The sequence below is a fragment of the Oncorhynchus nerka genome, linkage group LG27 (genome assembly GCF_034236695.1).
Source record: "Oncorhynchus nerka isolate Pitt River linkage group LG27, Oner_Uvic_2.0, whole genome shotgun sequence".
Taxonomy (NCBI): Eukaryota; Metazoa; Chordata; class Actinopteri; order Salmoniformes; family Salmonidae; genus Oncorhynchus; species Oncorhynchus nerka.
Window position 1 is genome coordinate 79,437,917 of NC_088422.1, and position 144,179 is coordinate 79,582,095.

General features: G+C 42.9%; 1 protein-coding gene across 1 annotated transcript; it reads right to left on the reverse strand.

Moving 5' to 3' along the window:
* Positions 1 to 17,715: 17,715 nt before the first annotated feature.
* LOC115112490 (TOX high mobility group box family member 3-like) lies at positions 17,716 to 92,937 on the reverse strand. Its single transcript, XM_065012041.1, has 7 exons — positions 92,161 to 92,937; positions 47,693 to 47,746; positions 30,580 to 30,822; positions 23,145 to 23,405; positions 22,455 to 22,685; positions 21,716 to 21,796; positions 17,716 to 19,949 (listed from the first exon to the last, which is right to left on the reverse strand). The coding sequence occupies exons 1-7, from the start codon at positions 92,260 to 92,262 to the stop codon at positions 19,065 to 19,067; spliced, it is 1,857 nt and encodes a 618-aa protein (XP_064868113.1). The 5' UTR covers positions 92,263 to 92,937; the 3' UTR covers positions 17,716 to 19,064.
* Positions 92,938 to 144,179: the final 51,242 nt, after the last annotated feature.

Sequence of the window (144,179 nt, forward strand, 5' to 3'; positions counted from 1 at the left end):
GTGAAAACCTACACAGCCTATCTTGTGACAACAAACACAGAGACAGGAACAATCACCCACGACATACTCAAAGAATATGGCTGCCTAAATATGGTTCCCAACCAGAGACAACGATAATCACCTGACTCTGATTGAGAACCGCCTCAGGCAGCCATAGACTATGCTAGACACCCCACAAAAACCCCATGACAAAAACGCACCACAAATACCCATGTCACACCCTGACCTGACCAAATAAATGAAGACAAACATACATTACTTCGACCAGGGTGTGACATCTACATTGTAGAATATTAGTGACGACAACAAAACTATGAAATAACACACATGGAATCATGTAGTAACCAAAGTGTTAAAAAAATCTAAATGAAATTTGAAATTCTTCAAAGTAGCCACCCTTTGCCTTGATGACATCTTGGCACACACTTGGTCCAAACTTTTGACTGGTACTGTATGTATATGTACACTATGTGAATGGTGTGTGTATAGACAGTATGGACAGTATGTCAACAGAAGGTGTGTACACGAGTAGTTACAGTTGAAGTCGGAAGTTTACATGCACCATAGCCAAATACATTTAAACTCAGTTTTCACAAAATTCTCTGTCTTAGGTCAATTAGGATCATCACTTTATTTTAAGAATGTGAAATGTCAGAATAATAGTAGAGAGAATGATTTATTTCAGCTTTTATTTCTTTCATCACATTCCCAGTGGGTCAGACGTTTACATACACCAAATTAGTATTTGGTAGCATTGCCTTTAAGTTGTTTATCTTGGGTCAAACGTTTCGGGTAGCCTTCCACAAGCTTCCCACAATAAGTTGGGTGAATTTAGGCCCATTCCTCCTGACAGAGCTGGTGTAACTGAGTCAGGTTTGTAGGCCTCCTTGCTCACACACACTTTTTCAGTTCTGTCCACAAATGTTCTATAGGATTGAGGTCAGGGCTTTGTGATGGTCACTCCAATACCTTGACTTTGTTGTCCTTAAGCCATTTTGGCACAACTGCGGAAGTATGCTTGGGGTCATTGTCCATTTGGAAGACCCATTTGTGACCAAGCATTAACTTCCGGACTGATGTCTTGAGATGTTGCTTCAATATACACAAAACGCACAAATAAAATATAAAACGTTCATTACCTTTGACCATCTTCTTTGTTGGCACTCCTAGATGTCCCGTAAAAATCACTATTGGGTCTTTTTTTCGATTAAATCGGTCCATATATAGCCTAGATATCGATCTATGAAGACTGTGTGATCAAGGAAAAAAATAATGTTTTATAACGTAACGTAATTTTTTTAAATTAAAAAAGTCGACGATAAACTTTCACAAAACACTTCGAAATACTTTTGTAATGCAACTTTAGGTATTAGTAAACGTTAATAATCGATCAAATTGATCACGAGGCGATGTATATTCTATAGCTGTATGTCCGGGTAAATCTCAACCAAAATATCCGGTCGGAGACCGGAAGAAATGCGCTGCCTCGTGTCCGTTTGACCAAGAAACAAATCCTAGGCAAATGACAAGACTGTTGACATCGTGTGGAAGCTGTAGGTATTGCAACCTCTGCCCCATTTAATGTGGTTCACATTCAACAATGGGTTCTAGTGGCGCATGGATATATTTTCCCATTTTCAGTGATCAGATTTTCCTGCGCTTTTCGATGAAACGCACGTTCTGTTATAGTCACAGCCGTGATTTAACCAGTTTTATAAACGTCTGAGTGTTTTCTATCCACACATACTAATCATATGCATATACTATATTCCTGGCATGAGTAGCAGGGCGCTGAAATGTTGCGCGATTTTTAACAGAATGTTCAAAAAAGTAGGGGGTCGACTTAAGAGGTTAACAGTAATTTGTTCTGCCTCTGTCATCCTTACCCGCACGAGGCGTGTGTAACAATTTTTGGGGAAAAGGGGCTGGACGGAACCAAAGCAAAGAAATAAAAAAAATAAAAGCCCCCTCTTCTACCTTACCTACCCACAATTTCCCTAACTAGCACCACCTGGCGCACTAATCAAAATACAGGGGATGGTCCGTCCAGGTCTTACCTAGTGTGCATAGACACACTAGATCAGTAGTAAGTAGTAAGTAGTGCATACTATGGGTATATGAATGCCCGCAGGCCTCTTGCCTAAGCACTCCCAAGGTGCCTTCCCCTTCCCCCCTGGAAACAAAAACAGAATAATTACAACCGTAGTAAAAAATGTCAATAATCATAAACAGTCCTTTTGACATACACGTCTGCAGGACCGGCTACAAAATACAAAACCTGCCTCTGAGCAACAACCAACACAGGACATACCAATAAGCTCTCCCTGAGCAACAAACAATACTGGGGCATACCCAGAAGCTGTTTGGACTTTAGGAAGCCATTTCCTGAAATACACACAAAAACACATACAAACCCACAACACAGAAACTGGGGAACCTAACAAGACCTACACAGTAATTATGGCAACTTCCAGAGGACATCCTTCAACCTATCAGAGCTCTTGCAGCATGAACTAACATGTTGTCCACCCAATCAAAGGATCAGAGAATGAATATAGTACTGAAAGCATAAGCTACAGCTAGCTAGCACTGCAGTGCATACAATGGGGTGAGAGGTTGAGTCAAAGAGAGAAAGATAACAGTTGAACAGTTTTCAAATGAATGTCTTTAAAAATGAAGGAGAAGCAAGAGAGAGAGAGAGATTTCAGTGTGTTTTTTTCACATTCACTTAGCTATATGCAGTTAGCTAGTTTAGCATACTCAAACACCCAGCTCAAACAGAGATGTTTATGCTATATTAGCTAGCTGGCTATGGCTATCCAACACTGGAACTCTTCCAAGTCAAGGTAAGCTTTTGGTTTATTAATTTATTTCCACTGTGGCCCTCCGTTGTAACTGCTAAACTGCTTGCTGACTGTACTGCATGATTGTAGTGTGTTTACTAACGCGATAGTTCTAGTAGCTATGTTGACTATGACGTTAGCTAATATGGTGAAACTATTTAGGCTGTGTGTAGTGGTTAGAGGTTATGATATGAAGGTTTGGCTTGGAAATGTTTTTTGCCTGGTTACAGACAGCTGATGTGTTGTGCACTGAAGTCCACAAGCAAAGGGAAAGGTGAGAGGAGGAGAATGTGTAGATTTGAGAAGGAATTAAACAACGAGCAAAATTATTATGCTGTTTGTATGTGGCTGCTATAGAAGTGTAAATGAGAGGTAAGGGGAGGTAATGAGGTAGGTAATGGAGTCCAGATGTGCTCAATGATGAAGCACAGGTGAGCGTAATGATGAAAGCCAGGTGCGCTTAATGATGGTTCCCAGGACCGGTGGTTAGTAAACCTGCAATGTCGAATGCCAGAGGGGAGGAGCGGGAGTAGACATGACAAAAAGTGAAGTGTGTTTGCGTGTGATCAGGGGTGAATTCATTCCACTGATTCTGTAAAAAAAAAATTCAACAGAAGCAAACTGAATGAAATGGGGGTAAACATACCTAATTTGTCCAAAATAACTCTTGTTTGCAACTGTTGGACTAATGATTTCACACTAGATCAGCTAGATGCAGGCAAGAGTGTGCAAGGCGGTATTGAATGTGTCACTGTCTGTCACATTGATTAAAAACTTCTTAGGGCTGCAATCCCGTTAACGGGATTGATATGACAACAGCCAGTGAAAGTGCAGAGTGCCAAATTCAAACAGAAATCTCATAATTAAAATTCCTCAAACATACATGTATCTTATACCATTTTAAAGGTAATATTGTTGTTAATCCCACCAAAGTGTCTGATTTCAAATAGGCTTCACAGCACCACAAACGAGTATGTTAGGTCACCACCAAGTCACAGAAAAATTCAGCCATTTTTCCAGCCAAAGAGAGGAGTCACAAAAAGCAAAAATAGAGATAAAATTAATCACTAACCTTTGATGACCTTCATCAGATGACACTCATAGGACTTCATGTTACACAATACATATATGTTTTGTTCGATAAAGTGCATATTTATGTAAAAAAGAAACTCAGTATACATTGGCACGTTACGTTCACTAGTTCCAAAAACATACAGTGATATTGTAAAGAGCCACATCATTTTACAGAAATACTCATTATAAATGTCGATGAAAATACAATTGTTAGACATGGAAATATAGATACACTTCTCCTTAATGCAACCGCTGTGTCAGATTTTTTTAAACTTTACGGAAAAAGCAAATCATGCAATAATCTGAGTACAGCTTTAAGACAACAACGCAGCCATATTGGGTAGTCAACAGAAAATATAATATAATATTCCCTTACCTTTGATGATCTTCATCAGAATGCACTCCCAGGAATCCCAGTTCCACATGAAATGTTTGATTCAGTTCGATAACGTCCATCATTTATATCCAAAGAGCAATTTTGGTTGGCACGTTTGGTAAACAAATCCAAAGTCATGAAGCGCATTACCTAGTTGCAGACGAAATGTCAAAAAGTTCAGTTTCTGTCCTTAGAAACATGTCAAACGATGTATGGAATAAATCTCTAGGATGTTTTTAACATAAAACATCAATAATGTTCCAACCGGAGAATTCCATTGTCTTCAGAAGTGCGATGGAACAGAGCTCCCTCTCATGTGAACGCGCAGTCAGAGCATGGTCAACTCATGACAGACCTGACTCATTCCCTTCTCATTCGGTCCCACTTCACAGTAGAATCCTCAAACAAGTTTCTAAAGATGGTTGACATCTAGTGGAAGCCTTAGGAAGTGCAACATAACCAATAGCCCACTGTGTATTCAATAGGGGCTGGGTTGAAAATCGACCAACCTCAGATTTTCCACTTCCTGTTTGGATTTCGTCTCAGGTTTTTGCCTGCCATATGAGTTCTGTTATACTCACAGACATCATTCAAAAAGTTTTAGAAACTTCAGAGTGTTTTCTATCCAATACTAATATGCATATATTAGCAACTGGTACTGAGGAGCAGGCTGTTTACTCTGGGCACCTCTGGGCACCTTTCATCCAAGCTACTCAATACTGCCCCTGCAGCCATAAGAAGTTAATCACATTTTTCTCTCAACCTTTGCACCTACGTTTTAACCGTTCATTCCATAGGCAAGGTTGTAGCAACCTCATGCTGGGTATAGGGAAAATTTGAGTACCATGTAGAGCCTAAACCTATCGATGTTACATTGAGCTGGGTGAATGGAATACGAATGACAGTAATTGTTTTTGTTTTTTTCACCTTTATTTTACCAGGTAGGCCAGTTGAGAACAAGTTCTCATTTACAACTGCGACCTGGCCAAGATAAAGCATAGCAGTGCGACACAAACAACAACACAGAGTTACACATGGACTAAACAAACGTATAGTCAATAACACAATAGAAAAGTCTATATACAGTGTGTGCAAATGAAGTAAGATTAGGGAGGTAAGGGTATAAATAGGCCATAGTAGCAAAATAATTATAATTTAGCAATTAAACACTGGAGTTATAGATGTGCAGAAGATGAATGTGCAAGTAGAGATACTGGGGTGCAAAGGAGCAACAACAAAAAATATTGGGATGAGGTTGTTGGGTGGGCTATTTACAGATGGGCTATATACAGGTGCAATGATCTGTAAGCTGCTCTGACAGCTGATGCTTAAAGTTAGTGAGGGAGATATGAGTCTCCACCTTCAGTGATTTTTGCAATTTGTTCCAGTCATTGGCAGCAGAGAACTGGAAGGAAAGGTGGGCAAAGGAGGAATTTGGGGGTAATCAGTGAAATATACCTGCTGGAGCGCGTGCTACGGATGCTTACTGCTATGGTGACCATTGAGCTGAGATAAGGCAGGGCTTTACCTAGCAAAGACTTATAGATGACCTGGAGCCAGTGGGTTTGGCAACGAATATGAAGCGAGGGCCAAATAACGAGAGCATGCAGGTCGCAGTGGTGGGTAATATATTGGGCTTTGGTGACAAAACGGATGGCACTGTGATAGACTGCATCCAATTTGCTGAGTAGAGTGTTGGAGGCTATTTTGTAAATGACATCGCTGAAGTCAAGGTTCGGTAGGATAGTCAGTTTTACGAGGCTATGTTTGGCAGCATGAGTGAAGGATGCTTAGTTGCGAAATAGGAAGCCGATTCTAGATTACATTTTGGATAGGAGATGCTTAATGTGAGTCTGAAAGGAGAGTTTAGATAATACAATATGTTGTAATAGAAAGAAGGCCATGCTCTTAATTTTTTTTGTCTTCCCTCATCTTAAATATCTCTGACCGTCACTGCATTGTTGAATGACTGTACATAGGGCAGAAGTCTCTACAGTGAAATGCAGGTTACTGGGCGGAGCCTGGCTATTGATGACTGTTTAACAGTCAGATGGCCTGGAGATAGAAGCTGTTTATTCTCTCGGTCCCAGCTTTGATGCACCTGTACTGTCTCTACCTTCTAGATGGTAGTCGGGTGAACAGGCCATGGCTCGGTTGGCTAAGATCCTTGATGATCTTCTTGGCATTCCTGTGACACTGGGTGCTGTAGCTGACCGCACAACCCTCTGGAGAGCCCTGCGGTTGTGGGCGGTGCATTTGCCGTACCAGGCGGTGATATAGCCCGACAAAATGCTCTCGATGTTGCATCTTTAGAAGTTCTTGAGAGGCCAAGACAAATTACTTCAGCCTCCTAAGGTTGAAGAGGCGCTGTTACGCCTTCACCACGGTGTCGGTGTGAATGGAGTGTTTCAGGTCCTCAGTGATGTGCATACCAAGGAACTTGAAGCTTTTGACCCTCTCCACTGTGGCCCTGTCAATGTGGATGGGGCGTGCTCTCTCTGCTGTCTCCTGTTGTCCACAATCAGCTCCCTCGTTTTGACGACATTGAGGGAGAAGTTATTTTCCTGACAACACTCTACCAGGGTTTTCACCTCCTCCTTGAAGGCTGTCTCGTTGTAGTTGATAATCAGGCCTACTAGGAGTTCAGGCTGACATTCACAGAGCATGGACTTAGAGTAAACTGGGTAGGCCTACTGTAGTCTTGGATCTGTGTGTGTAGAGTGGGAAGAAGAGTGCAAACCTCTGGCACTGCACTGAAGACCCTGGCTTCTTTCCCTTGTTCCCTCCCCCTGCACTGGCCCCTTCCCTCCCTCTCTCTCTCTTTTGTACAGTGCAAACAAAGAGAGGACACAAACAATGGATCACTCTGAGAACTGAATTGCTTTGCGGGTCAAGCACTAAACCCCCGTTTTGACAGAAACACAACCCACACTTGTTCTGCTGAAGAGAGGCTGACCCTCCCGGCAAATAAATAATGAACGCTGCCTGTGCTTTAAACTGATAAAACTGCAGGCACTGGAATCAGTACAGCAGCCAAATCACCTCTAATAGGTTAATGGTAACAGACTGTCCCCTCTCTCCTCCTTCTCCCCTCTCACTCCAGGCATACAGACATAGTGTCATTTAACTTAGCTACAGTAGATATAGAAATTAATACGGAGAAAGTTGATCTAATTATGTAAGATTCTTAATTTAAATTGAATTTCTTCCCACATACTCCTTTTCCTGAAACAGAATTTCCAAGATCAATCTATTGAACAACATACATCTATTGGACTATTGGAAGAGACAGTATAAATAACAAACTGACAATCAGATGCAAAAACAGCACCTGCATGCATTTGTTAGTCAAATTGCATTTGTTAGTCAAATTGCATTATCAACAATGTCTGTTTGTAAATGTAAGTTCCACCAATAGACACCTCTCTTACAGCCTCAGATGGAAAAGGAAATAGTACCCTTCATTCAGATGGCAGGTAGCCTAGTAGTTAGAGCGTTGGACTAGTAACTGAAACGTTGCAAGATTGAATCCCTGAGCTGACAAGGTAAATATCTGTCATTCTGCCCCTGAACAAGGCAGTTAACCCACTGTTCCTAGTCTGTCATTGAAAATAATAATTTGTTCTTAACTGACTTGCCTAGTAAAATAAAATAAAACATATTTTTTGTTTGTTGTTGCTGTCAACATGAATCAAACTTTCAGTATCCCAACACACACCATTTTGGCAGCTAGCCTAGCAGTTAAGAGCGTTGGGCCAGTAACCAAAAGGTCACTGGTTTGAATCCCTGACCCAGCCGTTCTGCAAGGCAGTTAATCCCCAACAACAACTGCTCCCCGGGCACTGATGTCGATTAAGGTAGCCCCCAGCACCTCTCTGATTCAGAAGGGTTGGGTAAATGCAGAAGACACATTGTGGTTGAATGCATTCAGTTGTGCAACTGACTAGGTATCCTTTTCCCCTTTCTGTGTACTGGTAGTAGTATATTGTTAGTGCCCACTGCACTGCATTGCATTTATTTGTGTGGATCTAATAGTGTTTTTACAGCTCACAGGGTTGGGCACAATTCAGTATTGAATTGAAAATGCCTCAAATTCCAATTAATTAAAAATGCCTCTTCTATTTGACCAGGCAAGTCAGTTTAGAACAAATTCTTATTTTCAATGACAGCCTAGGAACAGTGGGTTAACTGCCTGTTCAGGGGCAGAACGAAAGATTTGTACCTTGTCAGTTCGGGGGTATGAACTTGCAACCTTCCGGTTACTAGTCCAACGCTCTAACCACTAGGCTACCCTGCCACCCCATTCTATTTTAGGTGTAGCCTATACAAATATGCATTGGGTACATAAAACATCAAACATGTCATTATATACTTGCATATAAAATATTGTTTGAACTAAGAAAAAACTCTTAAAATGTATGATCAAGGAAAACAAAACCTGTATATGAAGTTATTTTTAATTTCATAAATCACTTCTTCCATTTTGTTCAATATGGGAGAAAATACAACATTTTCCAGAATGCATTAGTTTAACCCTCAAGTTGACCCTGAGGCCTTCAAAAAGAAGCCAAACAAATTAAATGGTTGGTGGAAATATAATTGGCTATTCTAAGCACTAAAGTTAAAAGAGTACATGAACATTGTTTCTAGACAAAAGTTATGTATTCATTGGTATCTGGATGTGTGACCTGTCAGATTCAATAAAACTCTCATGTTCTGTGTGTGGGTGGAATTTATTTTAATTGCACCGAATTAAACTCTACTTCCTGTCACTCACATTTTTATTCTACATCCTGTGGGGTGTGGCCAATTCAATTTTCAACTCACAAGTTGAATAGGAGTCAATTTAAAAATTCTGAATTGAGCCAACCCGACAGGTTGTGTCCGAAATGGAACACTATTCCCTATATACTGCACTACTTTTGACAAGAGCCACAATGGGGCTCTGGTCAAAAGCAGTGCACAAGTCAATAGGGTGCCATTTCTGACGCAGTCACAGTCTGCATGGACAGCTGAAGTCTGAAGGCACGCAAGCTGTTCAGTCTTTCACATCTCCTTGCTGCTCCTCCCCCAGGTCAACCAGCCATACATTAGAGCAGGAAAAGTCTCATAGGGTCCAGGAACTGGTGCCAATCACTCTACAATACAGAGCAATGAGCATCACACTGATGGGGACAAATAGAGCCCCTTAATAAGGAAGGAAGCAATGTGATACACTGATTTAGGTTGTGACCCAGCCCTCTCTGATTGTATTTATATTAGTTTACCTAATCTGTTTGTTTAGCTTAAGTATAAAGATATGTTGATATGGTCTGGTGACAAGGTATGTTACCTTTTATACATTTCTATATTCACTGAAAATAACAGTTTTCCTTCAGTGGATCATTCGATTTTCCTTCTATTTGTTGATTTTGGATGTGAATTAATCTGTTGATATGGTCTTATAATTAGTTCTCAGGTTTGTCAACTATTACACATTTCTAGTATATTCACTAGAATAATTCTCTATCATGTGATTCCCCCTCTGGCCCTCTGCTTGTTATATTCAGTCTCATTTAACACCTGTGTTTTACATGCTCTCCTACTAGCCCCTCCGTGCTACAGCAGGCACCAGGACAGTGATAATATACCATGATATTTCCCCCCTGACGGTGACTGTGTGAACTGTGAAACCATCCTCATCCACAGTCTCCGTCTTTATTATCACCTGACCCACTGATGCTTTAAGGCTCTTCTAGACTAAGGGATTAAATATCTCATGTTTAACCCTTTACACTCACTGTTCCTGAATAGACCCTTCTTACTCTGATGATTTGAGGGAGCCAACAAAAATGTTCCATCTATCCCCTCTCTCACTCTCTACCTCTTTCCACTGAGTAATCTTCAGCGCGGTCGAACTTGTGTCTAACCTTTTCCTGCCCCCTTTGTTTGGCTTTTGTTTGGCAACAGCTGGTATCACGTTTTTTTTTGGTCAGCTGTGATTGCTCCAGGCAAAACAGCAGCAGATGGTGTTTTTCTGTGCATGAATGGACGTTAGAGGAGTTTGGACTGAATAGGCCAAGTTTTGAATGGTGTCTACAGAGCACCTGCCTCTTGTAGCATCAGAGACATCCTAGTGGCTTGATCTATCTTAGTCTCCCTGTTTCCCTGTTAGTCCAAAGTGGATAAGAAAAAGATACAACGGGGACCTTGTTGGGCACCTCCATATTTATTGATTTTCCTCCAGAGCAGAGGAACACATAATGGTGGTGTATAGTCAGTCTGACTTAATTGGATATGACACAGCACGCACATGTAAGCTATCAGTTTGGTCTGGTTTTGTTGCCATAGAAACATGTTAGCTCTGTAATAGCTTATAAACAGGCTAAGTAGGTTTCAATAAAAGGCAATGTCAGACTATGGGCAACTCTGCAGAACACCTCTGGGATATGATGTTCTGTCACAGTATACTGTAGCCAGAGTTCTCAAATCACTGACATAAATGACTAGTCACTCATAGCCATAAAAAAATGAATACTGCAAAATACATTAGAACTACATTAGAACTTCAGAAGGCTTGCCTGACAACTCATCCTGAATTTATCGTTTGCTCCATACATCAGTCTCAACCTACCATCATAGAAATTGTTTGTGCTGACGTAAAAATTACGTGATTCATGATTTGTGTAGACCGGCTCTGGTCCAACCCATCGGTTTCTGGGACCAATTAGATCAGTATGAGCAGTCATCGGGTAGGAAACAAATCCAGAGGGTGTGGCGTTTGGCCGGGGCAATGTGGATGGGTAGCCAGTCAAGCCCAGGAGAAAAAAAACTGGTTGAATCAGCATTGTTTCCAAGTAATTTCAACAACAAAAAATAAATGTGATGACGTTGACTCAATGTGGAAAACTGATTGGATTTGCAATAACTCAATAATGTAAGGGAATTTCGTTTTTTTTTCCATCCAACTTTTCACCTAAATCCAATGAAAATTGTGATATTTTTGGTTGATTTCAGGTTGAATTCACGTTAGTTGGCAACTCAACCAAATTTCTATCAGAACTAGACTGACGTCTGTGCCCAGTGGGTGGTCTCAATGTATATCCAGTTCACAGCATGGTTGGACTATAGGCAGGCTTAATGGCATTTTTGTCCGACAGATATTTGACTTTTGATGTTTGTTCGATGATCTTTGCAGAAGTTGACAGTAACGATTGTGGAATGTTCCCTTGCCTTGTACTTGAGGAATGTGTTCTTGATCTTGTTTTGACACACTCAAACTGGTGTGCCTGGCACCTACTACCATACCGCGTTCAAAGGCACTTAAATATTTTGTCTTGTTCATTCACCCTCTGAATGGCACACATACACAATCCATGTCTCAATTGTCTCAAGGCTTAAAAATCCTTCATTAACTTGTATCCTCCTCCTCATCATCTACACTGATTTGAAGTGGATTTAACAAGTCACATCAATAAAGGATCATAGCTTTCAACTGGATTCACCTGGTCAGTCTAAGTCATGGAAAGAGCAGGTACAGTTGAAGTCGGAAGTTTATAAATACCAAATATATTAAACTCAGTTTTTCACAATTCCTGACATTTAATCCTTGTAAAAACTCCCTGTTTTAGGTCAATTAGGATCACCACTTTATTTTAAGAACGTCAGAATGTCAGAATAATAGTAGAGAATGATTTATTTGAGCTTTTATTTCTTTCATCACATTCCCAGTGGGTCAGAAGTTTACATACACTCAATTAGTATTTGGTAGCATTGCCTATAAGTTGTTTAACTTGGGTCAAACGTTTCGGGTAGCCTTCCACAAGCTTCCAACAATAAGTTAGGTGAATTTTGGCCCATTCCTCCTGACAGAGCTGGTGCAACTGAAGCAGGTTTGTAGGCTTCCTTGCTCGCACACGCTTTTTCAGTTCTGCCCACAAATGTTCTATATAGGATTGAGGTCAGGGCTTTGTGATGGTCACTCCAATACCCTGACTTTGTTGTCCTTAAGCCATTTTGCCACAACTTCGGAAGTATGCTTGGGGTCATTGTCCATTTGGAAGACCCATTTGCGACCAAGCTTTAACTTCCTGACTGATGTCTTGAGATGCTACTTCAATATAGCCACATAATTTTCATTCCTCATGATGCCATCTATTTTGTGAAGTGCACCAGTCTCTCCAGCAGCAAAGCACCCCCACAACATGATGCTGCCACCCCCTATTTTTGTTTCATCAGACCAGAGAACATTTTTCCAAAAAGTACGATCTTTGTCCCCATGTGCAGTTGCAAACCGTAGTTTGTCTTTTTTATGGCGGTTTTCGAGCAGAGGCTTCTTCTTTGCTGAGCGGCCTTTCAAGTTATGTCAATATAAGACTCTCCTTCCTGAGTGGTATGATGGCTGCGTGGTCCAATAGTGTTTATACTTGCATACTATTGTTTGTACAGATGAACGTGGTACCTTCAGGCGTTTGGAAATTGCTCCCAAGGACGAACCAGACTTGTGGAGGTCTAAAAAAAAATTCTGAGGTCATGGCTGATTTCTTTTGATTTTCCCCTGATGTCAAGCAAAGAGGAACTGAATTTGAAGGTAGGCCTTGAAATACATCCACAGGTACACCTCCAATTGACTCAAATGATGTCAATTAGCCTATCAGAAGCTTCTAAAGTCATGACATAATTTTCTGGAATTTTCCAGGCTGTTTAAAGGCACAGTCAACTTAGTGTATGTAAACTTCTGACCCACTGGAATTGTGATACAGTGAATTATAAGTGAAATAATCTGTCTGTAAACAATTATTGGAAAAATGACTTATGTCATGCACAAAGTAGATGTCCTAACCAACTTGCCAAAACTATAGTTTGTTAATTAACAGGAAATGTGTGGAGTGGTTGAAAAACAAGTTTTAAGGACTCCTACCTAAGTTTATGTAAACGTCCGACTTCAACTGTATTCCTAATGTTTTTTATACTCAATGTATACTGTCAGAGTGGATTTCCAGTTTGTATTTGGTTCTATTTCAGGAGGTAGCCTCTATGCTGTGTTAGTAAGGATGTTTGTAAGCCTACATTATTTTCTGATTACAAACATTTAAAACACATCTGGAGCTGGATACCCCTCTAAATATGGTATTTTATATTTGTGTGGTAAACTAACGCCAATAGCAGGCCTGTGATATAGTGTGACTTAGCATGAATCTCAGACCAACTAAGGTCAGTAGAGTGGCCAGTTCAGCCTTACATTCACTGAATTCAACAAAAGAGGGGATAAGCCTAAAGACTGAATCACTGTCAACAATGATAGAGATGTGTGTGTGCAAGTGTGTGTTTGTGTGCTAGGTTTCAATGTGCTGGTTATTCTACCAGTACGGCAAACTAATGCTGTGGTTTCTTTTGCTTTACAAAAAAACAGAGCAAAGGACCCTAACCCAAGGCATTATACTCTTTTTAGTAGGTCTAAATTCATTATAGCGATAATAAAATGCAAATGCCACACACTAACATCATGGATATATATCAGTGAAAATTTTACAGGGGTTGTATGGTGTTATCACAAGCTTCCCACAGACACTACATTAGTCTTATCATCCGGAGAGGTTGCTTATCATCTCAACTATGTCCATCCATGGTCTGCTGGGTCAAAAGTTCCCGAAACAAAGGTTACCATTGGTCAGGGGAGTCAAGAATTCATCTTCCCAAAACCTGAAGAGCCAGCGAGCCCCCCTAAACAAAGTTCATCATTGAACCATGGGGTCAATAGTTCTCTAAACAAAGATCACCAGTGAACTTTAAACATGTGAGCTTAACGGTTCCCATAAACAAAGCTTTGCCATTGGACTTGAAGGGTCAACTGTCATCTCTCCAGGACCAGGTGTTAGGAGCTAAAGGCAGAATCTGAAATGGCATCCTATACCCCAAGTCGATATTCCCCTCGACCTCGCCCACAAATTGGGGAAAACAAACATTCTTTCCCATTGACCCCCATCGTAAAAGAGCCAACTTCGGCGTAGATTTTTTGTTATACAGAAATAACAAAACTTTCCAATAAGCTGCTGTGCTGATCAATGTAACCAGGTAAAAAAATCCCACGTAGGGAAATAGACCCTGCGAGAAGAGCGCTGTGTATTCAGGTTTTCAATGTGGAAGAATGGGAAATTGTGGGGACCCGGTGTCCAAGCAGGGAAAACATTTAAACACAGATAAGACATTTATCTCGTTTAGTATAGTCCGTTTGTAACTCCACTCACTACTTGTAGCTTTATAGTCTGTTTGTTTGTGTTGTTGTGTGGCTTCGGTTAGCGCCATTAAAAAATGGCGCATGAGGGAGGCCCTGCAATACTACATGTTTCTAAGTAGTGAGAACGCTTGGGAGCAGGCAATGTTGAAAAGTAATCTTGAGACATGTATTTTTCTTAAATGTAGTTTTGTAATTGACTAAAACAAGCAGACAAAAAGAAAATTGTGTTTGAAAAAGGTCACGTTTGTGCTGTAAGCCAATTATGTAACCATGGGTTGTTTTCTCCACATGCGGGCTGGGCCGCAACGTTCTATTTAATACCGACTAGGACTATATAGTGCACTATTTTTGACCAGGGTTCGCATAGGGCTCTGGTCAAAAGTAGTGCACTACAGATGTAGGATCTTCATTTGAGAGTTTGCTACAGCAGGAAAATAATCCTGCAGCATTGTGAATTATTATGTGTATTATAATTAACTGACATTTTATCGGAGGTTAATACATTTTTTGTAAAGGAAAATCAACTCTGAAATCGAGGTGAATTTACAAACTTCAGAAGCCTTTTTAAACCTCAAATACACTACAAGTTTTACATTTCCTCTATTGCAGGAAAGTTCTCCTGCAAAAGGGTGATCATATTAAGATCCTGCATCTGTATGAAAGGAATAGGGTGCAATTTCAGACACACCCAAAGGCTGCATGCTTTTTATATTAGACATAGTTTTGATGGGCAAAGTGTCAGGGCAGTAACTCTGCATACCAGAGTTAGAGTCCAAGTCCAGACACAGATTGGCTGTAGCTTGGGTGTGGGGTATGGTCCAAGCCTACGTGGGTCTGGGTGTTTGGGGCACTAGGAGTTAGTAGCAGCAGGGCTATTGTTATGGCTACATTGTATCTGTGCATTGAACAGGAAAACACAGGACCCAAATAAATCATTAAAATATAGGGATCATACAGGTTCCACGTCTGGCTTCTTAGGCTTCCTCTAACACAAAGCCAAGCATATGAGGCATAAGACCCGAATACGGATGAAGGCAACTGGCTCAGGTTATGCATGAAGCATATAGCCCAGGGTTGGGCAACTATGATGGTGGTAGGGGCCAAAAAAATCTAAACGCATCATGAGGGGCAGCAGTTGCGAGCAAAACATTTTAGCAGCCCCTCCTCTTGAGAAAACAGACATTTTTTAAAGTTAATTTCTGCACACTTTGACATAGGGCAGAGTGAATTGGCAATGGGTCGGAGAGGAAAATGTGATGTTTTACAGCTAATTTACAAAAATTCTACACATTTTACCATAGGGTGGAAAGAAATGTTTGCAGTTTTTGATATGATATCTGAGTAAGACTGACTAACAAAATTAATGGGGGCCCCCCAGCCGGTAATTTAACCATGATTTATTACGTTTAGATGGCCGCTAGACTAACTTACCAATCGAAAACAAATTAGCTGTCATGGGCTAATTGAGTGACCATCAGTGACTGACATAAGAGAAAAACTGCTTGATGCACAGCCACATTTCGAAATTGCACCTTGTGTATTCTACGATTCTAACTTGTAAACAGTAAGTTGAGACCCCGACTGAGTTTTTTTGTGGAAATATATCAGAGGGCCTTCAAATGTTGACCATCCCTGATATAGCCTATCATATGACTTATTATGTAAGGTTTGTTATCAAAACTGGCAAATTGTGAGGAGGAATCATTTATTATAAATTTTGCACTAGCCTATTTCTGCAAATGTAGATAAATACACTGGTTATGATGTAGTGTAAATGTCTGCAGAAAACCTCAATGGAAGTCCACAGAAAGCAAGTGAAATATATTCAGCTAGGTCTTCAATCTAATCCAGTCAGTCTCCCAAAGAAGACTTACTCAACAGTAATCATTTCAAATGTATGTTGAGGATGTAGGCTACTAACAATGTTTTGAAAATAAATCTGTAACCTTTTTATTGAACAGTCCTAAAACTCCCATCCCTGGCTGTGAGATATTTGTCCACACAGTGACAGTGCTGTGGGGTTATGGAATAACAAGGAGCTCCATGCATTATTAATGAAAGCTCCGCAGCGAATCTGTTCAGAATAATTTTAGCCATTTCCCTCCACCTCATTACTGTGTTTTTAAGCATGTGTTTGGTCGCCATGGACACCCCACTCAACATTTTCTCTCATTCCTTCCCCCCCACCTCCCTCCCATTGAGATTCAGGTCATGGACGGCACTTGCTGTTTTTCATTTTCATTTCATCATAAGCGCTTTTAGACTGTTGCCAGAGCTTATTTGCAGTTTTCCTGCGGACCTCTTCACTACTGCCTTCTGACAGGACAGATGCTGCAATTAATCACGCCGGGCAGAGAAATGGGCTCCGTTGCTCCACACAGGGATGAAGAGCCAATCACTACACACTAAGCAACAGCAGCCAGCCCTCAAAATCCAAATTACAAATGCCTTTTCAAACTAACTAATTGAATACAAAGCCACAATTTTAAAATGATATAAATCGGTGGTATAAAATATGCATGAGTTTTATTTCACAATATTTTTACAGATTTGGTTAAAAATAAATGTCCCTCCCCCTACATAGTCTAATGGCTTTGCTGCTCATTGTGGATATATGATAATTATTGTTTGCCAGTCTTCCCTCCCCCACTCACTCTCCATGTTGATGTAAGCTCAGAGCCCCCTGATGATAGGCTATCTTAGAAATGAAGTAGTTACTATGTGGTGGTACGAAACGGTTAGTTCCTGGTGAAGAAAGAGTCAGAATCCAAAACATTTGTCAGTGAGAATGAGGACTGTTATTGAGACAAGCACCAGTTACATGCTGACTCTTTCCAGTCTCAACACTGTGTGTTTGACACAGTTACAATGGTTGGTACTCCATGTTGAAATCATGTTGAAATCACACGTTTCAATATCTAACAATAAGGAGACGTCATACAAAATTATGGCTAGTATCGTATAATTGATGGAATGTCTCTTGTTGTGTTTTCATTTAAGCTCAAATGTTAAATTAAATGTCCTATTAACAGCTGAAAAACAAGTAGGATATTCATACTGAAATGTATTTATTCTATGCACAGTTTTCAAAAATCAGTTGGATTTTTATCTGTAAGCAAAATACAAACAAATGAATTGCTGCTATTATAACTCATAAAAAAGTATAAAAGAGCAGAAATGCACTACGTGATATAGCAATCCACAGGTCATTTTACCAATGTTTTAATTACAGCCTCACATATTAAAACTTTACAACAGGTGATATGAAAAATGTACAACTTTTCTCTTTTCATCATGGATATATCACTTCATCTGGCAAGAAAATACCCTCATTGCCTTTTCAATTGGCTCTGACAGTGCAACAAAGTGTCTGCTACTTCTTCTGTTTACTTTTGATAAGTTTTGTAGTATCAAGGAGTACGTAGTGTAAAAATACATCAATCAATCATGAAACCATCAACCTTGATCGTGGAATTTTTCATTTACCATAAAATATCCCCTTTATCACACCAAATAAAAACATAATTTAATTCTTAAACATCTGAGGTAAAAACAAATACATAAAAGGAGGATTTTTTTGGAGTGCCAGTTTTACACACACTTTTTGAGCAAATGGGTATTTTAGTGGAAAGAGGAGGTCCCCAACTCTACAAAACACTTACAGCAGGTTACATTTACAGTTTGATGACATAGGATGACATAAATGATCTTATGGCAGTTTATGTCTCTGTCTGTCCATTCCTCCATTCCTCCATCCAGCAACCCCCACAATCCCCCATCCCCAATACATTTTTCAGTTCCCTTTTTCCTTAAGATATTGTCTCTTGCCTTCATGCCATAGGATGAATGCGCTCAAATATCACATTGGCCTGAAATGCATGATGGTTTAATGGAGAATTTCCCTTAGGCAATATGTTAAACAGTTACATCTGCAGGAATGTAGGGCAAGAGAAAAATGGGAAAAATGTAGAAAGTCTCATAATATAATGGCCAGTGTGGAAACAAGTTTAATGTGTGGATTACTGGTCTCCAGTATGGTACCTGTAAGTCATTCAGTTCAGGTGTTCTTCTCTGGGAGAGGTTAGAGCTGCAAAAAATGCCTGTTGAAATCCATTCAATGTGTCCAGTAGTTGAGCTGAACGGACAACTTTGACCTCATAAATAAAGCTCTATCGTTAAATAAAAACAGGGCATTCCTTCCACTGTGTGAGTCAGGTATACCAGTCTTTTCACAAATGTGCCCAAAGTCAGTTTTGAATTGACTATTGAGCGGAGAAGGACAAGAAAACAAACAATAAACAATCAATGGGCATTTGCCTACCGACTTTTCCTCATAGCGCAGCCTATTTTATAGACAAAATCCAGCTAAGGTATCTGCCCCTTTACACGTCTACGTAGGTATTCATATCCGTCTATAACAATGGACAAGTTCTTTGTAAAACATTCTAATTCTTACACACTTCTTAAGTGTAACTTAGAAAAGCAATGTGGAAATTATGCTTTTATTTCTATTCCTCTTCTTTGAGATAAGATAGATATCTTCCATTCATTTGGCTCAGTAGATGGAGACCTGGGACAGAACCTGGGCGTGGGCCTGGATCTGGGAGGGGTGTGGCTGCTGGGGGGCGGGTTGGGGACTGCCCATGGAGGCGGAGCCCCCCACTGATTGAGGCGTGCTGGGTGAGTGCTGTGGTGGGGAACACTGGGACTGGTGCTGTTGCTGCTGTTGTTGGAGATGCTGCTGCATCTGCTGCTGGTGGAGCTGCTGCATCTGCATCTGGTGGAGTTGCAGCTGCTGTTGTTGCATGTCATGCCTCTGCTGCTGATGCTGCTGCTGCTGCTGCTGTTGTTGTTGTTGTTGTTGTTGTTGTTGTTGCTGCTGCTGCTGCTGTTGCTGGATGTTGTGTTGCTGCAACTGCTGCTGGAGGTGGTGCTGGAAATGCTGATGCTGCATCTGCTGCTGGATCTGCTGGTGGTGCATCTGCTGCTGCTGCATCTGGTGGTGCTGCAGGTGTTGCTGCATCTGCTGCTGCTGTGTCTGCTGCTGCTGCAGCTGCTGCATGTGCCCCCCCACGCCACCCTGCATGGGAGGGCTCATCTGGGACACGGCCGTGGGCTGGGCCCCGGCCACCATGGCCCCTCCTCCACCACCTCCACCCATCTGGTTCAGCAGCTGGGATGGCACACCGTTGGTCATGTTCTGGTGCTGCACCGTCACCGAGGTCACGATCTGGTTGCCCCCCATCCTCATCTGCAGTGGCTTGGGGGCGATGGCCCGTGGCATGCCGTTCTGGAGAGCCTGGGCCATGGAGGACATAGAGGACATGGACGGGTGCTGGGAGAGTGGCGAAGGCAGCATCAGACCTGGGGACAGGCTGGTGGAGGCCAGGGTCTGCTGGACTGAACGGATGGTCTGAGCCTCTGCTGATTCCTGGGCAGCCTGGAAGCGAAACAACAGCATGTTAGATACAGACTAGGAATGGACACTAGACTTACTCACTAAACAAATATGTTTATTTCGACAATAGCCTGAGGTAACAACGTAAAGCTATAAAGCCTCTTACTTTTCTAAGATTGTAATCTTGAAAAGATTCAGGATGTTGATGCAGTTCGTGCAGGAAGATTTGAATATCTACAGTTGAAGTCGGACGTTTACATACACCTTAGCCAAATATATTTAAACTCAGTTTTTCACAATTCAATCCTAGTAAAAATCCCCTGTCTTAGGTCAATTAGGATCACCACTTTATTTTAAGAATGTCCGATGTCAGAATAATAGTAGAGAGAATTATTTATTTCAGCTTTTATTTATTTCACCACATTCCCAGTCGGTAAGAAATGTACATACACTCAATTAGTATTTGGTAGCATTGCCTTTAAGTTGTTTAACTTGGGTCAAACATTTCGGGTAGCCTTCCACAAGCTTCCCACAATAAGTTAGGTGAATTTTGACCCATTCCTCTTGACAGAGCTGGTTTAACTGAGTCAGGTTTGTAGTCCTCCTTGCTCGTACATGCTTTTTCAGTTATGCCCACACATTTTCTATAGAATTGAGGTCAGGGCTTTTTTGCCACTACTTTGGAAGTATGCTTGGGGTCATTGTCCATTTGGAAGACCCATTTGCGACCAAGCTTTAACCTCCTGACTGATGTCTGGAGAAAATTTTCATTTCTCATGATGCCATCTATTTTGTGAAGTGCACTAGTCCCTCCTGCAGCAAAGAACCCCCACAACATGATGCTGCCACCCCATGCTTCACGGTTGGGATGGTGTTCTTCGCCTTGCAAGCATCCCCCTTTTTCCTCCAAACATGACGATGGTCATTGTGGTCAAACAGTTCTATTTTTTGTTTCATCAGACCAGAGGACATTTCTCCAAAAAATACGATCTTTGTCCCCATGTGCAGTTGCAAACCGTAGTCTGTCTTTTTAATGGTGTTTTTTTGAGCAGTGGCTTCTTCTTTTCTGAGTGGCCTTTCTGGTTATGTCGATATAGGACTCGGTTTACTGTGGACATAGATACATTTGTACCTGTTTCCTCCAGCATCTTCACAAGGTCCTTTGATGTTGTTCTGGGATTGATTTGCACTTTTCGCACCAAAGTACGTTTATCTCTAGGAGACAGAACGCGTCTCCTTCCTGAGCGTTATGATGGCTGCGTGGTCCCATGGTGTTCATACGTGCGTACTATTGTTTGTACAGATGAATGTGGTACCTTCAGGCATTTGGAAATTGCTGAGTTCTGACCCACTGGAATTGTAATACAGTGAATTATAAGTTAAATAATCTGTCTGTAAACAATTGTTGGAAAAATGACCTGTGTCATGCACAAAGTAGATGTCCTAACCGACTTGCCAAAACTATAGTTTGTTAACAAGAAATATGTGGAGTTGGGGAAAAATGAGTTTTAATGACTCCAACCTAAGTGTATGTAAACCTCTGACTTCAACTGTAAGTTTACTACTTATCACAATGAAATTCAAATCAAATCAATGTTTATTTGTCACATGCACAGGATACTGCATGTATAAATGGTACAGTGAAATGCCTTGAGAAGTGCTCCTCAACAATGCAGTACAAATATCAATAATAATCAAGTCAAATCAAAAATATAACTGTCAGAAAGTCAGAAATAAAAGTAGGGGTATTGGGCTTCTTTCCAGCAGTTCACACTTCTGTTGGCTGAAAAGTGAAAGCAGTGTCTCACCTTTGAAACCAGGCTGGCGCGGTAGGCAGCGAGGGCTTTTAAATATTCCTTTTTAGCAGCCTCTGTTTTGCTTTTATAGCCCTGTTATGACAAGACGGACAGGTGTGAATGACAGGTGACAAACAAAGGATCACTCTGTAAAGAGATACAACATCTAAATGCAGGCATAGGCAGCACAATATATCTGACTAAACAACCTTCTACTTTTGATGTCTATATTCATCGATTTATTTCTGTAGCTCTCCACATATTGATTGGGAAAATAGCGGGCAGGAGAAATTATACAATCTGACTTCATGCATCCCCTTAGAACAATTACTGCTAATTACTGATCATCATGCATTTGCTTCTCAATCAAGATATAAAAGTCAAGGGCCCGTATTCACAAAGAATCTCAGAGTAGAAGTGCTCATTCAGGATCTGGTAAGTCTCCCCTGTCCTGTTCATATATAATCGTATTCAGTATGATCTAAAAGGCTAAACTGATTCTATATCAACACTCCTAGTCTGAGATGCTATGGCTGCGTTTACACAGGTATCCCAATTCAGATTCGTTTTTTATTCCACTAATTGGTCTTTTGACCAATCACATCAGATCGTTTTCAGATTGGTCAAAAGACCAATTAGTGAGAAACAAATCTGAATTGGGCTGCCTGCGTAAACACAGACTTTGTGAATGCAGACCCAGTGTTGTAAACGTCATAGTGTAGGACTGTTCTGACCGATTATGATGGATTACCTGCTTCTGTTCCTCTCCCAAGCCATCCCACATGGAGGCCACTATCTTGGAAACCTCTCCGAAGGTGGCGTTGGGGTTTTGACCCTTAATGGCAGCCTGTGTGTCTCTGAAGAACAGGGCATAGGCTGAAACTGGCTTCTGGGGCTCGTTGGGGTCCTTCTTCTTCTTCTTCTTGGGGGTCTTGGGCTTCTTCCCAGCATCTGGTGCTGGGCGCTTCTCTCCCGCCATTACCTGTTTCAAGAAGAGTGATCTGGTTTAGACAGATTAATGCAATTCAATGGTGACATGTTGTAGTGCCAAAGGAATTTTATTTTGTTAAACTAGGCAAGTCAGTTAAGAACAAATTCTTATTTACAATGACGGCCTACCCCTGCCAAACCTGGACGACGCTGGGCCAATTGTGCGCCGCCCTATGGGACTCCCAATCACGGCCGGATGTGATGCAGCCTGGATTTAAGCCAGGGACTGCAGTGACGCTGCTTGCACTGAGATGCTGCGCCACTCAGGAGCCCAAATGTGCATGTAACACTTTACTAACACAACCACCCTCAACAAATGTATATGAATATCAAGCAGTCACTGTGCTATTCAATCAAGTCTATTTCACACTAAAGTGAGCACAGTTTTAGTGCAGCCTTCTTCAAAATGTGTTTTTATTTAAGGCCCTTTCATAGAGTTTTCCTCACTCACCCTATTGTCCTGGTCTTGGTCGTCCTCGTTGATAGAGCTGGAGGGTGAGGGCGTGGCTGACTTGCTGGTTGGTGGTGAGGGCGAAGTATGGGGGATTTTGGGTCCAGTCATGTTCAGGCCCAGCTGGGCGCTGAGCTGGGACTGGTTGATGGTGGTCAGCTGGTTCCGGGACATCATACCATTGGGGTTGTTCATGCTGATGATGGATCTCATGACCATGGCGGGGTTAGGGGGGTACTGGCGGAGGTGGCCCTGCATGTTCTGAATCAGAGGAGAAAGAGGGAAACGTCAGTAAATATGACAGCATCTTTTAAGAGACTGTACTGTATCTGTAGCCTGGTATCAGATCTGTTTGTGCTATATAGCCATTTGTTTGGCATCACAACCAAGTAGGACTTGGCTATACAGCACAAACAGATATTGGACCAGAGCATAGCAGTAAAATAATCTGGTCATCACATTCTTCCAGACTGTCACATGGCCACAATGCATCACATAACATAACACATGGCCCTGGGTCTTTAACTTCCCCCATTATCAACTTTGATGAATTATCTTGAAACCTGAGTCGCCAGTTTGATCTGCCATTAATAGATGGATTCACAGCTCAATTGATACGGTTCACAACACTCTATTGTATGGAAATCTGTGGCACAGCTTTGACTGCTCAGACCCTGGTGTATAATGGACTGAGTTAGTACCCTTGAGATGGTTAGGCTACATAACCTCAAATGCCAGGACAAAAACATTTGTATGCACAATGACTACCTCAAAGACATTTTGGATTTAATGCCCATGCAACAAATAAAAATGCTATACATTTCTGTGAAGTCTGACATTTTGAAGGTTATACATTTCCCCTGGCTGGCAGTTGCGGGCACAAAACGATACCTCCTCCAGTATGTTTCGAAATTAAATGCTATCTGCTGGCAGGTTTCATAGATCATACTTTAACTGCCAAAGAGTGAAAAAATATTTCTATATAATCAACTCTATAAATCAACTGGCTGAAAGATACGATTGGCATGTCATGGGCATTTTTCTTCCTCTTTTTACCGTTGTGGGTATATCATACCATCTTCACATTTTCTAATATATTTTCCAGATTAAACATTATGGCTTTCAAAAGCTCTTTGTGTAAAGAGAGAGGAAGAGGTAGGTGTTTGCATTGATTGCACAGAGGATGGAATTACATGGCCTGCCAGAGAATGATCAGTGGTTCAGGGAATAGTGAAACATAACCGAACACAACAAACATGTGATTTGTTTGGGAGGTGTGTGTGTGTTCGTGTGTGTGTGTGTGTGTGTGTGTGTGTGTTCTCCCTGAGTAACATCCATCTGGTATTCAGCAGCAGCACAAACTCCATCTCTCCCAACATCAACACATCATATACCCACACACCTTGCTTTATTGAGAGAACCTTACGAACCCTGTCTTCAAAATAATATTCAAACACCTTCTCAGAACAGAAACATATTGAATTTACAATCCATTTGTCTCCCATCTTTCTCATATGCCATGTCTACTACTTATCATAAAACAGTACAGTACAATATTTACATAGAAATACTCCACCAGTGACGGAATAGAATACAATTTATAGACATATTTTTCTGATGATGCAAACATGCAAACCATTCAATTCTCTCTTTGAATAAATAGTGAAATAAATCATGCCAACCAATCAATTCGCTCTTTGAATAAATGGTGAAATAAACTTGAGCAATGGGATAGCGATGTAATGTTGACTTACATATCTTCAGTCTGAAACCGTTCCACTTGATGTGTAAGTCTCATTGTCACCTCCAGTCGTGAGCTACAGTAAGTGAGTGCTCTCAGAGTGACTCTCTGCTCATTGAGAGCATCACAGATGAAACACACTGAGCTCTTTAGCCATGACTATCTTTGTAACAACATTTCAACACTTCAACACAATATCACAATGATGCAATATCACTTAGAGCAATGACACATCCTGCCATTTGTGTCAAATGTTGAGTTTTCTTCATAACAGCTACGGTCATAGCATTCAAAAATCGTTTGCCTTTCAAAATGTATCTTGTGTTTGCTGGCTTTAGTGATAGCTGGCCTTTTTGTAAATGGGTTTGTGGTGAAATAGCTTACACTAGTGTTACAATAATATCACATAACCCAGCTTGCTAAAAAGACTATAGTTGTATAATATTATAAACTGGACTGGTGGCTATAAATACATCTACGGCTCTTTACAGCTCACAACTATTTACCTAAAAGAGTGAGTGATTCATGTAATCTATAAAAAACGATATATTTGCTATGTAACTTCAGTGTTAAAAAATGACCATGTATGTCAAATGTGTGTAACATATATGCTGTATGTAACAGAAAAGCTGTACAAACAAAGTTTGAAGAGGAGTGAGTGATTATAGAGTAGGCGAACATACCCTAGCTTAGGCCTAATGTTAACACATCTATGTTAACCATACTATCAAAACACCCCTGGATAATACTAGTCCCTGAGAAAGGATATCATAATTTCCAGCTACAGTGGCTGTGATTGTAATGTGTGAATCTGCAACAAGTCTGTTCATTTATGTCGTTCTGTCCTCTCATTTGCATTTTAATTGGAATATTGTCTGCATCCCAAATGGCACCCTATTCTTTATATAGTGTATACTTTTAACCAGGGCACAAAGTGCACTATGTAGGGAATAGGGTGCCTTTGGGACGCAGATATTGTCTGCAGTCACAGCAGACATCTAAGAAGATAGCTTGATAGTCATCATAAATCTGTAAATAAGTCCTTATCTCGAATGCACAGTGGCCAGATGTGACAAGCCAACCCCTTCTCTTCTCTCCCCTATCAGGCTCCATCCAACTAGTGTGTGTGTGTGTGTGTGTGTGTGTGTGTGTGTGTGTGTGTGTGTGTGTGGTGTGTGTTTGTGTGTGTGTGTGTACATGGACATGTGTATCAAACACAAGTAAACCCAGAGTCTATGCAATCTACTCTCCAATCAATCAATCAATCAGTCTCTCAACATCTATGCCTTTTAAAAAACCTCAAGCTCAAGGAGCCAGCAGCAAAATGATACACAGCAAGTTATGTGTACCTGTCAAGCTGTCACAAGCATATTGGCTTGTTTGATAGAAGGTTGTTGGCTTTGACTACACATCCTATCCTCTCCCCTGCACCAAAGCATCCCAACAACTATGAATAAGATGCAATAAAATAAAATAAACAATAGCCGAGACCCTTCCACAACACACTGGCTAATAAACACAGCAGCTGGACTGAAAATGCAACATTACTCATTCAGAAGTACCAGAGATAAAATCTCAATAGCAGCGATGTCAATGAAAAGAGCCTTGGGTCTGTTCTTGAAGATATTGGAATCAGAATTTGGGGAGGTGGGAAATGTATTACCAGTGGCACTGTGTGAGCCATAACAGGCTGAAAAGAATGTTAACAAGTTCAATTTCCATTCAATCAACGACAGAGGCTCTTGGAAATGTTCCATTGCAGAAGAGGGGTAAAATCATCTATATGGTAATTATAAGGATGAGTCCCCCAGTAACTTTCGCCAGCATGAAAGGTCAGTCCTATTAAAGATAGTTTATCAGTCCTCTGCACATAGTCCTTTACTGCATGTGGTTTTAAACGGGTACATCTTATTTTCTTACTCCTCCCTTTTCGGCTCCCTGGCCGCAGAACCTTGGTGCTTAAGCCAAATGAGAAAAATGGAATTTAGAATGCTGGTAAAGGCTATAATAGCATGAAGATAAATTGTTTTTCGACTCCTCTCTCCTGTCTCTGGCTTTAACAAACCTCACGTTATACTGCTGTGCATATACACAGTCACAGTCCATCCACTGACTAACCCCTCTCCATCCAACCTCCAAGCCCAAAAACAAATTCTTCCCTTCCACAACCCCATTTTATCTGACCATGAAGGGTTACAAATCCCCTTCTCCCACAATTAATGTCCCCCGTCCCAAAACCCTTCCTTCCCCCATTTCTCCCGGTGCACTGTGGGTATTTAAAAGTTGTTCAACATGATATCATTTCATTTCAAGCGCTGGCTGCCTGAGAAAACTAAATTACAGAATCAATCACACAGAAGGTCAGGTTGAGACTTCATTACAAGTATTGCATGCCTGCATGAATATCTTTCATTTCTGACTGACCCAATATGTCACAACATCTGTCTGGCTGAAAGTAAAAAGAGAAAAGAAACAGGACGAAGAAAATAATGACAAAAAAATCCACTCTCTGAAATGGATGTACAACTGATGTCAGTGCTACTCAGCTTGGGAGGAAGATAAGAGAGTGTTAAAAAAACATTGTTTCTGCAACACTGGTCATATTTTCCATTTTATTCAAGACACCGTGGTTTGTGACGGGTCAGAATCTAGGGGATTACATTCATAGACTATCAGGGTGTAATTAACTGTACTGTACATACAGTCAGCTACAAATCCCCAGGTCAGACCCAATTGCATGGCATTGCTGGGTGTTGGCTATAGAGGAAAACAACTGTGGATGAATGTACTAGTCTAGCTGGCTAAATTTGTGTGTGTAATAAGTCATTAGGGTGAACGTAGCGCAAATGATGCAGATTAGATTCCTACTGACTAGATTTTGGCAAATAGTCAGTATGTATTCATGTAAATACAATAAACATGCATCTCTGCATCAATTTTGGGCAACAAACCTAGAAAGATACATTTTACCCAGAGGCACCCAGAGGTCTTTGCAGAGAGAGAGAGAGAGAGCAGAGAGAGAGAGAGAGAGAGAGAGAGAGAGAGAGAGAGAGAGAGAGAGAGAGAGAGAGAGAGAGAGAGAGAGAGAGAGAGAGAGAGAGAGAGAGAGAGAGAGAGAGAGAGAGAGAGAGAGAGAGAGAGAGAGAGAGAGAGAGAGAGAGAGAGAGAGAGAGAGAGAGAGAGAGAGAGAGAGAGAGAGAGAGAGAGAGAGAGAGAGAGAGAACTCTAAATAAATAGATACCAGTTCCACCTCCAATAGTATTTGGCACTATTGACAGAGACCAAATCACAAATCAGGAGGACACATGCTGCGAGACACACATGACAGTCAGAAGCTTGTTAGGAGAGCAGATTAAATAAATAATGATTTGCTTTCTGCCAGCCGTTTCTGACTGTCTGCAGCCCACAGAAATGTACTTCTCTTTGTAGAACCATTGCATTTGTGGCCAATTTGCTAGACATACATGGAGCATTGGGGGAATGGAATTAATGGAACACTTGGCAGAGCAACTACATGGAGGGGGATTTGAAAATGGTACAGGTACATTGTACACACATTGGTTTGTTTTTTTCTGTCATGGTGGTGTAGCGAGAGGCTATCACAGTTACGAATTACCCGCTGCCACAGAGCTAAGAGAACAGAGAAAACTATTTGGGGAATATGAAAACTGTGGCTGGTTGGGAAACATACTTACTATGTTTTATTTGCATGGTTTATTTATATGTCCTTGCAGACGTTTCAAATAAGAGCTACATAACAGTGTAGTGTACATAATGTTGTCCCCAATGTCATTCCACTGACAAAATGAACCTAAAATGTAATAACACTTTTATAAACACTGTATAGTTCATTAAAATAGTTACTTCCCTCAACCCTTTTCAAATCTCAAACCAAAGACAATGGCATAGATCAATGTAATTTCCCTGCGTTGTCTCTGTGTTCAGGACTTTTGGGGATCAACCCATATCCAGAACATAATGGAGTTCACGGTCGGTAAGCCTTTCTGTCTGTGGTACAATGTTTGCTGAGTGATAAAGGAGCAGAGCAGTGTGCAACAGTCTCCCAGTGACAATGCCACGAGGCAAAGGAGCAGAAACCGCACATTCTTTCCCTGTAGTTTTAATAGAGTCTCCTTACAATCAGAGACATGAGCCATGCAAATGGTGTTAAAGAGGAATAATGTTGGAGAATCAAATCTAATCCTCCACCAAGTCGTGAGAACAGTCAGGACTGTAATTGTGTCAAGGTTCCGTTTCTTCTCCAGATGTAAAAAAGCTTAACTGACCATGAAATGAAAATTCTTTAGGCAAAAGCCTTCCGGGGCTCGCTTATGCAGCACAGATATTTTAAAAGCTGCAATTATTTTACATGCCAGCAGCATGGAAGGGAGGAAAAAAGGCAATAAAATATTCTAGTGCCTGCCCATATCGGAATGTAAATACATATTCTGTAATATCATACACTGTATGTGATTCACCATATGTGTCTGGTTTAAAAGTGGGTGGTCTGAAATACATTTTTACATGCATAAAATGGCTAAAACTATCATGATATTTTTGTTCAATGTGATGATTTTTTTGCAGTTCAGCCCCAAAAAACACAGCATCAATATCATCATCTCTCAGCAAGTGACATTTCCACGTTTCCTCCTCAATGCATTTCCTCCTCAATGGCATTTCCTCCTCAATGCATTTCATCCTCAATGGCATTTAAGAATGCTTTTTCTATCAGTTAAAAAAAAAATCTATAACATAGAACTCTATCAACATAAAGAAAGTGATTACTGGGTTCCGGAACCATTCCAGATTCTCTCATCCACACCAATGGACAGGAAGGCTAAGCTGGAGATCCATTAATTGACTCCCTTTCTAAGTACTCACACCGAAAGGTTAATTCTAGTAGCATCGTGTTATTTAACCAAATACAAAACCTGGGATTCTGAACTCAAACAAAGCTCTGTCTGTCAGTTGACTGAGTGCATTCAGGCTCTGAACATAACAACATGTAGATAAAGGCATGGAAACACATCATGTGACAGTGGAGGGGACAGGACAGAACAGAATGATGCATCAGCATCTGCAGAACAGGGTTTCTGGAACCAACATACGGACCCATGAAACAGTGGCACTTTTTGGGGACTCACTTTCACCACTCCCTGTGGGGGAAAAAATACATTGTGCCATCATGCCCATGATCCATTCATTTATTTTCCTATTACAAAGAGGGTTCTTTTGGTAGGCTTTGTTTTTCCTTTATAAACCCAAACAGAATTCAGTATTTACATACTGCAACCATTGTCTAGCTAGCATTGTGATACTATTCCATCCTCCAGCTTTATAAACGGGCCAGATGCTGTGCCAGATGCAGTAACAACTGGAGGTGTGCACTGAGTGCAGTGAAGGTTACTCTATGGCCTAATAAAGGGTAAGGGTATTCTCCAGGTACTCAGATCATACTGTAATGGTCACATGGGCTCTCCTGACCTTTTTCTATTTATATGTTTATATCACAGCACCTTGATCCTGTACCCAAGTGTTGATGCTTGGTACTCTATTTTCTCTGTGCATGAACAAATCCATCAGATTGACACCTTATACCTGCCCTAGCCCTATAATTATTGAAGAGCCTATGCATGTGACTGTAGTATCTATTAAACCCCTCAACCCTAAGTGTTGGTCCAGTCTAGTACTCACCAATGGCAGGCCGTTGATGCTGGAGAGCCCCTCCTGGTCCATGAGGTTGCGTGAGATGGTGATGGAGGGCAGCTCCAGGCTCTGAGGGGGGAACTGGGGGGTGAAGGGTCCCCTGTGCTGGAGCGGGTGCCCCGGGAAGGGGGAGTCCACATCCGATAGGCCCAGGCCAGACTCTGTCTCTGGAGGAGGGGTGATGGGAGGGATCTCAAACTCCTCGTCTCCCAGGCTGGGGGTGTGGAATGTCTAGAGAGCAGATAGGGAAAGGGAAGAACATGGTCATATCATTGGATTCATGTTTACGAATAAATACAGATCATGTGTACTGTATAGGAAACTAGTAGTGAAAGTTGGCTGAGCGGGAAAAGGAAGGAACAGCACACTGTCACTTCAATGGATGAATTTATGATCAGTGTATGTGTACTGTCGCTACAAGCCTAGATACTTTATAATGACATTTAGCTAAAACTATCTGCAGATGTAGGATCTTCATTTGAGCCAGTTTGTTACAGCAGGAAAATAATCCTGCAGCAACAGGAAATGTGAATTATTATGTGGATTATAATTCATGGAAATAATAGAAAAATATGCACATCCAATTCATCAGGTGCAGGCCAGAAGAACGTATCAAAGAAAGAATACATGTCCACAACTCTGGAATGATCCCAATGATCATGTTACATAGAACTTTCCTGCAATGCAGGAAATATTAAATGTGTAGTGTATTTGAGGTGTAAAAATTATTCTGAAGTTTGTAATTTCCACTTCAAAATTTCAGAGTAGATTTTTCCTCATGAAAAATGTGTCAACCCCTACAAAAATGTCCATGAATTATAATCAAAGGAATATCTGCAACTCTCCTATGCTCCCATGGGGATTTAATCAGACACACAAAACAGACAACGTTTCGATCCGAGTTGGAATCATTCTTATCTCTCATACCTGCATGAAGCCTTCCTTTCAGTGATGTATTGTTTAAATGGGGAGAAGTTCGGTGGAGTGGTACTAACACTTGTCTGTAACCATACAGAGATGTAACATTTCTTAAAACCCATTAAAGTTCACTCTGAGCAAAGTAAGGAGGGAAGAGAGAAAAAAAAGCAACTACAAAAAAGTGAAGAAATCATGAGAGAGGAGAGGATACATGATAAAAGCCCTTTAATCTCAGGGATGGAAGATCTTGGGTCTGAAGTGCAAAGAAAATACACGTCACAGAAACATGGGTTTAAAGAAAATGTTCTGAGAAATATTACGCTTGGCCAGAAGGGTTTCTCATTGTTCCCCTTGGTTGAACCCTTAAATCTGCTCATCAAACAGTCTAATCCCTCTGCCTGCAGAATTCAAGCTTTTGGTCACACTTAATTAGCTTATTTGGATTCTTGGAGATGGTACCGACTGCTCTGCTCACCTACTACTGGTCTTGTCTTCATTGGTACATTCCTTAAGCCACTCTGTAAAAGGCCAACATATTCACATAGCGACCCACAATGACCACATGCATATAGGACGCGCCACAATTGGATACAGCCACTACTAGCATGGCAGTCAAGATACTCTTTCCTCAATATCAAAGGTCTTAAATCGAGTTGAAAAACATATTTCTGTTAGCTTTAGGTCAGTGTGTTGATATCAGTGTTAATACACTTTTTACCAGGGCAAGCTTAGAGGGGAGGCAGAACAGAAGTCCATCAGCCTCTCTCTCTCTCTTTCTCTCTCTCTTTTTCTAGAACAGGCAATGAAAAAACCCAAGGCAGTGGCAGCAGAGGGAATATGCCAGCCTAGTCCTTGATTAGAGAGTAGTAATATTTCTGTTGCTTGCTTTAGCACACAGACACTTGAAACTAATTCATTGCCTACTCAGGGCAGCTGTCTCTGATGAATTCCAGAGGCAGGAACAGCTACTAGAGTTGTATTTTCCTGTTCCCTTAGTTTCAGACCACTTTTAAACTTTCTGATGCTTGTTTCACAGCAGTTCAGTCAGTTATCCTTTCTGAAGGAGCCACTGCATGTTCATCACAGCCCTGGACTCTGACTTAAGGCTTCCTCATGCTTCGGTTTGGAGGGCGCCTAGCAGGACTCGGCTAGGCGCACCAAACTAGTGTGCTCGCATACCTTCGACCTTCGCTTGAAAAGACCTTCACTTGAAAAATTTGAAAAAAATACCAATATTACTAGTTGAGACGCCGTAGCCAGTATATAATTCCTCAAAATGAAAGACTAATCTAAGATAACAACAACAACAAAATTGGTCATTCATTTTGATGTTTTTGCCAAGGAGATCTTTGTCGCACAATTTTACGTCTAACTAGGATGTTGGGTTTAGTATTTCTCAAGTTAAAAAATTTGCATGAAAACATGTCCTTGAACAATCCCTACTGTTGACCAATTACAGACGAAGGGGCACAGATTCAGCTTGCCTTGAGAAAACATATTGTGTGCATGAACAGACGAAAAAACTCTTGCCGAAGGCCAAAACAAACAAAAATGTCACAAAATGTCATCATAATATATGCATGAACTGTTTCAGTTGGGAAGCAAACGGACACTTTTATACTGTCTTAGAAAAAAGGGTTCCAAAAGGGTTCTTTGGCTGTCCCCATTGGATAACGCTTTTTGGTTCCACATAGAACCCTTTTGGGTTCCATGTAGAACCCTCTGTGGAAAAGGTCCTACATAGAACCCAAAAGAGTCTGTATTCAAAATGGGTTCTCCTATGGAGACAGCCAAGGAACCATTTTGGAACCCTTTTTTCAAAAGGGGTTCTTCAAAGAGTTCTCCTATAGGAACAGCCAAAGAACCATTTAAGGTTTGAGATGTATATTTTTTCTAAGAGTGTAGAGGAGAGCAGGATAAATTAAATTACAGAAAGCTTTAAACAAACCATTTACTGTGCTCTACACTACTACTGCCATCTTATTTCATGTTAACGTCACTGAAAAAACACTGGAACCTGTTTTGTCTCCATGCCTAACAATGAAAACACAAAGTGTTTAAAACATAAACAGTGTAAAAAGGGAACTGTCATGACTCAACAGTGTAGAGCTACAGCCAGGGCCATATGGCAGTGATCAGGAGAGAACATCATCATCACAGGCTTCATTACCAATCTGAACCAGTCATTAGAGAAGAATGATGTGCAGTAAAAAGGGCCTCTCTGTTTGTTTGGCTGGTTTCACAGGCCTCACAAGGATACTTTAGGGGAGGAAAAAAGGACATCACCATTACATTCATTTGTATTACTCTCTGACCTTTTCATATGGGTACAACTTGCCAAGATCTGTGTGGAAGAAGCTAAACCAGGACAGTGAACAGAGCTGGATAGGGATGTTGGACCGTAGGCTGATGCATTGTGGCCTGAATTATAGTGGCAAGCAGGATGAGGTTTGAGACAGCCTTCCCTTAGATGAAGGTGAGCAAAGATGAGTTCCATTTTTATAGTAAAACAGAGCAAATGTGACTGTGACCTTTAAGATAAACAGACCTGCCCCTGGCAGGAATAGAGGAATGCTTTTTTCCTAGATTCTGCTAAATAGTGTAACGGAGGGAGGGAGCGAGGGAAGGAGGAAGGGAGGGAGAGAGGAAGTGAGATCGCTATCAAAGACTGTGGTTGTGTTCCTCGTCTCCCGTCCTTAATGATGATCCAAATTAACATCTGCACGAGTTGGGAGCTGAAAATTGAGACATGACGTTAGCTAAGGCTCATCTGGGGTACGGAGGGACTGTGTCAGCTGTCAGTGCAGCGCAGGCCCCTATTCTTATAGCCTTTAGCCATACCCTTATCCTACTTCTCCTTTGTTCCTCTGGTGATGTAGAGGTTAATCCAGGACCTGCAGTGCCTAGCCCCACTCCTACTCCCCAGGTGCTCTCATTTGCTGACTTATGTAACCGTAAAAGCCTTGGTTTCATGCATGTTAACATTAGAAGCCTACTCCCTAAGTTTGCTTTATTCACTGCTTTAGCACTCTGCTAACCCAGATGGCTTAGCCGTGTCTGAATCATGGCTTAGGAAAACCACCAAAAACCATGAAATTTCCATCCCTAACTATAACATTTTCTGACAAGATAGAACTGCCAAAGGGGGTGGTGTTACAATCTACTGCAGAGATAGCCTGCAGAGTTCTGTCTTACTATCCAGGTCTGTACCCAAACAATTCGAGCTTCTACTTTTAAAAATCCATCTTTCCAGAAACTAGTCTCAAACTGTTGCCGCTTGCTATAGACCACCCTCTGCCCGAGCTGTGCCCTGGACACAATATGTGAATTGATTGCCCCCCATCTGTCCTCAGAGCTCGTGCTGCTAGGTGACCTAAACTGTGACATGTTTAACATCCCGGCCATCCTACAATCTAAGCTTGATGCCCTCAATCTCACACAAATAATCAATGAACCCACCAGGTACAACCCCAAATCCGTAAACACGGGCACCCTCATAGATATCATCCTAACCAACTTGCCCTCCAAATACACCTCTGCTGTTTTCAACCAAGATCTCAGCGATCACTTCCTCATTGCCTGCATCCGTAAGGGGTCTGCGGTCAAACGACCACCCCTCATCACTGTCAAACGCTCCCTAAAACACTTCAGCGAGCAGGTCTTTCTAATCGACCTGGCCCGGGTATCCTGGAAGGATATTGTCCTCATTCCGTCAGTAGAGGATGCCTGGTTATTCTTTAAAAGTGTGTTCCTCACCATCTTAAATAAGCATGCCCTGTTCAAAAAATGTAGAACCAAGGACAGGTATAGCCCTCAAGACCTGACTCTCAAGACCTGACTGCCCTTGACCAGCACAAAAACATCCTGTGACGTTCTGCATTAGCATCGAACAGCCCCCGTGATATGCAACTTTTAAGGGAAGTTAGGAACAAATATACACAGGCAGTTAAGAAAGCTAAGGCTATCTTTTTCAAACAGAAATTTTCATCCTGTAGCTCAACATTTGCATCCTGTAGCTCAAAAAAGTTCTGGGACACTGTAAAGTTCATGGAGAATAAGAGCACCTCCTCCCAGCTGCCCACTGCACTGAGGCTAGGAAACACTGTTACCACAGATAAATCCACTATAATTTCAATAAGCATTTTTCTATGGCTGGCCATGCTTTCCACCTGGCTCCTCCTACCCCGGTCAACAGCCCTACGCTCCCCACAGCACCTCGCCCAAACCTCCCCCACTTCTCCTTCACCGAAATCCAGATAGCTGATGTTCTGAAAGAGCTGCAAAATCTGGACCCCTATAAATCAGCTGGGCTCGACAATCTGGACCATCTCTTTCTAAAATTATCTGCCAAAATTGTTGCACCCCTATTACTAGCCTGTTCAACCTCTCTTTCATATCGTCTGAGATTCCCATAGATTGGAAAGCTGCAAAGGGGGAGACACTCTAGACCCAATGCTACAGACCTAAATCTATTCTACCCTGCCTTTCTAAGGTCTTCAAAAGCCAAGTTAACAAACAGATTACCAACCATTTCGAATCCCACCGTACCTTCTCCGCTATGCAATCTGGTTTCAGAGCTGGTCATGGGTGCACCTCAGTCTCGCTCAAGGTCCTAAACAATATCATAACCTCCATCGATAAGAGACATTACTGTGCAGCCGTATTCATCGACCTGGCTAAGGCTTTTGACTCTGTCAATCACAACATTCTTATTGGCAGACTAAACCGCCGACTCTCTTCTCTGTATACATCAATGATGTCGCTCTTGCTGCTGATGATTCTTTGATCCACCGCAGATGACACCATTCTGTATACCTCTGGCCCTTCTTTGGACACTGTGTTAACTAACCTCCAGATGAGCTTCAATGCCATACAACTCTCCTTCCGTGGCCTCCAACTGCTCTTAAATGCAAGTAAAACTAAATGTATGCTCTTCAACCGATCGCTGCCCACACCTGCCCGCCCGTCCAGCATCACTACTCTGGTCTAGAGGTCGACCGATTAATCAGAATGGCCGATTCATTTGGGCCGATTTCAAGTTTTCATAACAATCGGACATCGGTATTTTTTAATATATTTTTTTATACCTTTATTTAACTAGGCAAGTCAGTCAAGAACACATTCTTATTTACAATGATGGCCTAGGAACGGTGGGTTAACTGCCTCGTTCAGGGGCAGAACGACAGATTTTCAACTTGTCAGCTTGTGGGAGCCAATCTTGCAACATTACAGTTAACTACTCCAAAGCAATAACAATCTGCCTCTCTCTCGTTGCACTCCACAAGGAGACTGCCTGTTACGCGAATGCAGTAAGCCAAGGTAAGTTGCTAGCTAGCATTAAGCTTATCTTAGAAAAAACAATCAATCATAATCACTAGTTAACTACACATGGTTGATGATATTACTAGATATTATCTAGTGTGTCCTGCGTTGCATGTAATCTGACTGAACATACAAGCATCTAAGTATCTGACTGAGAGGTGGTAGGCAGAAGCAGGCGCGTAAACATTCATTCAAACAGCACTTTCGTGCGTTTTTGCCAGCAGCTCGTCGTTGTGCGTCAAGCATTGCGCTGTTTATGACTTAAAGCCTATCAACTCCCGAGATGAGGCTGGTGTAACCGAACTGAAATGGCTAGCTAGTTAGCTCGCGCTAATAGCGTTTCAAACGTCACTCGCTCTGAGCCTTCTAGTAGTTGTTCCCATTGCTCTGCATGGGTAACACTGCTTCGATGGTGGCTGTTGTCGTTGTGTTGCTGGTTCGAGCCCAGGGAGGAGCGAGGAGAGGGACGGAAGCTATACTGTTACACTGGCAATACTAAAGTGCCTAATAACATCCAATAGTCAAATGTTAATGAAATACAAATGGTATAGAGGGAAATATTCCTATAATAACTACAACCTAAAACTTCTTACCTGGGAATATTGAAGACCCATGTTAAAAGGAACCACCGAGCTTTCATATGTTCTCATGTTCTGAGCAAGGAACTGAAACGTTAGCTTTCTTACATGGCACATATTACACTTTTACTTTCTTCTCCAACACTTTGTTTTTGCATTATTTAAACCAAATTGAACGTTTCATTATTTACTTGAGGCAAAATTGATTTTATTGATGTATTATATTAAGTTAAAATAAGTGTTCAGTGTTGTTGTAATAAGTGTTCAGTATTGTTGTAATTGCCATTATTACAAATAAATAAATAAAAATCGGCCGATTAATTGGTATCGGCTTTTTTGGTCCTCCAATAATCGGTATCGGCGTTGAAAAATCATAATCGGTCGACCTCTACTCTGGACGGTTCAGACTTAGAATATGTGGACAACTACAAATACCTAGGTGTCTGCTAAGACTGTAAACTCTCCTTCCAGGCTCACATTAAACATCTCCAATCCAAAATGAAATCTAGAATCGGCTTCCTATTCCGCAACAAAGCATCCTTCACTCATGCTGCCAAACATACCCTCGTAAAACTGACTATGCACACACACTTCGGCGATGTCATTTACAAAATAGCCTCCAACACTCTACTCAACAAATTGGATGCAGTCTATCACAGTGCCATCCGTTTTGTCACCAAAGCCCCATATACTACCCACCACTGCGACCTGTACTCTCTCGTTTGCTGGCCCTCGCTTCATACTCATTCGCCAAACCCACTGGCTCCAGGTCAACTACAAGTCTCTGCTAGGTAAAGCCCCGCCTTATCTCAGCTCACTGGTCACCATAGCAGCACCCACCCACAGCACGCACTCCAGCAGGTATATCTCACTGGTCACCCCCAAAGCCAATTCTTCCTTCGCCTGCCTCTCCTTCCAGTTCTCTGCTGCCAATGGCTGGAACGAACTGCAAAAATCTCTAAAGCTGGAGACTCTTACCTCCCTCACTAGCTTTAAGCACCAGCTGTCAGAGCAGCTCACAGATCACTGCACCTGTACATAGCTCATCTGTAAATAACCCATCCAATCTACCTCATCGCCATACTGTATTTATTTACTTATCTTGCTCCTTTGCACCCCAGTATCTCTACTTGCACATTCATCTTCTGCACATTCTACCATTCCAGTGTTTAATTGCTAATTGTAATTACTTCACCACCACGGCCTATTTATTGCCTTACCTCTCTTATCCTACCTCATTTGCACATGCTGTATATAGATTTTTCTACTGTATTATTGATTGTATGTTTGTTTATTCCATGTGTAACTCTGTGTTGTTGTATGTGTCGAACTGCTTTGCTTTCTCTTGGCCAGGTCGCAGTTGCAAATGAGAACTTGTTCTCAACTAGCCTACCTGGTTAAATAAAGGTGAAATAAAAAAATTCCTCTGAGGGGGAGAGGTGCCAGACTTGAAGTGCCTGTCTGCCTGGCTGGATGGATGGCTGGTGGAGCCCAGAGAGTAACACACTGTTACAGCATTGCAGCATTACTGCCTGGTGTCACTTCACATAAAGCCTGGCTAATTCTGCACCAGGAGCAGTTTAGAGGGGCTCTGATCTCAGATTAAGAGACGCACAATCCACTTCCTTGACATCAGCAGCCTGGTTATCCATTTAAATTGTTATGAAAGCTCAGCACAGCCAAGTGCCAAGCGAACCAGATGCTGGCTTCATGTTTGTGTGTGTGTGTGTGTGTCCATGTCAGTCACTGTGTGTGTGTGCATGTTGTTTGTGTTATGTGTGCGTGCATGTGTGACGGGTCGTTCCATGGGCAGGCGTAGGGTCCGATGGCATAGGGGGCAGAGCAGGGCTTATAAGAGGGAGCTGAGGCCAGACCAGATCAATCCAGCATGTGTGGGCAGATGTATAGGGAATCTCCCAGGCAGCCACAGAGCCCCAGTGTTGTATGATGTAATGTGTTAATACACAGGCAGCATTACGTGCATGGTGAAAAGGCCATCAGGTTTATGACAAACACATTGGCTCACTGCTAAAGTGTTGACTATTGGAGCTAACAGGCAAGGATTATGGAAATATTCAGGAAAAGCATGAGACATGGTTGCATGGTTGAGTTTCAGATGCTAATGATCTGATGTGTTTCTGTGAACCATCGAGGACTCCACTCTCTCTCATATTCCTTCTATCTTGTCATGTATTGTCATGTTATGTCTTGTTCCTGTTCTTTCTCTTCACTTCGTTTCCCCCTGCTGGTCGTATTAGGTTACCTTCTCTCCCTTTCCTTCCCCCAGCTGTTCCTCATCTCCTCTAACTACCTCGTTTACTCTCTCCCTCCTGTTCCCTTTTTTCCCTCTGATTAGGTCTCTATTTCTCTCTCTGTTTCTGCTTCTGTCTTTGTCAGATTCTCGTTTGCTTCACCCTTGTCCCGTCCTGTCGTAATCTGCCTCTTCATCAGATGCTACGTGTGATCAGGTACCTCTGTCCTCTACAACCCACGCCTACCCGGAGAGATCAGCAGTCTGTTGCCGCTAACCCTGCTATTCTCCTCTGCTGCTAGAAGGGGACTCTCCTGTAAAGATCAGAGGACTTTATGATTTATTTGTCGCCCTCTCTGCGGGTTGTCTATTTTGTCATCCGATACATCTGAAGAGGATTTATGTCTTCCCTGTGTTTGGACATTAAAAGACTCTGTTTCTGTTAAACCGCTTTTGGGTCCTCACTCACCTGCATAACAGTAGAATCTGACCAAGAATGGACCCAGCGACTTCGGATCCTCTCCACTCAGCCGTCGAGATCCAGGGAGCGATGCTAGGCAGACACGAGCAGGAATTGTCTGCTGCTCGACATGCCGTTGAGACCCTGGCCGCCTAAGTCTCCGACCTCTCGAAACATATTCACCATCTTCGCCTCGATCCACCGGCTACTTCCAGGGCTTCCGAGTCTCCGGAGCCCAGAATTAATAACCCGCCGTGTTACTCTGGGGAGCCCACTGAATGCCGCTCGTTCCTCACCCAGTGTGATATTGTGTTTTCTCTCCAGCCCAACACGTACTCCAGGGGCACAGCTCGTATCGCCTACGTCATATCTCTCCTTAATCTGGGAGGCGAGGGCTGAGTGTACTAACCAGTATCAGAACTTTAAGGAGGAGATGATACGGGTTTTTGATCGTTCTGTTTTTGGGGAAGAAGCTTCCAGGGCCCTGTCTTCCCTATGTCAAGGTAATCGATCCATAACTGATTACTCTATAGAGTTTCGCACTCTTGCTGCCTCCAGTGACTGGAACGAGCCGGCTTTGCTCGCTCGTTTTCTGGAGGGTCTCCGCGCGGAGGTAAAGGATGAGATTCTCTCCCGGGAGGTTCCTTCCAGCGTGGATTCCTTGATTGAACTCGCTATTCGCATAGAACGACGGGTTGATCTTCGTCACCGAGCTCGTGGAAGGGAGCTCGCGTTATCCGTTGCCCCCCTCTCCGCATCACTACCATCTTCCTCCACTGGCTCAGGTGCTGAGCCTATGCAGCTGGGGGGTATTCGCATCTCGACTAAGGAGAGGGAACGGAGAATCACCAACCGCCTCTGTCTCTATTGCGGTTCCGCTGGTCATTTTGTCATTTCATGTCCAGTAAAAGCCAGAGCTCATCAGTAAGCGGAGGGCTACTGGTGAGCGCTACTACTCAGGTCTCTCCTTCAAGATCCTGTACTACCTTGTCGGTCCATCTACGCTGGACCGGTTCGGCAGCTTCCTGCAGTGCCTTGATAGACTCTGGGGCGGAGGGCTGTTTTATGGACGAAGCCTGGGCTCGGGAACATGACATTCCTCTCAGACAGTTAGGGAGCCCACGGCCTTGTTCGCCTTGGATGGTAGTCCTCTCCCCAGGATTCAGCGTGAAACGCTACCTTTAACCCTCACTGTCTCTGGTAATCATAGCGAAACCATTTCTTTTTTAATTTTTCGTTCACCTTTTACACCTGTTGTTTTGGGCCATCCCTGGCTAGTGTGTCATAATCCTTCTATTAATTGGTCTAGTAATTCTATCCTCTCCTGGAACGTCTCTTGTCATGTGAAGTGTTTAATGTCTGCTATCCCTCCTGTTTCCTCTGTCTCTTCTTCACAGGAGGAGCCTGGTGATTTGACAGGGGTGCCGGAGGAATATCATGATCTGCGCACGGTGTTCAGTCGGTCCAGGGCCACCTCCTTCCTCCGCACCGGTCGTATGATTGTAGTATTGATCTCCTTCCGGGAACCACTCCCCCAGGGTAGACTATACTCTCTGTCGGCTCCCGAACGTAAGGCTCTCGAAGATTATTTGTCTGTAGCTCTCGACGCCGGTACCGTAGTCCCTTCCTCCTCTCCCGCCGGAGCGGGGTTTTTTTGTTAAGAAAAGGACGGGACCCTGCGCCCCTGCGTGGATTATCGAGGGCTGAATGACATAACGGTTAAGAATCGTTATCCGCTTCCCCTTATGTCTTCAGCCTTCGAGATCCTGCAGGGAGCCAGGTTTTCACTAAGTTGGACCTTCGTAACGCTTACCATCTCGTGCGCATCAGGGAGGGGGACGAGTGGAAAACGGCGTTTAACACTCCGTTAGGGCACTTTGAATACCGGGTTCTGCCGTTCGGCCTCGCTAACGCTCCAGCTGTCTTTCAGGCATTAGTGAATGATGTACTGAGAGACATGCTGAACATCTTTGTTTTCGTTTACCTTGACGATATCCTGATTTTTTCACCGTCACTCCAGATTCATGTTCAGCACGTTCGACGTGTCCTCCAGCGCCTTTTAGAGAATTGTCTTTATGTGAAGGCTGAGAAGTGCTCTTTTCATGCCTCCTCCGTCACATTTCTCGGTTCTGTTATTTCCGCTGAAGGCATTAAGATGGATCCCGCTAAGGTCCAAGCTGTCAGCGATTGGCCCGTCCCTAAGTCACGTGTCGAGCTGCAGCGCTTTCTCGGCTTCGCGAATTTCTATCGTCGTTTCATCCGTAATTTCGGTCAGGTGGCAGCTCCTCTCACAGCCCTTACTTCTATCAAGACGTGCTTTAAGTGGTCCGTTTCTGCCCAGGGAGCTTTTGATCTCCTCAAGAAGCGTTTTACATCCGCACCTATCCTTGTTACACCTGACGTCTCTAGACAGTTCATTGTCGAGGTTGACGCGTCAGAGGTGGGCGTGGGAGCCATTCTTTCCCAGCGCTCCCATTCTGACGACAAGGTCCACCCTTGCGCGTATTTTTCTCATCGCCTGTCGCCGTCGGAACGTAACTATGATGTGGGAACTGCGAACTGCTCGCCATCCGCTTAGCCCTAGGCGAATGGCGACAGTGGTTGGAGGGGGCGACCGTTCCTTTTGTCGTTTGGACTGACCATAGGAACCTTGAGTACATCCGTTCTGCCAAACGACTTAATGCGCGTCAGGCTCGTTGGGCGCTGTTTTTCGCTCGTTTCGAGTTCGTTATTTCTTATCGTCCGGGCTCTAAGAACACCAAGCCTGATGCTTTATCCCGTCTCTTCAGTTCTTCAGTAGCCTCCACCGACCCCGAGGGGATTCTCCCTGAGGGGCGTGTTGTCGGGTTGACTGTCTGGGGAATTGAGAGGCAGGTAAAGCAAGCACTCACTCACACTCCGTCGCCGCGCGCTGTCCTAGGAACCTTCTTTTCGTTCCCGTTCCTACTCGTCTGGCCGTTCTTCAGTGGGCTCACTCTGCCTAGTTAGCCGGCCACCCCGGCGTTCGGGGTACGCTTGCTTCTATTCGCCAGCGTTTTTGGTGGCCCACTCAGGAGCGTGACACGCGTCGTTTCGTGGCTGCTTGTTCGGACTGCGCGCAGACTAAGTCCGGTAACTCCCCTCCTGCCGGCCGTCTCAGACCGCTTTCCATTCCCTCTCGACCGTGGTCTCACATCACCTTAGACTTTATTACCGGACTGCCTTCGTCAGCGGGGAAGACTGTTATTCTAACGGTTGTCGATAGGTTCTCTAAGGCGGCTCATTTTATTCCCCTCGCTAAGCTTCCTTCTGCTAAAGAGACGGCACAAATCATCATTGAGAATGTTTTCAGAATTCATGGCCTTCCGTCAGACGCCGTTTCGGACAGGGGTCCACAATTCACGTCTCAATTTTGGAGGGAGTTTTGCCGTTTGATTGGGGCTTCCGTCAGTCTCTCTTCCGGTTTTCACCCCCAGTCTAATGGTCAAGCAGAACGGGCCAATCAGACTATTGGTCGCATCTTACGCAGTCTTTCTTTTCGTAACCCTGCGTCTTGGGCAGAACAGCTCCCCTGGGCAGAATACGCTCACAACTCGCTTCCTTCGTCTGCGACCGGGCTATCTCCTTTTCAGAGTAGCCTCGGGTACCAGCCTCCTCTGTTCTCGTCCCAGCTCGCCGAGTCCAGCGTCCCCTCCGCTCAGGCTTTTGTCCAACGTTGTGAGCGCACCTGGAAGAGGGTCAGGTCTGCACTTTGCCGTTATAGGGCGCAGACTGTGAGAGCCGCTAATAAGCGTAGGACTAAGAGTCCTAGATATTGTCGCGGTCAGAGAGTATGGCTCTCCACTCAAAGCCTTCCCCTTAAGACAGCTTCTCGCAAGTTGACCCCGCGGTTCATTGGTCCGTTCCGTATTTCTCAGGTCATTAATCCTGTCGCAGTGCGACTTCTTCTTCCGCGACATCTTCGTCGCGTCCACCCGGTCTTCCATGTCTCCTGTGTTAAGCCCTTTCTTCGCGCCCCCGTTCGTCTCCCCCCATCCTTGTCGAGGGCGCACCTATCTACAGGGTCCGTAAGATTTTGGACATGCGTCCTCGGGGCCGTGGTCATCAGTACCTAGTGGATTGGGAGGGGTACGGTCCTGAGGAAAGGAGTTGGGTTCCATCTCGGGACGTGCTGGACCGTTCGCTGATCGATGATTTCCTCCGTTGCCGCCAGGTTTCCTCCTCGAGTGCGCCAGGAGGCGCTCGGTGAGTGGGGGGGTACTGTCATGTATTGTCATGTTATGTCTTGTTCCTGTTCTTTCTCTTCACTTCGTTTCCCCCTGCTGGTCGTATTAGGTTACCTTCTCTCCCTTTCCTTTCCCCAGCTGTTCCTCATCTCCTCTAACTACCTCGTTTACTCTCTCCCTCCTGTTCCCTTTTTTCCCTCTGATTAGGTCTCTATTTCTCTCTCTGTTTCTGCTTCTGTCTTTGTCAGATTCTCATTTGCTTCACCCTTGTCCCGTCCTGTCGTAATCTGCCTCTTCATCAGATGCTACGTGTGATCAGGTACCTCTGTCCTCTACAACCCACGCCTACCCGGAGAGACCAGCAGTCTGTTGCCGCTAACCCTGCTATTCTCCTCTGCTGCTAGAAGGGGACTCTCCTGTAAAGATCAGAGGACTTTATGATTTATTTGTCGCCCTCTCTGCGGGTTGTCTATTTTGTCAACCGATACATCTGAAGAGGATTTATGTCTTCCCTGTGTTTGGACATTAAAAGACTCTGTTTCTGTTAAACCGCTTTTGGGTCCTCACTCACCTGCATAACATATCTAGAACATGTATGGTGTTCTCACTCCCAATATCGAAGACAGCAGCAAGAAAAAGCTTTTGAGGCAATATCTCCAGCCTTTCAATAAACTTCTGTAATCCAATTCACTGATGCAATAACCAAGACTTGTTAAAGGCAGAGCCATGCAATTACTGAATATAATAGGCCCCGGGATCAATAGAGCCAGGATTGAGACTCCAGTTTCCAACATCTAGAGAGGCAGAGGAGCATAAAGATACTCAAATGATAACATCACAGTGGGCCCGTAATCAACATTTCAAATGTGTAACCATCTCGAATCCATTTCTACATAGATCATTAGTCTTGTCTAATTTGATTGGAAGGGAGAAGTGATACCCAACGCTGAGTGGAATTGAATCCCGGTGTACAGTATCATACTCTCTAAGGAGAGCAGTCAATCCTCAGGATGGGTGTTTTAACAGGAGCACACCAAGGTCATCTTATCTAATTCTGTAAGTTCAGAATAATAACACACCAGCCATCTACAGTAAATATCCAATGTTATTTTATCTGTTACATATGACGTTTTGGTTGATTTTGATACACCAGCCATCTACATATCCAACATTATTTTATCTATTGAATAAGCATATTGGCTTATTTTGATACACTAGTCATCTAAGTATCTAATATTGTTTAATCTATTTGAATAAGCATATTGGCTAATTTAAAGATGTTCTCTGAGTTTTAGTATACCAGTGAGTAAATAGCCAGTAGTGTTTGTGTAGAGATGACTCAGTGGTCTGCATTATACAGTTGCAAGAGAACTGGATGTTTTTTTTACAATTACCATTAGCCTCAATTGTCTATGCAGAATGCAGTTGTATATATTTAGCTGCTGTTAAAGTCACTCATTCATCATGGAGCCAGATCCATTTTGGCTGGTGCTGGTCCAGAAGCTTTCTCTTCCAGTGCACCCAGAGCCAAGGCCTGTCACATTAACTTGATTAATACAGCGTTACAGTAGAGAGAAATCTCATTTTAGTGTGAAATTACACAATTCAAAGTGGAAAGTCACTTAAATTTCCCCCCAGTTCAGGTTACAAGAAACAATACTTCACACACTCCAATCCTTTTTTTTTCATTAGAAAAAATAAATAATCGGTGCTCTGTCTGTGGTTACACTCAGACATATTTTTCTATATCGCTCTCTACACGCACGCGCGCACACACACAAAATGTGGGCTGAAGTACAATGCCATCTGCGCCATAACACTGGAAACAGTTGCTCCTTTTGATCAAATGCAAATGAGCTGCTTGGCTGTTCTATCAACTCTCCTGCCCTCGCCCTACCACCCGCCCAACAGCCCCCACCCAGCCAGTCCAGCCACACTGGGCTTTCACAGCATGGGCTGAATGATCTCTGAACAGCTTGTGATGGTGTGGACTCCACTCGCCTCACCACAGCGGGTCTCAGCCATAGAAGTAGAGTAACTAGATTGGGTTAAAAAAAAGACCCTTTGACCATGGCACATTGAGTTGCATGGGGATGCCGGTTCAAGTAATTATATTTCTTTGGCCTCAGCAGCCCCTGGACATGGAGGATGGATGCACTAAGTTTTAGCAAATTTGTTGGCAAATGAAACATCTCCCTATAAGACTCTATGAAAGCTTTGTAGTTGCGTCAGTCTGTGCAGTCCCGGCTGTACTGTATCTGCATGACTGAGTAGCATCACCATTGAGCAAATGAGTTAAGAAACAATAGCTTTCTCAACCATGGAGAAAGATGTGATGTGTAACATTACAAAGGCATCTGTTTTCATCTTCTCTATGGCAATACTGTGGCTGCTTGGTACATGGTTGAGAGAGCAGGCTAGATCAGTCTCTCTTTAGACAGCACCCTGGTACACTAAACTGTATGAGATTGCTCTGTTTTGAACTATTGTGGATGGATGATGGCTATTTTTGGTGCACTTCTTCCTAATGACAGGGCAGGAGAGAGGGTGGAGGTCGACTACACTGGTATATTTAGCACACTGTTGAATCCTCAGTCACCAACGCTCAGAGGGACATGAAATGTGAGTTCGGCAGCTCATCAGAAGTAGTCCCAAACCTACTCTATGTGCCCTTACCATAACATACACAGATCATTCAGACACTTCTAAAGTCATGCCACATGACATTCAAGGCATTGGAACTGCCAGGCAAGACAGAGAGTGGTTTTGTGAGTGATGGCGCGATTCATTGACTTCCCTACATCGCCAATGTTGGCCTTGGCATGATCAGTACATAGAGAAGGGATCAGAACATGGAGAAGGGTGCAGAACGTGGAGAAGGGATCAGAACATGGAGAAGGGATCAGAACATGGAGAAGGGATCAGAACATGGAGAAGGGATCAGAACATGGAGAATGGATCAGAACGTGGAGAAGAGATCAGAACGTGGAGAAGGGATCAGAACGTGGAGAAGGGATCAGAACGTGGAGAAGGGATCAGAACATGGAGAAGGGACCAGAACATGGAGAAGGGATCAAAACGTGGAGAAGGGATCAGAACGTGGAGAAGGGATCAGAACGTGGAGAAGGGATCAGAACGTGGAGAAGGGATCAGAACGTGGAGAAGGGATCAGAACGTGGAGAAGGGATCAGAACGTGGAGAAGGGATCAGAACGTGGAGAAGGGATCAGAACATGGAGAAGGGATCAGAACGTGGAGAAGGGATCAGAACGTGGAGAAGGGATCAGAACGTGGAGAAGGGATCAGAACGTGGAGAAGAGATCAGAACGTGAAGGGATAGATGAGAAAAGTGGAGAAGGGATACTTACATCACCACCACCAGCTACATCTGCCATGTTCATGTAGTTGTTGTTGTTGGCAAACTGCAAGAGAAGAGAACAGATCATCATTATACCTCTGGCCTCGTACCAAGATTATGTCAAATCAGTGTCACAGAGATATTTCCTTTCACAGATCCATTCAATTAGTGTCACTTGCGTTTACGTTTTTCACATTTACGTGTTGAGTTTAGTCCTAGTTGTTTCTGCTTGGGTGACATTGCTCTATTGTCACATAGTAGAAATATGTCTTTTGAGAAGCTGTAGCCAATTCACTGCAAGGTAATGAAAATCTGGAATCTGGAATAATGAAATTCATGCCTTATGAGATGGTAATTAAGCATGGGTTTGCATCACAAAGCAAAGTATCAAGATGCTCTGGCAGGTTATTAACTTCAAGTAACCCAAGGGAGGAGGATGCTGCCAAGGAACTAAAAAAAGATGTTGGGAGAGTACCAATAGGACATGGAGCGGTTGTGGTTTTTTGGATTGGTGAAAGGCAAGCATGAATGGAGGTGATAAGTGTAGCTAGATGAGCTATTACAAAATGTGTCCTTTAGTTTAGTTAAGAAATAGCAACAGCGCTGTGTTTTGCGTTCATGACGAGCCCCCTAAACCCACACACACAGCCCTCCTAGCAAAATGGCTGCCACTTCCTTTCTTCTGAGACACAAGCATGCTGACAGGTAGGAACAATGGGACACAGAATGAAGAATTATGCACTAGCAGCTGGGCCCTAGAGCACAATGCACCTCTCTGTGACCAGGCTACAGCAGCAGCACAAACCCCACAAACCCCAGCCTACACCGGGCAGGGAGGAAGAGGGGAAGAGGTTTGTGTCTTCATGAGTCCTCCCTCTGTGACCAGGCTACAGCAGCAGCACAAACCCCACAAACCCCAGCCTACACCGGGCAGGGAGGAAGAGGGGAAGAGGTTTGTGTCTTCATGAGTCCTCCCTCTGTGACCAGGCTACAGCAGCAGCACAAACCCCACAAACCCCAGCCTACACCGGGCAGGGAGGAAGAGGGGAAGAGGTTTGTGTCTTCATGAGTCCTCCCTCTGTGACCAGGCTACAGCAGCAGCACAAACCCCAGCCTACACTGGGCAGGGAGGAAGAGGGGAAGAGGTTTGTGTCTTCATGAGTCCTCCCTCTGTGACCAGGCTACAGCAGCAGCACAAACCCCACAAACCCCAGCCTACACCGGGCAGGGAGGAAGAGGGGAAGAGGTTTGTGTCTTCATGAGACCTCCCTCTGTGACCAGGCTACAGCAGCAGCACAAACCCCACAAACCCCAGCCTACACCGGGCAGGGAGGAAGAGGGGAAGAGGTTTGTGTCTTCATGAGTCCTCCCTCTGTGACCAGGCTACAGCAGCAGCACAAACCCCAGCCTACACCGGGCAGGGAGGAAGAGGGGAAGAGGTTTGTGTCTTCATGAGTCCTCCCTCTGTGACCAGGCTACAGCAGCAGCACAAACCCCAGCCTACACCGGGCAGGGAGGAAGAGGGGAAGAGGTTTGTGTCTTCATGAGTCCTCCCTCTGTGACCAGGCTACAGCAGCAGCACAAACCCCAGCCTACACCGGGCAGGGAGGAAGAGGGGAAGAGGTTTGTGTCTTCATGAGTCCTCCCTCTGTGACCAGGCTACAGCAGCAGCACAAACCCCACAAACCCCAGCCTACACCGGGCAGGGAGGAAGAGGGGAAGAGGTTTGTGTCTTCATGAGTCCTCCCTCTGTGAGACACTTTCTCCATTTGCACAAAGCACTGGAATAATCTCGTTTTGTGTAATTATTACAAAGTCATTCTAGTGAAACATTATGAAAGTGGAACAACTCAAATATAGAGGGAGAGAAAAAAATGGTTTCTTATCTTAAGCGGAAGCCAAACAATAGTGGAAACAAATTAAGATCAGAGCGAGATGAGAAGTGCATTCATTTATTTTCCACTCCTTTGTTTTTTTCTCCCCTCGTTTTCTTGTGAGTGGTTAGTATGCGAATGTAATTACGGAAAGAACTGCGGCTAATCAACTACGAATGGTATCCATTAATTAGCCTATGCCTTGGAGAGAGAGCGTGTAGAATCAGCAGCAATGTTAACAGTGTAATGCACCAATGAGAAGGGAAGCCACAAGCCCCACTAGCAGTTGGCAAAGCAGGTGGTTTGATACATTCAACACAACCCGTTTGTAGACCTCTTTACCTGGAGCTGTCCCACTGAACTGCATCTGAGCACTGGGGTTCACACACACACACACACACACACACACACACACACACACACACACACACACACACACACACACACACACACACACACAGAGAGTTGCAGATAACCTCAACTGTGAAACCTCTGTCAATAAGGAGCGGTCCTCCCTTCCCCCTTCTGTATTTTCAGACCTGACATGGCCAGGGTATTCTATGGTCAGGCATTCTGAGAAGCACACACACACACACACACATATCTGGCATTCTGAGCAGCACTCGGCTAGTAATTAACCTCAACGCAGCCTGGGCTTATCTGTGAAGTGTTACACTGTCCCCTTCTTCTTTTAGATTACAAATTGAATCCTCAGAGATATCTCTCTCTATTGAAACACAGGCAACATTGTGTTGATGTGGGAAGATATAGGAAGGTTTTGTGCAGTGCTACCTCTGTTCCTAACCCCCCTGGGTTTTTTTCTGGTAAGTGAGACGTTAGGGGGTGAACAAACAATAGCTCTGGAACCAAGAGAACTCTGAACATTGTGGGAAATGGAGAGGGAACATAAGGATCTAAGGAGGTGAATACATTTTGTTGTTATTGTGGGCTTTCTAACGGCAAGAACTGATGCGGAGGTAGGCTATGTCTTCCCAGAGCATGCAGGTAGTGTGTTGGTTGTCAGTGTTTAGTTATTCATTAACGTCATCAACATCCAACTGTTTCCCAATGCAATTACTACTTGCAACATACAGATGCAGGATCTTAATTTGATCACTCTTTTTATGCTGAATATTTTTCAGTGCCGCAGAAAATGCAGACGAGCTTCATGATATACACAAATTCACTGAAAACCAGCACTAACACGTGGTTATATTAACAGTATTCCACATTTCATGTAGCCTAATTTTGACCAGCTAATACCCTAACCACCGATCAAGCAACATTATGGACTAAACATTAAAATCCTTTTGCACAGGATTATTTTGCTGTGACAATACAGATCAAATTAAGATCTGTAAACTTACCGCCTCTGTGGTGTGTGCTCCCAACACATGGTGAATTTATACCTCAATAACACAAACACCACGCTCTAAGGTGAGACAATAGGAAAACAACCAACAACAATTGATGCTGGCCTGAGTTCCAGTAAATTAGCTTCAGTGAAAACACTGCAATAAGGAAAGGCCATTAATTAGTATTGTGAAACTCTTTAGGAAGACTGTCCCATTTCCATGAGATGTGTTTTATTGTGCTTCCAGTTCCAGGGCACATTGGGTACAAGTCCAACTCTCCCCTGAGAACTAGACTGTATCCCAAATGGCACCCTATGCCCTATGTAGTGCACTACTTTTGGGCCCTTGTCAAGAGCAGTGCACTATAAAATGAATAGGGTGCCATTTGGGACACATACTAGTCTCTTACCAACACCATTGGAAATGGTCCCCAGCCACCAGAATCAATCTTGACCATTAAGAGCTCTACCCTACCGTGGCAGTCGCTTGGCCACATCCTCAGTGGACAGCGAGTAGCAACATCTTGTTATTGTTATATTGTTGCTCCCAATTCATTTGGTGAAACGCCGGCGTTTAATGTTCATGTTTCACGGCCGGCTCTGATTGAGTCAAATGCCAGATGAAATTAAGTGTGATTGGAAGGACTGTGCAGCTGACGGCAGAGCCTGCACTAAAATGGGTCAGAGCAGACAATAAGCGCTCTGTAGTTAAAATGATGAGATGAGCAGGATGGATGAACAAACTCTGCCTGCTACAGTCCTCGTTAGGACAAAACCAAACCACGCTATGTTACACAGGAAGCTTTTTGGCAGCAGTGAAATCTGACACTGGTGGAACTAAGATTGTCTGGGGTATTATCACCCGAACATGACAGAGTAAATGTTACAGAAATGTTATCATGGGGTGTTCTTACATGAACCAGGGAACTGGGGGTGAAAAATCTGTAGGAACATAGGAGCACAGCAGCAACAGGCCAGGCAAACCTGTTACAAAGCATTAGACAGCCCTCACATTCAAGCTCCAAGCTCAGCATGTTTGGAAAAACAAGTGATGTCTCTCTTTCTCTTTCCCAATCTCTCTTTCTCTGTCATTCTCTCTCTCTATCTCCTAAAGGCTCTATCTGGCAGAGGGGAACAAGCAGCAGTAGAGTAGAGTAGAGCTTTAAAATAGCCTTGGGATAGAAGGCTTTTATAAACAGACTGGATCCATGGCCAAAGGAGCTCTGTGTAACATGAGCCTCGACGGTGTGAGAGAAACAGAAACGACAGAGCAAACACACTGACTGACCGGCCATCTACCTAGTGTTTTCACTCCCAGCCACTTCCTCTCTATCTGCACCAGCAGCACATTTCTTTCTTCAATAAATGTTTCAGAGAACAGAGAATTAAAGAGCTTACATGATCCTGATCCTGCCGTGAAAAGGCTGTAAATGCTGTACTGTCTGAGAAAACACTCATAGAGAGAGACAGAAAAGCATTAAGCTTTCCTCACATTGAATCAGATGAAGAGATGCATTTAATTTCTCTCTGTGTTTTGAGAAGGGAAAGAATACCCAATCCTTTGCAATTGGCAGTCTTCTCTCACATTATAGTGCTATGATGAGCTTTGTGAGAGCTGGAAGAGGAGGAGGGGAAATTGTTTACATCTTCATTTGCTGAGATGCATTTGTTTTCTCCATGTACTGTAAATACCATAGTAGTTCATTGGATTGTTTTTATTTGGAAAGACTTTCCACTACAGGTCGACCGATTAATGGGAATGGCCGATTAATTAGGGCCGATTAATTAGGGCCGATTAATTAGGGCCGATTAATTAGGGCCGATTTCAAGTTTTCATAACAATCGGAATCTGTATTTTTGGATGCCGATTTGGCCCGTTTTTTTTTTTTTTACACCTTTATTTAACTAGGCAAGTCAGTTAAGAACACATTCTTATTTCCAATGATGGCCTAGGTACAGTGGGTTAACTGCCTTGTTCAGGGGCAGAATGACAGATTTTTACCTTGTCAGCTCAGGGATTCAATCTTGCAATCTTACAGTTAACGAGTCCAACGCTCTAACCACCTGCCTCACGAGGAGCCTGCCTGTTACACGAATGCAGTAAGAAGCCAAGGTAAGTTGCTAGCTAGCACTAAACTTATCTTATAAAAAACTATCAATCAATCATAATCACTAGTTAACTACACATGGTTGATGATATTACTAGTTTATCTAGCGTGTCCTGCATGCATATAATCGATGCGGTGCGCATTCACGAAAAAGGACTGTCGTTGCTCCAACATGTACCTAACCATAAACATCAATGCCTTTCTTAAAATCAATACACAGAAGTATATATTTTTAATCCTGCATATTTAGCTAAAAGAAATCCAGGTTAGCAGGCAATATTAACCAGGTGAAATTGTGTCACTTCTCTTGCGTTCATTGCACGCAGAGTCAGGGTATATGCAACAGTTGGGCCGCCTGGCTCGTTGCGAACTAATTTGCCAGAATTTTACGTAATTATGACATAACATTGAAGGTTATGCAATGTAACAGGAATATTTAGACTTAGGGATGCCACCCGTTAGATAAAATACGGAATAGTTCCGTATTTCACTGAAAGAATAAACGTTTTGTTTTCGAGATGATAGTTTCCGGATTCGACCATATTAATGACCTAAGGCTCATATTTCTGTGTGTAATTATGTTATAATTAAGTCTATGATTTGATGGAGCAATCTGATTGAGTGGTGGTAGGCACCAGCAGGCTCGTAAGCATACATTCAAACAGCATTTTTGTGGGTTTTGCCAGCAGCTCTTCGCTGTGCTTCAAGCATTGCACTGTTTCTGACTTCATGCCTATCAACTTCCGAGATGAGGCTGCTCATAAATGTGGAGATAAAATAAGATACAGGGGGGAGAACAAGTATTTGATACACTGCCGATTTTGCAGGTTTTCCTACTTACAAAGCATGTAGAGGTCTGTAATTTTTATCATAGGTACACTTCAACTGTGAGAGACGGAATCTAAAACAAAAATCCAGAAAATCACATTGTATGATTTTTAAGTAATTCATTAGCATTTTATTGCATGACATAAGTATTTGATCACCTACCAACCAGTAAGAATTCCGGCTCTCACAGTCCTGTTAGATTTTCTTTAAGAAGCCCCCCTGTTCTCCACTCATTACCTGTATAAAAGACACCTGTCCACACACTCAATCAAACAGACTCCAACCTCTCCACAATGGCCAAGACTAGAGAGCTGTGTAAGGACATCAGGGATAAAATTGTAGACCTGCACAAGGCTGGGATGGGCTACAGGACAATAGGCAAGCAGCTTGGTGAGAAGGCAACAACTGTTGGCGCAATTATTAGAAAATGGAAGAAGTTCAAGATGACGGTCAATCACCCTCGGTCTGGGGCTCCATGCAAGATCTCACCTCGTGGGGCATCAATGATCATGAGGAAAGTGAAGGATCAGCCCAGAACTACACGGCAGGACCTGGTCAATGACCTGAAGAGACCTGGGACCACAGTCTCAAAGAAAACCATTAGTAACACACTACGCCGTCATGGATTAAAATCCTGCAGCGCACGCAAGGTCCCCCTGCTCAAGCCAGCGCATGTCCAGGCCCATCTGAAGTTTGCCAATGACCATCTGGATGATCCAGAGGAGGAATGGGAGAAGGTCATGTGACCCGAAACACACAGCCAGGGCAACTAAGGAGTGGCTCCGTAAGAAGCATCTCAAGGTCCTGGAGTGGCCTAGCCAATAGAAAATCTTGACAGCCCCGAAACCTGAAGGATCTGGAGAAGGTCTGTATGGAGGAGTGGGCCAAAATACCTGCTGCAGTGTGTGCAAACCTGGTCAAGAACTACAGGAAACATATGACCTCTGTAATTGCAAACAAAAGTTTCTGTACCAAATATTAAGTTCCGCTTTTCTGATGTATCAAATACTTATGTCATGCAATAAAATGCAAATAAATTCCTTAAAAATCATACAATGTGATTTTCTGGATTTTTGTTTTAGATTCCGTCTCTCACAGTTGAAGTGTACCTATGATAAAAATAACAAGCCTCTACATGCTTTGCAAGGCAGTGTATCAAATACTTGTTCTCCCCACTGTAACTGTTTGGTATAGTCAGCTTGGACTGTTGCGCTGGTTTGGTCAACATACAGTCCAGATTCACAAGAGCATGAACAGAGAGAAAAGACATCGAAAACCAAATTTTGTAAGAATAAATCAAGTATTTCTTTCCGCTCAAGTCTTGGACTGCAAAATTCCATACTAAATGTAATACAAAGGGTCTAGAATCTTCCTTTTCCATCTGCACTTTAGACTATTCAATTCCAAAGTTGACTCTCGTGAATAAATCAAAATGAAATGACCTCACAATAAGTGATTGGCTATGTAAAGAAAACAATGTCTACTCTGTGATGGACGAGACACAGAATGAGCAGAATATAGGCTACTTAGGTTACACAATACAATCCAAAGCCATCAGTATCAGTACCTGCTTGACAGCAGGTAAGCACCTTGACTGTGTTCCTCCTCCATCCTCCTCACAGAAACACCAAAAACGAATTCAATCTAGAACAGACATTTGCCAGAAACATATCAGCTGCTGACAAGCAATTTTACAGTTCAACTATGAGCTCAGTAATCACAGCATAGCCTCTGTTCTCCAGGACATGATGCTTATGCTAATGTGTTCTCCAGTCCAGTCATCTTTCTGTAAGAAGGATAAAACACTAGTCAACTTGCAACTACACTAGCATCCAGTTCAGTCCAGAGTATAACCATAAGTAATTTGCTCTGTTGTTTTTATTTATTTTAATATTTCCTTTAAGATGCCAGCCACTGTAGCTTTGTCCCTTTCATTTAGCAGAAGGGAAGGAGACCAAGACTAGCAATACAAATGGAACACTTTCCCTACTGCCCAACCTCCACCAGGCCAGTTGCAGCTTGGGTAAACACCCATCTCTGATTCCCTGGGTCCTCCTCACCAAATACATGCTCATTTACCACCCAATTCAGGGTAAACAGTCTGCAGCTGGACCCTCCTGTGATTATAGGGGCTATTCACCACCAGCATGCCCCCATACATGCAGTGCCAAGCTGACACATATAGATATATATATACCTCACTATGTGTTCGGCAGTCAATTTGTAAAGCGACTCCAGTGCACAGCGTGTCCACACAGTCAGCTCACAAGCTGAGTTCTGATCTGCAGGAGGAATCGATCCGTAATTCAGTTTAAAGCTAAAAATCATTACTCCCACAGAACAGCAGACTGTTCCCTCCCATAAGAACTAACTGACTGCTGGTCCAGGACTACACAAGAAGTAACATTAAAGTGAATTTCTTTCTCTCTGTCTATCTGTCTCCCATCTTTCCTTCTCTCTCATTCTCTCTACCTCTCTCTCTCGGTCCCTTACACTCTCCCCCTTACTCTCTCTCTGTCCCTTACTCTCTCTCTCTGTCCCTTACACACTCTCTCTGTCCCTTACACACTCTCTCTGTCCCTTACACACTCTCTCTGTCCCTTACACACTCTCTTTGTCCCTTACACTCTCCCCCCTCTTACCCTCTCTCTGTCCCTCTTCTCTCTGTCCCTTACACACTCTCTGTCCCTGTCTCTGTCCTTACACACTCTCTCTGTCCCTTACACACTCTCTCTGTCCCTTACACACTCTCTCTGTCCCTTACACACTCTCTCTGTCCCTTACACACTCTCTTTGTCCCTTACACACTCTCTCTGTCCCTTACACACTCTCTCCCTTACACTCTCCTGTCCTTACACACTCTCTCTGTCCCTTACACACTCTCTCTGTCCCTTACACACTCTCTCTGTCCCTCTCTCTGTCCCTTACACACTCTCTCTGTCCCTTACACACTCTCTCTGTCCCTTACACACTCTCTCTGTCCCTTACACACTCTCTCTGTCCTTACACACTCTCTCTGTCCCTTACACACTCTCTTTGTCCCTTACACACTCTCTCTCTCTCTGTCCCTTACACACTCTCTCTGTCCCTTACACACTCTCTCTGTCCCTTACACACTCTCTCTGTCCCTTACACTCTCTCTGTCCTTACACACTCTCTCTGTCCCTTACACACTCTCTCTGTCCCTTACACTTACTCTCTCTCTGTCCCTTACACACTCTCTCTGTCCCTTACACACTCTCTCTGTCCCTTACACACTCTCTTTGTCCCTTACACTCTCCCCTCCCCTTACTCTCTCTCTCTGTCCCCCTTACACACTCTCTCTGTCCCTTACACACTCTCTCTGTCCCTTACACACTCTGTCCCTCTGTCCCTTACACACTCTCTCTGTCCCTTACACACTCTCTCTGTCCCTTATACACTCTCTCTGTCCCTTATACACTCTCTCTGTCCCTTACACACTCTCTCTGTCCCTTACACACTCTCTTTGTCCCTTACACTATCTACCCCTCTCCCCCTTACTCTCTCTCTCTGTCCCTTACACACTCTCTCTGTCCCTTACACACTCTCTCTGTCCCTTACCCTTTACACTCTCTCTGTCCCTTACACACTCTCTCTGTCCCTTACACACTCTCTCTGTCCCTCCCTCTCTCCCTGTCCCCCTTACACTCTCTCTGTCCCTTACACACTCTCTCTGTCCCTTACACTCTCTCTGTCCCTTACACACTATCTCTGTCCCTTACACACTATCTCTGTCCCTTACACACTCTCTTTGTCCCTTACACACTCTCTCTGTCCCTTACACACTCTCTCTGTCCCTTATACACTCTCTCTGTCCCTTACACACTCTCTGTCCCTTACACACTCTCTCTGTCTCTTACACACTCTCTCTGTCCCTTACACACTCTTCTGTCCCTTCTCTTTGTCCCTTACACTCTCTTTGTCCCTTACACACTCTCTCTGTCCCTTACACACTCTCTTTGTCCCTTACACACTCTCTCTGTCCCTTACACACTCTCTCTGTCCCTTACACACTCTCTCTGTCCCTTACACACTCTCTTTGTCCCTTACACTCTCCCCCCCTCTCCCCCTTACTCTCTCTCTCTGTCCCTTTACACTCTCTCTGTCCCTTACACACTCTCTCTGTCCCTTACACACTCTCTCTGTCCCTTACACTCTCCCCCTCTCCCCCTTACTCTCTCTCTCTGTCCCTTACACACTCTCTCTGTCCCTTCTCTCTGTCCACTCTCTGTCACACTCTCTCTGTCCCTTACACACTCTCTCTGTCCCTTACACACTCTCTCTGTCCCTTACACACTCTCTTTGTCCCTTACACTCTCCCCCTCTCCCCTTACTCTCTCTGTCCCTTACACACTCTGTCCCTTACACACTCTCTCTGTCCCTTACACACTCTCTCTGTCCCTTACACACTCTCTCTGTCCCTTACACACTCTCTCTGTCCCTTACACACTCTCTCTGTCCCTTACACTCTCTCTGTCCCTTACACACTATCTCTGTCCCTTACACACTATCTCTGTCCCTTACACACTCTCTTTGTCCCTTACACACTCTCTCTGTCCCTTACACACTCTCTCTGTCCCTTATACACTCTCTCTGTCCCTTACACTCTCCCCCTCTCCCCCTTACTCTCTCTCTCTCCCTTACACTTACACACTCTCTCTGTCCCACACTTACACCCTTACTCTCTCTGTCCCTTACACACTCTCTGTCCCTTACACACTCTCTCTGTCCCTTACACACTCTCTTTGTCCCTTACTCTCTGTCCCTTACACACTCTCTCTGTCCCTTACACACTCTCTCTGTCCCTTACACACTCTCTCTGTCCCTTACACACTCTCTCTGTCCCTTACACACTCTCTCTGTCCCTTACACACTCTCTTTGTCCCTTACACACTCTCTCTGTCCCTTACACACTCTCTCTGTCCCTTACACACTCTCTCTGTCCCTTACACACTCTCTTTGTCCCTTACACACTCTCTCTGTCCCTTACACACTCTCTTTGTCCCTTACACACTCTCTCTGTCCCTTACACACTCTCTCTGTCCCTTACACACTCTCTCTGTCCCTTACACTCTCCCAACCTCTCCCCCTTACTCTCTCTCTCTGTCCCTTACACACTCTCTTTGTCCCTTACACACTCTCTCTGTCCCTTACACACTCTCTCTGTCCCTTACACACTCTCTCTGTCTCTTACACACTCTCTCTGTCCCTTATACACTCTCTCTGTCCCTTACACACTCTCTTTGTCCCTTACACACTCTCTCTGTCCCTTACAATCTCTCTCTGTCCCTTACACACTCTCTTTGTCCCTTACACACTCTCTCTGTCACACTCTCTATGTCCCTTACACACTCTCTCTGTCCCTTACACACTCTCTCTGTCCCTTACACACTCTCTCTGTCCCTTACACACTCTCTCTGTCCCTTACACTCTCCCCCCCTCTCCCCCTTACTCTCTCTCTCTGTCCCTTACACACTCTCTCTGTCCCTTACACACTCTCTCTGTCCCTTATACACTCTCTCTGTCCCTTACACACTCTTTCTGTCCCTTACACACTCTCTCTGTCCCTTACACACTCTCTCTGTCCCTTACACACTCTCTTTGTCCCTTACACACTCTCTCTGTCCCTTACACACTCTCTCTGTCCCTTACACACTCTCTCTGTCCCTTACACACTCTCTCTGTCCCTTACTCCCTTACACACTCTCTCTGTCCCTTATACACTCTCTCTGTCCCTTACACTCTCCCCCCCTCTCCCCCTTACTCTCTCTCTCTGTCCCTTACACACTCTCTCTGTCCCTTACACACTCTCTCTGTCCCTTACACACTCTCTCTGTCCCTTACACACTCTCTCTGTCCCTTACACACTCTCTTTGTCCCTTACACACTCTCTCTGTCCCTTACACACTCTCTTTGTCCCTTACACACTCTCTCTGTCCCTTACACACTCTCTGTCCCTTACACACTCTCTTTGTCCCTTACACTCTCTCTGTCCCTTACACACTCCCCCTCTCTCTCTGTCCCTTACACACTCTCTCTGTCCCTTACACACTCTCTCTGTCCCTTACACACTCTCTCTGTCCCTTACACACTCTCTCTGTCCCTTACACACTCTCTCTGTCCCTTACACACTCTCTCTGTCCCTTATACACTCTCTCTGTCCCTTACACACTCTCTTTGTCCCTTACACACTCTCTGTCCCTTACACACTCTCTTTGTCCCTTACACACTCTCTCTGTCCCTTACACACTCTCTCTGTCCCTTACACACTCTCTCTGTCCCTTACTCTCCCCCTTACTCTCTCTGTCCCTTACACACTCTCTTTGTCCCTTACACTCTCCCCCACACTCTCTGTCCCTTACACACTCTCTGTCCCTTACACACTCTCTTTGTCCCTTACACCCCCTCTCTCCCCCTTACTTACTCTCTCTCTCTGTCCCTTACACACTCTATCTGTCCCTTACACACTCTCTGTCCCTTACCCTCCCCCTCTCTGTCCCTTACACACTCTCTCTTGTCCCTTACACACTCTCTCTCTGTCCCTTACACACTCTCTCTGTCCCTTACACACTCTCTCTGTCCCTTCTCTCTGTCCCTTACACACTCTCTCTGTCCCTTACACACTCTCTCTCTCTGTCCCTTACACACTCTCTTTGTCCCTTACACACTCTCTCTGTCCCTTACACACTCTCTCTGTCCCTTACACACTCTCTCTGTCCCTTACACACTCTCTCTGTCCCTTACACACTCTCTCTGTCCCTTACACACTCTCTCTGTCCCTTACACACTCTCTTGTCCCTTACACTCTCCCCCTGTCCCCTTACTCTCTCTCTCTGTCCCTTACACACTCTCTCTGTCCCTTACACACTCTCTCTGTCCCTTACACACTCTCTCTGTCCCTTACACACTCTCTCTGTCCCCTTACACACTCTCTCTGTCCCTTACACACTCTCTCTGTCCCTTACACTCTCTCTGTCCCTTACACACTCTCCCTGTCCCTTACACACTCTCTCTGTCCCTTACACACTCTCTCTGTCCCTTACACACTCTCTCTGTCCCTTACACACTCTCTCTGTCCCTTACACACTCTCTCTGTCCCTTACACACTCTCTCTGTCCCTTATACACTCTCTCTGTCCCTTACACTCTCCCCCCCTCTCCCCTTACTCTCTCCCTCTCTGTCCCTCTCTCTGTCCCTTACACACTCTCTCTGTCCCTTACACACTCTCTCTGTCCCTTACACACTCTCTCTGTCCCTTACACACTCTCTCTGTCCCTTACACACTCTCTCTGTCCCTTACACACTCTCTCTGTCCTTACACCCCTACTCTCTCTGTCCCTTACACACTCTCTCTGTCCCTTACACTCTCTCTCTGTCCCTTACACACTCTCTCTGTCCCTTACACACTCTCCCTCTCCCCCTTACACTCTCTCTCTGTCCCTTACACACTCTCTCTGTCCTTACACACTCTCTCTCTCTGTCCTTACACACTCTCTCTGTCCCTCACACTGTCCCTTACACACTCTCTCTGTCCCTTACACACTCTCTCTGTCCCTTACTCTCTCTCTCTGTCCCTTACACACTCTCTCTGTCCCTTACACACTCTCTCTGTCCCATACACACTCTCTGTCCCTTACTCTCTCTTGTCCCTTACACACTCTCTCTGTCCCTTACACACTCTCTCTGTCCCTTACACACTCTCTCTCCCTTACACACTCTCTTTGTCCCTTACACTCTCCTGTCCCTCTGTCCCCCCTTACACTCTCTCTCTGTCCCTTACACTCTCTCTGTCCCTTACACTCTCTGTCCCCACACTCTCTTACCCTCTCTCCCTCTCTCTCTCTGTCCCTTACACACTCTCTCTGTCCCTTACACACTCTCTCTGTCCCTTACACACTCTCTCTGTCCCTTACACACTCTCTCTGTCCCTTACACACTCTCTTGTCCCTTACACTCCCTCCCTGTCCCTTACTTCTCTCTGTCCCCCTTACACTCCCTCACTCTGTCCCTTACACACTCTCTCTGTCCCTTACACACTCTCTGTCCCTTACACACTCTCTCTGTCCCTTACACACTCTCTCTGTCCCTTACACACTCTCTCTGTCCCTTACACACTCTCTCTGTCCCTTACACACTATCTCTGTCCCTTACACACTCTCTCTGTCCCTTACACACTCTCTTTGTCCCTTACACACTCTCTCTGTCCCTTACACACTCTCTCTGTCCCTCTCTCTGTCCCTTACACTCTCTCTGTCCCTCTCTCTGTCCCTTACACACTCTCTCTGTCCCTTACACACTCTCTCTGTCCCTTACACACTCTCTCTGTCCCTCTCTCTGTCCCTTACACACTCTCTCTGTCCCTTACACACTCTCTTTGTCCCTTACACACTCTCCCCCTCTCCCCCTTACTCTCTCTCTCTGTCCCTTACACACTCTCTCTGTCCCTTACACACTCTCCCTGTCCCTTACACTCTCTCTGTCCCTTACACTCTCTCCCTCTCTGTCCCTTACACACTCTCTCTGTCCCTTACACACTCTCTCTGTCCCTTACACACTCTCTCTGTCCCTTACACACTCTCTCTGTCCCTTACACTCTCTCTGTCCCTTACACACTCTCTCTGTCCCTTACACTCTCTCTCCCCTTACTCTCTCTCTGTCCCTTACACACTCTCTCTGTCCCTTACACACTCTCTCTGTCCCTTACACACTCTCTCTGTCCCTTACACTCTCCCCCCCTCTCCCCCTTACTCTCTCTCTCTGTCCCTTACACACTCTCTCTGTCCCTTACACACTCTCTCTGTCCCTTACACACTCTCTCTGTCCCTTACACACTCTCTCTGTCCCTTACACACTCTCTCTGTCCCTTACACACTCTCTCTGTCCCTTACACACTCTCTCTGTCCCACACTCTACACACTCTCTCTGTCCCTTACACTCTCTCTCTGTCCCTTACACACTCTCTCTCTCTGTCCCTTACACACTCTCTCTGTCCCTTACACACTCTCTCTGTCCCTTACACTCTCTCTGTCCCTTACACACTCTCTGTCCCTCTCTCTCTGTCCCTTCTCTCTGTCCCTTACACACTCTCTCTGTCCCTTACACACTCTCTTTGTCCCTTACACACTCTCTCTGTCCCTTACACACTCTCTCTGTCCCTTACACACTCTCTCTGTCCCTTACACACTCTCTCTGTCCCTTACACACACTCTCTGTCCCCACTCTCCCCTTACACACTCTCTCTGTCCCTTACACACTCTCTTTGTCCCTTACACACTCTCTCTGTCCCTTACACACTCTCTCTGTCCCTTACACTCTCTCTGTCCCTTACACTCTCTCTGTCCCTTACACTCTCCCCCCTCTCCCCCTTACTCTCTCTCTGTCCCTTACACACTCTCTCTGTCCCTTACACACTCTCTCTGTCCCTTACACACTCTCTCTGTCCCCTTACACACTCTCTCTGTCCCTTACACACTCTCTCTGTCCCTTACACACTCTCTTTGTCCCTTACACTCCCTCCCCCCCTCCCCCTTACTCTCTCTCTGTCCCTTACACACTCTCTCTGTCCCTTACACACTCTCTCTGTCCCTTACACACTCTCTCTGTCCCTTACACTCTCCCCCCTTACACACTCTCTCTGTCTCTCACTCTCTGTCCCTTACACACTCTCTCTGTCCCTTACACACTCTCTGTCCCTTACACACTCTCTCTGTCCCTTACACACTCTCTCTGTCCCTTACACACTCTCTCTGTCCCTTACACACTCTCTTTGTCCCTCTCACACTCTCTCTGTCCCTTACACACTCTCTGTCCTCTGTCCCTACACACTCTCTCTGTCCCTTACACACTCTCTCTGTCCCTTACACACTCTCTCCCTTACACACCTCTGTCCCACACACACTCTCTCTGTCCCCTTACACACTCTCTCTGTCCCTTACACACTCTCTCTGTCCCTTACACACTCTCTCTGTCCCTTACACACTCTCTCTGTCCCTTACACACTCTCTCTGTCCCTTACACACTCTCTCTGTCCCTTACACACTCTCTCTGTCCCTTACACACTCTCTTTGTCCCTTACACACTCTCTCTGTCCCTTACACACTCTCTTTGTCCCTTACACACTCTCTCTGTCCCTTACACACTCTCTCTGTCCCTTACACACTCTCTCTGTCCCTTACATTTACATTACATTTACATTTAAGTCATTTAGCAGATGCTCTTATCCAGAGCGACTTACAAATTGGTGCTTTCACCTTATGACATCCAGTGGAACAGCCACTTTACAATAGTGCATCTAGGTCTTTTAAGGGGGAGGGGGGAGAAGGATTACTTTATCCTATCCTAGGTATTCCTTAAAGAGGTGGGGTTTCAGGTGTCTCCGGAAGGTGGTGATTGACTCCGCTGTCCTGGCGTCGTGAGGGAGTTTGTTCCACCATTGGGGGGCCAGAGCAGCGAACAGTTTTGACTGGGCTGAGCGGGAACTGTACTTCCTCAGTGGTAGGGAGGCGAGCAGGCCAGAGGTGGATGAACGCAGTGCCCTTGTTTGGGTGTAGGGCCTGATCAGAGCCTGGAGGTACTGAGGTGCCGTTCCCCTCACAGCTCCGTAGGCAAGCACCATGGTCTTGTAGCGGATGCGAGCTTCAACTGGAAGCCAGTGGAGAGAGCGGAGGAGCGGGGTGACACACTCTCTCTGTCCCTTATACACTCTCTCTGTCCCTTACACACTCTCTTTGTCCCTTACACACTCTCTCTGTCCCTTACACACTCTCTTTGTCCCTAACACACTCTCTCTGTCCCTTACACACTCTCTCTGTCCCTTACACTCTCTCTCTCTCTCTGTCCCTTACACACTCTCTTTGTCCCTTACACTCTCCCCCCCTCTCCCCCTTACTCTCTCTCTCTGTCCCTTACACACTCTCTTTGTCCCTTACACCCCCCCCCTTACCCTCTCCCCCTTACTCTCTCTCTCTGTCCCTTACACATTCTCTGTCCCTCTGTCCCTTACACACTCTCTCTGTCCCTTACACACTCACTCTGTCCCTTACACACTCTCTCTGTCCCTTACACACTCTCTCTGTCCCTTACACTCTCCCCCTCTCCCCTTACTCTCTCTCTCTGTCCCTTACACACTCTCTCTGTCCCTTACACACTCTCTCTGTCCCTTACACACTCTCTCTGTCCCTTACACACTCTCTCTGTCCCTTACACTCTCCCCCCCTCTCCCCCTTACTCTCTCTCTCTGTCCCTTACACACTCTCTCTGTCCCTTACACACTCTCTCTGTCCCTTACACACTATCTTTGTCCCTTACACACTCTCTCTGTCCCTTACACACTCGCTCTGTCCCTTACACACTCTCTCTGTCCCTTACACACTCTCTCTGTCCCTTACACACTCTCTCTGTCCCTTATACACTCTCTCTGTCCCTTACACACTCTCTCTGTCCCTTACACACTCTCTCTGTCCCTTACACACTCTCTTTGTCCCTTACACACTCTCTCTGTCCCTTACACACTCTCTCTGTCCCTTACACTCTCTCTCTCTGTCCCTTACTCTCTCTCTCTCTCTGTCCCTTACACACTCTCTTTGTCCCTTACACTCTCCCCCCCTCTCCCCCTTACTCTCTCTCTCTGTCCCTTACACACTCTCTTTGTCCCTTACACTCTCCCCCTCCCTCTCCTCTCTGTCCCTTACACACTCTCTCTCTCTCTGTCCTTACACACTCTCTCTGTCCCTTACACACTCTCTCTGTCCCTTACACACTCTCTTTGTCCCTTACACTCTCCCCCCCTCTCCCCCTTACTCTCTCTCTCTGTCCCTTACACACTCTCTCTGTCCCTTACACACTCTCGCTGTCCCTTATACACTCTCTCTGTCCCTTACACACTCTCTCTGTCCCTTACACACTCTCTCTGTCCCTTACACACTCTCTCTGTCCCTTACACACTCTCTCTGTCCCTTACACACTCTCTCTGTCCCTTATACACTCTCTCTGTCCCTTACACTCTCCCCCCCTCTCCCCCTTACTCTCTCTCTCTGTCCCTTACACACTCTCTCTGTCCCTTACACACTCTCTCTGTCCCTTACACACTCTCTCTGTCCCTTACTCTCTCTCTCTGTCCCTTACACACTCTCTCTGTCCCTTACACACTCTCTCTGTCCCTTACACACTCTCTCTGTCCCTTACACACTCACTCTGTCCCTTACACACTCTCTCTGTCCCTTACACACTCTCTCTGTCCCTTACACTCTCCCCCCTCTCCCCCTTACTCTCTCTCTCTGTCCCTTACACACTCTCTCTGTCCCTTACACACTCTCTCTGTCCCTTACACACTCTCTCTGTCCCTTACACACTCTCTCTGTCCCTTACACTCTCCCCCCCTCTCCCCCTTACTCTCTCTCTCTGTCCCTTACACACTCTCTCTGTCCCTTACACACTCTCTCTGTCCCTTACACACTCTCTCTGTCCCTTACACACTATCTTTGTCCCTTACACACTCTCTCTGTCCCTTACACACTCTCTCTGTCCCTTACACACTCTCTCTGTCCCTTACACACTCTCTCTGTCCCTTATACACTCTCTCTGTCCCTTACACACTCTCTCTGTCCCTTATACACTCTCTCTGTCCCTTATACACTCTCTCTGTCCCTTACACACTCTCTCTGTCCCTTACACACTCTCTCTCTGTCCCTTACACACTCTCTCTGTCCCCCTACACTCTCTCTCTCTCTGTCCCTTACTCTCTCTCTCTCTGTCCCTTACACACTCTCTTTGTCCCTTACACTCTCCCCCCCTCTCCCCCTTACTCTCTCTCTCTGTCCCTTACACACTCTCTTTGTCCCTTACACTCCCCCCCACTCCCCCTTACTCTCTCTCTCTGTCCCTTACACACTCTCTCTGTCCCTTACACACTCTCTCTGTCCCTTACACACTCTCTCTGTCCCTTACACACTAGGCTTGGGCGGTATCCAGATTTCCATACCGACCATGTGCCATCCCGGAACATTCTGTAATACCAGCAGTGAACAAAATCCCACTGAGTCTCTATAACCCGGGGGGCGGCAGGTAGCCTATTGGTTAGAGCATTGGGTCAGTAACCGAAAGGTTGTTAGATCGAATTCTCAAGCTGACACGGTAAAAATCTGCCATTCTGCCTCTGAACAAGGCAGTTAACCCACTCTTCTTAGGCTTTCATTGTAAATAAGAATTTGTTCTTAACTGACTTGCCTAGTAAAATAACAAAAATCCAAAGGATAGCAATGCTAACAAGTACATGTACAGTTGAAGTCTGAAGTTTACATACACCTTAGACAAATACATTTAAACTCAATTTTTCACAATTACTGACATTTAATCCTCGTAAAAATTTGCTGTTTTAGGTCAGTTAGGATCACCACTTTGTTTTAAGAATTTCAAATGTCAGAAAAATAGTAGAGATAATGATTTATTTCAGTTTTTATTTCTTTCATCATGTTCAGAGTGGGTCAGAAGATTACATACACTCAATTAGTATTTGGCTCCAAAAGCCTTCCACAAGCTTCCCACAATAAGTTGGGTGAATTTTGGTCTTCCTCCTGGCAGAGCTGGTGTAACTGAGTTAGGTTTGTAGGCCTCCTTGCTCGCACAAGCTTTTTCAGTTCTGCCTACACATTTTCTATAGGATTGAGGTCAAGGCTTTGTGATGGCCACTCCAATACCTTGACTTTGTTGTCCTTAAGCCATTTTGCCACTACTTTGTTAGTGTGCTTGGGGTCATTGTCCATTTGGAAGACCCATTTGCGAACAAGCTTCAACTTCCTGACTGATGTCTTGAGATGTTGCTTCAATATATCCACATAATTTTCCGCCCTCATGATGCTATCTATTTTGTGAAGTGCACCAGTCCCTCCTGCAGCAAAGCACCTCCACAATATGATGCTGCCACCCCTGTGCTTCATGGTTGGGATGGTGTTCTTCGGCTTGTAAGCCTCTCCCTTTTTCCTCCAAACATAACAATTGTCATTAGGGCCAAACGGTTCTATTTTTGTTTCATCAGATCAGAGGACATTTCTCCAAAAAGTACGATCTTTGTCCCCATGTGCAGTTGCAAACCATAGTCTAGCTTTTTAATGGTGGTTTTGGAGCAGTGGCTTCTTCCTTGCTGAGCGGCCTTTCAGGTTATGTCAATATATGACTTGTTTTACTGTGGATACAGATACTGTCCTTTGATGTTGTTCTGGAGTTGATTTGCGCACAAAAGTACGTTCATCTCTAGGAGACAGAACACATCTCCTTCCTGAGAGGTATGACGGATGTGTGGTCCCATAGTGTTTATACTTGCATACTATTGTTTGTACAGATGAACGTGGTACCTTCGGGCGTTTGAAAATTGCTCCCAAGGACGAACCAGACTTGTGGAGGTCTACAATTTTTTTTCTGAGGTTTTGGCTGATTTCTTTTGATTTTCCCATGAGTTCAAGCAAAGAGGCACTGAGTTTGAAAGGTAGGCCTTGAAATACATCCACAGGTACACCTCCAAATTCACTCAAAGTATGTCAATTAGCCTATCAGAAGCTTCTAAAGTCATGACATCATTTTCTGGAATTTTCCAAGCTGTTTAAAGGCACAGTCAACTTAGTGTATGTAAACATCTGACCCACTGGAATTGTGATACAGTGAATTATAAGTTAAATAATCTGTCTGTAAACAATTGTTGGAAAAATGACTTGTGTCATGCACAAAGTAGATGTCCTAACCGACTTGCCAAAACTATAGTTTGTTAACAAGAAATGTGTGGAGCGGTTGAAAAAGGAGTTTTAATGACTCCAACCTAAGAGTATGTAAACTTCCCACTTCAACTGTAACATCGCATAGAGAATGCTAAAAAGATTATTGCGAACATTTTATACAGTCTCTGACCTAAATTATTTGCAGGACAGACATCCCAGCTCATAAAGTTATACAAATAAATGCTAATCACAGTTTGTTGCACGCACAAAACAAATAATAGACAACATGGCTCCAGGAGGGTTTTTTCTGCTGTTACCAATCTTAGCTTGATTTTGGAAGAAGATAACCACTTAGCTAGATAGTTAACTAGCTACTAAATTAGCAAATCAAAAGCACAACTGCATAGCATTTAAAACATTTTAGACAGTTAACTTAATAGTTATAAGATATCTAGCTGGCAAACATATAGTTGTGAATTCCATGCTGTAACTCGATCACCTGGCGCATGATGCACAACAGTGAGTGACTCACAAGGCTCCAGTCTCTCATCGGTGTGTGCTTGTAAACAATCACCACATGACTGAGGACTATAATTAAAAGTGTAATTACGTGACAGGTGAAATGAAGAACACGATCTTCTTAATCTTTTAACGTATTGCACAAGTTGACCGTAGGTATTTACTTAAAAAGTAGCTACAAATATTTAAATGTATTAAAACCTTAAAGAAAGTTTCAATGGTATTCACAGTATTGAAAAAAATATTTTCAAATACCCAGGTATACGGTATATACGGTATACCATTCAAGCCTATCTCTCACCCCTCACTAGATTAAAATGGAGCAGTAGAACAGGTCTGAGAGAGAAAGATTTGGTGTTATCAGAAGTCTGGAAAAAAACAGATGACAGTTTTATTCAGTCTGTGTCCTGATTGTCTCTCTCTTTCACAGCCTGTCCACTCTCTTCTGCTTGGCCCTGCGTTGTTTGCGTCTCAAATGCGTCTCAACACTATTCCATAGGTCTCTGGTCAAAAGTAGTACACTATATAGGAAATAGGTTGCTATTTGGGACATGTCCATTGTGTCGTCAGTCTGCCCTGTTTGCTTTAATAAATCTGGACCAGACCTGATGGAATTGTTTAACCCCATGCTGGGAAATAAACATGGCTATAAAAGACCCACCTGTTCACTGTTCACTTATACTCTACCAATGTTTGATGTCTTGCATCCCAAATATTACCCTATTACTTATATAGCAGTACTTTTGACCAGAGCCCTATGGGAGCACTATGGGCCCTGGTCAAATGTAGTGCACTATGTAGGGAATAGGCTCCCATTTGGGAAGCAACCTCGGTGGAGTTGAGTGTATTAATAAAACTGAGTTTCAGGTCTCAGGTGCAGGTCCCCTCAGAAAGACTTCATGGGGATAAAGATTTTGTGTACGCTCACTTTAATGTATATGAAAGATACAGTCCCAAGGGTGCTCTCGCTGAAATGTGAGAGCACCTAATATAGATGTGTCTATTTGGGACGGGAGTTAAACCTAAGTAGAGCCTCCCAGGTACTATGTTACAGTACATGGCATAACTAAGAAAATTACTGCTTCCTTGTTGCTGGCTTAAGAAACATGGGCTACACTTGGAAACAAACTGAAGTGGTCAATTAAGAAAATAAAGGAAATGAGATTGAATGATATTATAGTGTACTTCGCTGTCAAGTTTCTTCTCTGGGCCAGCTTGTTTTGGTAATGTTGAGAGACAGACTGTAAGTAAAAGTCTGAGGTTAGTGACGCAGACATCTTTTGTCATGTTCTCTGCAGAGCAAACATAACAGACACTGGGCCGAGGAGAGTTGTGCTTTGGTTCCATATGACGGACAGTGCTAAAGGGGACCTGCACCTGAGACCTGAAGCTCAGTTTTATTAACACACTCAACTCCACCGAGGCTGCTTCCCAAATGGGACCCTATTCCCTACATAGTGCACTATAAACATAACAAACACTGGGCCGAGGAGAGTTGTGCTTTGGTTCCATATGACGGACAGTGCTAAAGGTAGCTACATTTTTCTTGTTATTACTCTTGTGTCACATATTCAAAAATGTCCCCTACGACTCACACCATGCTTGATCTGTTTTAGGAATATGGAATATGTGGATAAATAGGCTGTATCAATCAACCACATGTTCGGAATTATGATGACACAAAGCTACTTCCATACAGTCAAAACAATTCACAAAGTATGTCAGAAATTCATTGGATCTGTGACAGATGCACACCAAAGCCTCAACACTGTAGTTGATACTAGGGCTGTTGCGGTGACCATATTACCGTCACACCGGCAGTCACGAGTCAGGAAGGCAGTCAAATTCCACGTGACCGTTAGTCATGTTAATTAGTCTTCTCCAAGCTCTGATGCTGCTGATGGTCATTAGTAGCATACCAAACATGCTAACTGATCGCCGCACTCAGCGAGGGCACATTATGTGCATTACGGCCACACAAGGCGATGCCGCCGTTAAATTCTAAGCATTATCAAGTGCTTGTCAAGTTGTGAATGAGTGACTGATGAAGTGTGTTCAGCCTGCGCAAAAAAACAAAGCAGAGCTTATGCCTTTCAAGCAACTTTCTTCAAATCATCATTAAAGTCGCATCATGCAGCCTTACAATGTATAAAAAATCTAAACATAAAGCCCAACGTTTGTAGAACAACTAAAGTTACATTAATAACTTTAAATGAAGCTTAAAGGAATAACTATTTCTTTGTTAACCGCTCAATACAGAATAGCTGCATGAGCGCACTCCGTCAAATCATTTGGAGAATTATTCAGCTATGTTCAATTGTATTCTTCATACTATAAAATAATGGCACGCAATTCTAAGAAAATCTTATCTGTTAAATGAGCTAGTGTAGCCTACAGCCATTTGGCATAGCCAGTTCAGGACAAACTTAGAGTATGCTATTCTGTCCTTCTGAAATAAACTACATTTTCTAAATATCATGTTTCTTTAGACCTGTCTAAAGTAAATCATGGATTTATTGTGAAGGTGTAGGCTGTATTACATGGATGTATTAGACTTTTTCAAATGTATATGTTCCAAAGGTCAGCATTAGTGGCTTGTAGGCTATGTGTGGAAGCCAGGAGATGCTAAATGTGTTTATGTTAATTAACGGTCAATTACCGTGAGACCGACAGTTATTTGATTGACAATCATCGGCTGACAAACTTTCGTGACCGCCACATCACTAGTTGATACCAACACAATAATGACCAAAAGCATTTGTTCTAGCACTAGGCCTACAGGGACTTGTGTCCTTAGCCTGGGTCCAATCCAGCTAGTCTACATACTATGTAGATGAACCACCCTCTCCTCTTCTCCCTTTACCACTGAGTCTGGTCTGGTCCACACTCCCGAGAGCAAATCCTAAAAGAAAGCAGTAGCTGAATGAGGAGTTTCATCTTTGATCTAGAGGGGTGCAAAGCCATTGGCCCACCGCCACAAAGGGGCTTAGGGCTGAGAAGAAGAGTATAAGGCCTCAGAAACATGGGGAAGCTTTCCCACAATGCCTGCTGTTAGCAGCACAGACACAGACACACAAGTCGTTAAAGGCCCAGTGCAGTCAAAAATGTATTTTCCCTGTGTTTTATATATATATATACAATATTTCCACACTATGAGGTTGGAATAATACTGTAAAATTGTGACAATGATGACAATGCCCTTTTAGTGTAAGAGCTGTTTGAAAAGACCGCCTGAAATTTCAGCTATTATTTAGCTGGATGAAGTTTTGGCCTGCCTAGTGACATCACCAGGATGTACATTACTTAATAGAGCAATAAGAAAGAGAGTTCCACACCTCTCTGCCAATAACAGCAAGTTTTCAGTTTGATATTGAGATAAAAAAAAATGGCCGCATTGGACCTTTAAGGAAATGACATGAGAGTAGTTCAAATCAGCTTGGTGGTGGTGGTGTCTTGCAGTCGCCTCTAAACCTTGAATGTCTAGATGCTGTTTACTTTGGGACAGCTTTGAAGTAACTCCAGCTCCAAGATGCTATCATTTAAACCAGGCTTACTTTTACTGCACTCTTAGCTCTCTGGTCTACGGCTATTGTGGGTTTAGGTGTCATTATCTGAGATAATGCATTGTTTAATCGCCATACAGGAAAGCTTTTCACCACAGTAGATGGGTTTGTTTCAGTGGTATTAGTGCGGATGGTGGTGTTGCTGTACTAGATATGACAGGTGGGTATAGGCTCAGTGACCTGGATCCATCCCTATTGAGAGTTGCGGAGAATGGAGTCTTCTCCTATTGCCTTGGCAGAACAGACACATTTCTCTATTCCCTGGACACTATTACTGGTTAACACACTCATTATAATGGTTTTTGCCTCTGTACACACTGCAAAACGCAGGTACCAGTCACTGTTTCAGGGACTCACTGGAAACTAATCCTCTAATTCTTTGAGAGTAATTGCATGAAAATTCTATTTAACTCAGGAGGTTGAAACAACGTTTATAAACCAGGCTACCGTTATAATTTGACTCAGGCAGAAAAGCTTCCTGGAGTAAAAGTGACAGTATGAAAGTTTTCTACCATCCAATGCTTATGTAAATAGATCTGATGTACCAACAAATTATTCCACCAGCAAATTCATTGTGTACAATCAGTAGGATCTGTAGTATTACCTGTTAAGCTTTCATGCTTCTCTTCTTACTCGCAAAAACAAAACTCTTTAGGCTAGAAATGGATTAGGTAAATAACTGTGTCTCCATCTCCATGCATGTATTGTAAAGATACAGCTGTAAGCTGGTGTGGGTGTACTGTATCTATCTACCCTGTGCTGTGCTGTGCTGTGCTGTGCTGTGATGTGATGTGCTGTGCTGCATGCATCCTTCCTTTCCATGTATTTTTCTCGATAAGACTACATACAGTAAGTAGAAACCGACCAGTTGTTCAATCTCTATAAATCTGAGAAACACAAACTGCTGAGCGGTGACTCATATATCAGTCTATTATACACTACAGGGCTGACTGTATTAAACAAATGGATCTGCCTGCAGCTGGAGGAGAGAGCCAGTATAGGGGAGCAGAGGTTATTGTCTAATTTCAATCTTGGCTGCCTTCCCAGAGCTCTACCACATTCCAATTTGTGGCTGTGTTGCTTGGCACTACTGACAGAACAGAGAGAGGTCCTGCTGCAAATACTGTTTGTGTTCGGCTACAGAAATGTGTCTGGAAAACTGACAATCAACAAATCGGCGCAGATTAACGCAACGACTGGAGCAAATTAGCTGAAATTATGGAAATGCTATGGATAAGGATGTTTTCTTTCGGGTTGTCGAGCGACATATACCTGCCATTTTTGCCAGTCATTGTTAGTTGTTACAGTATCTTTCTCCTACACAATTGTTGGGGGTTGGTGTGTAAGATCACATACACACCCATTATAGCAATGTTAATACACTGCCTAGCATGTTATGAATTGTTTTATTCCACAATGAAAGGACAGCTGCAAAAGACAACGCTGGACAAAAAGAGCTGTTTAGACCTGCATATTAGCTATTTCAAGTACGTATTTTCCAGCATACTACCCTCCATTCAGCAATTTGACTGACAATTCTTGGTAACAGGGCCTCAAAAAAACAAAAAAAAAGAAGCGTCTTGAGTTTCAGATATTGTTTTCGTTATGTGACAGAAGCCATCAAGACTAAATGCTCTGTTCAAGCTTTTCACTCTATTTACAACTGAAGTGCCATTTTAACATTTCACTTTTCAAAGGAAGTGTAAGATTATGATACCTACTGTTGAATAATTACAAAGACTTAATCTTCACTATTTATTTCACATCACAGCAGCCAGTGACATTTAGAGAGCTTAAGAAGAAAGCCGCATCTGTTTAGACACAATGTAAAATGATTCCGTTCCTCCATGTTAGAAAGAACAGTGAGATCAAAGTGAACCTGAACATGACAGTCCACAGAGTTAATGGAACCCCACTATGTTCTAGAGGATGTCTTTTTTACAGGGAAGGAAAAAGAGAAGCTAGCAAAGCATTGAAAAAAGGTGACGAGAAAATATACCTCTCTCTCTGTCTCGGTCTCTCCGTCTCTCTCGCTCTCAATTCAATTCAAAGGGGCTTTAATGGCATGAGAAACATATGTTTACATTGTCAAAGCAAGTGAAATAAACAATAAACAAAGGTGAGAAGACACAAAACATTAACAAAAAACTATTAGAATTTAACAATAAATATTGCACTCAAAAAGGTTTCAAAAAGATAAAAACATTTCAAGTGTTTTATTATCAGCTATTTACAGTGTTTTAGTAATGTGCAAATATTTCTAGTATGAATAGTAGGGGAAGATAAATAGATAAACATTGGTGGTATTTGCAATGTTGTTTGTGCTCCACTAGTTGCCCTTTTCTCATGGCAACGGGCCACGAATCTTGCTGCCATGATTGCACAGATATGGGAGTTTATCAATGTTTGATTTGTTTTCAAATGATTTGTGTGTCTGTGTGATTTTCTCTCTCTCTCAAAAATATCCTTGGTGAGGCTGACATGTAAAAAGCATGTGAGCTATCAAATACAGCCATGACACTTAAAAGTGTGGATTTCCCTCAGGATAATATGAGGCTAAGCGTTTGCCTTTACGACTAATGTATGAGCCAATGGTATAACTCATAAAGTCAGTCATGTGCGCATACAGTACATTACAACCATAAACCAGCATCTGGGTCTGGAATGGAAAGTAGGAGAGACATGGTAATGTCATTAGTCTATCCAACCCCTTTCAACTGAGTATCCTAGATGAAGTGAAATACATTACATTAAGATCATGGTTCAATTAGATTTGTTAGTGTGTTCTAGAACATGAGGATCTACTTATTGCAATGTAGAGGTGCTTTAATGGACAGTTTAATGCTGGGTATTATTTAGGTTGACTACAGAGATTAAGTAGTGTACAGTTTGTTTTAAACAACTACTCTAAGATAGGAAGTATCTGTTTTTCCACGCTTAAAAATAACACTGCACATTTGATTTTGTACACTACTCCACCTCTGAGGCAGCAAGGTCTGCTAACTGTCTATAGAAAAATAAGTCATTGACTTCCTCCTTCCTCCTTTTCCTCCTCCTTTTATCCCATTTCTAACAGTCCAGGAAGATGAGAAAGGGGTCAGACAGTGACATATGCTGTATTTGAGCCTTGACCTCCTTGTTAGGGGCAAATGGGAACTGCGCTGAGTTTCTGCACTAAAATAAATGAGACAGTTCAGTTAAGGTCGGGTTCCACCATACGTTCTACAACGAACTCATGCACTTTCCCCACTGTGTGTATGTGTGTACCAACATGCCTCTCCATTCGTCTTCATTAAGCTTGTGTTTGAACTGTTTCTCCACATGTCTGTAAGTATAGAGTCTACTGGGAGCAGCTGCAGCTCCTTCATACTGTAGCAGCCCACATCTCATCTACTCTACACTGTCCTTCTCACTAACCTTCACAGACGTCCTTCTTTAAAGACACAGAGAGTGAGAGGCTTTTAAACAGTTGTGCTGGACAGGTGGAGAGAAAACACCACTTTCTTTGAGAGAGAGAGAGAGAGAGAGAGAGAGAGAGAGAGAGAGAGAGAAGAGAAAGAGAAAGAGAAAGAGAGAAAGGATACAAGCTATCACCCTGCCTGTCATCAGCCAATTTACCTGGAGAGAGAGGGGCAGATTCAATGGACACAGAGATAATTCATCTCTTCATTCATGTAAACTGAAGAGATCGACCAAATCAGCTCTCCAACAGTATTGACTGTTAGCTCCTTGTATTTCACAGTTTTTATTAAATCGGGAGCATTACTGCTATCATGCTGGCCCCAAAATCCAAATAAAGGCCTGGATTGGAAAACGAGGCTACCATCACACTGGGAAGCAATAATAATCCCGATCTCTTTATTCAAATGTGCCATGTGTGGATATTCAGTGTGACTGAATAGCCATGGGAATGTTGCTCCAGCATATCTCTCCTGTCTGTCTGTAATTGAGCAGATTTATACTCTGGAAAAGGCTTTCTTATTATAACTCGGCTACACAAAGTTTTCTATTTAATTTATTACTCATTTGTAAAGGCCTCTCTAAACAGGCACATCGCAAATTGTGATATATTATAATTCAGTTAATCTTTCTCACTAGCATCATCTGAATCCATATCCTTAATCCATATCATTTTTATATGATGATTTGTTACCCTCAGATTTGTTGTTGGCTCTCTCTCGCCCACAGACCATCAGACATCAGTGCTAGTTAGGCTGGTCAGTGCAGAGTTGTCAGATCCAGGAATTCAAAGATCAGGAAGAACAATAGCCAGAGGCCTGCCTGACTGGGCTCTAAAAGCCTCTATGTCAGCACACAGTAGCTACAGTATGTTGTTTTGACAACCCGTGTACCAAACTCTGGACGTATTTTATCTTACAAGCTTTATATAGAGTGCTGCATATTCTCTCAGTTATGTTGTTATCACTTTCTACAGAGAAACATAATGTTTTTATAATTAAAAGAGAAACATGATGCTGATCATATAATATCATGAGTGTTTCCTCACAAGTGCTGTATGTGGGGTGAGTTAAGTGAATAGAATTATGTGGTCAAATACGACGAGATGCAAAAAAGGACAACAATTTAAATTACTAAAACGTGAAGCCATCACACTGAAGTCGAATAAAGAGCATATATTCATTGTAATCCCATATGGTTAATTATGAAAGGAATATGCTCAACCTCAATTTGGGAAACTCTGCCGGAAACAGTAATAGTAGCTGTTATGTTAACTATAGTCTATATCCCTACTGTGCGTATATGATGTGGTGCAGTGAATATCTTTTCTCTCAAATAATATTTATTCACTTTTAGGAAAAGGGATATGTTGCTTTTATGTTCCCTAAACACCCAATGCTCTGAGGCATAATTTGTCATTGTTATTCAGAACTCGCTCACCTCCACTTAAAACATGATCCTTCTGGAGTCTAATGAAGCACCAAGGTAGGTCCCGGGGGGTTCCGCCTTGCCAGAGAAAACCTCTGATTTATGTAGTACTTTGTTTTTCCTGCTTAAGGCTTGCCTGTTGTGTTGTGAGAGAGATGACCCCATCACCTGCCTGGTGATGAATATGCAGATGGAGCATTTACTGTTATTTATTAATTAGCTTCTGTTAAAAATATATTCTCTCTGAAAATGTCAATACCCACAATACACCACAACAGCCAGTCTCTCTCTCTGTCCTATTGTTTCCCAGTCTCCGCCTTCTCACAATTAAACAAAAACAATCTGCCTGTATTTGCAATGACACTCCATTGCTGGATAAACTTTGAAACCTAGATTAAATAAAATGGCACTTTTGGACGGCACTAAGCAGCCATCGTGCGGAACTGATTGGCTTTTGAAAACACTAATTAGTACTCAACCTTGCGGCTGTCCAACTGTAGCCTGCTAATGTGAGCGCACACACTTGTGATTTAGCCTCAATATCATGGCTCTATCAGGCCTCTGTTTAGCCTGGAGAGATATTAGCACAGCCCACTCTCATGTTGGAGTGTCACGGACCTCTTCATCTGTTTTGAGTAAACAAAATAAAACTGCAACCGGAAAATATGAGGGCTTGTTTGTAGTTAGACATGCTGGAGAAAAACATAGAAAGGGAATTTGTGCTTTGATCAGCAAACATGATCTGAAACCCCCTGCACATTAGGCTAGTTCATAAAATGAAAAAGATCCTGGAATTGAATAAATAGGCCTGGTATGTGGTGGACACTGGTGGAAAATGTGTTAACGTTATGAAAACATTACACATCCTGCATGGTGGATGAAAAAATATATTTTTGTGTGGTTGTCCTTTCTCACGAGGCAGCGCATTTCTTCCGGTCTCCGACCGGATATTTGGGTTGAGATTTACCTGGACATTATTTCCAGACGTACAGCTATAGAATATACATCGCTTCGTGATCAATTTGATCGATTATTAACGTTTACTAATACCTAAAGTTGCATTACAAAAGTATTTAGAAGTGTTTTGTGAAAGTTTATCGTCAACTTTTTTCATTTAAAAAAATGACGTTACGTTATAAAACGCTATTTTTTTCTTGATCACACAGTCTTCATAGATCGATATCTAGGCTATATAATGGACCGATTTAATCGAAAAAAAAGACCCAATAGTGATGTTTATGGGACATCTAGGAGTGCCAACAAAGAAGATGGTCAAAGGTAATGAATGTTTTATATTTTATTTGTGCGTTTTGTGTAGCGCCGACTATGCTAATTATTTTGTTTACGTCCCCTGCGGGTCTTTTGGGGTGTTACATGCTATCAGATAATAGCTTCTCATGCTTTCGCCGAAAAGCATTTTAAAAATCTGACTTGTTGGCTGGATTCACAACGAGTGTAGCTTTAATTCAGTACCCTGCATGTGTATTTTAATGAACGTTTGAGTTTGTATTTCCAGATGTCTAGATGGGACGCCTGCGTGTCGGGTAGGAGTAAGCTTTAACTAGGCAAGTCAGTTAAGAATAAATTCTTATTGACAATTACGGCCTACAGCGGGTTAACTGCCTTGTTCAGGGGCAGAATAAACAGAAGTTTCCCTTGTCAGCACAGGGATTCGATCCAGCAACCTTCTGGTTACTGGCCAAACACTCTAACCACTAGTCTACCTGCAGCCACTGGATTCTGTATAAGTAATCATTAGTCCATCTGCTGAATGTACTATCCACAGGCAAAAATATATATACATTTTTTTTTTTTTTTTAAAAATATGCTTGAATTCTTTGAGCATGTCCCATCTGTAAATAATTGGAAAGATGCTTTATTTCTTAGAGGGAGTCCACTAGGTTGGGTGATATAACGTTTACACCATATACTGGGGTATTTTGAAATACAGATGGTATTATTTTCTAAAACACAAAAACAAATGATATATTAGCTAGCAAACCAAATTCATAGCTGGAGCCCTAAGCTGGATATCATTTATTTGACACATCTTAGATTTCATATAGTTACACTTAACTTATAGTTATAATCAGTGGTGTAGCACACACCTCCGCAGCCCCCACGAGGCAGGGGAGCCCACAACCCCATTTTTTAAATTATATATACACTATCGTTGAAAGTTTGGGGTCACTTAGAAATGCCCTTGTTTTTTAAAGAAAAGCACATTTTTTCCTGTTGCGACTCTAGGGGCAGTATTTTCATTTTTGGAGAAAAAAAAAGTTCCCGTTTTAAATAGTTTTTTCCCTCATCAATCTACACACAATACCCCATAATGATAAAGCAAAAACAGGTTTTTAGACATTTTTTAAATATCATATTTACATAAGTATTCAGACCTTTACTCAGTATTTTGTTGAAGCACATTCTGCAGTGATTACAGCCTTGAGTCTTCTTGGGTATGATGCTACAAGCTTGGCACACAACTGTTTTTGGGGAGTTTCTCCCATTCTTCTCTGCAGATCCTCTCAAGCTCTCTCAGGTTGGATGGGGAGCTTTGCTGCACAGCTATTTTCAGGTCTCTCCAGAGATGTTCGATCAGGTTCAAGTCCGGGCTCTGGCTAGGCCACTCAAGGACATTCAGAGACTTGTCCCGAAGCCACTCCTGTGTTGTCTTGGATGTGTGCTTAGGGTTGTTGTCCTGTTGGAAGGTGAAACTTCACCCAGTCTGAGGTCCTGAGCGCTCTGGAGCAAGTTTTCATTAAGGATCTCTATATACTTTACTCCGTTCATCTTTGCCTCAATCCTGACTAGTCTCCCAGTCTCTGCCGCTGAAAAACAACCCCACAGCATGATACTGCCACCACCATGCTTCACCGTAGGGTGAAGCCATGTGCCTTTTACTGAGGAGTGGCTTTCGTCTGGCCACTCTACCGTAAAGGCCTGATTGGTGGAGTGCTGCAGAGATGGTTGTCCTTCTGGAAGGTTCTCCCATCTCCACAGAGGAACTCTAGAGCTCTGTCAGAGTGACCATCAGGTTCTTAGTCACCTCCCTGACCAAGGCCCTTCATCCCTAATTACTCAGTTTGGCCAGGCGGCCAGCTCTAGGAGGAGTCTTGGTGGTTCCAAACTTCTCCCATTTAAGAAGGATGGAGGCCACTGTGTTATTGGGACCTTCAATGCTCCAGAAATGTTTTGGTACCCTTCCCCAGATCTGTGCCTCGACACAATCCTGTATCGGAGCTCTACGGACAATTCCTTAGACCTCATGGCTTAGTTTTTGCTCTGACATGCACTATCAACTGTGGGACCTTATATAGACAGGTGTGTGCCTTTCCAAATCATGTCCAATCAATTCAATTTACCACAAGTGGACTCCAATCAAGTTGTAGAAACATCTCAAGGATGGTCAATGGAAACAGGATGCACCTGAGCTCAATTTTGAGTCTCATATTAAAGGGTCTGAATACTTATGTAAATAAGGGTTTTCTGTTTTATATATTTATATATTTGCAAAACAAAGTTTAAACCTGTTTTCACTTTGTTATTATGGGGTATTGTGTGTAGATTGCTGAGGATTTTCTTTTATTTAATCCCTTTTAGAATAAGGCTGTAACATAATAAAATGTGGGAAAAGTCTAAATACATTCCGAAGGCACTGTATATATACAAAAGCATGTGGACACCTCTTCAAACTAGTGGATTAGGCTATTTCAGCCACATGTATAAAATCGAGCACACATCCATGTAATCTCCATTGACAACCATTGGCAGTAGAATGGGATTACTAAAGAGCTCAGTGATTTTCAACGTGGCACTAAAATAGGATGACATCTTTTCAACAAGTCATTGTCGTCAAATTTCTGCCCTGCTAGATCTTCCCCGGTCAACTGTAAGTGTGTCACGTCCTGACCTTAGTTCCTTTTTTATGTCTCTGTTTTAGGTTGGTCAGGGCGTGAGTTGGGGTGGGCATTCGATGTTTGTTCTATGTTTTGTATTTCTGCTTTTGGCCTGGTATGGTTCCCAATCAGAGGCAGCTGTCAATCGTTGTCTCTGATTGAGAACAATACTTAGGTAGCCTGTGTTCCCACTATGATTTGTGGGTAGTTGTTTTCTGTTTAGTGTATATGACCTAACAGAACTGTTTAGTTTCTTCCATTCACTTTATTTTGTTTTTGTGTGTTCAGTCGAATGGATTAACATGGACACTTACCACGCCGCATATTGGTCCGATCCTTCCTACTCCTCCTCAGACGACAAAGAGATTTGTTACAAAGTTCTGTTATTGTTAAGTGGAAACGTGGGGGCACCACTGCCTCGTGGTGGCTGTGGGTGTGCATGCTACACCACTGTTTGTAAGTTTAGTATAACTATAAGAAATCTAAGATGTGTCAAATAAATGATATCCAGCTTACAGCTCCAGCTATGCATTTGGTTTGCTGGCTAAGTCACTAGATGTCAAGATCAAGCTTCTTGGTTACAGCAGAGACATTCAATTCCCCCCTGGATGAAGATCCCTGTTGCCTAAATGGTTTTGTGTGTCAAAAATAAAATAAATGTTTTTTGGGAGGTTACAGAAATGGTATTTAGGTATGAAAACCTGAATACTCCCCAACCCCAGAGTCCATATTTGGTAACTAGCAAACTACCAGTCCAACAGAGAACAATATGAGTAATAACTTACAGTAATTGCAGTAATAATGGCGAGCACAATTACACAGAGGAATGTGCTTCAAGTTTATGTCTGATAAGAACAAAAGCAGCGGACAATCACTGAGGTAATTACAGAAAGATACCCGTAACTCACGCTCCTCTGTCTAACTTTAGCATATTGCCTCATCCACAGTTTATTACAATACTCACTACTCACAGATGTTGGTATACATGCATGAAGCTTCACTTGGAACATGCTTCAGTAAACAATGCCGTTTTTCTGTGATTTCACACATCTGGGCCGAGAAAATGTATTTTATTTTGAAGCAATAGTTAATCGCTATAAAGGCTAAGTATTGCTTAAATATCTTATTTGCATCTGGAGGATAGTTTGTGGAGGAGAAGTAGGTGTAATCCATGATGTCTGACAGTTACTATTTTGGTCAGCAACAGGTTAATGTTGTCATTAGCCAATAGGAAAGACTACAGGCCAATCAAAATATGACATCACCTGACATCCTCAATGTTTTGTGGCAACAGGATCCCTAGATAGTAGAACGCTTTATTAGTCAGTGATCAAAGCTAATGGTGCTAGGCCGCTAGCACTATGGCCTGTTGAGTAGCAAATGGTCTGGATAAAGCAGTAGGAACATGATCCAAGCTACTATCCAAAGCATACAGATATGCTGCTGTTTTGACAGCATAATAAGTTGAGACTTTAGTAACACCAGACAACTGCTTTCAACATACACAAAGGATCTGACATTGGACAGTGACCAATCTCTGGCTCTCTCCAGGAGAATCAATGGCACTCTAATAGACTTCACTGAAAACAAACCACGACAACAAAGAAATACTTGATTTACTTTAAATGACTGTTGTCACTCAAGCCAGCCACACCCATGTAAAAGGAAGTGTGGTGTATCAAGGGTAAACCCCTAAGTATTGGTATACGTCAGAAGAACAACTTATGATACTACCTAAAAGAGCTATTTTAGAATAGCCCGTAATCTCAATGTCACTAGAACAATCCCAATCCCAAAGCCAAAACTCTGTAAAGTCTAGGCTGCTCTCCTAGAAGATGCATATCAGAAGCTAATGGAGACGGCTGGAAACTACAGGGGGGCTGAAGGTTCACCACGATTAGCTTGTGTAACTGCGGAAGGTCAACGCAGCTCTGCTGAGCAGCCACAAGCCTTCATAAAACCATGCAGCGTATCATTATTTTCACAGTGTTTCATTATGGATTGTTAACCTTGGCTAACTCCCCAACTAACGCTTTAATCAACTGCCTGTAATGTCTCTGATACAATGTAATCATTCTGCTTCTCCTTCTCATTTATCAGCGGGTAGGAAGGAAAAACGTACCTGTGCCTCATTAGAGAAAGAAAAAAAAAGAAAGCAAGCTCCTTTTCCAGGATCTGCATGTGTCTGGAAAGACACACGTATGTAAGAGCTTCCGAAGAGGAGAGAGGAAGATTCAGGGTTATTGCCCATTGTCAGAGAAACTAGATCGTTTGCCTAGAAAGGAATGGAGTATGAAAGACTTGTCAATAGCATGTAGTCTCAGGAGGAAACTAAAGAACTCCTCAATGCCGAGGCCTCTTTCTCCTTGGCCTGGTTCCTACCACTGGCATCCCACACCATAGCCACCTGTGAGGAAGTGTTCACCGGGTCACAGTGCAGTGGCAATGCACTGCCACAAAGAGATGACCTCCAACAAAAAGACTCAAATATCAGCTCCTTTCCCAAATGTACTAGGGGAGTCTTCATAAGACAAATACATGGTAGAACCCTCTCATCATGTCATCAGTTTGCAAACAATTGGAGGTTGCAACCAGTGACCTCTAAACCCCACACGAATGGTTGCCAAGAGACAAAAGAGATCTAAACCAACTAGCAGATGACTTTTCAGAATCTTCTCCCCCCACATCAATACTGCTTTCAGAGATCCAGATGGAGGCCAGCAGCAAAGTGTCTCCTTATTGGGACTTTATTGGTACATCCTAAATGCAAGATTGAATTACGGCAGGGGAAAGGGGAGGCACACTTTTTGTTTAACACACAGTACTTCTGAGGCCAATAAAAATCAGCAATGAAGCAATCACTGTATAATTTTTGGAAACCATCTACAAAGAGACCACTTTCCAGTTTTAATATGCGTATGAAATACATATTAGAGCCGAGCCAGAGCATGAGATAAACCATATGTTGCTTGGTGGACAAAAAAAATTATCCATAGGCTAGTGCTTTCTACAAAACGCTACATGTCTTTATCTTTTCTCCAATATATAAAAGTGAACTCATATAAATCTGCACTCCAACTAAATAGTGATTTACAGTAAATGTGTGGTACATTGAGAACAGATAGGGAAATGCTACTCGGGGGGAGTATGTTACATCTCAAAAGAAGGGTTCAGAGCCAATATGTGAGAGGGATTTGTGTGGTTGCAAGACGTGATATTTTATTGAGAGTAATGGAGCACCCCATAGGCTGACAACAACTTTATGATTATTGAATATGTTAGAGAGAGTTTGATGTTTTAGAAAAATATTGTTTTTCACTCTTGCTTTTTCTCTTTCCCTGTTTTGATATTGGGGCTCACTCACCATGTGTCTTATTTCATATGTTGGCATAATGATGAATAGTTTTGGGTTGTACAGTCAAGCATTTTTATTCAGAAAAACATTCTAGGCATCACTGTGAACTGACTGCTTTGGAGACTACAGGCAGGAGTTGTAACTAGAATTGTGTACCTGTACACAAAGTGAAAGAACAATGGACACAATCAACCATTTAAAGCCATAAATAAACAACAAGAAACAGAGACATTCTCCCAAGAACAGCTCTTTCAAAACTCTCAGAGCTAGGCCTACACAGAGCAGAGAGACAGACAAGGACATGTCAGCACAGTGCCTATGTACTGTAGATCTCTGCTACCATTTCATTCTAACATAAATGATGACAAATTACATTTCCAGGAAAAACAAAGGACTTTTCTGCAATAGAATATTCTTATCATTCTAATGCACATCTATAAAAGATCCAATTAAAATCTGGCAGAGTGTGATGGCGCTTTTCCAATTTATATTAGCTTTTGAGGAGACTTAAAGTTTATTTATTAGGTGAAGATGACTTTAAATACTACACTATTAACGCTGCAGCAAAATTGGATTAGCAGAGTGAGATTTTAACATTTACCCTGTTACCACATATATAACGTTGGGGGAGGGGCGATCTACGATCAATGACTATGACCTTCTGAGGCCAACATGGCTCCCCTATTTCCATAACACTGACTCCAGCTGTTGGCTTGGGGACCTCTGCACTGGCTGGGAAAATGTAAGAAAACAGTTTGGAAATGGAGATAAACATAGCCGTTAAAGTCAATGTGTTCTAAACATGACACAGATTATTTGCTTACTACTGTATTACAGTAACCAAGGCATAGGTCCAAGTTACATGAAATCACCTATTGAAAAACACTACGTTGTTACTGTGGTTCATTTCAGTCTTCCATTTAAACATTCAAATAGCTGTTGTATTACTCCATTTTCTGTGCTCTTTGTTCAGCAGGTCTGATGGATATTTGCCCACCTGCTGACATTGTCTTCTCCCTAAAGGACGACCTGGTGGTGACACACACTGAGCATTATGGGAATGTTACATGGTCGTGGTGGCGCTATGAACAAAGGATAGCTGGACTAATCACCACAGTTTGACTGCGTCTGATATTGCACCCTATTCCCTATATAGTGCACTTCTTTTTACCAGGGCCCTATTCAAAATTAGTGCAAAAGGAATTAGGTGGCATTTTGGATGCACATAAATCTCCTTTGCCTTGTACGTAATATCTCTCTCTCAGTCCCTACAGCACATAGCTCACTAATGAGGTGACATTTCACACTTATAGTCACGACAATGCACTGCTCTGCAAATTAATGTAATAATAACAGTCAGCAACACCTTGATGAGACGGAAAATACGTCCATTCTGAACAGTAAGGGATGGTCTGAAAAATAGCACAGGCAAAAATTCTAACAATTGAACTTTTAAGTCTCGTTTTCTTGACAGGACCTCCTATTCACGTGTTGAGTGAAGGGGGTCATGAATATTTGATTGTGTAAAACGTCACATTTCTAATCTATCTACTAATTCAATCTGTGTTGGATTAAAGGTTAAATCCAGGGGAGATCAGTTAAATGTTTTGATACAGTCCTCCGTCAGCCCATTACGAGGCATTAGAAATGAGTTACGTGAAAAATGTGACGGCTGTCTCACTGCAACAGTGCTTTAAAAATAAATGTAAGTGTCTTAACTGAAAGGCTAATCATTTATAGGACACAATTTATTGAATCACCCAGACAGAACTGATTGACTGGTCCAACTGCTTATTTCACAGTAAAAGTAGTTTCTGTGGCACATAGAGAATAAATTATTATTTTTAAAGATGGAAGGAATCCTTAATGGTGAAACTGCCACGTCAATTTGGGATATTATAACACCAAAGAAGTTACAGAAAACAACGAACACAGTTGTTTTACCTCGAACATCACTGCATGCTTCGATAGAACAGCAGAATATGTACTGCACAGGAGGTTGGTGACACCTTAATTGGGGAGGATGGGCTCGTGGTAATGGCTGGAGTGGAATCACTGGAATGGTATCAAATACATCAAACACATGGTTTCCACATGGTTATGAGCCGTCCTCCCCTCAGCAGTCTCCACTGATGTAGTGCAATTTGTTGTACCACGCTGCTCATTTCCATTTGGACGTTGTTCACCTCCGTTTAGTCGACAAAACAAAAACAATAACAATGGCGCTCGGGTGAACAGATTCTATCTTTAATAAGTCAGTGAAATTGATGCTGTCAGAGATGTAGTGAGACAAAGACAGATTGAAATGGTTTATCCTGGTGAGAAATGTAGGTCTCATGGTGAGTTAGTAGACCCTGGTGTGATATAAAGAGACATGTTAGGCTTGCCTAACGACTCACCCTGAATTTAATGTGCAGGGGTACGAGGTAATAACATGGCTATATACAGGAAGTACCAGTACTGAGTCGATGTGCAGGGGTACGAGGTAATTGAGATAGATATGTACATATCAGTAGCTATAAAGTGACTAGGCAACAGGTTAGATAATAAACAATAGCAGCAGTGTATGTGATGAGTCAGAAGAGTTGGTGCACAAAGGGTCAATGCAAATAGTCCGGGTAGATATTGGTTAACAAACTATTTAGCAGTCTTATGGCTTGGGGGTAGAAGCTGTTCAGGGTCCTTCTGGTTCCAGACTTGGTGCATCGGTACCGCTTGCCGTGCATGCCCATTACATAATTTCATTCTAAGTAGTATGCTAGTGTGGATATTCAAATGTAGCAATACTGTGTCAACTCTATCTACATGCAGCCTGCTGGCTGATGATGGTGATGTGAGAAGAGGAGATGGAATGGATTCATGAGCACTGGGTGGTGGTTGGATTAAAGATGGTCTTCATGAGAGCTGATCGGGGTAATGGACTGTGTGAGCATGAGATTTACATATTCAACACCAACCACAGCCTCTCTTTCCAAATCCACCTTGTAAAGACAGTCAATCGGTCTCAATGTTGCACACAGGTTCAGTGGACATATAGACGAGGACTCTTAAGTGTTGATTTACGTCACTGTAAAATTCAGAAGTACATACCGCAGAGAGATTCAAACACAAACAGAAGGACTCCCTGTGTGTGTGTGTGTGTGTGTGTGTGTGTGTGTGTGTGTGTGTGTGTGTGTGTGTGTGTGTGTGTGCACATTACAAGGAATGATGCGTGTAATAGCTTAGATCATCTACAGCGCAGCCATAGAAAGCAGACAGTATGATCTACTAATGTTCCACCACAAGGCCACCTCTAATATACAGTATATGACTCACAGTCCAGACACAGCTTCCGTAGCAACAACTATTAGGGTCTTCCATGCAGGAAGCTGAGCTGAGCTGAGCTGATAGAAGTTCAGAATTAGGATAAAAACGTAAACACTACATAGTTAATCACATACACACATCAGTTGAATTAATGTAGATAGGACCAGATGAATTGGGGAAATTGTCTGAATCTGCAGAGTAACTCACTTTTGGACGGAGCATCCATTAGCTCAGGGGTTCCAAGTACTGTACTTCAAATGAGTGAGCTAAAAATTAACTTTCCCAATCTCAAATGGGAAACCGGGTCTTTAATAAATCTGTTGAACTAGGCGTCCGACAAACTGCAATTAAAATGCCCAGGAAATACATCAGCTTTTCACTTCCTCAACATTTAAACCTTGAAACATATGACTTCGGTTACATCCATCAACTTTAGAAAACTACAAAATAAGCAGCTCCTCGGGGTACCAGCGATTTAGAGTCCTAGTAGTGTTTGGATATGTTTACAATGTGTGTGTGGTGAAATGGCACCAGCTGTGTACACTGACAAGATGCACATGGCCCACTGTGTTTGAAGAGCGTCTTAACCCCTTCACTACCACTCCACAGACGGGACAACAAAGACCACGGGGGGCTAGGCCAATCTGGCTGTAGGGGACAATGGGGAGATATTGCCCCAAGGGTTTTCTGGTGTGAAGGGACTGTAATTTAGCATCTCTGATTTATGTCCTTTCTGCTTTGTTTCCTAGACATATGCAAGGGACAATAGGATCCAACCCATCCTCAATCAGGCTTTTGTTTCACCTACATGACTCATTTAAAGGCTCAGGAAAGTCCTAGAGTATGCCGACTGCAGCTGCAGCCTTCCATCCTCATGTGTTATGCTGTGAATAACTTCCCATTTGTTGTTCTTACAGTGTATGTAGTCTATTACGTATGACAGACGAGTGGTTGATACAACTCAAAGTTTAAATATAATCAATTGATAAGCGCTTCCTTGAATAAGAGGAAACATATACTGTATATTTGGTAGAGTCTCAGAGGCTATTTGTCATCAGAGCCAATCAGCTGTTACTACCAACCCTACTTAGTGAAACACACTTCCTGTTTACAGCGGTTGTCACTGAAAGGATTCTTGGAAGACAATCAATCACTCTTCCGTAATGACACCTTTTAAACCAACAGAAAAGTATGGCTACTGAACAGCGGAATAATTCAGTCAATCACAGTTAACACAATGCTAATGCATATTACATAAACTTTGGATCTGAACATAGCCATCCACAATTTATAATCACTTACTGTCAGTATTAGTAATAGTTTCACAAACTAAAGCTCTGTAGTAGTAGCAGTGCTGCAGGTGCAACCCATTCCTCAGTTACACCTGGTAACAACCAACTAATTACCTCTACCAGTGCAGCTAATGAAATGTATATTAAATATAAAACATTATTAAACTTCAGGGGAGTATAACACAGGACTATACATGTGCCAGTAACAGGGGGGGGGGCACGCTCTTGAACAAAGGCATTTCAGTCAATCAAATGGTCAAATCATTAAGACATGCTAAATGTAAACCAGTGCAGTTGAGAAAATACCCCAAAAGATCACAGCCTTTAGTAGTGTCCAATCTGAAGAGCTTGCACAGTTATGTAGACCACAAAATGTCCCACATTTTAAACCAAGGGGGGACATATAAAATATTCAACTTTTGCGACAGAAAAGGAGAGAAAATACACCCTGATGACCAGAAATAATCTAGGCGTGTATTCATAAGGTTTCACAAGTGAAGCCGGGCTTCTTGTAAATTTCACTGACTAAGACCACATGTGCTCAGTATAAACCAAAGAGCCAGTAAAAACCAAGTCATTATCCCAGATAAATTGAATGTAATGTAAGACTGCACACAATTTCTGAGGTACCAACTATCAACCAATCAGCGGCTAAAAAGAGTCCCTGTGGGTATATACTTCTAAACATAGTTGCCTTAAATCAAAGCACTTTACCAAAGGCACCCTGCTGAGACTGCCCTGTCATACACCTGAACACAATACACACCATTAAATATTAAAAAGGTATAGAATAATATGTATTCTAGATGAAGTGTGCTTTAAATCAGCTCTTAATGACATTTATCATCAAGGGTCCGAGGTTCAATTCTACTAGATTACTAGCAGCTCATGTTCCCTTATAAAGTACATGATATTAACATATTCCCTTCATCTCATTGACAAATCATGGCTGGATTCATTAGTCATGAATCATGATGACTGTAATACCTCATTAACTTTGTGCCACTCAGTTGGATGTTTCTGTAGATTTAAAAGAATCTGTGATGTTTGAAAGTGCCTCTGGGCCCCATTGTGATTAAATCTGAATTATTTCCTCAGACAACATTTTGGGGGTGTTACTGTTTATACATCACATTGAGTACCCATTGACATTGACCAAGGCACTGTCACAGCTTCTCGGAGTGGTAACTTGACATGAAAGCTATAATAAATAACTCTGTTATCAACCCAAGTTAATTTGAGTCTATACAACTTGAAAACATGACACATCATCTGGATGACTAATGTTTCCTCTCTATGAGTTTGGTGGAATCAATTTGGGGATGATGTGTCTTGCATTATGCAAACACATGCAAATCTCCCTTCCACTCAGTATGCAGAGGCTTCTGAATTGGCATGTGATATGTGGTTTGTGATGAGACATGTTGCAGAGGGAGTGCTTCATTTCCTCTCTCTCTCTCAGACTACAATTGCATTTTGGCCTATCCCTGACAGAAATACTATTTCCTTTCTCAAACTTTGGCCTGGGGAGTTTTCAAGCAAACACAAAACCACACTTTATCTATTATAGGACAGTCAAACAAATGTGGTTGCACTTGGGAGCTTTAACAAGCCTGGGCTATTTGGCTAAGCAGACGCAAACACTGCTCTGGTCTCAGAATGTTCTCAGAACAGGGTTATAGTATGTTTTCTACTGGTTCTCAGAACAGTTTTAGAGGATGTTCTGGGGAAAAGTCTGGAAACTCATTTGATATGGACTGTCTCTCTTTTGGTAGCTACCATGCTTCCACATCCTGAAGATGTCAAATAGAGCCATTATCCTTTTCAAGACAAATACTCCTTTGTGCTTGTGATACAAAAACACCAAATATCTGCTGCTGGTTGTGTACCAAACCACCTGTCAGTCTGGCAGTGTTTGTGTAAGGATATCTCAGGATAACCCTACTAGGGACAGTATGACATTTTTTCAAAACACTGCAACACATCAGTAAACAGGGACATATTATCTGTGAGCAAAAGAAGGGATCACGATCTGAAACAACAGCAGTTGAATCAGACATCAGATATCAGATATCAACATAAACAACCGGCTCACTTCAAGGATAATTAATGCCTTTCACAATTCATGAACTGCCCTGAAATATGACCAGCTCTATAGGTAGTGACATCACTTTATCATGTGCCTTCAGTGAATCTTAAAACATATGAACTGCATGTTGATTGATGATGATGGAATTATACATTATAAACACTGCCCATTTAATGATTAAATGATTATGGATCAAGACACTTTTTAAAGGCTCTGTCACACATGTAATCAAGTTTATCACTCATCGTAAAGTAGCAGTGTCACTGCCACCTGGCATGAATAGCTTACTCTGCAAGAGATAGGATACCAAAACTTCGTCCAACAGGGAGATGTGCTATATGAGAAAGCATTTCAACGCGTAAACATTATGACATGCAGAACTCCAGCACCAAATGAAGATGGTAACTTGCCTAATTGATAAAAGTGTGTAATGCACTGGTAAAACGACCTATTGTCTTATTGTGTTATTCTGTCTATTTTATAAAAGCGTTGTAATGCCAATGCAGAATAGGATTAGATGATGGAGTAGCCTAATTAATTATCAAAGAAAACGTTCCCAATCGTGTACAACACCATTTGTCATTATATTAGTCTGTCCGGACTCCAGAGGAGTGGGGTTTGAATACAGTGTGCAGAAACATGATAGAAGTATGCAAAACAATGTAGAACGCAATTGCTCACCTTATTATAGTTGTAGTAGCCCAAACAGTGGGAAAAATCCAGGTTTGGTGGGTCTCCTGGAATAGGATTTCCTCCAGCAGTCGGATAAAACCGTACATCCATGATGTACCAGGCAACAGCGCAGCTGTACTGTGAACAGAGCTCAATTTGTTTCTACCTTTTTACAATCCACGCGCACAGAGTGGGAGAAAGGCGGCGAGGCGGGCAAGCTTTATCGGGACCGTAAATCAAAGAAATAGAAAGCGGGATAAAAGGGGTATAATACGACGTTTTGTTATTCCTCTTCTACTTGTTAAAGAAGCTTTTCATAGTTTTGAAACCCAAATGACGGTTGAGCTATGTCCAAGCTCGTCCTCAAGGTTTATGATATCTGCGCCAAGCGGTGATGTTTGCCCATGCATTTAGAGGCAGCTGCTGTACACAAAGAAGCCACGCGACCGGCAGGGACAGACTGCACAATCGTCTTTCCCCTGTTCAGCTTGCGAAACAAAATTGAAAACGGAACTAACGTTATAATATGTGTATAATAAGACGTCCGGCTTGCAGGAGAGTGACTATCCACGTAAAAAGCGCTCGTTTCCCCCAAAAAGTTGTTTTTCCTCAAGTTTGCACAGTAGTTGGCGAAGGTGCATAAAGCAATGAGGATATTGTATTCCCTGGAATTCTGCTACAGTGTTCCACCAGTGGAGAGTGGGGTTTGGGACAAAAAAAATGATAAATTTGTGCGGTCAACCAATAATGTGGAATTAGTAGATTTGCTATACAACACTAGATAGATGCTTGGTTCAGTTTTTGGCTCTGTTGATGAACAATGTGTGAACAACTTGGGCTACTCCCTGAACACAGCACGCCACTCCCATTTAGCCAGCATCTGCTTCAATGAAAACACTAGATAGTTAAATTTTACACGGCTTTCAGTCTCTGGGGATACTTTGATTGACAGATTTTATATAAAAGATACTTAATCAGCAATATACACGGTTTTACAGCAGTTGCTCGAATTGAGAATTGTTTATGTTTGTAATATACTGGTCATATTTTTTAATGTATTTTGTTTAACCAGGCAAGTCAGGTAAGAACAAATTCTTATTGACAATTACATCCTACCCCTAAACAGAACGACAGATTTTTACCTTGTCAGCTCGGGGACTCAATCCAGCAACCTTTCAGCTACTGGCCCAATGCTCTAACCACTAGGCTATCTGCCGCCCCAAAACTCTTATTAACCTTATAAACCGTATTACTTTAATTGTTTCTATGTGCTTAACTAAATCAAACATTGTTCTTAATGAAAATCAAACAAACATTGGTTTTGAAAGCCAATCCAATCTTAGGGATCGCTATAGCCTGAAGCAGCTTCTTGGCCCCCTCCCTAATATGACCACATGGGACAGTAGAATGAATACAGTCTATTTACAATAATCATCATGTCTCAATGATGTGTAGCCCTACTTGTTTATTTTCTACTCTGAAAAGATTGAACTAACAGTCAGTCTCCCATTACAGGGATTGGAGGAGATGTACTTTATGTGTGCTCGGCCTCTTATGTATATAATGATAACCTGATTTCTTGTCAGGCCGAGTCAAACATATACGGCCACATGTAGAGACATGGCCTATTAGATACTTCAACCACCTGCCTGCACATCTTTCTCTTCAGGATAGTAGGCCTGCTGCATACATACTGACCAGTGGAGAGATGAAAATGAGGGGCATCACTTATTAGCAACCACAAAGAGACCCCGGACCTTTCTGTCCCTCACTCACACACTCACTCACTCACTCACCGACTCACTCACACACACATACACACACACACACACACACACACACATAAACATCTAAGGACAAAGTATTCGTCTTGTATGTAAACACATACCTACACATATACCTAAACATGGAGTGCTGCCATACGTGTTAGAGAATTGGAGATCTTGAGTTATTGAACATCTCAGATCTAAGGTTCCTTTGTGGTCCCAAGTGGGTGAAGGTTTGGTGTATGTTTTGATTTTATAAGATGTTCTGAATGTGGGAGGTGTTCAGCATGTGTTATTGAAGACTGAATCAAAGAAATACTGTACATCACTGTATGCCCATGCTAGAAGATAATCCTTGTTTTGAGCGCTGTCCAACGATACAACGCTTGCTTTGAGATGGTTAACATGTCAAATGTTTTTTTTTAAATCCATGTAGCTTCGCAAAGAAAATATACTTTGCAATTATGGATACATTGACCCAAGGTGGATGTTCCTGGATGATTAAACTGCAAACATGCCGAAAAAAGCATTATGCATGCACACATACAGATACACCCACATATATACACTCAATCACATCTCTTTCACTATCACACACATGCACACACACATTAAAACCCACACAATCTCCCACATAATTTATCAGATAAGAGTGCCACCGCCCACCCGCCACACTACATTTCTAATTCAATAGCTCATGGTTATTAGATATGTTTTGGTTTTGAATAAAGCACGGCTGTGCTCTGGCTCCGGCAGGTCTTTGGGTTGGTGTTGTTATTTATTTCTGTGTTTAATGTTGTTCGCCCATGCAGCTGCGGAGCTGAATTCATTTCCGTATTGTTGGTTGGGTGTCAGTGTCCCAGCCTGATGAATTATGCCTTGCTACTATGGATATGTCCCAAATGGCACCCTATTCCCTTTATAGTGCACTACTTTTGACCAGGGATGGGAATAGTGTGCCAATTGGGATGCAATCATGTGTCATTTCTCCCTCTCTCAGCTCTCTCAGGGAACATTGGAACCATTTGGTAACCTGAAAACAAATTATCTTCCGCTGGCTCTCATTCAAATTCAATTAAATCAGTGCTGAGTAATTATGTGGAGGTACAAAAGAGTAATAAATGCAAAAATAATTAATTAACCTAATAATCTTTATTTATGATCCTCCTCATATTAAGTATGGGATTCCATTGTGCGGCAACCTGAACAAATAACTGCTGTTGGATATTTGTAACTGAATTCTCGTGCTTGTTTTTCATCCTGTGTTACATTAGTGAAATAAAAATGCTCATTATTTCCCATCTCAAATTAAAAACAGCTCAGGTACATGTCATACCCAGATCTGTTCTGATTACCATCTCATTCACCCATTAAGCACATATTGTGCATGATGGATACAGCTGCATCAGCATACGTGTTAGAATGTCAATCTATTCGAGGAAAGTGGAGAACTTACGTGAGTTACTGACATGCGTTGGACATAAGATATGCAACCCTAACACCTGACCAAATGTGATGTGCAGAACATTTATTATCAAGTTACATTTGCTAAGACGAGAATAGATGATTTTATCAAAACATATAACATAATACTGTTACATGTACAGCAAAACAAAATGTAGCTTTCATCGCGGAAGCTTTTATCCTTATTGAAGGGCACCATGTACGCAAGGACAATGTACAAATGTATTATCTCCAACTATTCTACTAAATCCACAACCTACTGTAACACTATTTCCAAGGCTACAACCTCACCTTGACATGGGAAGCATGGAAGCTTCCTGTGCTTTGTGTTTGTTCTGTCGGGCCATTGGTTAATTAACCCTCTATCTATCCAGCCAATGGTTGTTTTGTGCATGTGCACCATAGCGTTCATCCATTTGATTTGCTTTGTATACTGAACAAAAATATAAACGCAACATGTAAAGTGTTGGTCCCATGTTTCCTGAGCTGAAATAAAAAATCCCAGAAATTTGCTGTACGGACAAAAATATTATTTCTCTAAAATGTTGTACACAAATTTGTTTACATCCCTTTTAGTGAGCATTTCTCCTTTGCCAAGCTAATCCATCCACCTGACAGGTGTGGCATATCAAGAAGCTGATTAAACAGCATGATCATTACATAGGTGCCCCTTGTGCTGGGGACAATAAAAGGCCACTCTAAAATGTGCAGTTTTGTCACACAAAATGCAACAGATTTCTCAAGTTTTGAGGGAGTGTGCAATTGGCATGCTGACTGCAGGAATGAACACCAGAGCTGTTATCAGAGAATTTAATATTAATTTCTCTACCGTAAGCCGCCTCCAACGTTGTTATAGAGAATTTGGCAGTATGTCCAACTGGCCTCACAACCGCAGACCACTTGTATGGCGTTGTGTGGGCAAGCGGTTTGCTGATGTCAACGTTGTGAACAGAGTGCCCCGTGGTGGTGGTGGTGGTGGGGTTATGGACTATGAACACAATTGCATTTAATCGATTAAAGATGAAGGCGTAATTAATTTATTTCAATTGACTGATTTCCTCATAATTTGGACTCTACAAGGTGTCAAAAGTGTTCCACAGGGATGCTGGCCCATGTTGACTCCAATGCTTCCCACAGTTGTTTCAAATTGGCTGGATGTCCTTTGGGTGGTGGGCCAACAGCGTTGCAGATCTTGATACACACTAGCACCTACTACCATACCCGTTTCAAAGGCACTTAAATATTTTGTCACCCTCTGAATGGCACCCATACACAATCCATGTTTACATTTTCTTAAGACTTAAAAAATATTATTTAACCTGTCTCCTTCCCTTCATCGACACTGATTGAAGTGGATTTAACAAGTGACATCAAGAAGAGATCATAGCTTTCACCTTGGATTCACCTGGTTAGTCGAGGACATGGAAAGAGCTAATTGTTTTGAAGGTTTGTATATTCAGTGCACATTCAGTTGAACTATTGGATCTTAATGTACAGTTGAAGTCAGAAATGTACATACACCTTAGCCCAATATATTTAAACTCAGTTTTCACAATCCCTGACATTTAATCCTAGTAAAAAATCCCTGTTTTAGGTCAGTTAGGATCACCACTTTATTTTTTAAAATGTTAAAAGTCAGAATAATAGTGGAGAGAATGATTTATTTCAGCTTTCATTTCTTTCATCACATTCCCAGTGGATCAGAAGTTGAGATACACTCAATTAGTATTTGGTAGCATTGCCTTTAAATAGCTTAACTTGGGTCAAACATTTCAAGTAGCCTTCCACAAGCTTCCCACAATAAGTTGTATGAATTTTGGCCCGTTCTTCCTGACAGAGCTGGTGTAACTGAGTCAGGTTTTTAGGCCTCCTTGCTCGCACACGCTTTTTCAGTTCTGCCCACAAATGTTCTATAGGATTGAGATCAGGGCTTTGTGATGGCCACTCCAATACCTTGACTTTGTTGTCCTTAAGCCATTTTGCCACTACTTTGAAAGTATGCTTGGGTCGTTGTTCATTTGGAAGACCCATTTGTGACCAAGCTTCAACATCCTGACTGATGTCTTGAGATGTTGCTTCAATAAATCCACATAATTTTCCACCCTCATGATGCCATCTATTTTGTGAAGTGCACCAGTCCATCTTGCATCAAAGCATCCCCACAACATGATGCTGTCACCCCCAAGATTCACAGTTGGGATGGTGTTCTTCAGAATACAAGCCTCTCCCTTTATCCCCCAAACATAACGACGGTCATTATGGCCAAAAAGTTATATTTTTGTTTCATCAGATCAGAGGACATTTCTCCAAAAAGTACGATCTTTGTCCCCATGTGCAGTTGCAAACCGTAGTCTGGCTTTTTTATGGCGGTTTTGGAGCAGTGGCTTCTTCCTTGCTGAGCGACCTTTCAGGTTATGTCGATATAGGACTCGAGTCTCCTTCCTGAGTGGTATGACGGCTGCGTGGTCCCATAGTGTTTATACTTGTACAGATAAACGTGGTACCTTCAGGTGTTTGGAAATAGCTCCCAAGGATGAACCAGACTTGTGGAGGTCTACATTTTTTTCTGAGGTTTTGGCTGATTTCTTTTGATTTTCCCATGATTTCAAGCAAAGAGGCACTGAGTTTGAACGTAGGCCTTGAAATACATCCTCAGGTACACCTCCAATTCACTCAAATTATGAATTCAGAAGCTTCTCCAAATCAGTCAGGTTTCAAGACTAGTCATTCAACTGAGACTGCTCTTCTCTGTATCACGGAGGCGCTCCGCACTGCTAAAGCTAACTCTCTCTCCTCTGCTCTCATCCTTCTAGACCTATCGGCTGCCTTCGATACTGTGAACCATCAGATCCTCCTCTCCACCCTCTCCGAGTTGTGCATCTCCGGCGCGGCCCACGCTTGGATTGCGTCCTACTTCACAGGTCGCTCCTATCAGGTGGCGTGGCGAGAATCCGTCTCCTCACCACGTGCTCTCACCACTGGTGTCCCCCAGGGCTCTGTTCTAGGCCCTCTCCTATTCTCGCTATACACCAAGTCACTTGGCTCTGTCATAACCTCACATGGTCTCTCCTATCATTGCTATGCAGACGACACACAATTCATCTTCTCCTTTCCCCCTTCTGACGACCAGGTGGCGAATCGCATCTCTGCATGTCTGGCAGACATATCAGTGTGGATGACGGATCATCACCTCAAGCTGAACCTCGGCAAGACGGAGCTGCTCTTCCTCCCGGGGAAGGACTGCCCGTTCCATGATCTCGCCATCACGGTTGACAACTCCATTGTGTCCTCGTCCCAGAGCGCTAAGAACCTTGGCGTGATCCTGGACAACACCCTGTCGTTCTCAAATAACATCAAGGCGGTGGCCCGTTCCTGTAGGTTCATGCTCTACAACATCCGCAGAGTACGACCCTGCCTCACACAGGAAGCGGCGCAGGTCCTAATCCAGGCACTTGTCATTGTAACAATACAGAGGCGGATGCAAGATGCAAGCAACGATGGTTTAATGAATACAGGTTACTGTACTCAGACGGAATCCGACCCAGGGACTCGCATCCTCCTATGTGAGCGTGCTGAGAAACCCAGGGAGAGTGTCCGGATGGGTAGGAAGGAGCACAGCAGATAATCCACACAAGGGCGGCGAGAGATGAGCACGGACACACGACACAACCTCAGGGAAGTAACAACGATCTGACAACAAGAAACACTGGTTACAGAACATATAAAGGGAAGATAAGTGATTCCAGCTGGCGCAGACAATCAGGCTGAGATTGGGAACCACGCCCACACAAACACGGGAGAGAGAGAGAGAGAGAGAGAGAGAGAGAGAGAGAGAGAAGGAAAAGGAGGCAGTGGATTCATGAACCGTGACAATACCCCCTAGGAACGCCTCTTGGCGTTCCCAGGCTTCCCTGTCGATTGAAATCATCGATAAGGGAGTGATCCAGAATGTCCCTAGCTACCCAACTTCTCTCCTCCGGGCCGTAACCCTCCCAGTCCACCAGGTACTGGAATCCGCGTCCCCCTCCTTCTAGAGTCCAAAATGATTGACAGAAAGGTGGGTTCCCCATCAACAAGTCGTGGCGGCTGGGTTAATGCGTGCCTGAAACACAGGTTTTATTTTAGACACATGAAAGGTAGGATGAATTCTCCTATACGCCGGAGGAAGCTGGAGCTGGACCGCCACCGGACTAATGATCCTGGTGACTTTGAACCCGAAAATTTGGGGGCAAGCTTGTTCGTCGGAGTGGAATGTTCTTAGTCCACACTCTTTGGCCAACTATACCGGAGGCTTCGACCGGTGGCGATCGGCCTTAGTCTTGGTGCGCGCCCCCACCCGGAGAAGAGTCTCACGTCTGCTCCATGCGCGACGGCACCTCTGGATGAAAGCGTGAGCGGAGGGAACAGACACCTCGGACTCCGTACTGGGAAAGATAGGTGGCTGGTAACCTAAACTACACTCAAACGGAGAGAGACCCGTGGCTGCCACTGGCAACATCATTGTGAGCGTACTCAACCATAGAGAGTTGTTGACTCCAGGAAGAGGGATTCTTAGAAACCAAACATCGCAACACTCTCTCCAAATCTTGGTTGGCCCATCTTAGTCTTACCGGGAGGAGAGTAGATGATGAGGTCTTCTCTGTGGTGACACCACCCGATAGTAGCCTCATTCTTACTACCGGGCCTAATCTTTTCAGGAGTGGATAAAGTGGCCCGCTCTACCACAGTAGAGACAGAGCCCTTGGGATCTCCGCCTCTCCTTCTCTTCCCGGGAGAGGCGAGCTCTCCCCAGCTGCATGGGTTCGTGAGCGGAGGCTGAACTGGCCGTGTTCCCGCCGCTGGCATGCCAGCCCTCCATGTCGTTATACGGTCTGTTAGGGCATGCTCGGCGGCCAACACGACTCAGACGAGCGTCGACCCTCAAGGCTAGTTCCACTAGTCCATTTAAACTCCTGGGAAGGTCCAGAACATAAATCTCCTTCTGGATCCGGTCCTCCAGCCCATGCAGGAACATGTCCCACTGCGCCTCCTCGTTCCACTGACACTCTGCGGCCAGAGTGCGGAATTGGATGGAGTATTCCGAAACGGTCTCATTGGCGAAGGTCAGCGAGTAGTCTGGCCGCCTCCCTACCCACCACGGCCCGATCGAAGACCCTTCTCATCTCCTCGGAGAGTGTCTGGAAAGAGGTGCAGCATGGGTCCTGGTTCGCCCACACCGCCGTTCCCCAAAGAGCCGCTTTGCCTGATAGCAGTGTGAGTACGAATGCTACCTTAGACTGTTCACGGTTGAAGGTCCGTGGCTGCAACGAGAAATGCATGGAACATCTCGTAAGAAAAGCTCTGCAATAGTCAGGATCACCTGAATAACCCTCTGGTGTCGGTAGCCGTGGCTCTAGCTGGGAATCCGGCTCTGGCGGGGCGGGTTGAACTGCCGGTGTAGGTGGCGCAGCGAGACCCCTCAGATGTTGTAATTGTTGGGTCAGCTGGGATACCTGCCGCAATGGCTTGTACTGCCCGACCTGTGCTGGAGATGTTCTCCTCTTGTTGATCCATTCTCGTGATACTACGGGAAATGAATTCGGTCAGACTCGTTGAACTCGCTGCATCCATGGTCTGGTCAGATCGTTCTGTAACAATACAGGGCGGATGCAAGATGCAAGCCATGGTTTAATGAATACAGGTTACAGCAGCAACAGGACAGACAGACTGTACTCAGACGGAATCCGACCCAGGGACTGGGCGCATCCTCCTATGTGAGCGTGCTGAGAAACCCAGGGGAGAGTGTCCGGATGGGTAGGAAGGAGCACAGCAGATAATCCACACAAGGGCGGCGAGAGATGAGCACGGACACACGACACAACCTCAGGGAAGTAACAACGATCTGACAACAAGAAACACTGGTTACAGAACATATAAAGGGAAGATAAGTGATTCCAGCTGGCGCAGACAATCAGGCTGAGATTGGGAACCACGCCCACACAAACACGGGAGAGAGAGAGAGAGAGAGAGAGAGAGAGAGAGAGAGAGAAGGAAAAGGAGGCAGTGGATTCATGAACCGTGACAGTCATCTCCCGTCTGGATTACTGCAACTCGCTGTTGGCTGGGCTCCCTGCCTGTGCCATTAAACCCCTACAACTCATCCAGAACGCCGCAGCCCGTCTGGTGTTCAACCTTCCCAAGTTCTCTCACGTCACCCCGCTCCTCCGCTCTCTCCACTGGCTTCCAGTTGAAGCTCGCATCCGCTACAAGACCATGGTGCTTGCCTACGGAGCTGTGAGGGGAACGGCACCTCAGTACCTCCAGGCTCTGATCAGACCCTACACCCAAACAAGGGCACTGCGTTCATCCACCTCTGGCCTGCTCGCCTCCCTACCACTGAGGAAGTACAGTTCCCGCTCAGCCCAGTCAAAACTGTTCGCTGCTCTGGCCCCCCAATGGTGGAACAAACTCCCTCACGACGCCAGGACAGCGGAGTCAATCACCACCTTCCGGAGACACCTGAAACCCCACCTCTTTAAGGAATACCTAGGATAGGATAAAGTAATCCTTCTCCCCCTTAAAAAGACCTAGATGCACTATTGTAAAGTGGCTGTTCCACTGGATGTCATAAGGTGAAAGCACCAATTTGTAAGTCGCTCTGGATAAGAGCGTCTGCTAAATGACTTAAATGTAAATGTTCTCAAGTCATGATATCCTTTCCTGGAATTTTCCAAGCTGTTTAATGGCACAGTCAACTTAGTGTTTATTTTATTTTATTTCACCTTTATTTAACCAGGTAGGCTAGTTGAGAACAAGTTCTCATTTGCAACTGCGACCTGGCCAAGATAAAGCATAGCAGTGTGAACAGACAACACAGAGTTACACATGGAGTAAACAATTAACAAGTCAATAACACAGTAGAAAAAAAGAGAGTCTATATACATTGTGTGCAAAAGGCATGAGGAGGTAGGCGAATAATTACAATTTTGCAGATTAACACTGGAGTGATAAATGATCAGATGGTCATGTACAGCTAGAGATATTGGTGTGCAAAAGACCAGAAAAGTAAATAAATATAAACAGTATAGGGATGAGGTAAGTAAAATTGGGTGGGCTATTTACCGATAGACTATGTACAGCTGCAGCGATCGGTTAGCTGCTCAGATAGCAGATGTTTGAAGTTGGTGAGGGAGACAAAAGTCTCCAACTTCAGCGATTTTTGCAATTCATTCCAGTCACAGGCAGCAGAGAACTGGAACGAAAGGCGGCCAAATGAGGTGTAGGCTTTAGGGATGATCAGTGAGATACACCTGCTGGAGCACGTGCTACGGGTGGGTGTTGCCATCGTGACCAGTGAACTGACATGGACTTCAAATCAAATCAAATCAAATCAAATTTTATTTGTCACATACACATGGTTAGCAGATGTTAATGCGAGTGTAGCGAAATGCTTGTGCTTCTAGTTCCGACAATGCAGTGATAACCAACAAGTAATCTAACTAACAATTCCAAAACTACTGTCTTATACACAGTGTAAGGGGATAAGGAATATGTACATAAGGATATATGAATGAGTGATGGTACAGAGCAGCATACAGTAGATGGTATCGAGTACAGTATATACATATGAGATGAGTATGTAGACAAAGTAAACAAAGTGGCATAGTTAAAGTGGCTAGTGACATAAGAATGCAGTCGATGATCTAGAGTACAGTATATACATATGCATATGAGATGAATAGTGTAGGGTAAGTAACATTATATAAGGTAGCATTGTTTAAAGTGGCTAGTGATATATTTACATCATTTCCCATCAATTCCCATTATTAAAGTGGCTGGAGTTGGGTCAGTGTCAATGACAGTGTGTTGGCAGCAGCCACTCAATGTTAGTGATTGCTGTTTAACAGTCTGATGGCCTTGAGATAGAAGCTGTTTTTCAGTCTCTCGGTCCCAGCTTTGATGCACCTGTACTGACCTCGCCTTCTGGATGATAGCGGGGTGAACAGGCAGTGGTTTGGGTGGTTGATGTCCTTGATGATCTTTATGGCCTTCCTGTAACATCGGGTGGTGTAGGTGTCCTGGACTTGTAGATGACCTGGAGTCAGTGGGTTTGGCGACGAATATGTAGTGAGGGCTAGCCGACTAGAGCATACAGGTCGCAGTGGTGGGTGGTATAAGGTGCTTTAGTAACAAAACGGATGGCACTTTGATAAACTGCATCCAGTTTGCTGAGTAGAGTATTGGAAGCTATTTTGTAGATGACATCGCCGAAGTCGAGGATCGGTAGGATAGTCAGTTTTACTCGGGTAAGTTTGGCGGCGTGAGTGAAGGAGGCTTTGTTGTGGAATAGAAACCCGACTCTAGATTTGATTTTAGATTGGAGATGTTTGATATGAGTCTGGAAGGAGAGTTTACAGTCTAGCCAGACACCTAGATACTTATAGATGTCCACATATTCTAGGTCGGAACCATCCAGGGTGGCGATGCTAGTCGGGCGTGCGGGTGCAGGCAGCGAACGGTTGAAAAGCATGCATTTGGTTTTACTAGCGTTTAAGAGCAGTTGGAGGCCACGGAAGGAGTGTTGTATGGCATTGAAGCTCGTTTGGAGGTTAGATAGCACAGTGTCCAAGGACGGGCCGGAAGTATACAGAATGGTGTCGTCTGCGTAGAGGTGGATCAGGGAATCGCCCGCAGCAAGAGCAACATCATTGATATATACAGAGAAAAGAGTCGGCCCGAGAATTGAACCCTGTGCAAAAGAAAAACTGTCTGGCTGTGCAGAAGGTAAAAGCCACTAGCAGTGGCTAACAATGACTAAATAGCTTGTAGCTAGTTAGCTGGTTAGCTTCTGGAGGTTCTTGAATGTGTTCTAAAAATTAAAAATAATAGTGATTCCGTATCACATTGGGTGAGGCAGGTTACCGGAAGGTATAATCGAATTAAAAATTGAAAAGATATTGAACATAAATATGGATCCAGTGAGTGGTTGGGCTGGCTGGGGACGTGGCGATTCAGACAGTTAGCAGGCCTGTGCTAACAAGCTAACAGTTAGTAGGCCGGGGCTAAACAAGCTAGCAGTTAGCAGACCGGGGCTAAACAAGCTAGCAGTTAGTAGACCGGGGCAGGCTAGCAGTTAGCAGGCCGAATTAGCAAGCAAGCAGATAGCAAGGGCTAGAAAGTTAGCCTTTGGGGGACGTCGCGATGGGGTTAAGTCTGTTTATGCCTCTTCATGCGGTGACATCGATAGACCGGTCGTGGGTCCGGATATTGTAGCCCAGGAGTATGCTTCGGTGGTAGCACAGGAGCTCTGGCCGGGCTAGCTTCAAGCTAAGTGGATGGAAACGCTAGCCAGGAGTAGTCATCCGGGGTTGCGGTTAGCTAGTTAGCTAGTTGTGAAGATCCAGATGAAAATGTTCCGTTTGCGGTGGGAATCCGGGGATAAAAATAATAGGTCCGTTATGCTCTGGTTAGAGTCGCGTTGTTCGAACTGGCGAGAGCTTTCCGAGCTAAAGGTTAGCTGATGACCGCTAGCAATGGTTTGCTGACTGATAGCTGGTAGTTAGCTGGCTAGCTTCAGTTGAGGGGTTCCGGATCCGAAGTAAATATAAATACTTTAGAAAAAAAAAGCAGATCCACGCTACATTGGGTGAGGCGGGTTGCAGGAGAGTATTTAGATGTTGAGGTTTAGCAAAATGTTTTAAAAGATATGCGAAGAAAAATATGTAAAAAAAACTATATATACAAGGGACACGAATATATACAAGGGACACGACACGACAAGACGTCTGACTGCTACGCCATCTTGGATAGTCTGATGTAAGTAAACTTCTGACCCACTGGAATTGTGATACAGTGAATTATAAGTGAAATAATCTGTCTGTAAACAATTGTTAGAAAAATAACTTGAGTCATGCACAAAGTAGATGTCCTAACCGACTTGCCAAAACTATAGTTTGTTAACAAGAAATTTGTGGAGTGGTTGAAAAACGAGTTTTAAGTGTATGTAAACTTCAGACTTCAACTGTACATGCTGTGTAACATAGAGTGGACATGCTTGGTTAAGAAGCACCACATCAGGACAATTTGTTAATTTACAGAAAGAGAACACTAAATGTTCAGGAGAGTCTGTCATGGGAGAGGACAATGGCTGCCCATGAGCTAGCAGTGCTTCTGTAAGACGTGCATAAGGTGACTGTACACACTGTAAAGGGGTTGCCGTGAATTTTATTGTAAGTTACAGGCAGCTAGGGAGGGAGGTGGTGAGGGCCCTCGGAGTGTGGTGTCAGGAAAATAACCTCACACTCAACCTCAACAAAACAAAGGAGATGATTGGACTTCAGGAAACAGCAGAGGGAGCATCCCCCTATCCACATCGATGGGACATTAGTGGAGAGGGTAGTAAGTTTTAAGTTCCTTGGCGTACACATCACGGACAAACTGAATTGGTCCACCCACACAGACAGCGTCGTGAAGAAGGCGCAGCAGTGCCTCTTCAACCTCAGGAGGCTGAAGAAATTCTGCTTGTCACCAAAAGCACTCACAAACTTCTACAGATGCACAATCGAGAACATCCTGTCGGGCTGTATCACCGCCTGGTACGGCAACTGCTCCGCCCACAACCGTAAGGCTCTCCAGAGGGTAGTGAGGTCTGCACAACGCATCACTGGGGGAAAACTACCTGCCCTCCAGGACACCTACACCACCCGATGTCACAGGAAGGCCATAAAGATAATCAAGGACAACAACCACCCGAGCCACTGCCTGTTCACCCCGCTATCACCCAGAAGGCGAGGTCAGTACAGGTGCATCAAAGCAGGGACCGAGAGACTGAAAAACAGCTTCTATCTCAAGGCCATCAGACTGTTAAACAGCCACCACTAACATTGAGTGGCTGCTGCCAATACACTGACTCAACTCCAGCCACTTTAATAATGGGAATTGATGGAAATTGATGTAAAATATATCACTAGCCACTTTAAACAATGCTACTTAATATAATGTTTACATACCCTACATTACTCATCTCATATGTATATACTGTACTCGATACCATCTACTGCATCTTGCCTATGCCGTACTCTACCATCACTCATTCATATATCTTTATGTACATATTCTTTATCCCTTTACACTTGTGTGTATAACGTAGTTTTGGAATTGTTAGGTTAGATTACTCGTTGGTTATTACTGCATTGTCGGAACTAGAAGCACAAGCATTTCGCTACACTCGCATTAACATCTGCTAACCATGTGTATGTGACAAATAAATTTGATTTGATTTTGATTTGAAGTTAGTTTGGGTATTTTATATTGTAGGACACCTACTGTAATCTCGGTAGTATCACAACAAGTAGTGTCTAGTAATACTGTAGAAGGGACTTCATTGTACTGTAATTGTAATTAATGAATGGATGAATAAATGAAATTCATTGAGAAGAGATTTCTATTTCAGTATTTTACTTTAATTATATGGGAATGTTGCAACCAGGTTCGCTGCTAGGTAATGTTTTAACACAGCATAGCAATGGATATTTGGTGTTTTATATCACTTGCACTTCTAGAGGCCTGAACAAAAGCTTCCACTTGGCAGCAACTACAGTGCAAAAAAAAACAAGGACATGGCAAAATGCTCAACCATTAAAAGTTGAAGACTTGCTTCCACTCCAATCTGTCCCCTATACAATTTAAATTGATGGGGCACTACTACCACATATTATTTAAATTGGTACAGCACTCTCACTCACGGGTGCAACAAATTTAGCAAATGTTAATAACCCAGAAACAACAATACCATGCACCCACTACTGGTCAAAGGTTTTTGCTGCTCCAATAATACAGTATGGTACTGTATTCTGTGGGAATGAATTACTGTACCATTTGAAATACAGCAATTCTTTACAGAATCCTGTAGTTAAACGTTTCACTGTATTTTACTGTTAATTATACCCAAAATTAAGATATAAATGACAGTTTTCTATTAGTGCACTGTTGGTGATCACTCAGTCAGTTCACACACACACATACACCTCCCTGACACACACTCCTAGGAGATAAATAGTGGCCTGCAGCTAACCACTGAGGAGTGAACATGAAGTGGATAATGCAGACCCAAACCCCACAGAGAGAAAGAGACAGCCGCCTGAGCTGTGGACAGTCATTAAGTCATTAAGCATCTTTCTAATCCCTACCTCCTTTTGAATACCTCCACCACAGAAGAAGATACTGTGCCATGATTTACAGTCTTTTGACCAATCAGATCATATCCTTTGCCCATAATTGGGAAAACGATCAGAATTGCTCTGCCTTTGTAAATGCAGCTACAGTGTTCTAAAAAAAGGAATGTGTGTCTAAAAAAAAGAAGAAGATTTGTCATGATGCAGTCTGACATGAGCTTATTGCCTTTCATACGGCTGTAATATTTCCAGTCCAACCTGAATGTCTCCTGAGCTGATTGTCTGTTTTAAATGCAACCGGAGGACTTGGTTCTGACTGGTACATGACGTCCCATATGGCACCCCATCCTCTATATACCGCACTACTTTTGACCATAGCCCTATTGGCCCTGGTCAAAAATAGTGCACAATATAGGGAATAGGGTACCATTTAGCATGAGTATATCTAGCAGCCAGCATCGTTCATCCTGCAGGAGATAGATTTAGATGTGCTGTGCTGTGCTGTGTTTGCATTTCATGCCATGCTCTTGGGGACCATTGCCTCTATTACACTACTCGGTAATGATGAGAAGATTGAAGATTAAAGCCAAACTGAACCATCCTCTTCCTCTAAGGTGATAGGCCTATGTGGTGATGTCACAGGGCATGTTTGTGTAACATTTCTTGCAATGCTGAATCATATCCGCGGAACCTAGATTTGCATTTGAACATATGTAATACCATTAACGCCTCAAAGGACAGTTTCTAGGAACTATTTGTTACTGAAACAGTTATTTTCATTGACTGTTGTTGAAATGTTCAAACATGAACATGAAATGGGAGATGAATCTGTCTCTAGAATGTGTAGCTTTTCAATAATGATGTCTACCAGAAACCTAATCAATTTGCATTGAATGATGTTCTATACTAAGGTACTGAAACTCCATTCCACTCAGCCCCACCTCATCCCAAAATACAGTGCATACTAGCACCCTAATTAATATGCATGACTTGAGTTCCCTCCTAAGTGGCCAGCATTGTATTTATATTCAGAGACAGTTTAATCATTCAAAGTAAGCCATCCCCTATTCGAGTCACACATACAGTACATTAAGAAGATTGCAATTGCAACCTCTACAAATTGATTCCCCCTGCCTTTTTAAACAATTACAAAAATATTGTTTATAAGTAACATGTTACACAGTAACCACTGTTACTGTTAATATTATGTTATTATACAGTTATTACTGTATACAGGACCTAAATAACACTAGCTACCCCTCTCATAACCCCCAAGTAGACCAATGAAAAGTAATCTAGAGAACTCTGACAAATCTACAGGATACTTCATTATATTATTCTCAATTAAAACCTGTCCTCGGCAGCATTAGTAATCTTAGTGCTCGTCATTCATACTAATTAGTAGAGCAGCCTCCAGTGACTCATGCTGGAAGAGGATATTTCAATATCCCATTAAATGATGCAGAGATATGATGCTGATTGACATTCTGTAAAAACTCGGGGAAGTAATTACATTATATGCTTCAGTGTTTTTATAATAATTTCATATTTCACAAGGCTTTCAACAATTTGTGTGTAAAACATATAATTGTGAGATCCCTCCACAAGGGCTTCATATTAATGTCAGTGTGATACTAAAGGAAAATAATCCTATTATCTGACACTTTTACATGGTATTTTTGTATAAGGGTAACGCCTGCACTTCTTTGTATACAATCTGATCTACCCACAATATTGACAGATACATGAAACTTAAGATTGTCTTGAGGTAAAATAAGAAATAGCTATCTCCCAAAGAGCTTATTTTCCAAATGCTACAGCATAATGAGATTTCTACCCACATCCTCTTTTGATGGATAGTTTGGAATTGCCATTTTGGTAAATTAAATCAATTATTCTGCCACAATTTGCTTTGTCACGTCTTTGTGTAGTCTGTTACCCATCAGTGCCCTGAATGAAAATGTATTCTCTTCATCTCATCGTTAACTAAGCAAATTAGCATGTTTACAGGCTTGCTGTCACCCTCCTGCATAAATACCCATCTACATTGATCCCATTGTTGTCTGAAATTCAAGTATGTGTGTCAACGCATTCTTTCTGCCATAATGGTAAGCAATGAATTCTGCTAGTGACTTTCATGGCAACATGTTCCTGTTCAGTTTGTACAACAGTGCTAAAAGAATGACAAGGCCCTACTAGGGCTGTTATGGTGACCATATTACCGCCATACCGGCGGTCACGAGTCATGACCGCAGTCAAATTCCACGTGACCATTTAGTCGTGGCAACTAGGCTTCTCCAAGCTCTGAAGCTGCTGATGGTCATTAGTAGCCTATCAAACTTGCTAACTGCCTGGTACTTAGCACTCAATTGTCCCTCTATTTTATTTTTTATTTCACCTTTATTTAACCAGGTAGGCTAGTTGAGAACAAGTTCTGCGACCTGGCCAAGATAAAGCAAAGCAGTGTGACACAAACAACAACACAGAGTTACAACATGGAATAAACAAGCGTACAGTCAATAACACAATAGAAAAAAGTTGATATACAGTGTATGCAAATGGCGTGAGGAGGTAAGGCAATCAATAAGCCATAGTAGCAAGTGATTACAATTGAGCAAATTAACACTGGAGTGATAGATGTGCAAGTAGAAATACTGGTGTGCAAATAGGCAGAAAAGGTAGGTAGATTGGATGGGCTATTTACAGATGGTCTATGTACAGCTGCAACGTTCGGTTAGCTACTCGGATAGCTGAAGTTTAAAGTTAGGGAAGGAAATAAAAGTCTCCAGCTTCAGCCATTTTTCCAATTCGTTCCAGTCATTGGCAGCAGAGAACTGAAAGGAAAGGCGGCCAAAGGAGGTGTTGGCTTTGGGGATGACCAGTGAGATATACCTGCTGGAGCGCGTGCTACAGGTGGGTGTTGTTATCATGACCAGTGAGCTGAGATAAGGCGGAGCTTTACCTAGCAAAGACTTATAGATGACCTGGAGCCAGTGGGTCTGACGACAAATATGTAGCGAGGGCCAGCCGGTAGGTCGCAGTGGTGCGTGGTATATGGGGCTTTGGTGGCAAAACGGATGGCACTGTGACAGACTGCATCCAGTTTGCTGAGTAGAGTGTTGGAGGCTATTTTGTAAATGACATCGCTTAATCCAGTGGTTCCCAAACTTTTTATAGTCCTATACCCCTTCAAACATTCAACCTCCAGCTACGTACCCCCTGTCATGACGTTGGCCTGGGGGGTAGGTTTATGACATTCATAAATACCTCAACCCCCCTTTTTCCTCTCTCTACCCTACTGATGTTACATTTGCAAACCCCTTGGTTAACATAGAGATTCTGGGAACATCAGTAGGTGGGGGGAAATGAACTATATTCTGGTAATCCGAACAATTGATCATATGCGGTGGTACTTAATGAATATGATGTCAGTTCGGTTGTCATCTGAGACATTCTCATCAATGATAAGATGACATAAACTCCACAGTGGAATGTCTACACATCAGAATTATCGGATTCACATGGAATTGTTGTTCAATATAAATGTTTGAATATGAAATTATTTGTGATGGGATGAAATGTGATTTTAGCTTGTAAAATGTGAGATGTGGGTTTTCATAAGATAGGTGTCAGGATTTGGCCAGGGTTGTTCCGGTTTTTGGTCACTAGATGCCCCCATTGTGCTTTTTGACCTTTTGTTTTCCCTTGATCCCCATTATTATTTGCACCTGTGCCTCGTTTCCCCTGATTGTATTTAAACCCTTAGTTTTCCTCAGTTCTTTGCTCTGTGTTTGTATGTTAGCACCCAGCCCTAGTATTCTGTGAACTCTTGTTGATCCCGGTGGACTCTCTTGTGGAATTCTGTTTTTTGTTCTTGTTTATTTATTTTTGAGTATCTTTTGAGGCTTTTTATGCTATACCTACCACCTTGTGGATTTACCTTTTTGTCTTGGAGGATTACCTTTGTTCTTGTGGAATTCCTTTTGAGGTTGTGGAGTTACATGTTTTCCTGAAGGACTTCACTTTTTACTTCATTAAATACACCGTCTCAGGTACTGCTGTGTCTGCCTCATCTTCTGGGTTCTGCCGACTATTCGTGGCTCAGTTGGTTAAGTGACTGTTTCTCACTCCGGAGACCCGGGTTCGTAACCGGGTCCTGACAATAGGGCTGCTCAATCAGTGGCCCGCCCTGTGAAGGGACATGGGCTATAAAACTTTTCAAACACGCCCTCCTCTCCCTTCCTTTATAAGCCCTTGACGACAACATACCTTGCTGTTCCGGGGATGTTTCCTATGTCAGAATGGTTCAGATAATAACCACAGAACGAAGCCAACGTCAGTGTGAGCTTTGGTTGCGAATGGTATGAACTTTGAACTCTTATTCACTTATTCACAGAAGTGATACCTCCTAGCCGTTGTGTTAGCAACCGCAGCTGCAAATACAGGTTAGGAACGAACAGACAGAGTATCCTGTCTACCACACAACGACGTTACTACAACGTATCCAATTGACAACCAGAGACATTCTTCAAAGGACTCGGTTGGGCAACACGGCCTTCCATCTACCACCAACCTACCGAAGCGCAGTTCAGAGTAAATATTTATTGCATTTTCCTTTTCCAAATGGGCGGTAATTTAGAATGCATAAGATACTGTATTTACGATAGCACAGCTTCTTCCCTTTGTTCCTCAGTCTTCCCACTCTTTCACTCAAACCCAGCCCCTTTTCTTTTGTGTAACAAGGTGTCATATCTGTTCCGCCCGCCAGGGACGTTTTCCTTTATGACGTAATTTGTAATCAAGTTATGATTAATTGTGTGTATGTGTAAGTCTGTGTGATTAGTTAGGTATTTAGTAAATAAATAATTTGACCCAATTTTGTATTGCTGATTCAACTTGTTAGCCAAGAGTATACTCTGTAATCTAAGAATTTACCATTGTTCGATGATCCGGAAAGGATTTGAACATTTATGGAACTAGGCCGCACGTCTGGGTTAAGTCAACATAATTGGAGCCCCCTGATAGGAATCTAAAATAGAATGAGGCTTTCATTTTGATTCAGCCTGTATAAAATTGAAAAACAGATTACATAATATTTTTGGAGTGGTAGACAAGCATTATTGTATGTGTGAGTGCTGAAGATTCCCCCACCTCCGTGTTGTTCGCTGATGTAGTCAGTGGGTAACGTAAGCGAATACATTTCTGTATGAGGGCCGAGAAAGCTAATTATAGAAATCTGAGAAATAGAGCTTTTGGCCAAATGCAGGGCTATTTCTGCCTGGCGCGTTTCAGACGCGGGTAGGCTCGGTCATTATTAATTTCTCGAGCGAGGACAAAGTGCCTGCCGATAGAAATTCAGGAGATATACGCTTGACCAGCGATATATATCTGTGTCTCTCTCACGAGTAGACCACGTGAGTTGACCACGGTGCATTTCCTTGTTTGCCGTGTGTTCCAGTTAAAACATCGTCAAAAAACGCAGAAAAGGGTTTGAACATAATACGTTATAAGTAAAACCTTTCCCTTGCCAAGGGAATCCTATGTCCTGCATTTTCAGGCACAAAGAAGGGTTTAGCTTGCATGCTGAAGCTAACGAGGGAAAATAGCCATTTTTTTCCCTTGTGTCACGTTGAAATTGCTCCGCCTTGTGGAACGGAAGTCCCGGCCCAGGTAGTTCCGTTTGATTTCAGTGTGTGAAATCATTGACCACTGACATGTGCCCAGTATATTCGTTCATGAAGAATTACTCAGGTCACACTCAAGTCATTACTTATGATATCCAGACGGATATCAATGTCTTATCCAATTGAACTAATAAATGTAAATCTGGCTATTTGCATTCTGAAATAGATATTTTAAATAATATCCAAATTGATGAGTTTTCTAAATAAGACATTGTAAACTTTTTCCAAACTAACCTAGATGAAGCCACTTCTCAGGTTAAAGTTTAATTCCCAAATAGCCTATACAGGTCTATTCAGTAAAATTTGGTTTTTGAAAAACCATTCAGTAATCCAGTATTGACAGATGCCCCGCCCCAGCGGGAATCCCATGTGGTTTCGGCCTTAGGGAGAAGTGCCACAGTGTTGAATGTTTCCAACATTTGATCTACTGATTACACTTATGATATCCAGTCAATGGAGATTGTATGGATTATCGTCTCATTCAATTTAATAAGTTAAATTGTTGAACATAACTTAATGTTCTTCCAATCAAATGAGACACTTTTAAACTTTTCATATTAAATCAAATCAAATCAAATTTGTGCTGTACAGAAACCCAGCCTAAAACCCCAAACAGCAAGCAATGCAGGTGTAGAAGCACGGTGACTAGGAAAAACTACCTAGAAAGGCCAAAACATAGGAAGAAACGTAGAGAGGAACCAGGCTATGTGGGGTGGCCAGTCCTCTTCTGGCTGTGCCGGGTGGAGATTATATCAGAACATGGCCAAGATGTTCAAATGTTCATAAATGACCAGCATGGTCGAATAATAATAAGGTAGAACAGTTGAAACTGGAGCAGCAGCACTGTCAGGTGGACTGGGGACAGCAAGGAGTCATTATGTCAGGTAGTCCTGGGGCATGGTCCTAGGGCTCAGGTCCTCCGAGAGAGAGAAATAAAGAGAGAATTAGAGAGAGCATATGTGGGGTGGCCTGACCTCTTCTGGCTGTGCCGGGTGGAGATTATAACAGAACATGGCCAAGATGTTCAAATGTTCATAAATGACCAGCATGGTCGAATAATAATAAGGCAGAACAGTTGAAACTGGAGCAGCAGCACGGCCAGGTGGACTGGGGACAGCAAGGAGTCATCATGTCAGGTAGTCCTGGGGCATGGTCCTAGGGCTCAGGTCCTCCGAGAGAGAGAATGAAAGAGAGAAGGAGAGAATTAGAGAAGGCACACTTAGATTCACACAGGACACCGAATAGGACAGGAGAAGTACTCCAGGTATAACAAACTGACCCCAGCCCCCCGACACATAAACTACTGCAGCATAAATACTGGAGGCTGAGACAGGAGGGGTCAGGAGACACTGTGGCCCCATCTGAGGACACCCCCGGACAGGGCCAAACAGGAAGGATATAACCCCACCCACTTTGCCAAAGCACAGCCCCCACACCACTAGAGGGATATCTTCAACCACCAACTTACCATCCTGAGACAAGGCTGAGTATACCCCACAAAGATCTCCGCCATAGCACAGCCCAAGGGGGACGCCAACCCAGACAGGATGACCACATCAGTGAATCAACCCACTCAGGTGACGCACCCCTTCCAGGGACGGCATGAGAGAGCCCTAGTAAACCAGTGACTCAGCCCCTGTAATAGGGTTAGAGGCAGAGAATCCCAGTGGAAAGAGGGGAACCGGCCAGGCAGAGACAGCAAGGGCAGTTCGTTGCTCCAGAGCCTTTCCGTTCACCTTCCCACTCCGGGGCCAGACTACACTCAATCATATGACCCACTGAAGAGATGAGTCTTCAGTAAAGACTTAAAGGTTGAGACCGAGTTTGCGTCTCTGACATGGGTAGGCAGACCGTTCCATAAAAATGGAGCTCTATAGGAGAAAGCCCTGCCTCCAGCTGTTTGCTTAGAAATTCTAGGGACAATTAGGAGGCCTGCGTCTTGTGACCGTAGCGTACGTGTAGGTATGTACGGCAGGACCAAATCAGAGAGATAGGTAGGAGCAAGCCCATGTAATGCTTTGTAGGTTAGCAGTAAAACCTTGAAATCAGCCCTTGCTTTGACTGGAAGCCAGTGTAGGGAGGCTAGCACTGGAGTAATATGATCAAATTTTTGGGTTCTAGTCAGGATTCTAGCAGCCGTATTTAGCACTAACTGAAGTTTATTTAGTGCTTTATCCGGGTAGCCGGAAAGTAGAGCATTGTAGTAGTCTAACCTAGAAGTGACAAAAGCATGGATTAATTTTTCTGCATCATTTCTGATTTTTGCAATGTTACGTAGATGGAAAAAAACTGTCCTTGAAATGGTCTTGATATGTTCTTCAAAAGAGAGATCAGGGTCCAGAGTAACGCCGAGGTCCTTCACAGTTTTATTTGAGACGACTGTACAACCATTAAGATTAATTGTCAGATTCAACAGAAGATCTCTTTGTTTCTTGGGACCTAGAACAAGCATCTCTGTTTTGTCCGAGTTTAAAAGTAGAAGGTTTGCAGCCATCCACTGAAACACATGCTTCTAGCAAGGGCAATTTTGGGGCTTCACCATGTTTCATTGAAATGTACAGCTGTTTGTCATCCGCATAGCAGTGAAAGTTAACATTGTTTTCGAATAACATCCCCAAGAGGTAAAATATATAGTGAAAACAATAGTGGTCCTAAAACGGAACCTTGAGGAACACCGAAATTTACAGTTGATTTGTCAAACCATTCACAGAGACAAACTGATATCTTTCCGACAGATAAGATCTAAACCAGGCCAGAACTTGTCCGTGTAGACCAATTTGGGTTTCCAATCTCTCCAAAAGAATGTTGTGATCGATGGTATCAAAAGCAGCACTAAGGTCTAGGAGCACGAGGACAGATGCAGAGCCTCGGTCCGATTTACCACCTTCACAAGTGCCGTCTCAGTGCTATGATGGGGTCTAAAACCAGACTGAAGCATTTCATATACATTGTTTGTCTTCAGGAAGGCAGTGAGTTGCTGCGCAACAGCCTTTTCTAAAAAATTTGAGAGGAATGGAAGATTCGATATAGGCCAATAGTTTTTTATATTTTCTGGGTCAAGGTTTGGCTTTTTCAAGAGAGGCTTTATTACTGCCACTTTTAGTGAGTTTGGTAGATGAAGGAACTTCTCAGGTTAATTAGAGTTTAATACCCAGACAGCCTACCCAGGTAGGATTAATTAATTCAATTTGCTTTTGCAAATTCATTCACAGTAACTTCCACATTACTGGTACAGTACTGATAGTTCATCAGCTTTCAATGAATTCCAAACCCAAACATTGAAAGAACATTTTTCTAATAATGTGCAAGCTATCAAAGGAGGTTATAAGTAAAACCACTCCTCCGCTAATTAGTGAACCTCCACCCATAAAAGGATTGATCTCTGACCTCAGCAGCGATACCAACCCTAATTATGCCATTAGCCGAAATTGCGAACAGTCTCCAAAATCAACCATAGGCTTTGTGACATTTCTCCCCACTTTTGTACCGATGTATCGCCATACAAATGTGGCATTGGTCCAATACCACAGTGCACAGCTGAATCACGTGCCAGACATGGCTAACATGAGGGGACAGGTGGAGAGAACTGAGCAACTATTGACAAAAGCAGGAAATGAAAACATCTGCTAGTCGAGGAACTGCGTTTGAAATTTGAACAATTAAAAGTAATTGCAAATGCTTATGACGATGAACGAGCACAATCTCTTCAACAAAATCGTCGTCTCCAGGAACAACTCGATTTAGCCAAAACTAAATATGAGGTAGTCCACTCCAAACTAGATAAATCTGTTGAGTTATCTACAAACAAGAGCACGCAATTTGATAACATGCAGGCAGTTTTGTTGAACGTTACTCAGAGTAACACGGTTCTACTCAAAATTCTGCAGACCAAAGACAATCAATTGATGAACACAATGACTAAGTTGGATGACAAATCAGCAGAACTCATTGAAGTCGCTGACCAAATGAATGATTAGAGAACTCGGGTGAGGAAGATGGAAATCCTGATTTCTAAGCAAGCAGAAGAAATCTCATCACTGAATCTCTCACTCCGTACTCAAGACCTCTATCTGCGAACCATGACAGATAAGTTTGAGACCGAAAGGAGCAAGTGTGACACTCACGTGTCCAAAATCAGTACTCTAAGCGCTCAAGTGGACTCTGCAATGCAGCAGAATACCACCCATAGGTACCATCTGGAGGAAATCCAGAATGGTCACACTCCTCAGAGAGACTACCCTTCCAAGCAACCGGAGCCATGTACTCAAAGGATTGAAGACGATAGGTTTCAGACATTGCCTCCATTAAGTGTCCCTCAGTTTTCTCCTCTCGGCCATTTGGCACTGAGTAATATGGCGCCTCTTGGCCAAAGCTTGGCTTCTCCTCTTGGCCTTTCGGCCACACTTTCCCCAAAGGATGAAACCAACCCTCTCCGCCCCGCTTGACGCAGAATACCTTGACAAACTCGTCAAGAATTTCCCCACCTTTGACCCCGTTCCAGGTCAGCCAAACAATACTGAGACGTTCCTGACATAGAGGACGCGTTGGATGGCTACCCGAGTTCTGACAGGGTTTACCTGTTGAAGCGAACATCGAATAGACACGTGACGAGGTTCATTCGTCTACAACAGCAACACGTGCTAAATGACTACGCTAACCTTGCCACAGCTTTGAAATTAGAATTCAGTGGTTCTGCGACTCGCAAACACGATAGCTCACTGGCTAACATGGTCAAACAAGCTCGGAATGAACACCCACAAGCTTACTATCATAGGCTTCGTTCAGCTTACTTTGGCCTACTCACTGAAACAGGCACGGAAGACCTGTTACCATTTAACTAGTTGCTCCTACCCTCTACTTTTTTGAACATTTTGTTAAAAATCGCGCAACATTTCAGCGCCCTGCTACTCATGCCAGGAATATAGTACGTTCATATGGTTAGAATGTGTGTATAGGAAACCCTCGGACGTTTTTAAAACTGGTTAAATCACGACTGTGGCTATTACATAACGTGCGTTACATCGGAAAGCGCAGGAAAACCTGATCACAGAAAATGGAAATAAATATCCTTGCGCCACTTCCAGCAATTGTTAACAGTGAGCCGAATTAGATAAGACCGAGCATTCAACTCCCACAGCATCCCCATGCAGTCGAGTATCTTGTGAATTTAATCCTCTTTGATTCTTGGTTGAACCGAAAGAGGGGCACGACGTACCTCCGGTCTCCGCCCAGATCATTCCGGAAGAGCTCTCTCCTGAAATTTTTTCCAAGACGACAGCTAATGAATGTACATCGCCTACGGATGATTTTTATCGCTTATTAACGTTTACTAATACCTAAAGTAGCATTACAAACATATTTCGAAGTGTTTTGTGAAAGTTTATCATCTACTTTTTGAATTTTAAAAAATGACGTTACGTTGTGAATTCGCTGTTTTTTTCGTTTATCACACAGTCTACATATAACGATATCTTGGCTTTATATGGCCCGATTTAATCGAAATAAAGACCCAATAGTGTTTATGGGACATCTAGGAGTGCCAACAAAGAAGATGGTGAAAGGTAATGACTGTTTTCTATTTTATTGTGCGGTTTGTGTAACGCCGAAATGCTAATTATTTTGTTTACGTCCCCTGCTGTGCTTTTGTGTTGTAGTGTATTGGTGCATGCTATCAGATAATAGCTTCTCATGCTGTCGCCGAAAAGCATTTTAAAAATCTGACTTGTTGCCTGGATTCACAACGAGTGTAGCTTTAATTTGATACCCTGCATGTGTATTTTAATGAACTTTTGAGTTTTAACTAATACTATTAGCATTTAGCGTAGCGCATTTGCATTTCCAGAGCTCTAGTTGGGACGCAAGCGTCCCAGGTAGAGGTAAGAGGTTAAACAAATGTTCCTGTCGAACATGTATCCCACCTTCATTACCTAATTGGGCCCTGCAGCCCACATTGGCTTGCCTATCTTACAACTCAGAGAGCTTGCAAGCACAGCTTTTAAGGCATCAAAAGTTCTCAACGCTAAGAGCCCTGACCACTCGGTTTTGAAGTTTGACCAGGAGCACTCACTCCAGTTAGAGGGTGCATTATCAGGTATTGGAGCGGTAAGAGATGACGCAAACAACAGTTTCTACCACGAAACCATGATTCCAATAACCACCGCGGTCGAAATTACTGTAAAGTACGTCGCCATCAAAATGACAACCACTACAATCGACCTGTTCACTACGTTCCTGCACCCAACCCACACAAAGTGTCAGAGCACAAGGTTAACAAAGGGTTGAAGGATGATCAAAACGTAGACCAATGTTTTCCAGCAGTTCCACTACGTGAAGAACTAAAGCGAGAAACATTTGAGAAAAGGGTCAAAGATAAGTCACAAGGACTAGACGGGGAATTACCGGACACCAGGTCCGCAGGAATTAACACCCATAGCAAGGACGTTAAAATTCAAATCTTCCCCGCTCTCATTCAAGACCCTATCCAGGGCCCGCTTGATCAAGAAACAAGCCCACGGGCTTTGTCTATAGACTCTGATACAAAGGTTGTGTAGAAAAAGGTCAAACGCTTCGTTAAAGCCAAGCCCACTCAAAATCGGATAAGTCTGTCTGCTTCCACCTTGAACAGAATCGACACATCACGTCGTTGCAAATGACCACTCCACTTTGTGGGGAATATGTCCACTAAACACGAATCGAAACGCCCATACCTGGAAACAGTCCTGGAGGACTGCATACCTTGTCATGCGCTAATAGATTCGGGTGCGACAATATCACTCATCTCTCAAACATTGATGATCTAAAAAGCGACACTACACTTCTAGGGGTCACTCAGACTACCTCGCCTCACATTGAGAGTCATGCTGAAACTACACTTCCAGGACGTCTCGCTCATTCACCCTGTGTATGTTACCAGCCTCGAAACGGTACCCCTGCTACTTGGAGCAGACTTGATGGATCGGTTACTCCCATTGATGGATTGGAAAACCAACCAGGTATGGTCACATGCTACAGTGCCTCCTCCACTGACCACACTGTCTTCTTCTTACGCTAGCTGCAACACAGTCATTCACGAGGGGTATCTGTCAAATGCACCCCTTGGGAAAAATACGTTTAGAAACCTCTTGGTGCAGAATCCGATCCAAGGAGATATTGCAATATCTCGACACATTCCATCAGCCAATCTGATTGACAATTCTTCTCATGATTTCGAGCCAGCTGTCTCTGTGAATGAGCAACTTCTCTCTTCCTTGCATTCGTGCAATACGGTAGTTGAGATGAACTTCTCTTGCCCTTCGGACACTTCCACAAGCACTGCGGCCGTCTCAGCAAGAAAAACATTGATGCGCAGAGTATACTCTGCTTCCGATGATACACCTTCCGCTTTGTGGGGGACGGTCAACCCTGACAATGACACTAATGGCTTCAGTCCAGCAACTAACCCGGTGACTCCCACTGGTGAAACACTGCGATATCACAGACCGATATCCTCGTCTCAGTTCACAGGTACTGAAGAGGTTGCCACACGTGGACGCGGTAGTGACTGACAGACCTCGACAGCCACTGAGAGTGTTGAAGCACAAACACCAGGAGATTTGGTTGAAAGGTTACAGCCACTCTCATAATAACACGGCCACTGACAACTCAGTTGTGTGAGTAGGTGTGTCCAAACTTTTGACTGGTACAGTATGTGTATATTTTGTGTATAACGTGTATATTTGTGTTGTATTGCGCAGAGCACATTTTTAAAAAATACCTAGGTCTCAATATGTCTTCCCTAGTAAAATAAAGGTAAAATAAAAATAGTCAGTGTTGGCATCACTTTAACATAGAAGAAAGTGCTATCTAGAACCTAAAAGGGTTCTTCGGCTGTCCCCATAGGAGAACCCTTTTTGGTTCCAGGTAGAACCCTTTTGACAGAGGATTCTACATGGAACCCAAGAGTTCTACCTTGAACCAAAAAAGGTTATCCTATGGGGACAGCCGAATAACCCTTTTTTTTCTAAGAGTTTAGAGTTGCCAGGGTCCCTGGCTGCTAAACCCTCTCATCTCCATAGCACACATGAAAGGTGCTGCAAAAAAAATATCTAAGGCCAGAGTTCCAGAGTCAGAGTCTATTTAGAAAATGAATTTCTCCTCTTATGTGTCCACTAATGGCAGTGATAATGCTGACAACTGGCATCAAAGACAGGCTATTCTGTTTGATTCAGTGTGACCACTCTCTAATGGCTGTCACTGGTCATATTCTGATGTTTATATCATGGGTTTGTAGCTAGGAATCTCATCAATATTTATGCAACACTGCAGTTGAACACTACTCACCCCTCACTATTGCACAGCTTGAGGGCTGTTTGCTGTTAGCTGTTCTGCCTTTTACGTTGAATATTACATATTGCCCGTTGGATAGAAAAGCTCACAGGAGTCTAGCGGCTGTAGGCTGGCTTAATCTGAAGCTCATTTAAAACAAGACATGAAGACTTTATCTTACCCATAGGTGTCCAGTAGAGATAGCTGTTGAATGGTGTATTTATTTTGTGCTTTTACCATGGCCTGGAATATTACTGTAGTGTTGGTCCCTGAGCATTGAGGAAATGCAATCTGATCACATGGAAATGATATGTGATATGGTATGGACACTGGTCTTGGAAAGGGACCCTTTAATTGTTTCAATAGATAGAAGAGCAATAGAATAGCACTGCCTACTTGGTTGTCTCATCTTGATATGTTTTCCTGTTGGCGTTGAACCAGATTTTTTACAACATAATACATTAAACTACAAACCAATTATGAATCCACTTTTCTGGCCATTATCTCAATGAGATCAGGGCTTGTCTTTACGATAGCCATTCAAACACATTAAACAGTAGCCTGAGAATGGAGTTGGCCTCTTGGCCCGTTGTCTTTTGAATTAAATGTCAACACAAGTGTAAAACAAAATGTGACTTCATATTCTGTTTTATGTAAATGTGTCATTTGCTGAAATCGATGAGTCTGCCAGAGAAGAAAGCCCCAGACTTGTCCCTGTTTGAGTGACACATATTTGATTTGTAGCAAGTAGTTAAATTCAATCCTAATTCGGCGTGCTATCATTTAACTCAACATTCTGGCATTTCTACTGATATAATGGAATAGAATCCTGTCCTCTGGACTCATGCCATTCTATTTGACTAATGTTATTCTATCTGACTGTCATTCTATTCAAATTATGTACAGATGTAGGATCCTAATTTGAGCCAATTTGCATCAGCAACAAAATAATCCTGGAGCAACAGGAAATATTAGTTATTATGTGGATTATAATTAATGGACATTTTTTGTAGGGGTTGATACATTAAGGGAAAATCAAGTTTGAAATGGCAGGAAAGTTGTTCTGCAACGGGGTGATCAAATTAAAATCCTACATCTGTAATTCTATTTCTATGTGTATCGCTCCTAAACACAAGCAACATGCTGAGGTAAATAGTATCTACACTGTTGAGGGCACAAACAGATTAGGTTGTATCTTGTATGGTAATATAACTAACAAGTCAGAACAAATTGGTAGTGTTTTTCTATGACAAGCAATCTAATCTGATTCCCAATACAGATATTTGATTTCCACAGCAGTAATTACCGTGTGGCGTTAGGGTTGCCATGACACCAGTGGAGTGTCATATTAAGCTCTGTGAGAACTGGCTCGGTCAGGAGAAAGGGAGGGCAGCCATGTTTAGACAGGGGAACAACAGAGGTAAGAGTCCCAAATGGCACCCTATTCTCTATTTAGTGCACTACTTCTGACCAGAACCCTTAGGGCTCTCATCAAAAGTAGTGCATTATTTAGGGAATAGGGTGCTATTTGAGATTCACGCAAAGGGGTGGATGGATCTGGATCTTAGCCAGGATCCTACTGCTACTGTCTCTGTCTGTCTCTCCCAACTGTCATTTCCATTAGCACAGAAAGATCAGGCTCAGTCAGATACATTCAGAGTCACCCCACCCATTGTGTGTTAGTGTGTTATTTGGACAAGTACAGGATTTGATGTTTATGGTTTATTATATTTTCAGTAGTCAGCTATAGGCTTCTGACTAGTGATTTGAATAGTGTACATATCATGCAGAACTATCTCATGTGACCTCCTTTGTTATTCTAATGACGACTAACAGAGATGAGAACATATTCAGACTACAACTTGGACAGTATCCAAAATGTGCTCTTAAGTGATGGAATGAGGGTTTTGGAATAATAATAGCTTTTAGATCATTCTCTGTTTAGAACATAATGTATGATAAATCCCCCTACAGTATGCTGTCAGCTACCCACAGATAAAGGGCTTGTACTTCTCCACAACTAACAACTTCTCTTGTTTGTCTTAGTTTATGTATCGGCTTATTGTAGATAAAGACAACCATTCAAGCATTTTGTGGTCAGGTTTAAGCATACATGTTTGTTTACTGTATATAAACCCAATTCTCGTACAACGATGTCTTGCGTGTGTATCAATAGTATTCAATCTGCAAACTCGTGTCCAACAACTATATATTTTTTTAAATCTGTGATTCAATTTCTTTTAGAGAGAAAGACTCCATGTTACCCAAAGCAACAGAGAGAAAGATTCATTATAGAATAGAGGTGGAAGACAGAAAGGAGAAGAAGACGATAGAGGGAAAGATGTCTGCAGACAGTCAATTTACTCCCAAACACTGTTTGGGTTATTGAGAATGATAACAATGTAGTGAGGAGGCCTTTGTATCGTCACACACAGACATGTGTTTCTCTGAGGCAGACATAATTGGCATTCTTTCCTTCCCGGTTCTATCTGGGCAACATCAATCTATATTGCAGGGCTGTCAGAACTGTCTGAGTCACAGAATAAAGCCTGGCTCCTAAAAGAGAGATGCTGTGAAGTGGTGGAGCTAACAGCTAACCACAAGATGTTGCTGAGGATGAGAGGATATGATACCGCTGGTCGACAGATCGAAGAGACTCAATCCTACTCTTTACTCCATGTGTCATGGGGCAGGTTCAGTGAAAAACAGACTTTAGCACTAAAGCCCCATACATGGTGACAGTTACAGATGGATTCTCTTTTTGATGTCCAATACCACATCAATAACAGAGAAAATGGACAGGTGTGTGATATACAACACCAGAAACCATGTCATAAAATGACAGTACACAGACTGGCTTTACTGTAAATGGATTTGGATTGCTTATTTCTTTTAAAATGTGAACAAATGTAAGGCTTACAATTGATATTTTTATACAAGGATGGTATACATGTATTTCATAAGGATGGCATGATAACATTAGGGTTTTCAATATTTATCCATCTAATAAAATAATGTGAGACTATTTCAAATGATCAGTCCACATTATGAACACAGACAGATCAATCTTATGTTCTGAATTTCCTCATAACTAGGATAAAAAAGATTGTTTGAGGGAGAGGCAATATTTTACTGGGTGAAACAGGAGCAGGCAATCTGCCTTTAGAGTAGAGAAGGCAGCAGTGTTTTATAATGGAAGAAATTCAATGTGACATGTCGAGAATGAATTGCTCAGTCAACCAGAAATATCCCTTGTTCTAATGGCTTGGGACATTCAATGGTGTGTTCTATCCCCTTCCCCCGTCTCTCTCTCCGGTTTTCTCTCTCTCTCCCCTTCCCCCATTTCTCTCTCTCTCTCTCTGTAAACCCAGCACACAGCTGTGGTGTATCACGTTATAAATGATCTATGACCACTGATATTGATATTACTCTAAGAGTGGCAGCCAGGTTTCCAGTAAAGAAGCAACATTTGTACAACGAGAAGCAAAGGACCTAATTGACCTTTGAAAAATTAAATTTTCTGGGATTTCATCGCCACGCATTGAAACAATCCATTGATTCATTTTTCAAACAGAGCTGGCCTGTCTCTAAGGTTAATTAGCCAATAAAGTAAAGGGAATATTCTGGACATACTGTATCTAAAATTGTATTACACTGTATATTTGGAAATACACAGTAGCCTATAAAGCTCCACTGATGGTTATTGTCCTGGTAATGTGTACAGTGAGCCGTGTTTATCTGTCATCATACTGGTAGAGATTTCTTACTTCTCTGGTGTAATTTAAATGTAGATCTTCGGTCAGTGAAATAAAATATTCTCAGGGCATTCTCCTCATTGGAGAGATATGGAATATATTGTCATGTATCCTTTACCAGTATTGGCTTGTAAGTGTGCTCTCCACAAGATTGACATTTCATATATCAGTCCTGTCCACACACACCGTACCTTACACGACATAATGATCTCTGGGTGGTTTAATCATGGGTTGTAAGATCCCCTTCTATTATCAAAGACTGACAAATGATGATAAATGTCTAAGATGTCACCATCACATCTGTTACTGTGGTATTTTGCCACACACGCACAATTTCATTATGTAGCAGTGAGTGTGACAGTGGTATTGTTGTAAATAGTGCCAATTCTCCCGTCTCATCAGCAGGGTTTGGTGGAGGACGCACCAGCATCTAATCTGCCCGGAGGACGGGTTAACAGTAACACACACTCACAGTCAGCGTAGCCTACCACTGCCTCTCTTAATACCAAATAACTCCATATTAATACATTCAAAATGATGTGTAGATCAGCTCTCAAAGTGGTGACTATACTGTATGTACTGGATTTTCAACCAGAAACAAGAAATTATCCGGATTCAAAGGCTAAAAAGACACACTACGTCTGGGAGTTGTCCTACCTCTATATCCTATATATCCATATCTATCCTCTGATACCAGGTTGTGCTGGAGCTTATCATGATTACAGTTTAATCAGGGGTGAAAGTAGATTACATTTCTTACCGGTAAGGGACACCCAAGTGCACTCACACATTTCTTTTAATAGGCCTACTGCAAAAATGACAGGGTAGCCTACTCTGCTGTCACTGACAAACAGAACAATAAAAAACAACATTGTCTGATCCACATAACCGGCCTACAAAAAGGGTAGACACAAATACAATATGATGTCCATCTAACCTGGAGGAGGAAATTATTGTCCCAAAACAAACAAAAGTGGTACTGACCCAATGATAAAGACACTGAATAGAGGTAGAGGTATGTCAAACCTTGTTTAATATACTCAAAGCTCCATTGTTAGATTGTTTTAACTACTCCTATAGAAATGTTAGTCTGTAAGGTACTCAGTAGAAAGGTCTGATTTCGCTATTATTAAAACAAGACCCAGAGGGCAAATATAAATATCCAGTCTATCTAAAAAATTGGAGGCCTCTTACACTTCAATATTGCAAAAATGCAATATATATATATATCAGCCCCAAAAATGTATATATATATATATATATATATATATGTAAAAATACTAGTGAAACGCATAGCACTCAGAATTCAAAATGTTTTATCAGATATTGTTCATCCTGATCGGACAGGTTTTTTACATGGACGATACATTGGAGATAATATATGACAACTACTAGAAGTAATAGAACATCACGAAACATCTAAGAAACCATGCCTGGTATTTATAGTTGATTTTTTCCATTTTTGTGATTCTCTTATAAAATGGGTCAAATTAATGTATAGCAACCCGAGGCATAAATAATAAATAGCAGCTACTTCTCAGAGAGTTTTGAATTGTCAAGAGCAGTTAAACAAGGGTGTCCGCTGTCACCATATCTATTCATTATGGCCATCGAAATGCTAGCTATTAAAATCAGATCAAATAACAAGAATAGTGTCACATTCTGACCTTTATTTCCTTTGTTTTGTATTTATTTAGTATGGTCAGGGCGTGAGTTGGGTGGGCAGTCTATGTTTGTTTTTCTATGATTTGGGGATTTGTATGTTTCGGCCTAGTATGGTTCTCAATCAGAGGCAGGTGTCATTAGTTGTCTCTGATTGAGAATCATACTTAGGTAGCCTGGGTTGCACTGTTTGTTTGTGGGTGATTGTCTATGCTAGTTGCTTGTGTCAGCACAGGTCTCAGTTATAGCTTCACGGTCATTATTGGTTTATTGTTTTTGTATTCAGTGTTCAGTACTTTCTTTAATTAAATATTCACCATGAAGACATACCATGCCGCATTTTGGTCCTCTGATCCTTCTCGCCTCTCCTCTTCAGAGGAGGAGGAGGAAGACCGTGACAGAATCACCCACCACAACAGGACCAAGCGGCGTGGTGACAGGCAGCGGCAGCAGGAGCAGCACAAGGAGGACTGGACATGGGAGGATGAGTTGGACGGTAAAGGACCCTGGGCACACCCAGGAGAATATCGCCGCCCCAAGGAAGAGCTGGAGGCAGCGATGGCGGAGAGGCACTGGTATGAGGAGGCAGCGCGGCGGCGTGGATGGAAGCCCGAGAGTCAGCCCCAAAAATGTATTGGAGGGGGCACCCAGGAAGTGTGGCGAAGCCAGGTAGGAGATCTGCGCCAACTTCCTGTGCATACCGGGGGGCGCGAGAGACCGGGAAGGCACCGTGTTATGCTGTGAAGTGCACGGTGTCCCCAGTGCGGGTGCATAGCCCGGTGCGGTACATACCAGCTCCGCGTATCGGCCGGGCTAGAGTGGGCATCGAGCCAAGTGCCATGTAGCCGGCTCTACGCATCTGGTCTCCACTGCGTCTCCTTGGGCCAGCTTACATGGCACCAGCCTTGCGCATGGTGTCCCCGGTTCGCCTGCATAGCCCAGTGCGGGCTATTCCACCTCGCCGCACTGGCAGGGTGACCGGGAGCATTCAACCAGGTAAGGTTGGGCAGGCTCGGTGCTCAAAAGCTCCAGTGCGCCTGCACGGTCCGGTCTATCCGGTACCACCTCCACGCACCGGCCCTCCGGTGGCAGCCCCCCGCACCAGGCTGTCTCTCCGTCTCATCCCTACAGGTGGTCCCGCCTGTCCGGCGCTGCCGGAGTCTCCCGTCTGTCCGGCGCTGCCGGAGTCTTCCGCCTGTCCGGCGCTGCCGGAGCAGCTCAGGACAGAGGGGCAGCTCGGGACAGAGGGGCTCTGGCGCCTCTGGGCTGAGGGGGCTCTGAGGGGCTGAAGGGCTCTGGTGCCTCCGAGCTGCCCCTCTGTCCCGAGCTGCCCCTTTGTCCCGAGCTGCCCTTCTGTACCGAGCTGCCCCTCTGTCCAGTAGGGTCATTTAGAAGGGTTGCCATGGTTAGGAATCCACGGAGGCGGACAATGAGGCGGACTAAGACGATGGTGAAGTGGGGTCCGCGTCCCGCGCCAGACAGCGCGGACAGACGCCCACCCAGACCCTCCCCTATAGGTTAAGGTTTTGCGGCCGGAGTCCGCACCTTTGGGGGGGGGGGGTTACTGTCACGTTCTGACCTTTATTTCCTTTGTTTTGTATTTATTTAGTATGGTCAGGGTGTGAGTTGGGTGGGCAGTCTATGTTTGTTTTTCTATGATTTGGGGATTTGTATGTTTCGGCCTAGTATGGTTCTCAATCAGAGGCAGGTGTCATTAGTTGTCTCTGATTGAGAATCATACTTAGGTAGCCTGGGTTGCACTGTTTGTTTGTGGGTGATTGTCTATGCTAGTTGCTTGTGTCAGCACACGTCTCAGTTATAGCTTCACGGTCATTATTGGTTTATTGTTTTTGTATTCAGTGTTCAGTACTTTCTTTAATTAAATATTCACCATGAACACATACCATGCCGCATTTTGGTCCTCTGATCCTTCTCACCTCTCCTCTTCAGAGGAGGAAGACCTTGACAAATAGTTAGAGGATTATAAATTCAAGGCTTAATGACAAAGGTGTCCATGTATGCCGATGACTAAAGTTATATATTAAGTCCGCAAGCTAGATCCTTGCAATGTCTCACTGAAGATCTAGATATCTTTTCTGGACTCTCCGGACTAAAACCTAATTATGACAAGATAAATCGTTCCAAACTATATAATGATCTATATAATGAATATGAACTGAAAATATTAATTATAATAGCACTAAACCTCTCTCTAAAAGCACTTCACAAAATAGATGGCATCATGAGGGCGGAATATTATGTGGATATATTGAAGCAACATCTCAAGACATCAGTCAGGAAGTTAAAGCTTGGTCGCAAATGGGTCTTCCAAATGAACAATAACCCCAAGCATACTTCCAAAGTTGTGGCAAAATGGCTTAAGGACAACAAAGTCAAGTTATTGGAGTGGCCATCATAAAGCCCTGACCTCAATCCTATAGAACATTTTTGGGCAGAACTGAAAAAGCGTGTGCGAGCAAGGAGGCCTAAAAACCTGACTCAGTTACACCAGCTCTGTCAGGAGGAATGGGCCAGAATTCACCCAACTTATTGTGGGAAGCTTGTGGAAGGCTACCCGAAACATTTGACCCAAGTTAAACAATTTAAAGGCAATGCTAACAAATACTAATTGGTTGAATTTAAACTTCTGACCCACTGGGAATGTCATGAATGAAATTAAAGCTGAAACAAATCATTCTCTCTACTATTATTCTAACATTTCACATTCTTAAAATAAAGTGGTGATCCTAACTGACCTAAGACAGGTAAGTTTTATGAGAATTACATATCAGGAATTGTGAAAACTGAGTTTAAATGTATTTGGCTAACGTGTATGTAAACTTCCGACTTCAACTGTATAAAATGAGGTAAGATTCAAGACTTTGTGCTTTTCAGCTAAAATTATTGTACAGAATTCTTGCCACCAACAAAAACTTGAATAGGGCATACAATCATCGCAGCTCTGCAGATTTTATTATGAGGATACAGAATCAATAGACCATTTGTTTTGGTATTGGCCTCAGGTAGGCTGTTTCTGATAATAGGTTCAGGAATGGCAGAAAATTGACCCTAGTATTGTTGGGAGATCTGGAGAGACAGTGACAGTCAATTACCAAATTACTAATACTCTTAGTAAAAGTATTTATCTTCAACTCGCATTCTGTGGATTCTATTTGATTAGATAGATTCAAATTGTATGTTAAACATCACAGCATAGTTGAAAGATATATGGTGCGTAGAAATCCAAAGAGGGTGGCCAGCAGAGATGGGTGGGATGGGCTGAGGGAAGCTGAGTGTTGGGATGTCGAATTGGAGACAAGTGGGAGTGGAGTTGCTGTGCGGGGATAGAATGATAGTCAAAGATAAAAGTCAAAAAATAAAGTCAAAATAAAACATAATAAAAAGTAAGTTTGAATGACACAATAGGGGAAGTGTTGTTACAGCTAATGCCTGTTTGCCTAAGGCTGATGCCATGCAGGTGTTTGTACACGCGCATATACACAGACTCTCATTCAAATGCACACATGTGCACATACATGGACACACACACATACACACATGTAAATAGTGCCATACATGCACACAAACGTATTCAGTCTGCCTTGCTGTTATGATTTTTGTTGTTCTTTATATCTTTTAGTTTTTGCATTGTGGTTTTCTGTTTTCCTTTGTCTTTGTCTTTTTTCTCTTTTGTTCATTTTGTTGGTTGTTGGTGCATTGTGGGTGGGTCTTGGGGGGAGAAATGATTTTCTATTTCTCAAGGGGGGGACTGTGGAGTGGATCTTGGAGTGCTGGTGGCCGGTGGCTGATGGGTCCCTGGTTTGGGTCCCCATTTTTGACCTTGTGGGAGATCTGTCGATGTGCCCTTGAGCAGGGCGTTGACCCTGGTTGCTTCTGTGGGTCACTCTGGATGGGAGTCTGTTAGATGACTAATGTGATGTAGATTTTGAGCGGCTTCACTGCAAGTATATTGTATGTTTCAAATACAAAAAATAAATAATACAAAAAGCCAGTGATTATGCATTCTCACTGGGGATTTGGCCGATGTTCTCCGCTGGTGCCAATTAGATAGGCTACTGTTCACTCAATTAAGATAATCATTTTCATAACTGTTCGTATAATTTCATTATTCCAATATGTTTTCATTAATTGAATTCCCTTAGTCTATTTTAGTCTATTTTATGAGAATTGGTATTTATTTTATTTAATTACCCCCTGTTTCAGGCTCCACAATCCCTCACTTATGAATTCATATTGTTAATCAGATATAATAAAACAGAGTATACGTTTACTTAGTAACAGTTCTATTTAAAATGGGGATATTTTTTTGTCATTATTCATAAACTTCCTAACAATAACTAAAAGACAGATTGGAGCCTTTTCATTGTCATCTCTTTACAGCAATAGCCATTTGCTTTCCAGACTGTTTTTCTGTAATTGTAGGCTATTTTTAGATATTGCATATATGCCTAGCTGGGTCTCTTTTCACTGATAGTCGCAACTCAGCAATGATCTATTTGGTATTTGCAGCATGGGCTTCCCAAATTGCGGACCCTTCCGACTGTAGGCTATGCGATTAAAAACAATCCACAGCTTCAAAAACAAAACTTCTTAAGGCTAGGTAGCAACTTTTATTTTAAAGATGCTAATGATCCTCTGTGACCAAATTATGCTTTCTGGTGTAATAGCCTATTTTGAATGATTGGATTTACTTATGCATAGACAGGACAGGCTTATATCATTTTGGCAATTTAATTCAATTTACTTTAGGGAAAGAGTATCTTCCCCTGGCCTTAGGAACACCGCCTATGACTTTTAATGTGTAACAAAAGCGCTCCTGAAGGTTAACTGCACACATTGGTTCACTCACAAAATAATTTTAGCATCCAAACCCCAACAGTGGACGGTGCACCCGCAATTCTGTGATTGTCATTAGGCCTACACTTCTAGCCTGAATTGATGCCTCCACTGTTGTCCATGCGCGCCTCGGTCTTGAACACTCATGTGTGCCTTGTCCAGGAGCGTCTCGGCTACTCATCTCCGCTTGACAAAAGGTAAGTGTTCTCCTCAAACCACAAAGCAATTTGGAGCCTATACCACCCGTTTCCCAGTCAATTTGCAAATTTTTCAAGCGGCTTACATGCAGTAATGTTAAATATGGGTGTAATAGCCTGTAGTTTTTGGGGAATGTTGTGTTAATTGTGATAGGCTCACATTTTACCGGTGTGAGGTACCCCAATATTAATTTTGCTGGGACGCTGTACTGGACCACCTTCATTTCACCACTGATCTTTTAAAAAAAAAGTTTTTACTTTTATTTAACTAGGTAAGTCAGTTAAGCACAAATTCTTAATTATGGCCTAGGAACAGTGGGTTAACTGCCTTGTTCAGGGGAAGAACAACAGATTTTTACCTTGTCAAGTCGGGGATTCGATCTTACAAACTTGTGGTTACTAGTACAACGCTCTAACCACTAGGCTACCTGCCACCACCAACATCAGGTTGTATAAGCAAGTAGTTCCCTGGGGGTACTTGGCCCATCCAAAATGGGGTACTTGAGAAGACTCATGACATGAGACCATAGGCCTACTGGTAAAATGCACATGAGGGGGTACATCAGGGGTACTCCTGGCAGAGCAAAATTTGGTTGGTGGTACTGTAACCTAAAAAGGTTGAGAACCACTGATATACACTATGCTACACACATACACAGTAACGCTTGTGAATACAAACGAAACACACATATTTGTCTGTTTCTTCAGTGGTGGCTGAACACTTAATACCAGTATGTGGTGGCCTATGGGGGGATGAGGCCTGACAGGGTAGTGGACTAGACTGTGTCATTGGATCATTAGCAGTGGAAGCCCCCCTCCTGCAGAACCTAATGTACTGGTTCTCTGTTCACATGCTCTGCATCTAATCTATAGTCCGTGGCGCTGACTGACTGTGCTCTAATACTCTCTGATGCATTAGCATTAAGCTGGGGCTATAATATAATGTCTAGTGGATCTAGTAGAGAGAAAGAAGAGCCTCCCCACTATGCAGCTCTCTGTTCGGGGACAATGTTTAGGATCACCACACTATTAGTCAAATCTCACCAGCCGTTAAGAACGAAAAAAATTAAGAAGAAAATCACCACAGAATATTCATGCATAAATCCAAACACATTTGTACCCATGGCAACCATTCAGCATGTCGTTCACATGTCAAACTTCATCAGCATGCGATGGGCTCCATTGTCTGAGGGCCTGCTGCTGCCTTGACGGGTCCCCCTCCGTTGCAACACGGTTTGGACTGAGCCACATTCAGACATCCCATCGACCCCCCCCCCCCTCTCTGACCGACATCCAGGTCATTCACCACAGTGTTAGTTCTCTCTTTAATTCACGTTTGGCTAGTTTTTCTTTACCGCTAATCACATGGCAAATAACCACCATGGAAAAAGAGGAGTAGAGAGAGAGAGAGAGAGAGAGAGAGAGAGCAGAGGCAAGGCTATTTTGCTTCTTTTTAAATAGAAAGAGAGGATTAGATTAAATTCAGGGGGCCTGCTCATTCAGATCAACACCTCAAATATTTCTGCTTTATTTGATAGATTTAGTGGGCGGTACGGTGAAGGCAGTGCTCACGACTGTCTGTCAAGATCAGTTAACAATCACAATGGACGAAAAGGCCATTTGAATTCTGTAATGTCTGCTAATATGGTCTAGTGTTACCGTTGGATGACTGGCAATGCTCCAGTATTTCCTCCCTGCATTGACGTCAATATTGTAATGTTAAAGAACTCATACTTAATGATTGTACTGCTATGGTAGCATGGTCAACTGATTGACATATACAGTGTTTTGTAGTTGATAGCTATGATAGACAAATCAGAGTGAGGGACAATGCTCATATAACTCATATACAGCATACAGGGTATAGGTCTTACAACATTTCAGTGCTATGCAAAAAACACTTTCAGCCAACACAACATTATTTATTAGAAACGGTCTGAAAAGACTATTTCTCCGGGTGCCTGTGAAGTACAGATTGTTCTCCTGAGTAAAGCTGAAGCTGAAGACGACAGAGGTTCATACTCAAACAGCAATCTCTCAATGTCTGTGCGTGCATGTGCATGTGCTTGTGCACAAGCATGTGTGGAATTGAAGCTGAAGACGATAGAGGACCATACTCAAGCAACAATCCCTCAGACCAGCCCTTCACTGAGGAGCACAGCCATACTACCCCCACCCAATCATCTGACAACAACCAGATCAATAGACATCAGTGTGCATAATATATATCGAACAGTGTTGAAATGTGTGTTGTTGTATTTCCATTTGATTAACCCTCCAGCAGCTCTTAATTAAATGAGCATGCACAACCAACAATACACTGATTATCTACTATACTGAGTCTAAAATAAAAGACTGTAGGATAGAACAGTGGTTTGTAATCGTGCATATACTACACAAATACAACTCCATGCTTTTATTAGATTCCTGTTTGTTATTGTTACACAATCTAATATACAAATCTCTATAATGCTTGCTGTTATTCCCATGTTCTCCTTCCCTTCCTGATACAAAATTCCATCGCAGGGAAGTTCCTCTCCCTCATGCAGTATAGAGAGAGAAAGGTTCACAGTAGAACAAAGGAATTTCTTCTACATCACAGAAACTTGAGAACTGAACAATGTCCATGTTTTGGAGAATGTGTAAATGGTCGGTGGAGAATCCAGCTACGACCGGTCCATTTTATGTAATGTTTGTGACCTCATGAGAGACAATACAGCCACATTACCATAACTCTGTTTATACAAGAGTCTCCGTTATGAGTTTTGCATCTAATTATTGTATAAAATGAATGAGTAAAGATTAAACTATTTGTGAAATTATGTAATGTGATTTTAAACTGTTTAATGAAAGAGAATCCAATTCCCTTTAAAGTTTAACTGAGTCATTGGCCCGCCCCATGAGCACAGACATTGATCTGGCGTCATGGGACAGCCTTTTCTGCTGTTCCAAATATAACCCCCACCTGGAGAAGCCCACTTCAGACCATGCGTACCTGGATTACCGAGAGGGCTAAGGTTTGAGTAGAGACCATGCGTACCTGGATTACCGAGAGGGCTAAGGTTTGAGTAGAGACCATGCATTTCTCGGTCATCTGAGGGAACTAAGGTTGTAACGATTGTTGAATTCCTAACCAAACCACGTGGAGCATTGGCTCTTTTGTCTTTCGCGCCCTTCTCAGTCCCTTTGTCTACCAAGCGTCATATCGGTTTAGCCCACTAGGGCACATCCCCTATCATTTCCTTGTAACCATACCTACTGTTAGTTTGTTTATGCATTTCTGTGATTATTTAGTTAGTTAGTAAATAAATGATTGAGACAATTGATGTATGGATGATTCCTAGTGAAGGCTGGGTTCGTGCAGATAACCAACAATGTACACCGTTTGGAATGAGACTAACGTGAGGTAAAGAATAATTCATTAATTAGAAGACTAATTGATCAGATATTAAAATATCTGAAAAGTTTTAGTCGGAAAATTATAACTTTGTAATCTGAAGATTTTCCTTGGTGTCCCGACTTCCTAGTGAATTACATTTACATGATTAGTTTAATCACGTAATAATAATTACAGAGAATTGATTTGATAAAATGACAGTCTTCACTTTAATGATGCCAAAGAGACGACAACAGGAAAAACTTTCACGCAGTCGGTCTAACATTGCCGAGAATTACACTGTAGTGACGTATAATGTCTTCCAAATAAGAATTATGGTGGATCACATGGAAGGAGTGAGAGAGAGAGAAAGAGAGAGTGTGAGAGAGAGGGAAAGAGAGAGTGTGAGAGAGAGGGAAAGAGAGAGTGTGAGAGAGAGGGAAAGTGGCGAGAGAGAAAGAGAAACTGGGAGAGAAAGAAAGAGAAAATGAGAGAAGGAGAGAGAGAAAGAGAAGGAGAAATAGAGAGAGTAGCCTTTTACTCTCCTCCACTGTGGCTCACCCTTAGAGTTATTCCAACGACAACAGTGAAACGATGAACTCAGCACAGGAGCTGTAGAGCTGAATGAATGAGAACTTTATTTTGAGTATATTAAAAATGAAACAGAGCGGCACAGTATAATAATATACCAAAGGCACGTATCCATGGAAATGGAAGGTCATTGAAGTGCCTGCTGCATTTCCACTGTTCTCTTGTTTTATTTCCATCTCAGCTGAATGCCTGGGGAGAGAAACTATCAAAAATACTCTTTTATATTCAACATCTGTTATACAACATGTAGTAATTAATACCGTGCATACTATTGTTGTTTAACAAGCACAGTGAATGATGTTCCTACATAGGAACTTCTACCATTATTCACTGTCACCTCTCAAATTGCATTAGCCTTGAAGTACATTCAATGAATATAGATACAATTTAAAATACAATGCAATTCCACAACCCCAAAAGGTTTCTATAGTCTTCCTATAGTAAGTTATGTACATGTTATGGTAGTTTATATTCTGCAATGTGCTGAATCATATTGCTGCTATCTTAAACAACAACAAAAACAATCAGAATCTTGATAGTCAGCAGCTTATTTTACTTAGCGTTATTATGGTAAATATAATTAAAAGACGTAAAGAATAAGTCAGATTATCATACAGTATATAAATCTAGAGGGATAATGTCTAAACAAACTCCTGAAGCTGCCCTCTGACCTGATATGAAGTGTGAGAGTGTGAGAAACGAGGGGTTAAACAGTGCCCAGGTTTAGACTGCTAAACAATGTCTCAATGGTTAAAGTGTGGCGTGGGAGTGAAGGCTAAAGAGACATACGACAGCCTCCCCGCCCACCCCTGCACCTCCCCTGCTCACAGCCAGTATCAGACCTAATGAGCCAGTAATCGGAGGTGTGGGATGTTTTTCTTTAGAGAAGCCTGGGGTCAGCAACACACAATGAAGACAACAACAAAGACTCTGTGGCGTAAATGACCGTTTTCTCTGAACCGCACGGTCAGAGCGCCCTTCAAAAGTACGCTGACAGAATATTCACCAAAATTCAATTGAAAACATATGAAAGGGGTTCTTTGAAAAGGCTTTGTTCGTAGACTTTCCTTTTTTTAAATGATTGTAATCCGCCCGTCACGTCGAACCCTGTGAGTTCTGGAACCAGTCTTGTGAGCATGCTCACTAGAGACAAGCTAGTTTTCCCATAGTGATTGGTCACACGCACTCAGTATTATCCATCCAGATGAGGCTCCTGTAACAGGCAGTAATGTATTGTTTCTACTGTAGTTTCAAACACTTCTTGGTATTTGTTCCACAAAACAATATGCTTAATGGATCTGCTCCAAACTAAGTCCTGTTTCAATCAGTTAAGAGATGATTTCTGTCATCAATCCCCCATTCAATAGTGATACGGATGACACCTGGATGTCTGTAGCTACTTTTCCCTGTCCATGTGACTGTTCAAAAATCAACCATTTGGCCAGCCTCTCCATCCAAATGTTTTTCAGGTGTCCAACTCTACCCCACAATCACAGAGCCCTCTATGAAAGGCTGATTGGCTTTTTGTTAGTTTTGTATTCAAACGGAAATCGCTTTTGATATTTCTGCAGTTATATCAGCGTATGACTGACCTTTTGAGCTACACACAGCTATCAAAACCCATCAAATTGTCTCTATTGTCTGCATGCGGCAGGGTGAAATGAAAGAATATGAAAGCACATAACAATGCAAACTGACTACAATGAGAGTTTATCAAATACAAAACCACCTGAGTGTTTAGATAGAACATTTAGAGCCTTGATTAAACTTGTTTTGTTTATTGAGAAGAGTAGTGACAGATGATTTCGTCTTTTCTATTTTACTTACTATAAACACGGAGGAAAGTTGTTGCTGTAACTGAATTAGATAACAATAACCAAGTAAAGTGTGAATTTTATTCAACAACTTTGTTTTTCAGAACAGATGTTTTAATTTGTCACATTGTTAGCAAACTTGTAATGTAATGTACATGTCCGATGGCGGACACAGGTGTGCTACATACACTACCGTTCAAAAGTTTGGGGTCACTGAGACATACAGAGGCCCATTATCAGCAACCAATGTTCCAATTGCACGTTGTGTTAGCTAACCCAAGTTTATCATTTAAAAGGCTAATTGATCATTAGAAAACCCTTTTGCAAAAACAAGTAAATGTCTAAGTGACTCCAAACTTTTGAATGATAGTGTAGGTTGTCCACCTCACCCTGTGCTATGATGTTATTCATCGCACATCGATGAGACCACAGATGGCCCCTAGACCTAGCCATCTGGGTGTTCAATGTTCAGAGGAGAACAACTGTCCATGTGTCCACCCTCTCCTCAGATTTAGGGCCTTGATTTGCTTTTCCCAGGCCCTACTTAGGCTTATTTATGGTGACAACACCCTCAAACTCCCCTCCTCACCTCCTGTCCAGACCTGGGTTCAAATACTATTTTAATTCATTTCAAATACTTTAGCTGTGCTTGATTGTTTGCCTGTTGCGATGGAACTACAAAAAAGTCCCAAAGCATAAACCCCACCCACCTGGCACTACAGGCAGGAAAGGGTAAAGGCTTACAACATTTTAAATATTTCAAATAGTGTTTGAACCCTAGTCTTCTCCTGTCCTTTCCTGGCCCAGCCATGTAGTCTCATAACACAGTAGCCCAGCGCTGGAGGCTATGACACACAGCTCCACACTAATACGACCTTGGGGATATTAATATTATATCCTAGATGGAAAATTGCCTGTCACTTCATCATAGTTTCCTAGCTAACTCTGCACGGGAGTTGTGTCCACTGAATACAAATGGGGGAACAAGAACAAGTGTGAGCTAATGATATTTAATTTGTATAGGATGACATTGAAACAACACATTTGTTTATATAAAACTAATTTGATTTGATGGCGACGGCGTCGTCGTCGTCCCCTCTCCGTGCTCTGTGATAGGTTAACTAGTAATGAAGAGAATACTTTTGGGCTAATTAGCACTGCAGCTGTCAGTGGAATTGGCAGGTCTGGAGCAGAGCAGAGCATGGCTGAGTCACAAATGGCACTCTATATAGTGCACTACTTTGACCAGGCCCCATAAGACTCTGGTCAAAGATAGTACAAGGTAGTACACTATGTAGAGAATAGGGTGACATTTGGGACTCACACCGTGGTTCTAATACCACACAGATGGGATTCATTGGTTGAGAGAATCTAAATCACTCTCAACCAATAGTTGATGTGAAAATATGGTGTAAATTAGAAACTTAATGACAATCACAGAATCAAGCTGCGTGCAGCATTGTACGCTTGTTAGTGTGTGTGTGTGTGCATGAGTGTGTCTGTGTGTCTGGGGGATGGTTACCTCACTGACACATCACACTGGGGTTAGATCTGGTTGTGCCATATTGATCTACACTGCCTCTCAGACATTGTCTCATCAAGCCACCGAACTGCATTAGCCTGTGATGTTACCTGCTGGAAAGGTGATTGATTGGGCAGCCAGTTTATAGAATTGTCCTCTAACGCAATATTCATCAAACAGATAAATAATCAAATGATTTAACTGATTATGATATTTAATAACATATGTGTTTTAGGATGAAATGCCTGTCATCATAGGGATATGTTTAGACGTTCTTCTTCATGTGACATAGTAAGCATTGGAAGATCCATTGTGGCTCTGCATCAAGGATATTGGACACAGGTTTCAGCTGTTTAGACTTGATTTCTTGTTAAATGCAAATGAGCACAGTTAAAAGCATCTCCAGCAAGCTCATTGTCAGAGATCTAATGAAGACCTAACACAAGGGAAAGAGGTGGAGGAAGAGGAAAGAGTAGCTACAACCTCTGGTCAGACACTATTGTTTGTGGCCATAGATTTCTCTGGGATTTTTTTTGTCTAAACATTGTCTCTTGGTCTCATTTGAAACATCTATTGACCTTGTGTTGCATTGATCAAAGCTTGAGACTCTTCAACAGAGAGGTATTAAACACTTGTTTGACAAGGTTCTGTCAAACGGTGTTGTCATAGCGACGAGCGGCAGCTAAACAAGGCAGTGCTGATGCATTTGTGTGATGCAGAAAGACAGTAAATGACAAAATCTTGATTATATTCTTCCATTAAAAGAGCTGCAGCTGTGTTTGTAATGATTACTTATGTCATTAATTGAGTTCTGCTTTAGCTCATAGAGGCTTATAATGATAGCAGCATAAACAGCTACTGTATAATGCTCATGGTGCGTTTGGGTTTTCTGTTCTGTTCTGAGTGCGTCCAACAGAGGACAGCCAGACATTGATCCTCCTATCCACTTTAATAATCCCTCTGCGACTCACTTCCACTTTCATGAAGAACACAGTAATTGAGATGTATCCATTTACTTCAATTGGGTCTCAGTGTTTTTTCTCCTTCCACCATCCTCCTCCAACCTTACACAATATAAGCACTTGAGGCAAACTCAATTTGGCAAATACATTAAGGCCAAGTTCCCCACACCATAGTGTGTGTCTGTCTAATCACCAGGTGTTTGGGGCGCCTGGTAATGCCACTTCCCATGGTGGTTTGTGCACAAGCATCTTGACAAGGGCAAAGGTGAAGGGATGACAGGAGCTCTGTAGCTCCCAGGCACAAATAGCAGTGGTTAGATCATCAGACTGGGCTTAACTGAATAGAAAAAACATGGGTCAGAAAATTAAGGGTGATTCACTCTGACCAGTCCACTGACCAATAAATAAATCAACAAACCAATCAACTGTAGTTAGTCGATATCTTATCCCTTTATCATTACATTCTGAATCATTAGATTCCTGCTCTGCCTTTCTTTCCTCAACTATAAGGTAGAAGCATGGCCAGAAGCATTTCTTGGTTTTTAAAATTGGGGTCTTAACAATTAACCTGATGGTAAAGGACATGTTTTCTCTGTAGAAGGCAACAGGGATTGTGCAAGCATTGTGGTGCTATGAATATCTGAGAGCACAAAAGAGCAATAGACTGATGCAGCATAGGTGTTCTACCATCTGTTCAGACAACTCAACAGAGAGGGAACTCTATCTTCAGAGATGTTCATATTCAGAACACGCATAACAGACTCTGTCTTTTGAGATATACATATTCATGAGATGAGAACATAAGTAATGACAAGCGCTACTGCCATGACCTTTGACTCTCAACAGGGGGAAATATCCCTGAAGGACCAAACACATTTCACCCATTGGTTGTTTTCACATACTTATTAATCTCTTACTTCATATCTTCAAGGATAGTGTTGTAACCACAGTAGTTTAAAGAAGTTTATATTTTCTATTTTTTCAAAAAGCATAATTTGTTTCCAAAGTTTAATCAAAGGACCAAAATATCTTCCTTTCCAGCTACTACAGTAACCTAACCAACCTTCAGATCTGTCAGATCTGTGTAGGAAAGACCTTATCCCTGTCTTCTTCCTTTAACTCTCACTCTGACGGAAAGAAGCTGTCCTTCCCCATCCCCGTCCAGGCATCACTGTTGCCATGCTTATTACGTTCTCTCAAAACCTGCTCCCTCCTAAAGCTAGTTAGAACTGCCGTTATGGTATAATACTGTCTGTTCTTCTCCACAATGTCCTCCTTCTACATTATCTCTCTGTCAACCTTGACTGGAGAAAAGCAATTTATTTCACATGGCCTTGATAATGAACAATATATGTTATCCTCTGTTCTAAAATTGTCATGTGTTTAGAATGCGTTCATTGGCAGAGAGAGCATCTACTTCATTAGCTTTGAAGTTCAAAGCTGGTTAGTGAAATCCATTAGGAGGATGTAAAATGGATCTGATGGTGAATATAAGTGAATTTCATGGAACCATGGAAAGGTTCTTCAACCACATGTACATTTGTCCCTGACAGACAAACAATGGTGTGCCTGCATGAATATCTCTCTGTGTGTTCACCAGAGTACCGAGTGTGTGTTTGTGTGCACGTCCACACACTCATGCTCTCATGCTTGTGTAGCACGCACGCACGCACGCGTGCGCACGCACACGCACACGCACACACACACACACACACACACACACACACACACACACACACACACACACACACACACACACACACACACGCACACACAGAGGACTGGCTGAGTGCAGTAATATCCATTCGATTTATTGTGCTGCAATTCCCAGTCCCTCCAGTTTCGCCTGAGGTGGACTATATTACATTTCATCACAGTTTCATTTTCTCCTACAGATGAGAAATGGGGGTGATGTTGCAGTAATGTAGCATGTATCTGTTAAATCAAATCTCTAATCAAATCAAACACACACAACTCATGACGTTTGTGTTGTGGGGGCCTGGTGAAATGAAACACCATCTGTTATCACATCAAAACTGCCTTATTAGAACATAAAATCCAACAGACACTGTGATGACAACAAGGATAATGAATACGAGAGGTAATGGAATGTGATCAGAGGATAGGCTTGAACAGTGTGAGACCACGGCTCCTTCCCAGTTCAGACATAATATCACACACCACCTTTCCACTGTGCACCGCAATGTTCACTGTCATGCTGTCACTGTCAGGGATACCGTTTGGAAATGTATATTGATCCAGTTTATTTGGCTATTTATGGATTTTATGGAAGGGATTTTATTTGAGGAGATTGAGTGGTGAAAGTGTAGAATCTCAAATAAAACTCTAATATCATTCATGACACATCATCACAAGAAATGTGGTATTCTCACACAATATACTGACTTTAATACCAAAATTAGGTTTTGTTCTTAGTGTTTTCTTGGCCCTAACCCATAGTGAGTTGTTTCCATCCAGACCCACCTCAGGCCATGATGGTGATACAGCCATTCTCAGCTGACTGTGATGGAGACGTGTTTATTTATTTACAATAAATCCCTGTCTGGCATCTGAGACTGACGCTCTAGCCTGAAGGGAATGGTCCAACAGATCCCACCTCCTGCTTATAGACTACCGTACCAGTACTTTATATACTGTAACTGTATATCATAGGACTCATTCTAAATACCCAACAACAGGTGGCTGGATTACCAACATGGCTCTGCAGCTAATAATACCAAGGACTCAATGTATCGTTTTCCTCATGGACATTGGCCAAACATTGCTAAGGGGGACATAGTGGACATAGTGGACAAAGTACTCAAATGTTGATAGGAAGACTACTGACTGAAGAAGCTAAATGAATCGCTGTCTTAGCAAACGATGCATTGTTTGTACATATAGTTATTCATTTAGATTATTCAGTCACTAGTCTTCCTATCACACTATGTCCATCAGTCTTTGCTTCCTTTGTTTTTGATTGGAGGAGGATCGCTTGATCTTCAACGAGGAAGCAAGGGAAATCAGGAACAAGAAAACCGGGTAGAAAGAAGAGAGAGAATAGAGAGAACAAGAAAAAACGAGATAGAAAGGGAGAATATAAAAAAATATATTCTGTGGCTTACTTTGTCAATTTGAGAGTGCCATCTCCAGACAGTCGTTAAGTATGTTCTGTTGTGGTTTTAATTATCAACAGTAAAGCAATCTGTTAATAATTACAAACATTTGCTTGTAGCAATTACAAACAGTGGCTGGTAGCAGTTTAATGTGCCTGCTCCGCTCTAATCTCGACTGTAATTAAAGCACACACAGGCAGAGCTCTGGAAGAGTTGCTGCTCAGCTCCCAGACAAACAAGACACGACTGCCTGACTATCAACCTGCCTGACGCCTCAGGCACACATTCTCTCTCTCTCTCTCTCTCTCTCTCTCTCTCTCTCTCTCTCTCTCTCTCTCTCTTTCTTCAATTCAATTCAATTCAATGGCTTTATTGGCATAGGAAACAAATGTTTACATTGCCAAAGCAAGTGAAATAGACAAAAGTGAAATAAACAATAAAAATTAACAGTAAACATTAAACTCGCAGAAGTTCCAAAATAATAGACATTTCAAATGTCATGTGTCTATATGCAGCGTTGTAATTATGTGCAAAGAGATAAAGTCAAAAAGGGAAAATAAATAAACATAAATATGGGTTGTATGGTGTTTTTTCTTCACTGGTTGCCCTTTTCTTGTGGCTACAGGTCACAAATATTGCTGCTGTGAGGGCACACTGTGGTATTTCACCCAGTAGACATGGGAGTTTATCAAAATTGAGTTTGTGGATCTGTGTAATCTGAGGGAAATATGTGTCTCTGATATGTTCATACATTTGGCGAGAGGTTAGGAAGTACAGCTCAGTTTCCACCTAATATTGTGGGCAGT

Coding starts and splice junctions, on each gene's coding strand:
- LOC115112490 (XM_065012041.1), bottom strand. CDS start 92,262: ATGGATGTACGGTTTTATCCGACTGCTGGAGGAAATCCTATTCCAGGA. Junction 23,406..30,579: donor GCATCAACGGCCTGCCATTG/GTGAGTACTAGA, acceptor CCTCTGATTCAG/AACATGCAGGGCCACCTCCG. Junction 21,797..22,454: donor TGGGAGAGGAACAGAAGCAG/GTAATCCATCAT, acceptor TTGTCATAACAG/GGCTATAAAAGCAAAACAGA.